The following is a 140,414-nucleotide window of genomic DNA, read 5'->3' as shown; positions in this document are numbered from 1 at the left end:
AGGAAAGACTCCCTGGGTTCCCCTTTGCCTTGGGCACGGAGTTGGCACAGAGGGCAGGACACTCCCTTATCCCCAGCAGGGGCTGAGTATTTCACTTGGCTGGAGGGAACCTTTGGCCATTCAGCAACTCGCACTGGAATCTGAGCTGGGTTTTGGCACCTGGAGGGCGGGCAGGGCTTCTGTTGGGAAGCAGGGGCGCTGCTTCCTGGAGACGGTTGGTGCCTGGTGGTCAGAGAGGGGCCCTGGGGGCCCCACGTTTGTACCGTTCAGAGCCTTGGGCCAAGGGTCCACATGGCTGCAGGCGCTCAGCTTGGTCCAGGAGTCTTCCAGCAGGCAGCAGCTAGAGTGTCTGCAGGAAGGAAGGTATTCTTGCGGGGGCCGTCTCTGGGAAAGGCCACGGGCCTGGGCACACAGGGAACCAGTGGGGGTGAGCGCGTGGCCCATGTTGTTTGGGCCACCGTCCTCTTGCAGCCTGTGGTGCCGGTTTCCGTCTGAGGCAGGAGGGCCCGCAGATGGACCCTGGAGTAGGGGGACACTCTTGTCACATCTTTGTAGATTCTATGCAGTCACAGTCGTCGTGGTCCTCTCTGCCCGGCAGGGGGCGCCTTGGGGCAGGCCAGCCACGGCGGAAGCTGTGCAGGGAGCGGCGCAGCGAGCCCAGGCGCTTCCAGAGCCGGAGCTGGGGCTCGCTGGGGCTCCCCGGGTGGTGCGGCATGCACTCGCAGGCCCAGCGGCGCCTCGGCTCCAGCGCAGCGGGCTTGCAGAGGGTCATGAACAGCAGACAGGTGGCCAGCAGGAGGAAGATGCAGGCCAGGGCAATGAGCACGGGGATGGGGTCAACTGCCACTGAGAGCCTCCCCGGAGTGACAGGAGCTGTGAGGAAGGCGAGGGGGCTGGGGCCCTCTGTGCTCATGGCTCCTGCAACAAGAATGGGACAGAAACAAATCAGGTGGACTTGGGACTGGAGAGGGAGGGGAACTTTGATGGACTCTAGACACAGCTAACCTAGCTGCAGATAGCATTACGGTCATTTTACAAGTTAGAACAATGAGGCTGGGAGAGGTAACAGGTCTAAGGTCACACACTGGGAAAGTGATAGAGCTGGACGTGAACTCACGGAGGAGGCACGAGGGTAGTGCCTTCCGGCATTTTAAAGTCAATTTTCATGAATTACAATAGTCTTAGACTGAAAACTTGGGATCTAAGACCAACTCCATCACTAACATGCTCTGTGACCAGGAACGATTCATCAATCGTAGGAGGTTGCAGCAGGCAAGGACCCTAGCAGTTATCTAATGCCAAGGCTGCAAACTGGGGACGCACCAGTGTGTTTTGTTGGGTTCTTGCAGTGGTTTTATAAATTTAAATTAATTGTGAACATTTTTTAAAAAACAAAAGGAAACCAAGATATTTCACATAAATGTCTGAACGTCTGGCTTCTTCTCTTGAAATTTCAACACTGGCAACATGGGGCCAGGCACCCAGTGGCCGCGGCTGAGCCGTAGCTGCCCCGTTTAGACAGGGTGCTGGCCCCCAGCCCATCGCACTCCCTGCCCTCAGGCCCCCTGCACACCTGTGTCACCTGCCTGGCCCTGGGGGAATTCCTGTTGGTGCTTCCTGAGGAAGACCAACCTGCTCCCTTGACAAGTGAGGAAACTGAGGCCCAAATAAGGGACTGCCAAGGTCACACTGTGAGCCAGTGGGCAAGCAAGACCAGGACCAGGTTTCCTGACTCCTGGCCCAGTGGCCTTGCCACCCCGTTGGCTCCCAACTCTCTCCCAGGACTCCCTGAGCAGCTCTGAGAACAGGTGGGGAAGAACCCACAGAGAGCAACTGAGTTGACAAGATGGGGCTCGAAACCCTGACATAGTCACCTGTTATCACTTAGGATCATCCCACTAGAGGGAGGACGGCAGGTGGTCCTTGTAGCTGGAAAGTCAAGCTGAGCTTCTGGCTGCAAATTAAAATGCTTACAGAGCGCAGATGGTAGATAACGTGTGACCAGCGGGACAGGTGGGCAGGCCTACCTGGAGAGCAGAGGCCGAGGGGCCTCGGCCAGGCTGATGGAATGCCGGAAGGCAAGCCCCTGTGGTCCCCTTCCAGGTTCCCGAGAGAAACCAGAAATCTGGACTTTTTAGGCAAACGTTCCTGATGTTTAAATATTGGCAACTGATTCAAGTCTGGTTGAGAGAGAGGGGGGGAAAAAAAGACACTGCAAAAGACAGACAAACTTGATTTTTTTAAAAAAATCGAAATGAATTTTCAAACATTTAAAATACTACAACAGGCCAAACAAAATGCATAAGGAGGCTACACCAGCTTCCAGGCCAGCGTTTGTGATCTGTGATTTCTACAAACACAGGACAGGAAATCCAAAAGGGGGGTCTAATAAGAAATAATCATCTATTTCTCTTTGACCTTGGAGACTTTCATGAGCCTGATGGGTAACAGATTTCCCTCCTTTTCCCAACTTGCAGCTTATGCTAACTCAGTCAAGGTCTAGCGCCAACACTAGACAGAAGGAAGGGCTTTAGGTCGTCGTGCCCTGCCGAGGCTCTGCATGTGGGCTGCAGAGTCCAAATCAGCAGGCAGAGGGGAGTGGAGAGGGACGGCCCAGCCCCACGCTCCCCAGGCACTCACCAGCAGCCACAGGACCTAACTCCCGGCTGCAGCCTCCCCTGTGCCCGGCAGCGACTGAGGGCATCCAGTGCACCCCACCCCCACCCAGTTCCCACCACACTCCTTGAGCATTTCCAGACAGGACATGACCCCTCCCAGCTCCCAGATGGAAACTCTCATGCCCAGCTAGCTGCCCAGGGCCTCTGCCTCTAGGGCATCGGGCCTAGAGAGTGCTCTGGCCGGGCCATACGTGGGTTGGCCCTTCCTTGAATCTGAGCAGGGAAGAAGGACGGGGTGTGCCCACCACCATGTCCCATGAGGAGAAAACTGCCCGTCCGTCTGTCCTACCCAGGGCAGTGCTTGGCTGGGAGTAAGAAAAGGGCGTTCGGAAGTGGGAAAAGTCTCAATCCTACTAGTCCTAATGTTATTTCAAGGCCTTCCCATGGATCTGGAGACCCTATCAGGCCAGCAAAGCAGGCCCAGGCTTCAGTGCTTGGGGCAGCGCTTTAAAAGAAGATAAGTGAGGCTATAATTAGCATTTGCGTATTTTCCTTCAAAGCAAGAGGTTCCAAAGTGCTTGAAAACACCAAGCCATCCCCCCGGGACGCACAGCAAAGCCAGCTGCAGGCCCCCTTGATACCCTCTCTGAGCAGCCAGCAGGGACCCGTCGTTCTGGGGAAAGGAGACCTCCATCAGACCAAGGCTTGGAATGATTTTGAGAGCAGCTGAAGCCTCCCCCTGCCTGTTGGAGTCCAAGGCATGCCGGCAGGCCTTGCTCTGGACATATCTCTGCAAGCTTAGTCTAGAACCTTCTTTCTTCATTCAGAGCTCCATAGAGCAGGGCACGCTGTGAGCAGAGGGGACTGATGTCAGCACAACTTTCTGTATAGCCTCGGACTAACCACTGCTCCTACCTGGGCCTTTCCGCTCTCCAGAAGAGTGGAGGGATTCCCCAGGTCTGAGCACGCCCTCACATTCTCCCCAAAGTACCCCAGGAAAGGTGCAGCCCCACTTTCCTGCAGTCCCCCAGCACTGACCTCAGAGCCAGCCCTCAGCAGTCCCCAGCCGGGCGAAGAGGTCTTCTCAGCTGTCCAAGGGAGGCCCCAGGAGCACCGGGCACCACTGTGACCCAACGTGCCCTAGGCTCTGCCTTGCCCTGTGCCCCTCAGCCAGCCAGGCAGAGTGGCCTTCGCCCCGCACTCTCCAGTTAGACCTGGCTTTGTCTGGGAGAGCCTGGGCCCTGCCTTGAGGGAGGGGACAGCCAGGAGGGTAGGGATGGCAACTGGGCTGGGAGAGGGGAGCGTTGCAGAGGAGTTGGGAGCTCCCGCACGGCCTCACTCCAGCCTGTCTCCTTGGAGCCCTCTGGAGGGGCGGAGGCACTGGGGAGATGCAGGGGGAGGGTTTCCCTGCCTCTGCACCCACAGCTCTCACCTTCCCGTTGGATGTTTGAATAGTATGGTCAGGGGCAGCCAGCGGCTTGCTATTCAGTGCCTGCCAGCCTTCAGGTTACCAGGGAGAGGGGCTACAAGCCACACGGCGGGAGGGGAACAGGCAGAGAGATGGGCCCTGATAATCCCCAGGCCCCCCTCCCCTCAGCTTCCCAGCAAAGCACCCTCCCTTTGAGGGCGTCTGGCTGCAGAAGTGAGGGAGAGAGGCATTTTCAAAGGTCAGAGAGATAACAGGGCAGAAAGCACAGGACTGAGAGACAGCCAGGGCCGTGCTGCTTGTAGCTTGGGTGGGCCCTTGGAGACCCTCCAGGTGGTGGCTGCGCGCGCGCGCGCGCACTCACACACACACCTCCCCCTCCCCCAGCCTCCTTTCTTCCTGGAGGCCAGCACTTCCCTGGCAACCAGCTGCCTGCTTAGGAGCCTAAGTCTTAAGCAGCTTTCCCATCAAGGACCCCCAAGCTCCCAGAGATAGAACACGGAGGGGGGGAGTTGCTCTGCCCAGGACCCGAGCCTGGGCTCCACCTGCTTGTTTGGAGCCTCAGCTTTTGGCATTTAGCTCTTCCCTCCTGCCCGTAGCCCTTGACAACAAAAGAAGTATCCTCTGCGTAGCCCCAAATGGATAGGATTGTCAAAGTCCCTTAGATGACTGAGGGGTCATCTCATCCATCCCCCTGTCTCTCAGATAATGAAACTGAGAGCTAAAGAGGTGTGGCCTGGCCAGGGTCACCCAGCAAGTTAGTGGTAGGATTTGGTGCTTTCCCTGAAAAGCGTGGGCAGGCGTGGGCACCAGGCATCTGGTGCTACGAGCTGCATCAGCCTAAGGATGTTCCCACTGCCCAGAGCTCCCACTGGGATTCCTGCATCTTACACCTCACCCTTCAGTGAATCTCATTTTCCTTCACCTTCTCTTCCCAAGCTGACGGCACACCTCATCTGTGGCCTTCATTCTTCTTAGATGGTAGGAGGCAACACTCCCAGGGTGGTGCAGGCTGCCAGGGGAAGTCCCAGCACGGATGGAAGACACCCAAGGACATCCACTGGACAGCTTGGCCCTCTCCCCTGTCCTGAGCCCTTCCAGATCCGGACTGTTGAAGTGCCCCACTACATCCCTCCACCTGTTAGCTCTTAAGACTTCTCATGGGAGAGAAGAACTCCACAGCAAGGGGCAACCCAGACATACCACCTCCAGTATAAATCAAGAGGGCCTCCCAGGAAAAGGTGGCCTATCTCATAATGTCCAGCCTTCAACATCTATCTCTGCACCAGGCATCAGACCAGATGCTTTGCAGAGATTATTTCTAATCTTCCCGTCAACCCCGCAAGGTTGGTTATCATTGTACCTACTGAGGCTCAGTGGGGTCACGTATCGATGGCCACATAGCCAGTAAGTGACAAAGTCAGGATTCACGCTTGGGTCTCCCTGACCCAGACCCTCTGTTCCTTTCACACCAACAGACTTCCCCTTCTCCCCACCATCAACACACTTTTCAAAATCCTTAGACGCACAGCACAGGGTTGAAGTGACTGGCAGAGACAAGAGGGCAGATCCAGAAGAAGTGGGAGGGTCCCAGGCATTACAAAGCAAGTCACACGTACTGTGGCCCCATGGGAGCCTGCCCAGCCAGGCAGGCTCGGGCCTCTCTCTGTATCACTTTGCAGGGGAGTTCTCTGCTCCTTTCCGGTATGTGGCAGGTAGAGGAGGTGTTCAGCTCGCAGTTTGACAGGACAGACCTCAGGGCCAGCTGTGACTGCCAACAGCCTCAAGGCCAGACTCCTTGTCAAAAGGGCTAAGCGCCGGGCATTCTCAGAGTGAGAACAGCGTACCCCAAGTCCCCCTGGAGATAGTCCATAAGCCTGAGGTACAGCCGAGCAAGCTGGGTGGGCCGGAATACACTGGAATGATCCTGGTGTGAACGGACATGGAACCTTTGGGAGGTGGGCTTTCTGGGTCTCCCCAGTGTGGCTGTTATAGTATACAGTGCCTGGCTGGGAGCCAGTGTGACTAGAATAGCTTCAGACCAAGGAAGTGTGGGCAAGGAGCAGTCATGCAATCCACCTACCCCAGGTGAGGCTCCTGGAATCTCAAAAGACTGAAGGAGGGAACTGTGGAGGGCTGAGCTAGTCAAGCCTGGATCCAGAGAGCTGCAGTGCTGTCACCCACCTTCTCCTCTGTGCTCCCTGAGAACCTAGAGGAGGGTCAGGGAACAGAGCTGGCAGGTGCCTCGCCATGGACAGGGCAGCATGGGGCCATCAATAGACAGGTTTCCTAGTGGGGGACGAGAAAGATGTGTCTCTCTCCTCTCCCACACCCCCAGCCTCGTGGGAAACCATGGGTTTAGGCAGGACGGGCTGGGAGTGGTGTGAGGGAAGGGGAGGGACTCCAGAAACACCTTCTCTGCCTGTGAGTGGAATTCAAGGAGTAACCACGTGTCTCATTCTCCCTCAGCTAACAGCCACGGATGCGGACGAGGGCGAGTTTGGGCGTGTATGGTACCGCATCCTTCACGGTGAGTGGGCTGACCTAGGATGGCGGGGAGGGGGGCAGGCCCTCCTGCCTGGCGGGTAGCAGAGCTTCTCTAGGCTGCCAAGGGTTTGGGAGGTGCAGCCAGAGAGGCCCCAAGCACTGTACGCACAGGGCGGGCAGGTCAGAGGGAGGAACCAGGGATGTTCTACAGTCATCTGCGCCAAGTTTGTTGCATTTTAAGTGAGGATGCATTCGATTGCTATGCTCCCCAAGTTCCTCATGTCCCATGGTGGGATATCACCCTGACAGAGGGGGCCTTGGGGAACAAGGCAGCCCCTGGCAGTGAGCTCCCAAGAGACTGAGCCTCATTGGCCCAACATGTATCCTATGCCCATCCCTGAACCAATCACTATGGCCTTGGACACTAGGACAGCCCCCCAGTGAGCTCCCCAGAATGAGTCTCACTAGACCAACTGGAATCATGGGACCATGCCTGAACCAGTCCCTCTGGCCAGAGACTAAAATGTGCTGATCTGCTCACTTCTGCAGTCGGGTGAAATCACCCCTATGCAAAGCACACGGACTGAGAGTGGAGGTGGGTGGATCCCAAAGGAATAGCAGCGTCCACAAGATGAGGAAATGGGAGCTTCCCCACTAAACCCCCCACAGAGAATTGGATTTGGGTTCCTTTCTTTGTAATGCCTCAGAGTCCTCTGAAATATTGAATCTACTGACACCGCTGGGTACGGGAGTCTCAGGGGACGTGCACGCCTTCCATAGGGGTCACAGAGTGAGCTTCTGCCCCGTCCCTCAAATCCTGCTAGGCCAGGGCAGCATCAGGCAGAGGCTTCTTTGCCACTTCAGGCTTCAGCCAAGCTCCTAAGACCTCGGGGCAGGGTCTGCATTCTGTGGGTCTGGGCTCCCCAGCTTCTCTCCCAGCACCACCACGATCCCACAAGCATCCTACTCCGGGGCAGAGCCCATGCTTATCATCTATCCCTCCACGCAGGTAACCATGGCAACAACTTCTGGATCCATGTCAGCAGTGGGCTTCTCATGCGAGGGCCGCGGCCCCTAGACCGGGAGCGGAACTCGTCCCACGTTCTTATAGTGGAGGCCTACAACCATGACCTGGGCCCCATGCGGAGCTCCGTCAGGGTGAGGCGGGGGTGCTCGGGCTGGGCGGGTGGGTGGTGGGGATGCACACGGGGACAGCTCTCGGTGAAGCCCTGTGCCCTGTTCAGCGCCGACCTCAGGGCTGGGCCAAGGCCTCAGGTGGGCCAGAGCTGGCCACCAGGTGGAACCCGGTGGGGGCAGGGCCACCCCTAGTTTAGGTACCAAATGACACCTGGAGCTCAGGTACGGTGGGGGAGCCTGGGATCCTGGACGTGTTTCTTCAGATGTAGAGAGGGACCAGTGATACTGGTGTCTATCCTAAGGGATGAGGTGTCCGTACCATACTAACCCTCTGCATCCACACGGCTCTGTCGGGAGGGCCAAGGAAATCTCACATACGTGATCTTGGAGCTGTAGCTGTTGCCAACTTCATTTTACAAATGAGGAGACTGAGGCACAGAAAAGTCACTCGTGATAGAACCAGGACTTGAGCCCAGGTCTTTGGGTCCAAGTTCGGTGTTCTTTCCATTGGAAGTGTCCCCCAGATATTCCAGTCAGCACTCCCAACTGCCCCATCAGATGGCTTCGTTTCTGCCCACCCTCACTCACCTCGGGCCTCTCCACTACGGAGCTAACATCAAACCGACCTTAATCTTCCCGAATGGCCAAAAATACACACCCAGATATTCCGCGGCTGGGCTGCTTGATGTACTCTCCTGCCCTGTAGCAAGGGGATGCCTGAGATGAACGAGATAACCTTCAAGTCGCCCCCATCCTGCCCCCACTGCACACTCAGCAGCTCACAGCCCCTTCCCCTTAACCAGATGGAAAGTGAGTCAGACCCTAGAGGTGAAGAGTAGGAGGAAGATGGGAAAAGAGGGGCTGGGGAGCAAGCAGGGACTTTTACCCAGAGCTGAGTGGGGCTGAATCAGCTCCTCTTATCGCCCCATCTCTGCCCCACTGTTTCCCTCAGGCTGGAAACAGTGAACAGAAGCCTGCCTCGGGTCACCATCACGAAGGAGGTGCTGGGGAGCGGGTGACTCAGCCTTGGGCCGTCTTCTGATGTTGCCCCCGCAGCTCTGCCCCAGGAGGAGACGGGAAGGGAAACCTGGGTCCTTTTAGGCTGCCCCTCTAAGTGAGATCTTCCCCGATGGAGATGGCTGAGGGGGTCAGATCCCTCGGGTATTTATACCTTGGGGACTGCTTGATTCCAGGGCCCTGGTGACTGAGGGTGAGACAGTTACCCGAATGTGCACCAGGGCAGCTCCACACAGCCACGCTCACCTGCATGACTGCGAGATATTAAATCAGCACGTGAATTACTTATTGAACTCATTTAAGCCTCATAAAAACCCCATGAGGTAGGCACTGTTATTATACCCATTTTATAGATGAGGAGACTGAGGCAAGGAGGGCTTCGCCAATGTGTTTAGAGTCCCACGGCAGTAAGGGTAGACAGAGCCAGCCTTCACACGCAGGCAGTCAGCTCAGGGCTGTTCTCTTAACCACGGTACTACACTGCCTCACGGAAGGTTCCAGAGCACAGAGGCCACTGCTGCCTTATCCCCAAAGAGTCATTTTTAAGGTGGGAATTTGGTCGCTGGCCCTAGGACCAGGACTTGATGGCCCTTACAGGAGCCAGCTCCCACACCCCTGAGCCCTGGGAAAGCTGGGGACCCTCCTGAAGACAGTATAGGGACTCCCTGGACTCATTTTCCCAGCAGCAGCAGACCTGGCTTGTAGGGACAATCCACATTCTCCTGTTCCTGCTTCAGAGACCAGGACAGCACAGATGAGGGGCTAGGGAGTGTGAAGCGAAACGGTCCTCGTAGAGACCGGGGCCTCACGCGCACACCGCGCAGGGGCACACGCACACGCATCTCCTGCCTCGTCCCCATTTGCGTGGCACAGCGTTGGACGGAGAGTGGGGCTGGGAACCCAGGGAGCCTGGCAGCTCAGTCGCTGAGCCTTGCTGCTCAGCAAGAACTTGGCAGACCTGGCTGTTTCCTGTACATCTGTGTCTCTCAGGTTTGCAAACCACACAGCATTTTACCTCCTGTCTCTGCTGCTAAAAACAAGGCTGAGACCGGTTAGAGGACAGTGGCATGCAGCCAGTCTCATGGAGGGCCACACCCAGGCTCCATGCCACCTCCCTCTGTTTATTGCGCTGTCAGACTAGCTCTGTGTTTTCCCCGCCACCCTTGGAGTCAAGGCCATTTGGACAAGCAGACTTGGGAAGGGGAAGGTTCACAGTTTCAAAAGATGGATGGGCAGCTTCTGTTTACGGCAGGAGAGTTCCTGAAATTCATCCATGCAAATCCCCCCCACACCCACCCGCCCCACCCAGGATCTCCCCAGCCAAGTTCTTGGTGAAGCCAGACTTAGAAGGTTCTGGCTTGTGAGCAGCTGTGCTCTGAAGTAGGCACGCTAGTTTGCATAGTGGGTTCTGGGTGTCTGGACATGAAAATTCGATGACATAGCAGGGCCACACGGGCCCCAAGAGCAGGGAAGTAGAGAAACCTTAACCCCCATAAACTTCTCCTCCCCACTGGCTCTGCCACCCCACTCACCTCACAGTTCTCCACTGGTCAGGGCACCATTTCTACTTATACCAACAGAAGCCCCTTTCCAGCTAATTCCCAGCTAACCCTGGAAGAGAAGCTGGGGCTGATCTGAGAGGCAGTGATCAGATCAGAAACCAAATACGTGCGCTCTCAGACGAGGCCTCGCGCCACCATCAGTGCTGGTGACCACACGTGAAATCCACGCCACATGTCACTGCCCCTACCCCATTGACTCCCCACCCGCTCTGCTGACCAGTTCCTGCTGGCCCTGGCTCTTCTAGACTGGAAGTAGGGTATCTCTCCTGTTTCGGGGCCAGCTCATCCCCAGGATATAGCAAAGAGTGGTAAGGTTGCTAGACCCGGAAGCAGGAGAAGCCCCACTCTCTTTCCAGCTCTCGGTGACCATGAGGCCTCGGGCAAGTCCCCCCATCTTTGGGCCTCTGTTCCCTCATCTGGGAAAAGAGGCAGGAGCCCTGGGCCTCCTTGAGTGCCACCACTCTCTGGTCTCTGCCTATAACTCCCCTCCCCACCACAATGATCCTTCTAGACATAGCCCTGGTCCTGCCCATACCTGGACCAGACCCTCCCATGCTCCTGTGTGTGTGGGGGGGGGGCGGTGGAGGTGCACAGAAAGAAGGGTGGGGTGCTGATCTCTAGCTATAACATCTCTCTCCATAAACATCTTTTGAACTGTTTTTTGTTGTTGTTATGTAAGACATACATGTTCATTGAAGAGAAATTAGAAAATGTAAATAAGCAGTGATGAACATTATGCATAATTCCACAATTCAGACATAGCCACTGTCTTGGGCAGGGTCTGCAGAAGCAAATCCTGAGACAAGGATTGGTGTGAAAGTGATGAGTGGGAAGTATAGGAAGTGTTCCCAGGAAAAGCCGGAAGGGGCTTGGGACCAGGAAGGAGAGGCAGCCGGCAAAGTGGAACACAGGAAACTGTGACTCAGTCCCACAGGGAGCCCTGGAGAGAGTCATCTCAGCTGCCCCGTCAGTCAGTGGCTAAGGGCTGCCTTAGCCAGTGTGGGACGTAATTCCCAGGCACCTCCGGCTCTCTGGGTGTCTCTGGCTCCGGCAGCAGCGGGGGCTGGGGTTGGTCCCCAACAAAGAACCACAGTTCTGGCCGCTGGCAGTGAGAGCACCAGAGAAAGCACAGGAGAATCTAGAGTAGTCTGAGCACCAACATCCTCTGCTACCGCCATACTTAACGTTTTCATTTCTGTTCTCCCAGATGTATGTTGATAGTTGAATGGGGTCCCTTTAAACTTTCAGGCGCTTTTGCAAGACCCTGGCTCATTTTGTCTTCATAACCATCCTAGGAGTGGGACAGGGCATGAACTGTTAAATTGATGTTACCCGTTTCATAGCTGAGAAATTGGACGGCCCAAGTGTCACTAGTTAGCCACAGGTTCCCACAGGATTTGCAGCAGAGCCAAGGGCAAGACAAAGTTTGTTCTCTAACTTGACATTTAAGCACCTGCCACGCGCCAGGCACTGTGCAGGGCGGGGGAGCATGGCGACCAACCGGACAGCCCTAGGCCCTCCGTAGGGAGCTCACAGCTGGCCCAGGAGAGCAGTGACCAGACACGCAGGCTCGGGTGGGCGCAGCCCTGGGCTTGCCCACCCCCACCCCCACCCCCCCGACCTTTCATCCCTGGCCCGGCTCGTGCAGGTGATAGTGTACGTGGAGGATGTCAACGACGAGGCCCCAGTGTTCACGCAGCAGCAGTACAGCCGCCTGGAGCTTCGCGAGACGGCGGGCATCGGCACGTCGGTCATCGTCGTCCGAGCCACGGACCGAGACACTGGTGAGGCTGGCAGGAGGAAGCCGGGGAGTCTATTCCCCAGAGTGACCCGCCCCAGCTCATGCCTCCCTCTCCCGCGGGGCCTGTCATCCTCAGGATGCCTCGGCTCCCCCACTGAGTGGCTCCCAGGTGGGGAGGGGCTCATGGGACAGTCTTGGTGGCATCCCCACCAGATTCCCAGTCCCAGGAGGATGGGAGTCATGGGGAGTTGCCCTGATTTCTGGGCAGAGAGAGGAGAGGTCACAAGCTTGGGAAGTCCGGATTTGTCGTCCCAGAACCTGGCAGCTCCTGGCTAACCTTTGGCTAAGGGCTAGGCAGGGCTAGGGGGGGTAAAGGACTTGTCCAAAAGCTGGCTGAGGCCTGCTCCTCCAGCCAGCGCAGCCCAGGGCCTGGCACACACACATTTCACAAGAGGCAGTGTCCTGTTCTACAGGGCTGTGGCCATCCCTGAAGGCAGCCCGGACCTCGCCGAAGGCCCCGAGCCCTAGAGGTGGCTACCGTTAGCAGCACAAAATGAAGGAGAAAGATGACCAGGTCACTGTGGGCCTCTTCACAGAGCCTGGCTGTCTGGGCCTGTGCCGCAGGCCAGGGATACAGCCAGAGAAAACCTCCTTCCTGTGCTTCTCATTTCCCAGCTCCTGCCCTTCTTTCATGTCAGCTGCTCTGGTGGCCCCCACCCCAGCCCCTGTCAGCACCCCCAGCTCACCTGGAGCACGGGATGGAGTAGAGGGAGAAATAGGCCTGAAGACTCCCGAGCGACTGTGCTCCCTTAATAAATGGCACCTTTATACAGTTCAGATCACGTACGTGGCTGGAGGCTAATGGTTCAAGACATTTTCTGGGTCAGGAATCTGTCCGAGAAACTAGAGAAAGCTATGGGTCCCTTCCCAGAAAGAATGCATGCCCAGAGTTTTGCAAATAATTTCAAGGAAGTCTGGGATTTCCTGAGTGATTTTATAATCATTCTCTTCGAAGTACGTGGACTTCAGCTAAGGTATCCCAACTCTAGCTCCTGGTTGAAGCGTGTATTCCAAGGCACAGGAATTGGGGGTGGAGGGAGTGGGGAGAACAGAGAAAGGTGACCCTGGCACTGGAACCCTTTGGCTGTAGGGACCAGATGAAGGCTTAGCCACTTCTGAGGATGCTGCCCCGGTCGAACGCTTTCTAAATCAAAGCCTCCACTACAAGGGATCCCTAATTTCCCCACCCTCTCCTTGTGCAGATACCCAAGGGAGGTGCTCGAGCTTGAATTTTACAGCTCCAGGAGCAGAACCAACCCGCTCTGGCATATCTCTCATCTCAAGGCCAGGCCCCAGAGGGCGTCACCAGTGTGTGCTGGGCCTTGCCGTCCTTAACCTTGACCCCGTCCTTGACAGTTTCTCTTGGGACAATCGGACCCAGGGGCGGGGGGTGGTGCACGCTGGGTAGGGGAGCCAAGGCCTCTCGCCCTGTCCCTCTGGGACAGCAGTGGGTGTGCTGGGGTAGCTTGTAAAGCCACAAGGCAGCCCACCCCCACCCGGGACTGCATAGCCTCTTGTGCCCTCCTGTAGGGGATGGTGGCCTGGTGAAGTACCGCATCCTGTCCGGCGCGGAGGGCAAGTTCGAGATTGATGAGAGCACGGGGCTTATCATCACCGTGGATTACCTGGACTACGAGACCAAGACCAGCTACCTGATGAACGTGTCCGCCACCGACCAGGCACCGCCCTTCAACCAGGGCTTCTGCACTGTCTACATCACTCTGCTCAACGAGCTGGACGAAGCCGTGCAATTCGCCAACGCCTCCTACGAGGTCGCCATCTTGGAGAACCTGGCACTGGGCACCGAGATCGTGCGGGTCCAGGCCTACTCCATTGACAACATCAACCAGATCACCTACCGCTTTGATGCCTACACCAGCGCCCAGGCCAAAGCCCTCTTCAAGATAGATTCCATCACGGTGAGGGATGGCACAGCAAGGGTTCTCTCTGAGGGCAGGAAGCTCAATTCCTGTAAAGCTAACCAGCGTTCATTGAGCTCCTTCTCTATGCCCAGCACTCTTCTTTGTCATAAACATCCCCGTAATACATCCCTTTAATATGCAGGGATAAGGTAAAGTTTATACGCAGGCAACCTGCTGTCTTCTTGTTACTAGATAATGAAAGCTGTGCGAGTCATGGTGTTTCCCTTTGTACCGTGGCTCAGATACAAATTTCATGCCTCACTGCAGTAGCTAGTAGTCTTCGTTAGGTGTCTGGTGCAGCGATGTCTTATCTACTGCCTGGATCTTACTCCTCCATCTTTGCGTTAGTGTGTTTTCTCTCCGAATCCCTTCTTTGGAAATAAGCACAGTAATAATTGCTGCAATGTGCCATACCTTGTTCCGGGGCATGCTGGGGACACAGAGCTGAACAAGACCCTTTGCAGCCCTCAGAGAGCTCTCAGGCTAGGAGTAGAAGTGGGAATAATCAAGGATGCAGGTCAGAGCATCGCAAGGGAAGAGATGAAAGGATCTGCAATAGAGGTGTAATGGAGCGCCTTCGGGGCCCAAATAAAGAGAGCGATCGTACCTGGCTCGGGGAAGCGGGAAGCCTGCATGGAAGAGGTAATATCCGAGTGAGATTGAGAGAGAAGTAGGATTTCAGCGGACAGAGCTTCACGGAGAAGTTATGCCAGCAGAGGGAGTAATGTGAAGGTGGGACAGTGGACAGAATGTCCCGGGTTGGCAAGGAGTCTAGTTTGGCCAGGGCACAGGACTGCTTGGGATACGATGTCACTGCCCATCTGACCCCCTCCCTGCAGGGTGTGATCACCGTCAAGGGCCTGGTGGATCGGGAGAAAAGCGACTTCTACACCTTGACGGTGGTGGCAGACGACGGCGGCCCCAAGGTGGACTCCACCGTGGTGAGTGGATCCCCGGCCGAGAGCCCCACGGGTACAGCCTGTCACCGCTCCAAGTTCCCCCAAACTGACATCTTCACCAGCCACCCAGCATGCAGGCAGGCAGTGGGTGAGGGTTTAGGTAGCCCAGGAACGGCACTGCAGCCGGCCATGCCACACCTTCCCGGGCAGCCTGGGCAGGGCTGGGACCTCAGGTGGGGGGAGGGGTGGCATCCTCCGCAGACCACTGCTTGGAGTGGGGCTGGAAGAGCTGGGACTGCTAACCGTCTGCATCTTTGCCTTTTCTCTCCCTTGGCCACCTCCTGCCGCCTCTGCCTACAGAAGGTGAGTAGCCCATGGACTGGTGCCCTCCCCTGTGGGTTGTCTGTGGCCAGTGCTGGCTTGGGCGCTGTGTGGCACTGGGCCTTCCTGCCTCTCCTGGGGGAGAGGGCACATGGACAGGACTGCAGCTGGTCCCTGCTCAGACCCCTCCCAAACTCCCCCACACATCCACTCTCACACCTGAGCCCAGGCCCCTCCTGAGCACGAACTCCACGTCCAGCTCTGTCCCCTCTGCCCTCCTTGTCCTGTCTAGCCCCCCGCCACAGTGGGTCCTGGGGTGGGCACTGCACTAACAAGGAGTATGTGGAGCACACAATGGAGGGAACACTGAGGCCTCATCCCAGCTCTGCTCCTCAGCGGCTGTGTGACAAGGCTAATTGCCCAACCTCTCTGTGCTTCCTTTCCTCGGGCCTCAAGTGGGTAGCATACCAACTGCCCTGCCTTCCTCAGAGGATGTGACGGAGCTGGCCGATAGGAAACCTTTGTAAACTAGGAGGGGTGATGGGAGCGGGGTCTGTAAGGGGGCCCCCTTCCCTCTCTCGGGGTCAGTGTTAGGAGTATGTTCCAGTAGTCGTGTGAAGTGGGGCGCCAGGGCCAGGGGAGTGTGGGCAAGGGCAGCAGTGGGCATATGGTGTGAGTCACTGCCCTTGAGGGCTCTAAGTAAAGGCACAGAGACCTTGTGAACTTCGGGGAGGTTGACTGCTGAGGTCAGAGGTGCAGACAAGACTCCTAGAAGGGTAGAGAAGTGGTGACCCCGGGCTGGGGGTGGATATGAAGGTGGGCCCCAGGGGCGGGTCGTGGGGTGGAATCCTGCAGTGATGATGAGAACATTTAACCATCGATTCGGCTTGGGCCCCAGCCAGGCAGGTCTGAGGCCATCTGTAGACCACATGGGTGTCCAGCTCATCGTCAGCCTTGGTTACAGCCACGTTTTCACCCCTGCTGAGTCCTTTTCACCTTAGCCTAAAGGGATAGACCAACCCGGTGTCCAGGCTAAGAGCCAAATGCAGCTGCTTGGCATCCTGTGCCCCATGGCTCCCTCAAGGTGCCGGCTCCAGTGGCCCTGGTTGTGGCTTGGCCGTACCCAAAAGGCCCCTCCATCCACGGGGCGAGCCTGGGGTGAGCGAGGCGGCGAGCAGCAGTGAGCCCCCACAGCTCCCCTCGACCCCCCAGGTCCCTGAGGGCAGCCAGTGAGCAGGGCCCTCCGGTGGTAGGTGGTGGGCACGTGCCCTGTGTCCCACAGCTCGCGGCGAGGCTCCTGGTCTTCCCCACCAGAGGATCTAAGGCTCAGGGGGTTAAGTGGAGCCCTCTCACAAGCCTCGACAGCCTCATCCGTAAAATGGGCCCAGTCTCCCCTCGCCCCTGTCGTGCGGAGTCGGGGCTTGAGGCCAGGTAGAGCCTGGTGAGCAGTAGGGCCGTCCCTCCCGAGGCTGCCGAAGCCCCCCGTGGACCAGGCAGCCACTTCCTGTGCTGGGGCTGGCGAGGGCGTTTCAGAACACACACTCCTCCGTGGGCCTCTGTGTTGCCACAGTCCCTTCACCCTCTTCCGGGAAGCAGGACCCACCCCCCTTTGTTCTGCCCTGGCTTCCTCTCAGAGGCTCCCAGGGGCCACTGCCCCAGATACACCAGCCCTGTCAGTCCCAAACTTGTTGGAGGTGCCAGGGTGGAGGCAAGCTGAGGGGCCTTTTAAAGGCACCACCATTTCCTCTGCGAGGCCGGAACCCCCAAACCACAGCTCACCTACACCTGATTCCTCCTCAGCACCAGCAGCCCCCATGGCCCTGAGAGGGGTGGGGAGGCAGCAGAAGGGGCAGGCTGGGCGGGGGCGGCTGGGGGGTTACTCAGAGCCATAGGAGCTCTGAGTACCACCCCCGGGCTTTTGAGGGATCAGGGAGGGAGATTTGGGCCCTGAGACCCTGGGTGGGGACAAAGGCCCATAGCTCATTCCCGTAGATCTTGGCACCTGCCTTCCTAACGCACTCACTGATGCAAACTCCCCACTGTTGGGAATACCTCACAGAGTAGCAAATGTGGAGGGAGCACCTACTGCGTGCCAGGCTCTGGGTTGGGCTCAGGGTACATACAATGGGAAACCAAAATCAGACGTGGCTTCTGCCTTCACAGGCATAAGATAGAGTAGGGGAAAGACACTGATCAGACTACCACACCAATAAATATATGCCACGAGAGAGTGGATAACAAGGCGTCGGGGAAATCAAGGAGGGCTTCCCGGAGGAAGTGACTCAAGCTGAGCTCCTCAGAAAGCATAGGAGTTTACACAGTAGAGAAGGAAGAGCATTTCAGGCAGAGGGAACAGCAGGTGCAGAGGCCCTGTGGTGGGAGGAAGCATGCGGAGTCCCAACAAGGCCTTGACCAGAGTGAGAGAGTTTGGGAGGGATCAGATTGCGGGGGGCTTGTTTGTTTTCTTCCTGAGAACAGGGTGGTAGACATTATTATGCCCATTTCACGGGTGAGCAGACTGGGGCTCCGGGACTCCACAGAACTCCCTGACCAAAATTTATGATGGGTGGGCAGCGTCTTGGCAGGTGAGATCCTGCCTGTCTGCCAGGCCAGAAGCAGGACGAGGACCACATTTGTTGGCTCATTTATTCCTTCCAGCCTCCTGACTCTGTAGGTGTTCTCGTTCCTACTTTCATCTGAGGAAATGGAAAATCAGAGAGGTTGAATAACTTTTGCCAAATCACACAGCTAGTAAGTGGTAAAGCTGGTCCTGCTGTGAAGCCTGGGTTTGTTGCCTACAGTTCTGACAGCTGCCTGAAATATGGAAGCGTGGCTAGAACTGAGAAGGGGATAGTCCTGATTAGGAAGGAGGGGGGATGAAGTGGAATCTTCTCTGAGTTGTGGTGAGGTTCCACAGGCTCCCCATGGAGTCCTGTGCACACCAGGAGGCAGGTAGGCCTGGGAGCCCCGGAGCCCCAGGCCTGGGGAAGGAGAGGATGGGATCTGGCCTGGAGCAGGGTGGTGGGAGAAGGCCTGGCTTGGGATTGCTAGAACCTGAGCCTCCTCCCCTCCCCCCACACTGCAATCCCCTCATCAGTGAACCCGAGGGGTACCTACGACTCTGGCTGTGTGGCCTATGGCCATCCATGGGCTGGAAGCTGCACCCCCAGCCAGGCCTTCTCTCCAGGCTTGCTATTCAAACCCTGCAGGAGAAGCCTGAGCTGCAGACACAAAACAATGTGCTCTTTGCGTGTAACTTGCATGTTCCCTGTTTTTATCTGGTGGTTGGAAATTCCCCTCTCTTCCCCATCTGCCCTCTCCCCACTGGGACCACCAAGCCACCTTGTGACCCCTCTCCTGCTCCTGAGCCCTGTTTCCTTTCCTCTAATCTAAAGGTGAAAGTGAAGAGGCCTTTGGGCAATATCTGGTTGCCAGATGTGTTTTAGCTGGCCCACCAAAAAAATTTTTTTTACTATCACCACCTAATTCCACATAAAAATCTGGATTCCTAGTTCCTTTTGAAAAACAGGAAGCTCTGCCCGTGCCAGGCTGACACACCCTCACGGATCTGGAGCCGAGTAGCCTCCGTTTCCTTTAGCCAGGGCCCATGCCTTCCGGTTCTCCAAGGCCCCACCACCTCTGAGTCCCCCCGCCAGGCCCCAGCACTTGAGTGTGTGCAGCCCTCCCCCACCAGACTTCCAGAAGAAATGCGCTCAGGGCCTCCGTGTAAAGTCAGGGTTGGCCTAGGCAGGCTCTGAAAGCTTGCTGACCTTCTGGAACCGATTGGAGGTCCGGTCCCCACTGGGCCCACAACGGGACCCTGTGTTTGGGGTCAGGGAGGGGAAGAAGGTGGGAGGTCTCTGGCCATGTTCACACGCAGGTCTACATCACTGTGCTGGACGAGAATGACAACAGCCCCCGGTTCGACGTCACGTCCGACTCGGCCGTCAGTGTGCCCGAGGACTGCCCCGTGGGCCAGCGCGTGGCCGTTGTCAAGGCCCGGGACCCCGACGCCGGCAGCAACGGGCAGGTGGGCACCAAGTGAGATAGTCCAGATCTGCCCTGTCAGTAGGGGTTCCCACAGCCCCTCAGCCAGAGGGGACCTCCAAAGCCATCCCCTCCCTGAGCAGGAAGCAGAGTCATCCAGGCTCTGCTGGGCCCTGAGCAGGTCCGCCCTGCCCTCACCGCAGTCCATGGTCCAGGGAAGGAGACAGAGCTGTGCAAGCTGTCAGCCCTGCCTGTGTCCAGGGAACACGAGGCCCAAGGCTGGCCACGGCTCAGTCCCCGTGGCTGAACACAGAGGGGGTTTAATTTCCCCAGTGACTCCTTGGTCACCTCATCCATGAACCACACAGCATCTCACCCCTGTGTGCCAGCCCTGGGCCGGCCCTCCCCACGAGGACCCAGGGCCCCAAGAGATCACACTCCTCCCCCTGCTTCTCAGGGCCCCCTCCCTGTCCCCTGGCAAGAAGTGCTCCCCACCACGGCAGGTTTGGGCACCCCCCGAGCACAAGGAAGAGGGGTGACAGAGCACACCAGTCTTCACACCACTTTGATCTGTCCTACAAAGTGAGGTGTGTTTCAGGAGGTTTCCACTGGTTTTTATTTATTTATTTATTTATTTATTTTGCGGTACACGGGCCTCTCACTGCTGCGCCCTCTCCCGTTGCGGAGCACAGGCTCCGGACGCGCAGGCTCAGCGGCCATGGCTCACGGGCCCAGCCGCTCCACGGCACGCGGGACCCTCCCAGACTGGGGCACGAACCCCCGTCCCCCGCATCAGCAGGCGGCCTCTCAACCACTGCACCACCAGGGAAGCCCTCCACTGGTTTTTAAATGCTTGCACACCTCTAGGGGACCAAGAGATGCTGGCTCTGGAGTTGGAAGCCTATGGGTTCAAATCCTTGTTCTCTTGGGCCCTTGCAAGCTGTGTGACCTTGCCAGTGACTTCTTGTTCCTGAGCCGCCTCTCTGAGCTGAAGAGAACAGCTCCCTTGACAGGGTTGCTGTGAGAGCCGAACAGAGCCCGTGTGACACCAGGGCCGCGCCTGCTCCCCGCAGGGGGGCTCAGTGCTCCCCCGCCCTGGGAAATCTCATGTGGGACTCGCACCTGGCCCCAGGCCAGTATGCTCGCATCCCCCCCACCCCTAGCCTGTCATAGGCCCTGCGCCCGCTCTGTGGACCTGCCACCCTCATTTTGAAGGATGTAAGCACTTCTGAATAAAACACATTCTTCCCACTCTCCCAGGCTGAGCAGAGGGCTCAGGTGGGCGGGAGGGTGCTCCCTGGCCAGGCCAGCTGCTGGTCCTCCCCGCTTCGTCACCCCTCGCCCCTCATCCTCTCTCTTCCCTTACAGGTGGTCTTCTCCCTGGCCTCTGGCAACATTGCCGGGGCCTTTGAGATCATCACCACCAACGACTCCATTGGCGAAGTGTTTGTGGCCAGACCCCTGGACAGAGAAGAGCTGGACCACTACATCCTCAAGGTGAGCGCCAACTGCCTTCCATCCCAAGAGAGCTCAGCCCATCAGCACGCCCTGGCTTTCAGCTTCCTGCTGTCACCAAGTGCCGTGGGCAGGCAGCACCCCTTAGGACCAAGAGCGTGAGTGAGGCTGACCTGGAAAGGGCATCCTGGAAGGGGTTTCTGGACCCAGAGCAGGAAACAGCAGAGGTGTCTGTGCCTGCTGCCAGAGCCAGGAGAGGAAGCCTGGCAGCTGATAGAGCCGACTCCTCCACAGACACAGTATGACCTTGGGCAGGTTGATTACTGTCTGGACCTCAGTTTCCCCTCTTGTGCAATGGGCAGAAAAACCTGGCTTCCTCTGCTGAGGTGAGGAATAACGAAGACCACCACTGTCGCTGAATTGCTGAGGCTACCGTGTTTCCTGAGGGGTCTCTGGGGACCCCAGGGCCATGCTTCTGCAGGCGTCTGAGCTCTAGAACACTTTCTACAGGCCTCCAGGAAACATCAGGGCTCCTAGGGACAGGCTCAGGCTATGGTTAGGACTCCAGCTCATTGCCCAAAAGATTATTTGAGACTGTTCCTCTATTGGCCAGAGACCAGGTCTGAGTGCATGGAACAGAGGCCTTGAAGCCAAAGGCAGGAGCCCTGGGTCTGGTTGCAGGCCCAGGGTCACAGTCAGCGGCAGGATGGGGAGGTAAAGACCGTGCACATCAGAGTCAGATTGCAAAGGACGGTTACCAAACAGACAAGTATTGGGCAGCGGTTGTTTGCAGCATGGAGCAGAAGGTGAAAGCCTTGGGGAGACCCCAGGGGGCAGGGGGCAGGGATGGGCCAGCAAGTCTCTCTGGCCTCTCAGTCCCCCCCACGCCCACTGAACAGGCAGCCCATTTGGACTCCATATTGCTGATCCTTTTAGCCCTGACTCCAGTCATCCCCCTCCTCGCAGGTTGTGGCATCCGACCGTGGCACCCCTCCACGGAAGAAGGACCACATCCTGCAGGTGACCATCCTGGATGTCAATGACAACCCCCCGGTGATCGAGAGCCCCTTTGGATACAATGTCAGCGTCAACGAGGTGAGGGTGGCTCTGGTGCCCATATAGCTGGACGTCTGGAGTGGACAGTGGGTGTGAGCCGACCGTGAAGCACCTGTTTAAATATCTGCCTGGGGACTTCCCTGGCAGTCCAGTGGTTAAGACGCCATGCTTCCACTGCAGGGGGTGCAGGTTCAATCCCTGGTTGGGGAACTAAGATCCCACGTGGTGTGGCCAAAAGAAAAAAAAAAAAGCATAATTATCTGCCTGACCCATGGTTTGTCAGATCCCAGAGATGGGGTCATGGCTTACTCATTCATGATTCTATCCCTAACACCTAGGCCAGGTCCTGGAATGTGGTAACTTTTTGTGGTTTGGATGGAAAGGAGAGGGGAAGAAGAAAGTGGCCTTTCACCATCAACAGGAAACTGAGGTTTACCCTGGGAGAGCTGCTTTTAAATAAAACAGCTCATTTTTTAAAAATGGTATTGGAATATAGTTGATTTGCAAGGTTGTGTTAGTTTCAGGTGTACAGCAAAGTGATTCAGTTATACATGTATTCATTCTTTTTCAGTTTCTTATATAGGTTATCACAGAATATTGAGAACCTGTGCTCTACAGTAGGTCCTTGTTGATTATCTAGCTTATATATAGTAGTGTGTGCATGTTAATCCCAAGTTCCTGATTTATCCGTTACCCCACATTTCCCCTTTGGCAACCGTAAGTTTGTTTCCAATATCTGTAAAAACAGCCCATTTATTACTCATAGTAAGATTGAGTCATGTCAGGAGAATTTTTGCCCAGGCACTGCTGGGTATCATGCCCGGTTGGACATTCATGAAGGCCTCCCTCAATTCAGACCCTGGCTCTCCCACTGACTGGCTGTGTGATTTGCACACATTCCTTCCTGGCACCTCAGTTTTCTCATCTGTGAATGGAGTTGACCTAATCTGTAGCATTATAGAGAGGTTTTGATGAGTTCACTCAGGCCCCCGGCATGTAGCAGATACCCACCGAATGTTCGGCACCGTCATCTTTATCTTCCTCCTCGTTGCCCCAGGGTAGTCAGAGCAGAACTTTCTAGAGGTCCAGGTGCAGCCCTTGGGCTCTCAGGAACAGGAGCTAGACTTTGCCCCAAAGGCCTTGAATCTGGAGTGACCGCTTTCCTGCTCTCCCCCCAGAATGTGGGCGGGGGTACCGCTGTGGTCCAGGTGAGAGCCACTGACCGTGACATCGGGATCAACAGCGTCCTGTCCTACTACATCACTGGGGGCAATGAGGACATGACCTTCCGCATGGACCGCATCAGTGGCGAGATTGCCACGCGGCCTGCACCACCCGACCGTGAGCGCCAGAGCTTCTACCACCTGGTGGTCACCGTGGAGGATGAGGGCACCCCTACCCTGTCGGTGAGTGATGGGGGCTGGCCTCGGGGAGAGAAGGGTGGGGGAGGGGCAGCTCCGCCTTCTGTGTGACAGGGACGAGATGGGTGGGAGTGGAATGCCATGCGCCGATGAGTGCTCCACAACTCCTTTATCGCGTCTTGAGTCCATCAGTCTACAAGTATTTATGGAGGGCCAGTGTGTGCCAAGCTAGGGTGTCGGTTCACCCACCTCTGCAGCCGCTCAGCCTCTATTTAGCCGTGTTTGCTTGCCCAGTGCAGCTCTATGGGATGGTACAGATTGAGCCTGAACCTCAGGGCCTGGCCAGCCCCCACTCCGCCTGCCAAGCTGTGCCGTGTACCTGTGGGGCCTCTGTGCCAAATGGGAAAAGGTGCCCTCTGGCCTCTTCCCCTGCATCACGTTGGTGTGACACGCTGTGGCAACACATCAGGGTCGGAAAGCGCTGACGTCCGTGGTCCAGTCTGATGCGTGAATGGGTAGGGCCACTGCCCAAGGCAATGTGCAGGGTCCACAAAGTTGCAGAGGGAGGCGGGGCCTGCAGGGCTGGATGGTGACGCCGCTGTGTGGGGTGATGGGCTGGGGGATGACGATGTCTACTGTAAGCTGGCTTCGTGATTGTGAGCAAGTCAGAACCTCTCTGAATACTGGTTTTGTCATCTGTGAAAGAGAGGTAATGTCTCCTGCATAGGCGGTGTTTGGGGAATTGAGTTAGCTCTTGTCTGTGGAAGCGCTTGGTAAACCTCGAGGAAGAGGAGTGTATCAACTACCTATCGCCACAATGACCCTGCATTATAAACCAAACAGAGAGGCATAAAACAACCATTGACTTAGCTCCAATTCTGCAGGCTGGCAATTGAGACCTAGCGGGGTGGTTCTTCTGCTGTCAGCTGGGCTCCCACATGTGTGCATGGGCAGCTGTGTGTCGGTTGGATGGCTGTTCTTTTGGGGGTTGGCTGCCCATCAGTTGGGATAACAGGGCAACTGGTATAACAGTTGGGATAACAGGGCAACAGGTGCCCTGGGATAACAGGGCACCTGTCTGTCCCCTTTCAGAAGGCTGGTCAGTGCTGGTTCTCATGGAGCCAGAAAAGGTCCGGGGGAAAGAGCAGAGCATGCAAGGCCTCTGAAGGCCCAGGCTTGGAACTGGAACAGGGTTATTTCTGCCACATTCTGTTTGCCAAGGCAAGTCACAAGGCCAGTCCAGGTTCAAAATATGGGGAGATAAACCCTCTCTTTTGAAGGAATGAACTGCAAAGTCATGTTGCAAAGAGTATAGATACAGGGAGGTGTAAGGATTGGGGACATTTGTATAATCTGTCTACCCTAGGGACCCTGATTGTAAATGAGGCCTCAGCTCTATCCTTCTGCCCCCAAAAGGTGACTCTCTTGGACCCGGTCCTCTCCTTTGGCAGTGGCACTGTGGACTGTGGGATCAGAGCAGGCCTGGGCGGGGCTTTTTATCTGGAGCGACTCTGGGGAGGATGGTGGAATTGGGTCAATCCCAGAAAACCACATTCTGAAAAGCCCAGGATAATACTAATCACTTCAGCCAGTCATACCCAGTGGGCCAAACGGAGACACATTTACAGAGCACATGTAACTAACTGAGAGGAGGACAGGGGTATCGTTTATTGTGGCGACATGGAGGGACTCAGTTTTGACATAACCCCTCCCTGCCTGCACCTAGCTTCAGAGTGAATCATCTTCTTGGTCATCTCTCCAATAGCATTTACAGATGTGTTTGACTACAAGTAACAGAAACTTAACTATGGATTCGTAAATAAATGAGAATGCATTTTTCTCGCATAACAACAATCCCAGAGAGAATTACAAATGTTGATTTCATGCTCAGTGATGTCAGAGCTAATGTTTCTCGGCCTTTCCTTCATGGTTGCAAGATGGCTGCTATAGCTCCAGCCATCATGTCAGAGTTCAAGGCAGGAAATGACAAAAAATAATAAAGAGCTATGCAAGCCACCTCTGCCCTTTGGCTAATTACTTGGGGGCCACATATAACACTGCCTCAAATAAAAGCAGGGCTCTGTTAGTGAAGAAGAGGTGGGCAACTCATAGCATCCGCCATGCTGCTCTTTTTCATCCTGACCTAGGCCAGTGAACACACCACTCTTACCCCCACTCCCCACCCTCCTCTATAACACATAGTCCTAGAGTTTTCCAGGGAGGCAGATGGTGAGACCCATAATATTCTAAGACCCTGAGTTCGGGAGGCAACATCTGGTTTCCTTTTGGTCCCCAGAAGAAATGAGAATTAGAGGAATGTGAAATCCCCCTAGCCACATTTAGCCACCCTGAATGGTGGGCCACTCCCCAAGCAGTCCCTGCAGAACTTGGGACTAGTCCCCATGGCCAGAAGTTTCATCTGTTGACCAAACTCTCCTTAGAGATCCACCCTAGCCTGGTGGAGACCTGTGAACACTGCCTTCTCACGCGCGGGCCGCTGACATTCTGGCCCTCCTTGAAGCAGGTCTTGGCCTGTTCCAGCTCCCTGGTAAGAGTGTGGGAAGTTGGGTGGTGAGAAATGCAGTCTCCCTTTGTCTACCTTCCTCATCTTGGTCATCACCGACTCTGCTCCAAGAAAACAACTTCAGGACGACCAAGATCAGGAATTGGGTATATGTATATGTGTGTATATGGTTCCTGGGCTGTACTATAATAATACAGACAAACAGCATCAGGTACCAGCTGGAAAAACATTTAAAGGAGAAAACTTTTAAGTCGAAAAGTATCCATCCTTGGGCTTCCCTGGTGGCGCAGTGGTTGAGAGTCCGCCTGCTGAGGCAGGGGACGCGGGTTCGTGCCCCGGTCCGGGAGGATACCACGTGCCGCGGAGCGGCTGGGCCCGTGAGCCATGGCCGCCGAGCCTGCGCGTCCGGAGCCTGTGCTCCGCAACGGGAGAGGCCACAACAGTGAGAGGCCCGCGTACCGCAAAAAAAAAAAAAAAAAAAAAAAGTATCCATCCTTTCCATTTTTTTTCTGCTTCTTGGAAAAGATCACTTTTATTTGATTTTTGTTGGTGACACCACAGTGAAGAATTACAGGGACCACAGGGGCGTTGTTGAGAACTTAGCACTGGACCATATTTGTTCATGTATTCATTTATTCATTCAGCCAGTGTTCCCTGAATACCCTCTATGTGCCAGGCCCCAGAGTTACAGAGGTGAAGGCAGTGCGGGTCCTGCCATGATGAAGTGCAGCTGAGTAAGGGAGGCCATGAGGACATCCCTGTGCAGGGCCAAGGTGCAGCTGGGGCACTGAGAAGGCCTCGGGGAAGACTTCCTGGGGCAGGTGATACCTGGGCTGTCTTGTCAGTCAGTCACAGTTAGCACAGCAAAGGGGGAAATCATTCCTGGAACTGGGCATCGACCTGAGCAAAGGCCTAAGAGCAAGTGATAATGCGGGGTGGGTCCAGGGAGCTGCAGGTAGTCTAGACCCGTGGCAGCATCCAGCGCCCAGAGCAGGGCTCTGTGTCTACATATCCTCACCACGTTCTGTCTGGGGCAGGCCCCAGGGGCCGGTCCCAATACTTTCCCAAGTGCCCCCTCCACTCCCTCCTGGCCCCGCTAGGCCAGGGCCCTACAGCCAGTGCCCCTCCATGATTGGCGTTTGTCTCCGAGGAGTGCTGGACCCTTGAAGGTTTGCTGCCACTGACCAGGCTGTTACTTCTGGGCAGTGAACACTCTGGGGTCATGAGTGCCCCCAAGCCAGAGGGGACCAGAGGAGGGACCTTGTCTGCTACTGGGCAGATTTCACTGGCTGAGTGTTGAGGAAGTAGGATCACTCCAGCGTCTTCTAGAGCAGCCAGAGCCCTGAGAAGCCTCAGGCCAGCCATCTCGAGGTTCCAAGAAAGGTCACCGTGGTTTAATAGGGGTGCATACGTCTGTCCAGAGACGCCCGGCAGACCCACACGCCGTCCTCTTGTTCCCACCTACAAGTGTCTGCCTGGTTCAAGCAAGCCCTCACTGGCACAGGACCAGCCTTCCTGTTGGACAAGGGCAAGTAAGAGTTATTCATTCATTCATTCATTCATTCAACACCAAGTATGTGCCAGGCCTGTGCTAGAGGCCAGGAAGTCAGAAATGAGTTGGACACAGATCTGCCCTCAAGGAGCCTACAGTTAGTGGGGGAAGTGGACACGTAACAGAGAGTTGACACTCCAGGATGTGATAGAATGCTAGGAGGTCAGAGCCAGGAGCTAGGGAGGGTTCTGGACAAGGCATTTGCATCATGTCTTAAAGGATGAGGCTTTCTAGGCAGCGGGGTGGGATTCGGCTACAGAGTCTCCCTAAAACCAAGAGAAATCCTATATCCGAGGCCTCCCATCTCTTCTTTTCTCCCTAGGGTCCCCTCCCCCACAGTTTCCTGAGAGCAGAACATTCCTGCAAGTAGCCCAGGCCATCCCCACCCAGCTCTCAGCCCCGTATCACCCAGAGCTCAGAACAGCTGTGCTGCAAGGGGCATCCGGGCCAGCCTAGGCCTGTCACACAATGGTGTGCGCCCAGCAGGGGAAGTCGTAGTACAGCCTCGGCCCTCTGCCTCGCTCCAGGCCACAGACAGGGAGGGCAGGCTTGGGGGAGGGGTCCAAGTGGCCGTCAGGAGACCCCTGCAAGAGGAAGGGCTGGGCCCAGGGAGGAAGGACGGAAGGCAACTGGGAGGTCAGGAGCTGAGCCCCAGGCACAGAGGTACCTTGGCAGGGGGATGGGGAGACGGAGGTTCCCGAGGGGGGCCTCCCTGCCGTGCGAATCACAGCCAGAGGTTAGCAATCCCAGATAACCAGCCCTGGCTTCTCAGGCTGGTGGGGACCTGCAGAAGACACCTGTCCAGGCAGAAAGACAGAAAATCTCCCACCAGCCGCTTCTGGTACAAGAGCCGCCAGCAACAGCCCCACGAAAGCCTGTGCGCAGGGGGTGCTGCTCTTGGCAGCTCACCTCATATTTTTAGAGCCGAGGCTCCTCTGTTGATTAAACTCGGACCCTGCTGCTGTTTGTGAAGCCCGCTTCCCCTGGCTCAAGCTCAGGAAACCCCAGCCCGGCCCCTTCCCTGTGCTGCACACCAAGTAAGCCGGCCTTCTCTGGCCCAGCAATGACTAAATTCAGACCCTTCCTGTAGCCCTGCTTCTTGAGAGTGTTCTGCAGCTGCTCAAATGCTACACATGCAACTGGTTCGGTTCCTCCAAGAGACCCTGGGGCTCTGCAGATAGATGAGTTTCTCCCTTCCCCATTCCCCTCCCGCAAGCAAGTGGGGTGCACGGGCCGCCATGCCCACCAGGAGTCCTGTGGTTTCAGGGCTGCCAGGCAGGAAGGGGAGTGAAAAGACTGATGTGGAAGGAGTAGAGCCACGGGCTTGTGGGCACAGGTTCATCCCCCAGGGCCCGGTATGTACTGTGAGCAAGGCCAAGTCCTGGCCTGTGATGCCACTCGCTTCAGTGCAGAGGAAGGAGCACAGACCTGGGAAGCAGGAGACCCACGCTTCAGTCCCAGTTCCGCAATCAGTTGTGACAAGACACAAACCTTTTGGAACCTCAGTTTCCCTATGCATTAAATGGGACAATAAAACCTTCCAGGGTTTTCCAGGGGAGGGGTGGGGAGGAGTAGGAACCAAAGAAGTAATAACACCTGGTAAAGCGTTTTGGAAAGCACAGTATTATCACAGAAGAGGCAAAGATATGGAAAACATACTGCCCTTGCCTATCCTGTGCCCAAGGCATGCATTGCTAGCGGATGTCAGCACTTTCTCATTAAACTATATTGATACTTCAGAATCCCTCTTAACATATATTCCAGGAAGCCATACCAAGAGATCAGAATTGCAAAACAAAATGAAACCCATGCCCGTTGGCCTGCGAACGCTCAGGGCATCATTGCTGTTGAGGAGAGAGCCCAGATGAAGCTGCTGGGAACTCGAGCTAGCCGAAAGTCAGAGGTGACCCTGCCAGAGGACAGAACCCTGGCATCCTGGTTCAGCCCATCACCCAGTGGCTGTGTTTCAGTCAGCAGCTCTACAACCAGGTCCAAAGGGCAGGCTGTTATTGGATCCCTACCATAGAACTCACAGAATAGTTAGGGAGCCGCAGCGTCCGTGCAGGAGAGGTGAGCATGCAGAGCGGGTACAGTGAATGCCCAGTGAAGGGGCTAGATGGCCAGTGCTCTCAGTGGGCTGGACAGCTGGTGATCAGGGCTGTGAGTGTCAGCTTCTCGAGAGGACTTTGCACCTAGCCTCCTGGCTGCCAGGCCCAGTTCCTCTTTCTGCCATTGTTATTCCCTCTGAGTTCCCTGAGCAAATCTTAGCCCGGCCCCCAGCACAGTTAGGCCAGCCCTGGAGAGCTCTAGCTGTCACCCAGGAAGGCCTCTTCCAGGAGGCAGGGCCGCAGAGCCCCAGCTGGGGTGGAGAGCGATAAGACCTCTGCAACCCCCAGCCCCACCTCGTCTTCCCAGTTCCCCCACCACAGAGCACTCCGTGAAGAAGGCGACGCATTAGCCTCTCTATCCCAGGCTGCCGCGTGTAGGAGGGAGCTCTGGCCAGGCAGGAGCCAGGGTATCCCCAGGGCTGGTCTTTACGAGAAGTGGCCCCGGGGATCCTGCACACCTACCCCAGTCCATCACCACAGACCCCCAGGCAGGGCCAGCCTGATCCAACAGCAGCATATCCAGTGGCCTCTGCAGTGTGTTTTCAGAGGGTCAATTCCATCCCCTTAGCTTATCACTTGACGGAAATAAAGGCAGGAGATCTTTATTAAATGTGATCAGGAGATAGGTTACAGGTCCCAGAATTCCTGATACATCTCTTAACAATGACTTAGTGCCTAACAATGACTTAGTGCCTAAAAGCACAAATTTCCCTCCCACGGCCTCAGGCAGTGCCATGATCCGTGAGCTTCCTGCCTCAGTTGCACCCTGCCCAGAAGGCCCAGGGCTCCTCCCAGCCCCCCTGGAGGCAGGCACCGTGTTCTCGCTCCCCTATTCCGCGCCATGCACCCCAGCCCACAGGCACTGAGCCTGTAGGAACCGGCCACCAGAGCTGGCATCTCCAGAGGCGCCACCACCCTAGGGCGAGCGCAGAGGGATACCCTAGTGCCCCGCCCCTCCCCACAGCATCAGGGAGGGTGCCTTTAGGGTTGCTAGGGGCAGGGCGTGTTGTCATGGATGAAGATGGAGCCTGGAGCTCAGAGTAAATTTCACTGAAAACAGGAAACCACGAAGCGATAGGTTCACTAGTAAAGGGTCCAGAGAAGGAGAACTCGAGGCCATGCAGGAGGAAGCTGGGGAGGAAGTGTGGTGTCTTTCTGCTGCGGGGCCTCCACCCTCCTCCCCACAGAGCAGCTGGCCCTAGGGTCTGGCAGCCAGTTTCTTAGAAGTTGTCTCTGCCTTGAGGTCAGAAGCTGAGGTTTGGGCCAGGCCAGCCTCCCCACTGGGCAGGAGCATTCTTTCTGCGCTGGGGCGTGAGGAATCTGGTCCATGGGCTTGTCCTTCAACCCTAGGGGTAGCCTGGCCCTGCCTCTAGCAGGTATCACCCTACCCATCCCTGCTCCCTGGGCCCCCACAAGCTGTGAGAATAGCTCCCTCTTTCTGCGGCAGCTGGCACTAAGAGTCCACAGCAGCAGATGAAACCGAGGGGTAGATCCCCAGGGACAAAGCAGGAGCCAGGGTTTGGCATTCCGGCCACTGGAGAAGTCGTGCAGAGTCTCGAGGCCCGAGGCCCGCGCCCACCTTCTCCTCAAGGCCCCCGGGCACAGCTAGAGGCCCACGTTGGCCTACGGTCTTGGGCCTGAGAAGGGAGCTTTAGGAGGCAACCAAGGGGCTCCCTGGCTTCAACTGCAGGCCCGGGGCTCACTGCTGCTGGAGAGCCACGAGCTGTTCCCTTCTCCCGCCCCAACTCCCATCCCCAACCAGGCCAGGCGGGCTTCTCCCTGCCTGCTGGGCCCTTAACCCTGGCCTGAAGCCCTGGCTCTCAGCACCCAGGCCTGGCTCAGCAGAGCCAGCGTAGGCTGCTGGCAGATGAATGCCCAGTTGAAATGACGCCCTCCACAGTGCAGTGCCCGGGGCTCCTGTCCAGCTCAAACTTTCTCCTCCCCTTCTCAGGCCCCACCACCCGTTTTCACCCCACAGTGTACAGAGACCCCTCCCCACGCCTCTCCATGCTCTAAAACTCTTTAATCGAAATTCCACAAAGGATTCCCCTCATATACGTGTATAAAAACAAACTTGGGTCATGCCCTGAAGCAGGAGATGGAGCAGAGGGTCCAGAGCAGAGCGGGCATAAGACTTTCTAGGGACACGCCCGCTCCTGCCACCCGACAGGATCACACTGCAGTGAAGGCTCAGCACAGATTGACTGGAACAGAGGACCAAAGACTGGGCGGTGGGGGAAGAGGGCTCCCTGCGCCTCAGGCACCTCGGAAGCAGGGTAGGGATTTCAACCCCGCTCTTACGATCCACCCACAGATTTTGCACTGTTGCTCAAGTAGTTTTGAATAGCACCCCAAGAGTGTCGGAGGTTGAGCAGTACATTATGTGGTCACCATCTCTCTCGACCGCAGGGGGCAGGCGGTGGAGCCCTCTCCTCTCACCTTCCCAGCAGGCCCCTGGCTCTCCCCTCCACTCCCATCTGTGGTGGGTGGTGCAACCTCTGGCCTGGTTCCCATTGCCCAAGATGCCAGCTGGCTCACAGTGGCCACCGTGCCGCAGCAGATACTTCCTGTTTTGGGGCTTCTGGCCAGTGAATCCTGGGGACCAGAGTGCAGGCAGTGGGAGCCCCAGATTTGTGTAACCTGCTGCCGGCTCCTCAGAGTTGGCTGCTAGAAGGCAGCTGGGGAAGGCTCCCACGGCCCAGGGCCATGCAGGTCCAGCCCCAGAGCCTCACGGTTACAAAGAGGTTTGACAGACGAGCAGTCTCAGGCAAGATGGGGGAGCTGGGTCCACCACAGTGGGGAGGAGTCTCTCCACATCTTGTCCTATCTTGTCCCTCATGCCGGGAGGGTGGCACTGGGGAGCCTGCCCAGTGCCCATCTCTGCTGTCAGGTCCCAAGGCTTAGGTCCCGGGAGAGAGGCTGCCACACAGCTGGCAGTTCTGGGGCTTCTAAGATGGAGGTCAGGTGGCATCAGTAGCTGGTGAATTTCAGGTCTCTGGGGCGGGATCCCAGCACCCCACCATCCTTGAGACAGGGGCTGAGCGATCCAACATCTTCTCCCTTCTGCCACGTAGCATCCAGGGAGGCTGAGGGTCTGGCCATCAGGGGTATTTCAAAGAGTCTGAGCTTAGAGCAGGAGGAAAGAAACCAGGGCCAAGGCCGAGGGACCACTTAGAGGGCCAGCCCTAGCTCAGATGCACCTGCCCCAGGCCCAGCCACAACTGCCCACGGCCCCCAGCTGGTCTAGATGGCCTCAGAGTTTGGAGAGTCAGGGACAGGGTCTGCAAAGGAAAGGAGAAGCAGAGTGAGGTGGGGGTTCCTCTGTCCTTCATCCCCCCAACCCCACACCCTGAGGCTGTGAGGACTCCCCAGGGAGGGCGGGGAGTGAGGCTGATGGCCTGCACGCCATGGAGAGGTCATGCCCTTGCGGGCCATAGAGCCGTGAGGGAAGAGAAGCACTTACCTAGGGAGGGGAAGAAGACATCCCCGGGGCCTGGTGGAGACAGAGGAGTGTTGGGCTCAGAGAGCAGATGCCGCCCAGACTCAGAAGGCTGCCTCCGGGCCATGTACGTCAGGGGTTGCCTGGGCTTGGTCTCTGGCATCCCATGGGAAGGTGGAGAGGTCTCAAAGCCGGGGTTTTCGATTCCTTGAGTGTTGTTGCTAGAGAATCAGAATTGAAGGTCATCCGTGCTGCCTGGGGCTAGGCCTCTGCCCTCCCGCCTGCCTGCCTTCTCTGCTCCCTTCCCCTCACCTGCCTTCCCACCCCAGGCGTCAGCAGCCTCTCCTAGCAGGAAGGGAGGATCCAGGGCCAGAGAGGAAAGGCCATGGGCTGCCCTCGCCACCTGCCCTGAGCTGAGGGCATCTGACCCCAGCTCCACCCTGTGGTCTGACCATCTGCCCCAGGCCCAGGAAGGAAGCCCAGGGTCAGAGGCGCCTCTGGAATCTGGGGACAAGTCTCTCTTTGGTCAGTAGAGTTAATGGCATTAGCACTGAATGTCCCCACAGCTTGTCTTGAGCTGAAGGGAGGCGTTCTTCCTGCTTGGGCGTGGGACAACCTCTGAGGACCCCTCCAACTCTGAGATTCTAGCAGGACTTCCTGTGACCCGTCTTGAATATCATCCCTTTCAAACATCAGGGAGGAGCTCTGAATTTAGTGTTGCGTGTACCGGGGCCAAATTTCTAAATGTGGCTCATTCCCAAGCACGCCCTCCGTGCCAGGCTCCATGCCAGCTTCCTGCCCAGAGTGCACCAACACACATTCCCTTTCTACTCTATCCCCAACCTGCCGCCTCCATCTGAGCCCGGTCAGCCTCTGCCCTTGTAGCCTGACAGCCTTCTCCTTGGGTGCCCTGCAGGGAGGGGCCACAACTCCAGATGTGCTGGCCTCCTTTGCATGTTTCAGTGTCTGCCTGGGCTCAGCTGCTTCCTCCCCTCCCCCACCCTGGCCTGGCTGACCACTGAGGCCCGAAGGTGGGTGCGTAGTTCATCCAAGCATCCTGGAGCTCAGACTGCTGGGTGAGGGGTGGCAGGGAAAACAGCCAATCAGCACAGATGTGTAGGCCTCGGTGGCAGGTGGCAAATGCTCTTCTAACCAGCTGTGCCAGGCAGCTAAACAGGGGCCCTGCTGCCCAGAAATATCTCCTTCCTGACAGCTGGCCCAGAGCACAGAGAGGACCAGGGAGGCCACACCTGTGTTCTCAGCCCTGTCGTGGTATAAGCAGTGACCAGAGAGGAGAGGGGAAGAGATCCTGGTGAGGGTGGCAGAATCAGTCTGTCCTGGCTAACAGATCCCCCTCCCCCTTAACTGCTGCAGAAGGAGTTTGGGTGTGGATGCTGCCCTTCAGAGATGACAGCCCAGGGAAGAGACACGGCCTGCCAAGCTCTGAATCGGGGTGGCACAGCTGCTAGAAGTGTTCTCAGGAAGGTCTCCATGGGCCTTACCTGTCCATCCGCACCAGCTCCTGGGCACCTAGGGACAAACAGACAGAGAAGCTAGTCACAAAGGGAAGGCTTCCCTCGACAGCATCCCTGCCCTCACTGGCAGATGTCCCTCAGGGAACGGGAGCAATCCTGGACAGGGCCGTGCTCAGCCCTGGATCCCACTTCTGTTCACTCAGGAAGCCCGTATGGCAGGCAGTGCTCTGCGTGTCTACCCAGCAGGTGAGGCCCCAGTGAGCGGCCCCTTTTGACCAGTGATAAATGAAATTTGGGCTGCATTTTACAAGTGTCTGGGACAACATTTGTTGCCAGGAAACGAAAGGCAGCCAGTGATTTCTCCCATGTCTTCACTTGGTGATGTTAGACATTCACGAGCAACCCAAGGCCTGGCTCCTGAACTTGCCGTTTCCTGTTTGGACATTTGTCACGTTCTGGTCGTCAGCCGTGATTTACTGGGCAGGAGTGTCGGAAGGTCAGCTCCTAATTAGAGTTCCTGGTCCTCTCTGTCCCGTCCTCTGCATTGCCTCATAGGGTGGCTTTCAAGGCAACATCTCTTAGAGGAAACTCAGGGGGCCTGAGACCCTCTCACTTCTCAGCCATGCTACTACTTTCTACTCTGCAGCCAAGCTGCTGCCACCCTGCCCCACTGTGCGGGTTCCCCACCCCCCAAACTGGCCACCAACCAGATGCAGTGACCCCAACTTCCCTCTTTCTTGCAGCTCCCCACGTACTCCCACAGATCTTTCTCGTCTTTTACGGGCTTTGCTGCTGATTACGATGGGGAAACAAGCGGTAGGGGAGGGGCACAACAACACCACCCACGGGAAGTTGCACACAAGTTCCTGAAATCTCTGAGGTATCAGAATCATGGCTCCTTGTTTACCGGGTGACTGCGTCCCCTCAGCTCATCCTCTCCTCTGCCCTGGGGACACCGAGGCTCTGATACTAGAGAGGTTGCAACACCCATTGGCCTCCTCCGCAGCACGCTGCCTTCCTCAGTGCTCCCAACCCTTTCTCTTTCTTTTTTCCTGAGTTTGGCTCATTCCCAAGCATACTTTCTGTTCCAGGCTCTGTGCCAGGCTCCGTGCCATCATCCTGCCCAAAGTGCACCACACACGCTCCCGTCCACTCTGTCTCCGACCTGCCTCCCCGCTGCCCCGCTCTGGGCCACTCGGCCTCTGCCCTGTGGCCACACTCCTGGCACGTCCCAGGTGACTTCCGTTGCCATAATTCCAACAGCTGCTTCTCCAGAGTCTAGATCAAGAAGAATGACCTGAATCTCCACTCCCTCTCCATTTCGCACCTGGTTTCTCTAGCATCGTCCCCTCTGGCATCTCTTGTGTCTGTCTCTAAGCCTTCGACCATGCAAGTCATTTTTTTTTCTTTGTGGAGAGGACAGAGGACTGGCCTCAAAAATACTTTTTTTTTTTTTTTTGCGGTACGTGGGCCTCTCACTGTTGTGGCCTCTCTCGTTGCGGAGCACAGGCTCCGGACGCACAGGCTCAGCAGCCATGGCTCACGGGCCCAGCCGCTCCGCGGCATGTGGGATCTTCCCGGACCGGGGCACGAACCCGTGTGCCCTGCATCAGCAGGCAGACTCTCAACAACTGCGCCACCAGGGAAGCCCTCAAAAATACTTTTATTAGGAGATAAATGATTGATACCTTCCTGTTACTGCCTATATTAAACCTGGGGAATGGTGCTATGAAGTGGCTTCCCATCACAGAAATGGGGCTCGTTTAGAGTTTCAGAAGATGTGCTCAATAGCCCTAGCCGGCCCACCGCACCCCCTTGAGCCTTCTTTCAGTGCAATTCTTCAGCACCCAGCTCATCTGTCCCTTCCTCTGTGAAGCCCTCAGTCTGCAAGTGTCCCAGTGCGTGGAATAGAAGATACTGGGGGCTGACCCCGGCTCCCCGTGTCCTCAGGACACCCCACAGTGTTCTGGCCTGGGGATGTCCCCTCTCTGTTTTTCCTTCCTCCAGCCCGGGACAGGGGCAGAGCCTTGGCCAACCCCCTGGGGCCCTGTAAGGAAGGCTGTGAGGCGCCAGAACAGGGTCAGCAGTGCACCTCCTCCACCCAACGCCGTCCTCTGCCAGGAATTTGCTTCCCAGTTCCCGTTCCCTGATGGAGACAGCCCTGTGGTCTGGAGTAAGGGGGACAGAAAGCACCTCTTTTGCTGGGAGCCAAGCCTAGCTGAGCGTGGCCCCCTCCTCGTCCCCTTCCCACCTCCGTGGAAGTGCTCCACAGACGAGCAGGAGCTGAGGGCAGCTCTGCAGTGATTTCTCTCCCTGGTTGACCCCCGGGGTTCCTCTTTCTACTCCAACCCCTTTACCCTCCCCCACCCCGGCCCCAACCCCAGGGTATCTGTGTAGATAGACTGTGGTGGATTTCATGAGAGGAATAAGGGCGTCCTGAGAGGAAGGGAGAGGTGGCCACAGCCTCTGAGTGACCCAGTGACAGAGGGACAGAGGGGTGTCAAGTCGTTACAGTCCAGCCGAAGGCAATCAGATGTAAGCCAAAGCCTTCCTGCAGAGGACAAGAGGGGAAGAGGTGGGGGAGGCGAAGCGAGGGCCCACACCCTCCTGCTCTTGGAAGACTGAGACAGGACGAGGCTCATGGGTGGAGTCAGAGGAAGGGCAAGGTGCACTGTCACCCAAAGAGACGGGTGAAAAGGTATTTGTGGTCACAACTTGAAACCTGGCTCCACCACGTACTCGCTGTGTGGTTCCTTAAGGGACTTACTGAACGGCTCTGTGTCTCAGTTTGCTCAGCTGTAACATGGGGCCAATGGTAGGAGCAAACTCTTAGAGGGGTTATGAGGAATATGTGAGAGAATGTATATAGCAAGCTTGGCGTGGTCCCTGGCACAGCAGTCCTACTGGTTAGGGGTCGTCTGCTATGACGCGCATGCTGACGAGTGTTTTTATTATGTGGTGGGACTATATTCCCTGAAAAGCGTGAGGTGAAAAGCTCTGAGTCTGAGTCTTAGCTCTTCTGCTTACTAAGTTATATAACATTGGGTTAGTTATTTAACCCTGCTGATCTTAGGTTTCTCACCTGTAAAACGAAAGAGCTGAATCAAGTTATCTCTAAGATCCCTCGCAGTTCTGATAATCCAAAGGTCATTCTGTCCCAACAATTGCTACCAAGACAAGCCTACCCATACATTAAAGCAGGGCCCCAAACAGTCTCCAGGCGGTAGCACTTTTATAAGCCAATTTCAGCTACTCCGTATGATTATTCACTCATTCAACAGTTAATTCATTGAGCGCCAAGGGGCTAGTGGATCCCCTCCTCTCTCCACCATTGAGCCCAACTCCTTGTAAGACCTGTAGCAGCTCCTGTGTCTTGAAGAGCACAATTGTGCCTGCCTTTAGCCTTTGCTAATCCCCGTGGCTGAGGGGGTGCTGGGGCAGGTCACTCACACACCCACCTAGCCCAGGCGGGCAGGGATACTCACGGCGGTTGGAGGCCACCTGCCTTTGCTTGTAGACCAGGAGCAGGATGAGGGGGAGGCAGAGGATGCCCACGATGCAGGCGCTCGTAGCCAGGGCAGCAGCCGTGATGCCTGAAAGGACAGAGGCGGCCAAGGTGAGGCCCCGTTCCCACTGCACCTCCTGAGGGGGAACTGGGGCCCAGAGAGGGAAGGCCTGGCAACAGGGGGACCCACCTTTACCCACGCCCCACAGCCAGACCCTCACTGACTTGCAGAGGCACGGAAGGTCTGGGGACCCCGGGGGGGCCAGAGCACCAGAAAGCAGGCCAGGCGCTTACAGCTAAGGCAGCTCAAGCGGGGAAAGAGAAGGGTCCTCATCCCAGCCCACGGGGAACAGCTCGACCACGGGTGACAGGCTGTTCCCTGAAAAGGGAGAGCAGGCCCTTCACAGACCTCACGCCACAGAGTTTAAGGTCAGAAGGAGCCCGAGACATGAAAAACTTTTGGAAATAGATAGTGGTGATAATTGCACAACACTGAGAGCATAATTAATGTCACTGAATCAAACACTTAAAAGTGGTTAAAATGGGGCTTCCCTGGTGGCTCAGTGGTTGAGAGTCCGCCTGCCGATGCAGGGGACACGGGTTCGTGCCCCGGTCCGGGAAGATCCCACATTGCCACGGAGCGGCTGGGCCCGTGAGCCATGACTGCTGAGCCTGCGCGTCTGGAGCCTGTGCTCCGCAATGGGAGAGGCCACAACAGTGAGAGGCCCGCGTACCGCAAAAAAAAAAAAAAAAAAAAAAAAGGTTAAAATGGCAAATTTTATATATGTTTTATCTCAATGAAAAATAAATGAATAAAAAGCCCTATTTATCCCCAGAGAGACTCCTTGGCTCCAGGATGGGGCCTCTGAACTGATCTCACATGTACAATTCACGGGGAAAACTCTTGGGGCAGGAACTAGGGAAATGTGAATCCTTGTCCAACATTTAAATTTTTTTTAAACTTTTGAAATTACACAGAAAAAAATTTACAAGTTAAAAAAAATTCAAAAGTTTCTTCCTCCCCCTCTACCCGGGTCCCCTCCGAAGACATAATCACTGTCAGCAGTTTGTTTGTGTTTAGTCTGGATACATTCCCCGCATGTAGAGCATACATGGGATCACAGGACAATTGCTTTGCCCACTTAGCACGGCTTAGACACCTCTCTGTATGGGCGCAGAGATCCACCTCCTTCTGCCTAGGGCTTTATCACGTGGCTTACCCAAAATTTATTGAAACAGTCCCCTACTGGTGTGTAGGTAAGTTTCTTCCATTTTCAACATAACTAATAAAGTAGCAATGAACTTCTCGTGTAGGCATCTTTGCTCACTTGGGCAAGTACATCCGTACATAAAACCCTAGTAGTGAAAGTGCTGAGCCAAAGAGTAAGTGTATTTTCTTTGAGGCTATTGCTAAATTGCCCTCTAAAACAAACTTGTACTGCTTCACGACCCCATCAACAGCATGGGAGGTTTGGTTTATTTCAGTCCCTCTGCTGACTCCAGGAGTTTGGCTGGGAAAAGACGTGCCCTCAGAACCACAACCAGTGTAAATGCATTTCCTTCCCAATTTCAGCCCTTCCCTCTGACAGAAAAGCCACGGGCTGGGATACCTCGTCACAGCGTCAGCTTGGCTTCAGGGAGCTTTGGGGAGGTGAACGGGCTCAATGTTGCCTTTGCACTACTTATTTGGGAATAAAGGCTGTTTTTATCTCATTGTATTGCTGAACAACCTGATGGTGTAAACAAGCTTTCAGGGAGTTTGTTCAGACCTCAGAAGAGAACAAGCTGTTTTCAGGCGCTTTAGAAGTACCCGCTGGTACAAGAACAGTCGCTGTGCTGTTACAAAGCAAGTTCGACTCCACATTAAAGCAGGTTCCCCACAGACCTTAGCGAGGCTGCACTTTGAGAGTATTGAAAGTTAAATGTTCTATAATTCAGACATTTGAGTATCTCTAAACCCCATCACAGGACCTTATTGTGGGCACTGAGAAACCGGCTGCACAGCGCTCTTTTCTGGTCGTCAAAGCAGGTCTCCTCCAGACTGGTACTAGGCAGCATTTGGTGTAGTCAGTCAGTGATCACTGAGTCCAGCTGCCTGTTGGCTGTGGGTGGCTTGGCCCAGCCTCTACCCGACTCCTGTCCCCAGGCAAAGACTCCCTCTCTTCGGCCCCTCTAGGGGATCAGGGCTTGGTTTACTTACAGCCTGGCCTGGGAGTTGAGGCTAGGGCCAGGGGGCAGGGTTTGGGGAGAGTTCTGTGGGCCAGTTGCCCTCCGACACCGTGGGCTCCTCTGCAGAGCACAGCCTCTCCACAGCTCCCCGGCTCTCCCGCTACGTGTGGTCAGTACCTGGGGGTGAGGTTGGGGGCTCCTGCTCTGTAGCCATCCAGAGCCAGACTCATGCTTAGAAGGTGATCAGGCACCGGCAGAGGCACCTGCCTGGCGAGCAGCAAGCAGTGTGCCAGGCCCTCACACAGCGGGTGGGATGGGAGGGGCCCAGCGAGTCTTTGCCCAGGGCCTGCCAGTAGTACCCCGAGGGTGTTTATGGAGGAGGGGGGGAGTTCAGTAGAGCTGCCCGGTTCCAGGGCCGGGGCTGGATGAAAGCAAACCATACCTCCTGCTGTGTTGGGGTGGGGGTGGGGAGGTTGCTTCTTAGGGAGATGGGCTGCCCAGCCCCCTTCCGAAGGTTCAGTGAAAAACCACAGCCCCCAGCAACTCGGGGCTCCTGGGCTCCTTGGGTACCACCTTCCTCAGCCCCACTCCTCTCATCACCTCCCCTGCCGCCTGAAGCTGCTGTGAGCATTCAGAGGATTTCATAGACCAACTACCCTCCTCCTCCCCCAGAGACAACGCCAGGAGGCTGGGGCTGCAGTCAGAGCAGGGAAACTCAGAGAGCTGCTTGGCTGAAGCTTCATTAACTGATCAGGTACCAAGGCTGGCCGGGGGGCACCTGTCTTACAGCAGGGACTGGGATCTTTCCAAAGGCAAGTGGCAGTGGAGGGCAGTACCCAGCGGTCAGCCCTGCGGCCTACTAGGCACATGGGTCACCAGGCAAATGTTTCGAGCTGTTGGAAAACAGGATATGTGTCCACTGTCTGCTGCCATCTACTCGCCATCCTGCCTTGGCACAGGGGAATGGATGAGATGACGGGAAGCCAGGCCTAGAATTCCACATTAGAAGTAATAGTGGCCAACACATACACAGCACTTACTCCGTGCCAGGCACGGCTCTTAGCGCTTTCTTTACACAGAGGACCTCATTTTAGCCTCATGACAACCTGGAAAGTATGATTGTAACTGTCATCTCCATTTTACAGATGAGAAAACTAAGGCACAGGGAGGTTAAGCAACTGGGCTGATTTCAGGATCTGTGCTCTTACCCACTTTACCACACTGCCTTTCACTGGAATGGACTCGGGTTGCAACTACGGCCGACACAGTACTTAATTTTTATTTAATTAGTGGCCAACATTTTAAAATTCAGGGAGTTCATGTAAATTCTGGACTTCTGACTTTGCTTGAAAATTCAGTGGCTCTGGCAACCCTGGGCCCCCTTCCTGGCATGTGGCGGTTGGAACTGCAAGTACAGACTGGCAGCTGGGTGCTCACCGCAGTCTCTACCCCTCCCTACTGTCCTACCCACCAGCTCCCGGGCCCTGCGGGCATTTAGTTTTTGAGCCCTGACTCAGCACCTTAGATAACACAGGGGGCCTCCCTGTTAGTTGGAAAGGGACACAGTTGCTCACGTTGCTCAGTGGACACACGATACCCGGAGAACTGAAGCACTGTCCGAAGCCCGCACACCCCACCCAAAAGCATAGCCGGGTTTCTCTTCATCTGAGACCACTTCCGCCTTAGTGCCAAAACTCCACCACAGCTGTAGTCTGCAGACCTCCAGAACCAAGGGCCTGGAAGGGGATCGAAAGGGGACTCCAGAGATCATTGACGCTATCCCCCTGCCCTTGATGCCGAGACAGAAGCAAACATGTCCCTTTGGCCTTTAGCCAATTCCCTGTAGACAGTGGTTCAGGGAAGCAGGGAGCAGAGCGAGGCTGCACATCCCACAAACTGGAGAGGAGGAAAATGTCAAAACCTGAGAGCAGAGGTGCCCGGCAAAGGAAGCCTGACCCTTAACAGTCAAGTTCAAGGTTCTGCCTCACTCTTGGGCGCGCCTCAGCCAGACTCCTGGGATTTCCCAGGTGACTCCTGTTCCCTTAATTCCAGCAGCTGCTTCTCTAGAGTCTAGATAAAGAAAAACGACCCAGATCTGCACTCCCTCTCCATTTCACGCCTGGTTTCTCTAGCACCATCCCCTCTGGCATCTCTTGTCTCTGTCTCCAAGACTTAACTCATACAGCTAATTTTCAGGAAACGAGTGTTGACAGAGGGGAAGGCCCCAGTGCTCAGGCGGGGTTTGCACACTGAGAATCAGGCACTCTGGCTTCTCCTCTTGGCTCTGGGAGACTGGGAACAAGTCCCTTCACCCGTGTGAACCCTGGTTTCTCCAGCTGTGAAATGGCGGCTGTGGCGGAGGTGTTCCTGCGGGAGCAGAAGTGGGACTAGGGGGTTGCTCAGAGTGGAAGGGGCGATGGGGAAGTAAACACTCAGGAACCCCACCACGTGAGGCTCACCCTGTCCTGTGCACAGCACACGTGTGCGCACACAGTCATGAGGCTGCTGCATGGGAAGGGAGGGGCTGCTCGGGGTGGGGGGCCGCCTTTCCACCCTCCCCAGGGAGCTGCCAGTGGAGGAAGTGAGGAAGGGCAGCGGCTTGGTACCGAGGCCACACACGAGCTCTGCGGTGTGCAGGAAGAGGGGCTTGTTCTTGGTTCCGTGTGGGTCTAACTCAGACCCAACTGTGCGTTCTAATTTTGTTCCTGGCTGGTCCATTTGTTGCTTCAAAAAAAATGAGTAGTTCGAATAGAAAGTCACCACAGCCTTTGAGTGGGGGCTTGGCCAGGGCCATAGCTGAGCTGTTCCCATTCCTGGCTTCAGTTTTGGTGTATGTCCTCCTGGAGGGCAAGGAGGAGGCCTGCACTTTTGTGTCTCCAGGGCCTAGGCCAGGGCTGGTCCACACTGGATGCCTGATACATACCAACAGAGAGAAGGCTGAGGAAGCCAAGACCCCTCCTCTCAGAAGAGGGGGGTGTCCCTAAGATGTCCCCCCTTTGCCTGCTGTCTCCAGGCTGCTGGGCATTCTCGCCTGGCCTCCTAGTGCCCAGGCACCTCTTTTTTTTTTTTTTTTTTAATTTAATTTATTTATTTTTGGCTGCATTGGGTCTTCGTTGCTGCGTGCGGGCTTTCTCTACTTGTGAGCGGGGGCTGCTCTTCGTTGCGGTGCGTGGGCTTATTGCGGTGGCTTCTCTTGTTGGAGAGCGTGGGCCCTAGGCATGCAGGCTTCAGTAGTTGTGGCTCACGGGCTCAGTAGTTGTGGCTCGCGGGCTCTAGAGCTCAGGCCCAGTAGTTGTGGCGCACGGGCTTATTTGCTCCGCGGCACGTGGGATCTTCCTGGACCAGGGCTCGAACCCGTGTCCCCTGCATCGGCAGGTGGATTCTCAACCACTGCGCCACCAGGGAAGCCCCGGGCACCTCTTGAAGCAGTGCCCCCGTCCCCTGTAGGGCACCTCTGGGCAAATACCAGGGGGCTGACTGACACCCACCACACTGTGTGTCCAGTCTCCTACCCCGACGTGGGAAAAAGATGATGTAAGCACAGTCCTAGCTGCACTTCCCTTGTCATCTGTGTGAACTGAGGCAGTTATGTCACCTCTCTGGGCCTCCATTTCCATGTAGGTAAGGTGAAGTTGGTGACACCTATTTCACAGGGTTCTTATAAGAAGCCACTGAGATACCAGTACTTGGAAGGACTTAGCACAGTCCTGGCACATAGTAGGAGCTCTAAAAAAGGTAGTTCTGTTCCCCTTCCTGAGCCTCTCCTTCCTACCTCCCCACAGAGAACAAGGAGATTTTAAATAGTTGAGTCCAAGCCAGGAGGACCCCCACCACAGCGCTCCAACCTTTGCCTGCGGCAGAGGGCTAGTGTGCAGGAGCCGTGCCCACTGAAAACAAGCTCGGCAGCCTGTGGCACCCAGTACCTGTCGCGAGGTCACCTGGCCAAAGGCCACTGCCAGGGCACAGCCCCACTCAGAGAGTCAGGAGCTGGGACTCCAGGAGCCACCTTCCTCAGGCTTTGGGCCTTGGAAGGGACATGGGCTTCTGGGGGCCGCAGCCCAGTGGCTCAGGTGAAGGGGGAAACAAAAGGGAGAGGCAGCAGCAAAGGAGGAGGAATGGGGGTTCCGTGGGCTTGGGGTGATGAGGTCAGAGTTCAGAATGAGGTCTGGGTCCAGGATGAGGACAGAGGAGAACAGAGAACCCAGAAGAGCCAAGAAGGTGGTTCCTTACTTTCACTCTCCTTGGAGGAGGGCGGGTACACAGTGCACTTGGATGGTGCTTCTTCGCCTGTGGGAGCAGAGAAAAGGGTCATTAGGTGGGTGTCAGACCCAGGAGACCAGGAAGACTTGTCCAGGCTGGCATGCCCCCCCCCGTCACAGGTACTCAGGCTAGTGTCCCCTTGGCAACATTGGCCCGGCTGTGCGCACACACACACGCATACACACACACGCGCACACACACACACACACACATACGCACACACGGAGGCATATTTTCACTGCACAGCCAGGCATGCCCTGCCCATTGTCATGACACATGACACCCTCAGGGGCATGTCGATACCTGCCCATACCCACACGTCTATCTACTCTACCACCCTTTGCCTTCTCACCTAGACACACACACACACACACACACACACACACACACACACACACACACACACACACACACACACACACACACACGTACACACGTACACTCTCTCCTGACACCCCAGGTGTGAGCCATGGAACTGTGGTAAGCAGTCACACTCCCAGCCCAAGGTCATACACCCTGTTAAAAAGTCCCACTGTCATAAACAGAGCCACGTACGCCCTTCCGTCCATCACACCCAGCTACCCAGAGAGACGCGCACACAGCTCCACACACCATGCCACCCCTGTAGTGCCAGCACCACCCATACAGAATCACACAGCCTCCGGCACAGTGTCGCACCATCAGATGCACAGCGCCACCCCACAGCCACGCTGTCCTCCTCTCTGCTCCCCCTCCCAGACAAGCACAGGCACCGTCCCCAGCTGTCCCACAGAGGCAGCCCTCACCTCTCTGCACCTGCAGCTCCATGGCTCCGTAGAGCCGCTGCTCCGAGTGGCGGTGCCTGATCTCCACCACCAGGCAGCAGTAGAGGCCGCCGTCCAGCAGGGTCAGGTTGCGCATGGTGATGGTGAAGTTGCCGTGGTGGTCAGAGGCTGACTCCAGCCCATGGCGCTGGGCCAGATCCTGGCTGGAGTTGGCCTGGTGGCCGCCGTGGTGCAGGTGAAGGTCCTGGAACGTGAGGTTGCGGATGGGCCGGCGCTCCGAGCAGGCCTGCACCTCACCTCGTGAGCTGCGGTACCAGGTCTTGTAGAAGGTCACGTCGTGCCCTTTGGCCAGGGGGCCCAAGAGTCTGCAGGTGAGAGTGACGTTCTGTCCCTCGGGACACACATACAGGGAATACGGCGTGGCGACCTTGAATGCTGCCACCAGACCTGCTCAGAGAGACGAGAGCCTGTCACCCGCCTGAGCCGGCGCCACTCCCAGTGCCCCCAGAGTAGGGAAGAACCTTGGTCTGGGGCTTCAAAGATGCGGGTTCCCCAGCCACAAGCTCCAGGCAAGTCAGCTGACCTCCCCAAGCCTCAGCTTCTTCTTTAGTTCACGAACCCGGCTCCGCCCCAGGCTGTGTGGCAGGAGCCACAGGAGCTTCTCCAGGTGTAGCTGGGTGAGGCATAGGAGAGACTCCAGGCAGGCAGCAGACTGGACCCGGCCAGCGCGTGTCCCTCTCCCAGGGGGCACATGTGCTCCAGCCCCGGCTCCCATCCCCCTACTGCAGGCACCACGGCTCTGCCCACACCTGGCCCCTGGCACTTCCAGCTTCCGTGCCCGGTGCCGTCGGGTGGGAAGCAGGGTGAGGAGAGGAAGGCTGTCTGGGAAAAGCAGCGCTTGGCCCTTGACTGCCCCTCTGGGGGCCAGCGGCTCCCGGGGCTGGCCTTGCCTTCGCGTTTCCTCCTCCGTGAGCCCTAACAGAGCGTCTACCTGCGTGAGGCCTGTGCCAGGTGCTACATCTCACCTGCAGGGGCTTATGGCCTAGCTGGGTAGACAAGTCCTGCCTCTTGACAAAATAACCCCATAGGCTAAAGGGCAAACCCGTACCAGCCTTCAGGGAGCTTGGAGAAAAGAGGACACGACCTTCCTGGGGGTGGTCAGGAGACTTCTTAAAGGAAGGAGGGTCTTTGGGGTAGACGGACAGAGAGGATTCCAGCAAGTGGAAGGTGGTAGGGAAGCAGGAAAACCCAAGGTGTCTAAGGGTCAAGGACAGGCAACGCAGAAAAGGTCGTCTCATCCAGGCACCCACCCGCCTGCCACCCAGTCTTCTCAGAAATATTTTCTAGTTCATTTTGTTTTCAATAAGCAAATGAAGCCATGCCCTGGTCCTCTTTATCCTACCCCAGCCTCCCAGCATTTAACCAGGTTCACCCCCCAAAGCGCTGGCCCTTCAAAACAGAAAATTCTGTCTAGCTATGAACCTCAGTTCCCTCATGTGTGCAGTGAGGAAAACATTAGCTACAAGAGGCTTGTGAGAGGACAGGATGACGAAAAGAGGAGAACGCGAGATGTGAGCTCTCATGCCCCCTGCAGACATAGGAGGGATAGCTATACTTATTAGACATTAGTGATATTTTGATTTTAATTGGCTAAAATCAGGGGCTGTTGTGGGCAGACAGGGAAGGAGGACCCTGTAAATGTGTACAGGATCAAAATGGCTATGTCTTTTCCATGGCCGTTGCCTGAACCCAAGATAACAACACGACTTCTTCCTCCAGATGCCCCTTCCCTATTTTACAGCCCATCCCCCTCTCCCCTCACCTGGCAGAGCTGAAAGCCTGGCCCAGTCGGGAGAAAGGCAGCCTGGTGTAGCTTTGGAATTAGCCCACCCTGCATTGGAGTCCAACAGCTGAGAGTTACATAGACCCTGAGCCTCAGACCCCTCACTGTAAAACAGAAGTGAAACAGCTACCTGCCGGAGTTGAGGCGGAATTACAGATAATTTACGTGAAATGCTCTGACGGTTGGTGCTTGATACCTGGGAAAGATAGGTCTCTAACTCATTTCTGCAATTCAAGAGACGTTAGGACATTAAGAGTGAAAAACATTCTGCACGATAGAATGGAGAAGCCAGATTGAGATTCTCTCCCACTAAGGTGTGAATGACTGGTAACAGCTGTGGTCCAACCTTGGCCTGCCTGCGTATTTAAAGCACAGTGTGAGGAGGCAGCAAAGCCACGGCCCCAAAGAATATGTCTGCAAGGGTGGAGTTTTAAGCCCCAGAAGGTAAACAGGACAGACACACACCAGAGCCTCCCACTTACAGCACCCACATGTGAGAGGGAGCCATGTCTGGGAGCCCCAGATTTTTGGAAAGTCATTGCCAAGGTAAGCAGGGATTTCAGAACTTCTTTAGCGAGATGCTGATCTCCCTTTCCAGCAGAAATATAGAAGCCCAGAAAGGGAAAGTGGTTTGCCTGACGTTCCAGAGGGTATGAACTCAGAACCTAGAGCATGGGGGCTTCAGGTAAAGCAGGATCTAGTTAGAACTAGAAGAAGGAATAGCATGGACATGTCTAACAACCCCGTAAGGCAGGTGTTCTTTTCCTTCCTGTTTCACCAATAAGGAGACAGAGGCACAGAGATGTTAAGTAACTCAGCGAAGTTCACGTAGCAAATAAGTACTAGAGTCAAAATTAAACTTAGGCACTTAGACTCTGTACTGAAAGAAGAAAATTGCAGAAACTGGCAGCCCACCGGCCATGCTCAGCCTTCAAACATATGTTATTTGACCCTTAAAGTATTTTACTCTTTTTTTTTTTTTTTTTTTTTGAGATCGCCAAAATTTAAAGACCGGGAATTTGATATGAAAATTCCGACTTGTAGCTTCTCTTTGAGAGTCAGTAAATTAACGCTAAAGCCGCTCTCCTGTGAGGCAGCCACCTGCTGGATCTGAGCAGCAGCCTCCGTTTAGATGGGACACTGGTGTTCTAGCTGCTGCGGTCCCTCCTACTTACTCCCTAACTTCCCACCTGGCCTGCCTCATTCCCTCACCATAAATGTCCCGTGGGCATCTGAGTTTCTGATCCATGAGTGTGGCTTCTTGGTGTAACCAGGGAGGGATTCTACTCCCGAAGCCCACTGTTCTACAGTTGAAACCCTCAGGCTCAGAGAGGAAATGATCCACCCGAGGTCCCTGGTGGAGGCCTGACTGCCAGATTTTGGTTGTGCCAGTAAATGGAAGTGGGGAGTAGCTACAGAAAGGATCCTCTAAGGGAGAATAAAAACCCACCCAGAGAGTGGACCCTGGATTATTTCTGCCCTCTACTCCCCCTTTCCCCAGCAGGCCACAGGGCAGCTCCCAGCAGCATCTCTCCCAGCTGGTAACTGGTTTCCCCTTTTCCCAACATTATCTTCAGCCCCAGAACTATCGCCAAGGGTGGGAGCCGAATCCACATCCAGCAGCATTTGCAGGAGCACACACACCTTGGGGGCCACGGGGAAGCTGGCTCAGTAGAGGCCAGGGCCGCAGGTCTGGGGTGGGCAGAGGCAGACGCAAGAAGTGGAGCACAGAGCTGAGCAGGGCGGGGAATGCTGAGTGGACAGAGCTGTGGATGGGTTGGGGCCAAGATGTGGCAAGACTGAGGCTAGCTTGTGGGCGCGGTAGGTGTGGGCAGGACGGGAGCAAGCAGTGGGGCACCAGCCCAGGGCCTCCAGCGGGACGTCAGGCCGAGCCCCCTGAGTCCCAGCAGTGGTGTTAATGACTGCAGAATTGCCCAGGAAGCAGTGGAGAGGGGGTTTTCGGCCCGAGGAGCGATTTCGTTGAAGACCCACAGGGGGGACACACAGAACTGGGGTTCAGAGACAGAGTTGGGGAGGGGGCATTGCTCAATCCCTTACACCCCGCACGCCCCAGAGGGACCTCTTCCCCTTTTAGAAAAAGGAGAGGCTACCCTGGGCTTTAGGTTTGGGCGTGGGTGAGAGGATTCAGTTTGAGCAAAAGGGCCAGATAGGAGTGGGCCGGGCATCTACAGGTTTTGTCCTGGGGGGAGAGAAAACATCTTGTTTGTGGTGTCTGAGACTGCAGCCAGGATAAGGCCCACGGGCAGCCTGTCCTTAGGAGGCACGGCGTTAGGGAGAACAGCGCACATGCCCCATGCCTCCCGTGACTGCGCATGCGCACGTGTTATCGGGGGGCTAGAAATAGCCCAGCTGGAAGTATAATTATTTGGCGGGAGGATGTTGCTTATTGTCAGGGGCAGATCCTTCTGGACACCTGGGGCATTGTCGGAGACTGGGGAGGAAGGCCCCTGGCTCCAGGGTGGCCGAGAGCATGTGGGACAGGAAAAGGCCCCCAGCCCCGGGCTGAGCCTGTGCCCATGTGGGAACCATCCATCATTGTGCTGTTCTTGGGGCCCTGCATCCCCCCCACCCAGCCCCCACCTGCTGCTGGGTAAGATGGTAGAAACACCTGGAGGAAGAATGCTGTGATCCTGGGAAATGTGAGGTCTCAGGATTCAAACTCTGGCCTGGGCAGGCAGATCCCTGGGCCCCAAACCCCACCTAGCCCTGCCCTTACTGTGTGCCTTTGGGCAGGTTCCATCCTTCTCTTCCATCCTTCTCTGGGCCTCCCTTTCTTCCTCCTATCTGGAGAGACTCCCCACATTCCTAAGCCCCTTCCAGCTCTGAAACCCCGTGGCAGGTGAGAAAGTCTGTCTTAGGGCAGAGGAAGGAGGCAAGAATGGGCTACAAAGGTGATCACGGGCATTTATGAGCCCCTCTTACATGTTAGGACTTGCTGAGCACTTTATACTCGTTTAAGTCTCATGACGCCCCTGATGTAGGTCTCATTATCCGCATTTTAAAGATGAGGAAATCAAATCAGAAGTCAAGCGATTTGCCCAAGGCCACACAGCCCTACGTGGCTGCACTGAGACCCACACCTTGGACAAGCCAGCGCCACAGGCAGCAAGAGCCCTCCACCCCTCCAGCGGGCGGGGCTGACACCTCATCCTCCAGCTACTTAGCGAGTAAACTGACCTCCAGTTGACGTCTGTGCTCTCCACGCAGCCAGCCTTGCTCTGCCTCAGACCCAAACCGAAAACATCATTCTTTCATTCCACAAATATTTACTAAGGTCCCAACGTGAGCCAGGCCCAAGGCAGAGAGGCCGTGGGGGTGCAGAGTTCCCTAAGGGACTTCCGCTCAGAATTTAGCCCTGCTTCTGCCACTTTCTAGCAGTGGGACCCTCAGCCGCAGAGGGGCTCAGCCTCTTGTGAAAGCTCCCGTGTAGGGGTAAGGAGTTCTTGTTCATCTTCATCTCAGGATGCTAGTTCTTTGTGACCTCTTTCCGCCCATAAGCTCTCACCTCGTGAAACCCTGTGGGTGTGCATGGGATGGGTGTGTGTGGGTGTAGACAGGCCGGTGTATTTACCCTGACCCGGCATGAGCTTACTCCACAGTCGCCAAGGCAACGCCCCAGCCTTTGGAGGTGGGTCCCTGGCTTGATTAGTCAGGCCTAGGAGGCCCCACCCAAAGAGCTGGACTCTGTCCAGCTGCTAGGGGCTGTAAGCAAACAGTTACTGATGGCCTGCTATTGCTGGCCCTGTGCTAGATGCAGAAGGCCAGGCCCTCGCCCTCAGAGGGGGCCCCAGACTGACATGGACCTCGTCTCCAGCTCCCTGCCAGACCCTGTCCTCCAGGACAGTCCATGGAGGGTATAAGGAAAGGCTAGGCTCTGTCTTTATCAAGATGGAGAGCACAGAGGGCAAGAGGCAAGGACCAATCAGGACTGGTCCTGATTCCAGTGCTAAGCTCCAGGAAGTACCTCCGGGACAAAGGGCTGAGGGCCCGGAGCCGGCAGGTCCGTCCGTGGGGCTCCGTGGCCAGTGAGGACAAAGGGCATCTCAGATGTGTTTACTGATACCTGCTCCTGCAGGAAGTGTCCATTCACATTGGACTAAGGAGTCTGGGAAGGGGAAGCCAGGCTCTATCGGAGGAAGCGGCACTTCCAGCACATTGGGAAAGCATCAGTGCATCTGGGGCTGGAGGCTGTTGGCCAGCACACCTCCCCAGGGAGGGCCTGGGCGGTTGGCCAGAGCCGCACCAGTGGATGTGTCTCTGGACGGCTCGTTCCTCAGCTCTCCCAGGCCCTCCCTGAGGACATTGTATGTAGCCCAGACTACCAGCTGCAGCCAGCTACCCTCAAGATCCTGTGCTGTGAAGACTTCCTAAGGTTCAGATTCAAATCTCTTTGTGCCCCACCCTCAGTGCAAGAGGCTCGGTGGTAATGGTATAGTAGCAGGCTCTTAACTCTGTGCCAGGCCTCATTCTAATCACTTTTATATGGAGCTGCTTATTGAATCCTCCCTCCCTATAAGGTAGGTACTGATATCGTCTCCACTTTACAGATCAGGAAACTGAAGCACAGAGAGGTTAAGTAACTTGTACAGAGTCTCATGAATAGCAAGTGGTGGTGCCAGGATTTGAACCCAGGTCGTCTCGCTCCAGAGGTCTGGGGTGTAGAAATAGCCAGGGATTGACCAGAGGCCCCACCTCCTTCTTGCAGATGGACAGGCTGCCCTGGCCAGTGAGGCTGCAGGCTCCCTCTCCCACTCTCTCCGTAGTTGTTGGGACAGCCTGTTGGCCCCAGCATGAGGAGAGGACCCAGCTAGAGCCACCGTATTTATTTGGAGAAGGCAACGGGGGCTGGGAGAATTTGGGCCTGGAAGAAGCCCAGAAAGGCCTTCTGACCCTGTCCTGGCCTCTTAGGATGAGCACTGTCATCTCTCCCTTCTTCCAGGAGAGCTGAACTGTCCCCTGCCCCCAGCCGCCACTCCTCACAGTGGTGAGTTTTCTTTTTCAGTGGAGAGGAGCTGACGGCATCTACAGCACAGGTAGTTTTACTTTCAGTTTTATGGCATTAAATAACACTGAATCACATAGAGAGAAGGTTATTCCCTTTTCGATTCTCTTTCAGTCCTGATTACATCAAAGAGAAAGTCCCAGTTTGATGCCAGTGTGTCTTCAAAACATCTCTATTATGTGCTAAGCTCTTCTTTTTTTTTTTCTTTTTCCTGCAAGGTACAGCAGGCTTGGAGCCTTCCCCAGGCTATAGTTTCCAACTAGAATTTACCTTATTTGGTTTTCCTATTATGTACTTTTATGATTTTGTTCTATTTATGGCAAGTGACACTGGCTTTCCATTTATGGCAGTGATACAAAGTTTCCTTTTGAAATCTATTTACTTAAGTCAAAGAAAGAGTAGATTTAAAGAGGGTACATATGATGATGGGCAGACACTGGAGAAATCCCCAAAGTGGTGAACAAACGGACTGAAGGTCAGGAAACACCATCATGGGATTACCCTTCCGAAGTGAGTGGTCAGCGTTGCCGAGACCCAGTTACCTAGCCTTCCCAGGGCTCAGATAAAGGCGGCGTGTGTGTTTGTGGTCCCACAGTAAGTGAACAGCAGAGACAGGGCTTGACCCCCGGTCCCCATGGGAAGTAAGATCCTATGTAGAAAGGCTGAGGGACTAGGCTGGCTCGGTCAGGAGCAGAGCAACTTCATTACTGAGTTACTGATGGACACAATGGTGGCCATTGTCTTTCTCTCTGGGGATGGTCAGCCAAAGTCAACAGGATGAATGTTAAGCTCAGTGGCAAGAAAGACCCCAGTAAGACAAGGAAACCCTGAGCCCGGCTTGCCTTGAAGTGGCAAAGTCCCCATCTCTGGAGAACTTTAAGAGGAGAATGTACAGACACCTCCATGGGCATTACAGACTGTAAGTGTGTAGAGGTGCTACGGAGGGCTGGGCCCAGCACTTCAGACCTCCCGGATTCTAGAGAGTCCTGTCCCAGTGAAACCGGTCAGTGCCTTCCCGTGCTCTGGGCGCTCTACCGGACCCTGCAGGAAGCAAGGAGCTAAGATGGTAAACCAATGGCGTGTGGCCTCCAAAAGCCAAGAGGCAGAATAATACTACACAGCCAGAGCTCACCAGGCGCCAGGCGCTATGTTATGCCAGGCTCTGTGTTACGTGTGCACCGAATATTCACAGCAGCCCTCTGAGGGAGGTGCTGTCGTCATCCCTATGGGAGAGATGATAGAACTTGCTCACGGATGCTGAGTAACTTGTGCAAAGTGACAGAGCAGGAAAGGACCATCTTGGGATTTGAACGGAGCTCTGCTTGACTCCCCAAGCCAGACTGTTAAGTGACAGGGTTGAACGGGAAGCCCTGGCATGCAGGGCACACAACTCCAGGTCCCTTCCATTCTCACACAGGGTGGCATCAGGAAGGCCTTGGTCATGCCTGCGCTGCTGCTAAGGGGATCCAAGGGTCCATCAGAAGCTTCACAGCAGCTCCCTGGTGAGGCCAGACTGCTCCTGGATGAACGGTTGGATTAAAACCTGGCACCTCAAACTCAGTCTTCGGGGCCTGGTCAGTGCTGGTGAGGGGTCACGGCCAGTATACCCGATGGGCACGAAGGACCCCTTTCTTCCTCTCTTCTTTCCCTCTGTCTGCTTGGGCCTAAGACCCATATGTGTGTGCATATAGGGAGGTGGCCTTCCAGCGGTGTACCACCCACCTGGGCCACCCTCTCCTACGGAGGTCAGGCCCCAGAGGGAACCTCTGCCCTACTTGGGGGAAAGAGAGAGCAACCAGCCCAGCTCAGCAAGGGGCTCCCCAGTATCGCTGCGTACCCCTGACATTGGGTAGAGGCTCCCTTATGCCCATGGGCTGGCCTCAAGCCTGCTTCTCTCCACCTCAGGGCCTCTGGGCAGCAGACTGTGGATTTCCTAAGAGCCGATCATTGCTGTGTCAGAGGCTTGCACCATTGGGTTACTCAACAAGGCCCCGCAACCCTGCTTACCATACAGGGGAAGAAGGGCTCTCACCTCCCCAGCCCCAGTGCACCTCCATGGGCTAGTCCCAGAGTTTGGGACTCTTGGGTCAGCCTGTGAGGACATGGCCGGGACAATAACTTCCACAGGTCCTGGGAAGGCCAATAGGGGAAGAAGAGGCTCTGCCACCCTTGGGGTCTGCTGGGTCCTGGCTCCCTAGGTGCCTCCCTCCACCCATTTCAACCTGGGTCAGGCCCAGGAAAGGGGTATCTGCAACTTTTCCTAGGCTCCTGTGCGCCATTATCACCACCACCATTCTCCATGGTGCTGGCCCAGCCCCAAGAGCTAGAGAACAAACAGGTCTGCACTAGCCGCCTCCATCTCACCTTCCCACAGCATCAAGGCTTTGACAGTGAGCAATCCTGCCCAGGGCCACCCGGCACCTCAGCAGGCCGGTGAGCAGGTCTTTCCAACTCAGACACCCTCCGGACCATGCCTGCAACCAGGCCTCCCCATCTCTTATCCCCCTTCTTGCACACTGTACTGGGTAGCAGCATGAATATTCATTAGCACGCCCATATTACAGTTAGGAATGCTGAGTCCCAGAGTAGTTCAAAACTAAGAGAATTCTCCTGACTCCTTTCAGTGGAAAGCTGCTTCAAACCCTAACCATCTCCTTGAGCTGGGCCCAGGGAGAGATGGAGCACCAAGCTGCTGAAGTAGCCAGGACCTCTGGGGGTGGAGCCTCCTGGCTGAAGAGACAATATGGAGTGAGGGGCTCTGAGCCTCTCTGCTACTGGCTCTGTGAAAGCTGGCTCTCTATGCCCTAGTTCTCTGGAACTCAGTTGCCCAAACTGGGGCTGCTGAACAGAGAGCAGCTCAGCCAGAGGAGGACAGGGTGGGGGTAAGAAAGGGCCTCTTGGGGTCACTTGGAAAGGAGGGGGCAGGGCAGGCGGTCTGTAGTGGGTGGGATGCTGGCCGGTCCTGCCTGCCACCATCCACTGCTCCTTTGGGAAGCCCTGTCTGCCATGAGCCATGGCCTTGGTGCCGAGACTGCTCCCCCACCCGCTTTGGCTCTTCCTGGGGAGCATCCAGTTCAGGGCTTCGGCATCTCTGTCTGTGGGGTGTGGGCTCCCTCCTCTTTATAGGAGGCCCAGGCCAGCCTCCCAGCGCTGAGATACCATGCTGCCTGCAGGCTCCCCAGTTTCTGAGGCGTTTTCCAGGTTCTCTCAGAACCCTCCTCTTGCTCTTACCCTGTCTTCCCCTTCCTCCTCTTCTGACTCACCCACGGGGTCCCTTGCCAAGCTCCCCACCTCCCTCCTGCCTCCCTCTGACTCCCTGCTGACTCACACTTTCCCTGAGCCTTCCCAGGGAAAAAGTTTAAAGTTTAGTTCCATAGGCTGCCTGCCGGCCCCCTCTTCCCTCAAGATCCAGCTGCTTCAGTCCTGGACAGGCAAGAAGCAGGGGCCAGGCTGTGGGTCCCGGGCCCTTTGCCCCCCCACTCAAGGAGCCCCTGTGTCCTGACCAGGATACCACCTAGAGTCGTGACAGTCTGGACTTTGGAAGGGGAAAGTGACACCTCCCTGTGTATGGCTTCTGTGTTTGAGCTGAGGAAACTGAGGCCCGAAAGATGCTATAAGTTATCCAAGGACCTAGGAGGGGCTCACAGCCAAGCTGGGCAATGTCCCACATTCTCCCCAGTGCAGGCCCTACACCAGTCCCTGGGCTGCAGATTTGCTACGATGCTGGGAATCAGCTGACCACTCAGCTCTCAGCCATCAGACCCTCAGGATAAGGACCAGAGGGCGCCCATGTCCAGCTGCGGACCAGTGCCTGCACTGACGAGTGCCCACCAAGGCTCAACCAAGAGTGTCACCAGGGTACGGGACACTGGCTGAGAGTATACAACTTCGGCGCCTCGTGAGACCCTGGGGTCCTGGGGTGGTGCAGGGAGATGCCACAGGTGTCAAAAGCCAGTGGCATCCACTAGAACACATTGGGCTGTCTCCACCGTGTTTATCTCCTGTGCTGCCGCAGGTACTCGTGCCTGGGCTCTCTGGGTCGGGAAGGGCTGGACAGGCAGCTGCTTGGGCAGCTGTCGGCATACACGCGTGCCCACCACCCAGCCAGGGCACTTGGCAGAGAGCCGCCGCCCCTGCCAAGCCGTCCTAGCGGCCTCCCTGCCGCGGGCTGGGGTCACGGCAGGCCGAAGGGGGCTCCCAGGGCGCCCCCATCTGACCTGGGACCCCCCACCCTGCCCCGCTGTGCTCTCCCGTTGCTCCTCCCTAGCACCCGGGCTCCGCCGACCTTACCTCGGGAGGCAGCCAGGAAGAAGGCGAGGAGCACAGGCCCCCGGCGCCAGCTGCCAGCCTCCGGGACTGGGGGGACGCCCATGTCGCCGTCGGGCAGAGCTGCGTCTGGCGCAGCCGGGCCGGAGCGGAGCCCGGGGGCGCGCAGGGGGCACTCCTGGTTCGCAGGGAGCGGACGGGACGCGGCCGGCGGGGAAACCTCCGCGCGAGTGAGCGCAGAGCAAGTGAGCGCGGCCGGCAGCCCGAGAGCCGCCCGCTCCCAGGGGCCCACAGCGCCCCCGGGCGGCCAAGGCTGAAGCGCTGCCTCTCCAAGGGCCCCCGCGGGAGGGGCTTCCCGCTGACTCGCACCCGGCTGGCCTTGTAGGTGGGGGAGCCAGTCAGTATGCCAAGAGTCAGCGCCACTTGATCGCCCGTTTGAAGCCTTTTCTTCTCTCCCCCATTACTCTTTGCAGAGGATTAGTATTGTTGTAAAGCCTGAGAAGTACATCTGCGTCTAACTTAGCGCGATATTATCATCACCATCATAGATTGTATCAGCCCTCACCCACCAGCAGAGGCTTGTACCTGACGTCCTCCAGCCCGGCCCGGGTCCTGGCACTCCCAGTAGTGGAATGACTGACTGACTGACTGACTGAATGAATAGATGGACGGATGGATGACATGTAACTTTTGTAAAGAGCTAGGTGAGTGAGTTGGGGCAGGCTTGACTGTAGATTCCAGAGCCTGCAACACCCCTGTGCACGTGCACACACACGTGTGGCAGGTGCAGGAGTACCCAGCAGGCTTGGCACACCCCTACACTAGGACACACACGCGTGTGTGTGTGTGTAACACCAGGTAGTGTGTCCCACAGGAAATCATCAGTACTCCTCTCACCCAGGCCCCAGCCTCTCTTACTCCCTGCAGCCTAGATGTCTGCAGGATGCTCTCACACACACACACACACACACACCCTCTAGTCCTCTGCTCTTGCACCCCACCCAGCGCTGACACTGCTGGCAATATCTCTCTCTTCTTTCAAGTCCTGGTCTCAGAGAGAAGGGGCTCCGTGGGACAGCACTATTAGAGCCCCCCACTCTCAGCCCCTGCAGCCTGGACGATGGTTAAACCCACTTCCAGGAGTCTGGGAAAGTAGGAAATGTCAGTACCACCACCCCCATTGGTGAGGCTGGGATCCAGCCCTCTCCTGTAGGGCGGCACTCGTGTGCTCTTGCTGGCCGAAGGGGCTCAGCAGGATGCAATGCTGGGCTCCTCGCCAGTGGTAAGTGCTCAGAGCTGTATTTTTTTTTTTTTTAACATCTTTATTGGGGTATAATTGCTTTACAGTGGTGTGTTAGTTTCTGCTTTATAACAAAGTGAATCAGTTATACATATACATATGTTCCCATAGCTCTTCCCTCTTGCATCTCCCTCCCACCCCTCCAGGCGGTCACAAAGCACCGAGCTGATGTCCCTGTGCTATGCGGCTGCTTCCCACTAGCTATCTACCTTACGTTTGGTAGTGTATATACGTCCATGCCTCTCTCTCGCTTTGTCACAGCTCACCCTTCCCCCTCCCCATATCCTCAAGTCCGTTCTCCAGTAGATCTAGTCTGTCATACAGAGTGAAGTAAGTCAGAAAGAGAAAGACAAATACTGTATGCTAACACATACATATGGAATTTAAGAAAAAAAAAATGTCATGAAGAACCTAGGGGTAAGACAGGAATAAAGACACAGACCTACTGGAGATCAGAGCTGTGTGCAGAGCCACAAGATGAACGCGGTGGCCTTCCTTGACAGTCATCTTTACTCAAATATTTGGGGCCTCTACCACCATTTTTAATGGAAACTAATGCAAACACGTTATGGAAAAGATCGTGAAATTTATATGAACTTTCAAAGATAACAGGAGGGATTTCACAGGTATTTCATTCTTGAGACGAATGCCTCAGGCTCTTCCCCAACTCAGTGCAGGTTCCCTCTCCACTCAGGTGGGGAAGTTTGAGCAACTGTAAAGCTAATGCATTTTCCCTCTCTGTGTGATTGTTATTTTTATGAAGATCCATTGAGACTCTAAGACCCAAAGGAATACCTCCCTGATAGAGGAGGGATTCAGACTGATGATGGCAGACCAGATCCTCGGAATGTCTGAGCCAGAAGGGATGTTAAAGAAAAGTCAAGTCCCTTACTAACAGACAGAAAAGGTCCAGAAAGGACCTCTGTGACATGTCCAAGGTTACAGAGCCCCATCTCAAGGCTGTCAGGCCTACCTGCTTTGGAAACAGTTCCAGCAACCACCTAACATGCCCCGCCCCCCCCCCACCCTCCCCCTGCCAAGATCTAGAGCTGCAGCTCAGGGCACCCATACCCTCCGCAGGGGCAGTGACAGTCTTCTGTCCATCTGTCCATCCTTCCACAGGTGGTTCCAGAGCCAGCCAGACCCCAGAAAAGGCGCACACAAGTTGTCTGCATCCAGCTTTTTGCACCACCTGCTTTCTGTTCCCTGCCCTTGGCAATGGCCTGGTCACATTCTCTCTACCCAGATGTTTTTGAAGTTGTTATAACCTTATTATTTTATATTAGTCACTAATTACAGTTTGTATCAGTCAGGGTCCTGGCAGGAAACAGAGGCACACTCAGAAAGGGCTCAACTGAAGAAAGTTTAATGGAGGGACTGTTTACAGAGGGCTGGTGAAGCACCCGTAGACTAAAAACTGCAGGAAGCCATTACCACCCACGGGTGCAGAAGGACAAGAAGAGGGCGTGAGGTGACTGGAGCCCAGTGAGGGCCAGAGGCGTGAAAGAGGGGCCACCCAGCAGGAGAGACACAGCCTCCGGCAGAACTGCAGTGAGGAAAGGAGGGCGTGAGGGAGAAATGCCCCCCCCCCCCACCTCTCCTCCTGTCTTCCGCCGGGACCTCGCATTGGCCAAACCATCTGGAAGCCAGATGGCAAGGGAGCCCAGGTGAGGCCGTCCACAGAGGACATCCTCCCAGGTGGAGAAGCAGAGAAGAGAGGAGGGCAGCCGAGGGACACAGAATACCAGCACATGGCTAATTTCTTCCTTCCACTTATCTCCTCTGCCTGGGAAGTGCCACATCAACCATTTCTCAATGGTTCTTGAGTGCTGCTTGCTGAGTTTTGATTGGCTGAATATTACCTGTGGTCTGATTGGACCAAGCATCAGCCAAAAATGGCCAATCACAGGAGAATATGGAGTGAAATTGTCCTTGCAGTGAAGTCATGCGCTATGAGCTTTATTTTTCACAGCTCAACAAATTCTGCACGTGTAGTAGCCCCAAACCCGATGTCCTTCCTCTCAAACATGCTGAAAATAGGCATTGCTTCCAGTTACATGGACAATGGGTGAAGTTTAAATGGGTGGGCTGAGTACATCACATTCTTGCTTTTTGTGATCTGGAAGGAGGCCCAGGGTCAGTAAGGCCCTGGCCCAGTCAAAGCTATGGGCTGGAGAATGAAATTGGGCCATTTGTGGAGACATGGATGGATCTAGAGACTGTCATACAGAATGAGGTAAGTCAGAAAGAGAAAAAAATGTATCGTATATTAACGCATATATGTGGAACCTAGAAAAATGGTACAGATGCAGGACAGAAATAGAGACACAGATGTAGAGAACAAACGTATGGACACCAAGGGGGGAAGTCGCGGAGGGTGGTGGTGTGATGAATTGGGAGATTGGGATTGACATATATATACTAATATGTATAAAATGGATAACTAATAAGAACCTGCTGTATAAAAAATAAATAAAATTTTAAAAAAAGCTCTGGGCTGGAGGCAGTTACTGGAGTTCATCTCATATGCCAATTAGAATCACTAGAGCAACGTGCTAACAAGGATCCTGAGGTTGCGTCCGGCCTCAGCAGTGCCGTGATCGGTTAGTGATGTCATGGACGATAAGAGTGGTGGTGCGAGTGCCATCTTGGACCTAAGCAGTTGCCTAGCTTGGCTTTTGACAGAGCCTCTGGGACTTCCTCTGTCAGCCTGGGACTTCCCTCGCTCTCATCCTTCCCCCTTTCCCTCACCATGTTGGATCACGCTGAGTAAGTGCAGCCTAGGAATGCATCCAGCGGGCTCCACCTCAAACCCTCTAGCCAGCTGACCACGGAACCTGATCGTGCTCTTCTCCGTAGGCCACCACCCACGTGTATGTGACCGTCGTGGACGAGAACGATAACGCGCCCACGTTCCAGCAGCCCCACTACGAGATCTTACTGGATGAGGGCCCGGACACAATCAATGCCAGCCTCGTCACCGTCCAGGCACTAGACCCGGATGAGGGGCCCAACGGCACAGTTACCTACGCCATCGTTGCCGGCAACATCATCGACACCTTTCACATCGACAGGCACACGGTCAGTGGCTGGTGGCGGGGTCCAGGGAGAGGGTCAGCTGGCCAAAGGGATTGGAGGGGAGCTCAGTGACATCGTGGGGGTGGGAGCAGAGCAAAGATGGAGTCCGGGAGGAAACTCGGGGGGCAGCCAGTACGGGAGGATGAAAAGGTTGGGTGGGGCCTGGTTTAGAGGACAACAGGGGCTCCCTGTCATGGCCAGGATGCTAGGGCCAACCTCCCTCCTGGGGTGGTCAGAGGATGCCCCAGACCCACCACCTATTGATCCACCCTCGTCCCCTCTACTTATCCTGCAGGGAGTCATCTATGCTGCCAAGGAGCTGGACTACGAGATCAGCCATGGCCGCTACACCCTGATCGTCACCGCCACGGACCAGTGTCCCATCTTGTCCCATCGCCTCACCTCTACCACCACGGTGGGTGGGTGGGTAGATGGGACAGAGCCCCAACTTGGGGGTGGGGTAGGACAGGTCGCAGAAAGGTCCTGTGGGGAAGCGGGGTTTCCAGGAGAAACGCCTAAATCCACGAGCCCTGTCCTGGTCTCAGCAACTCACCCAAACTTGCAGTGTGACTTTGAGGAGGTTACTGAACCTCTCTGTGTGGCTGCAGCTATCAGATAGATGATGACACCTACCTTCCTCCCCTTCACGGGAAGGGCACAAACTCCAGTCAGACCGACAGGGGTTCATGTCCCTGATCTTCTACTTCCTAACTGTGTGACTCTGGGCAAGTCACTTAACCTCCCTGAGCTTCGCTTTCCTCCTCTGTAAAGGGGGGATAATAAAAAACTGTTTCAGGGTGTGGGAGGAGCAAATGAAACCAGAAAAACGATGACCATAGTACAGCAATAAACAGAAGTTCATAGCATTATTATTAATAATATTATTATGCCCATAGAGAGACTTTGACAATAACAATAGCTTATCCACGTGAATAGCTTAAAAAGCCCTCCCACATCCGTTAACCAGTATGATTCTTCCACCATCCTATGAGGCAGGATTATCAGATCCAGGTTACAGATGAACAGGGCTGGCTGGGGTGCGGTCCTGACTAAGTTCGCTCATCATCTCAGGTGCTTGTGAACGTGAATGACATCAACGACAATGTGCCCACCTTCCCCAGAGACTACGAGGGACCGTTTGATGTCACCGAGGGCCAACCAGGACCCAGAGTGTGGACCTTCCTGGCCCATGACCGGGACTCGGGCCCCAATGGGCAGGTGGAGTACAGCATCGTGGACGGAGACCCTCTGGGTGAGTGGGGCCTGAGCTGGGTGATGGGGGTGGCATGACCCAGCGGGCCTCTCCCCGACCCCACTCAGGAGCAGGATGAAAAAGGAGGTCTCAAGGCAATTAGCCCCACCATTGTGCGATGGGGCCTCAGTTTCCCCACCCATAAGATGATGAAAGTAATCTTCTCCCAGGAATATGGTGAGAACACTCTGAAATCTGGGAGCAGAGGCTGGTAGCCTTGGAAGGTCACAGACTCCTTTGAGAATCTGATAGAAAACACCCCTGTGTCATACCCAGAGAAAAGGCTCCAGGCAAGAGGAAAGACGAGCATCCTTGCCCCAGACCTTCAGGACCCCCCAAATGCACACATGCAGGGAGCACCCAGATTTTTCTGCACATCTCATCATCCCTTAATAGCCTTCACAACTAGCCCGACTGTTCTCCTCAGTTGAAGAGCAGGGCTTGCCTGGCCAGAGCAATTTCTCAGGATAGTTTTTACTCACTTTTGTAGAGTAGGAATCCCAAACTCAAGGCCTACTGGGGCCATGCAGGGAGCACACATGGGAGAAAAGGTCTGGGCAAGAGAAGAGGGAGTGGTGGGGGCTGCAGCAGCCACAGCTCCGCTCTTGCCGATTGTGGTCAGGCCCCGGGGTTGGGGCGGGGGAGCCCTTCCCATTTTTAAAAGAAATGCTGGAAATCCAAATCTTTGTGAAACATCCTGATTTTTAAGCGAGCACTCGATAAGTATGTATTGAGCATTTGCTGACCACATTCCAGGCGCTGAGGATACAGAATGGTAAAAAACAGATACAAATCCCTGCCCTTATAGAACATATGTTCCAGTTGGAGGATACAGGCCATGAACATAGCTGGTTAAGCAGACGACTTAGTCTATTGGGAGGTGCTAAGCGCTACGGAGAAATATAAAGCCAGGAGATGGGGAATGCCAGGGTGAAGGCTGCAGTTTTAGAAAGACTGCTCAAGGAAGACCTGTGCAAGGAGGTGACATTTGAGCAAAGACCTGAAGGAGGTGAGGAATGGGTCATGTGGACATCCAGGGGAGAGCATGACAGACAGAGGGAGCAGCAAGTGCAAAGGCCCTGAGGTTGGAGTGTGCCTGGCTTGTTCACAGAGGAGCAAAGCGGCCCAGTGGCTGGCATGAAGCCAGGCAAGGGGAAGAGTAAGAAGACATGAGATCAGAGAGGTAATAGAGACAGATGTTGGGTCTTGTAGGCCATTATGAGGACTTGGCTTTTTCTCCGAGTAACGTGGGAACCATAGGAGGGCTTTGAGCACAGGAGGGATGTGATTTGACTTAGATTTCAACAGGAGCACTCCATTTCCTGAGCTCAGACCAGACCATAGAGGTTAGGGAATGGCTGGTAGGAGCCTGTTGCAGTCACTGGGGCTAGAGATGGTGTAGCTGGGACCAGGGAAGCGGCGCTGGAGATCGTGAGAGTTCTGGTATATTTCATAGACGGCCGATAGGACATGCTGACTGATTGGATGTGAGATGTAACCTAAAGTCAAGGATGACACCAAGGTTTTGGCCTGAGCAGCCATGCTGTTAGCAGATGGGAAGACTGCAGCAGGAGCAGGAAAGGTGGGGCGATGGGGAGGAGGGTGAGGTTAGGTTTGAGATGTCAGATATACAAGCCAGGAGTTCAGGAGAGAGGTCTGCAGTGGAGAGATGTATTTGGGAGTAGTCACCCCAGAGATATTTAAAGGCATGAGATGAGAGGAGTGCACTGACACAGCAGGCAGAGGAGAGGTTATAGAACCTGGGATGAATTTTCAATTAAGAGGCTACAAGCACAAACCCACTTCTGTAGGGCCCGACTTGGAGCCCCTGCTGTCCAGAGCTTGCGGTGGGCCACTCTGTTCTGACATGTCACCCTTTCATGTCCCAAAAGTCCTTTCACTGGCCAAGCACTGTGCCTTCCTGCTCTGCCTTTCTCCTGTGCTCTTGTCACACACAACACGCCCAGCGGTTGTATCATGTCACGGGAGCCCTGCTCCTGTTAGGTAGGATGCCAAAGTCTGCTTGACAGGTGGCTGCTGGGTGGGCAGCTGAGCCCCTCCCAGGAAGGGACCCTCTCTGCACCCGCCTCCAGGGTGCGGGGCTCACACTCATGCCCAGCAGACTGCAGACTGCTCCCTGCCACGGGCCTTTGCTGTCCCGAGCAGAACCTGCCAGGTTAAGTGCACACAGGATCGGGGCCAGCCTAGGGACTTGCGGCCTCACAGGGGCAGGCAGAGAGGCAGGCCCCTGGGGCAGTGAGAGGGGTCAGGAGTTTCCCCAGGCTGACCCGGCCTGGGGCTCCCTCCCCCTGGAAAGGAAGAGGAGACATTCACAGCCCAAAGGTAACTTGGGGATCACCAAGAACTGCCCCCACTCCAGAGGAGATAAGCAGAGGCTGGGCGGGGTGAGGTGGGTGACCTAGTGCTGTGCTGGAGCGGCTCGCGCAGGTCGCGACATCCACTCCCCACCTCTCTCCTCACCTCCGGGTTCCCTGACACCATGTTGGTAATTTGAAAAACTGACAAACACTATAAATCAGGGCTGTTTTCCTGGAAAGCCAGTTGAGCAACACCACGGGTGAAAGGATGTACTCCAAGCCACCCGGCTTCAAGGTCACCTTCCCACCTTCCCACCTTCCCACCTTCCCACTGCAGCCTGAACCTGGAGGGGGCTCCTGCTGGTGGGAAGACATCAGGGCTGCCTGGGCTCTTATAAGGCCCACTAAGCTGCGAGGAGGCACATGGTCAAAGAGCAGTTGGGAGGACTTCCCTGGTGGCGCAGTGGTTAGGAATCCGCCTGCCAATGCAGGGGACACGGGTTCGAGCCCCGGTCCGGGAAGATCCCACACGCCGCAGAGCGGCTAGGCCCGTGAGCCACAACTACTGAGCCTGTGCTCTAGAGCTCACGTGCCACAACTACTGAAGCCTGCGCGCCTAGAGCCCGTGTTGCACAACAAGAGAGGCCACTGCAATGAGAAGCCCGCGCACCGCAACGAAGAGTAGCTCCCGCTCAACACAACTGGAGAAAGCCCGCGCACAGCAGTGAAGACCCAACGCGGCCAAAAAAAAAAAAAAAAAAAGAACGGTTGCGAAACAGGCCATGTCACTTGCGCCTCTCCCCCCTCTATCCTGGCCTTCTCAGAACCTCCAGCGGCCCTTTCTGGTCAGGTCCACTCATTGGACCCCTTTCTTACATCCTCATCTTCCGTGTAAGCCCCCAGCTCCTTCACAGGGCTGCCTGGGCTCCCTTTCAGGATGCCCCTAATGATACAAAGAGCTGCCGTGGGTCCAGCGTACACGAGGTGAACTGGGGCTTGTCCAGTACCAGCACAACCCTGCTGTGGTACCTCTTTATTAGCCCATTTTTCAAATGAGAACATCAAGGCGAGATTTAATCACATGCCCAAGGGCACACAGAGCGAAGTCAGCATTGCAGAGCGGGATATGACTGATGGGAAGCCTCTGCTTTTGACCCTCTATCTCCAGAAGGAGTGGAGTGTTGGGGGGTTCAGGCCCCGGGGCAAGCTGCTGAGGAGGGCGTTTTGCTGTCTGGGGGCCTTTGACCTGCCTACCTCCCCCACTGAGCTGACCTTGTGGGGGTCTAGCCTGGGCCCAGCCCCCAGCACCTCAGGCCTGCTCAGGCAGGCTGCCTTCGGAACCTCTTCCCTTCCATCAATGGGGTGGTTCGCTTTGGAGAGAAGGCAGCTGGCCATCTGCTTGCACGTGGCCAGGGGCTGAGACAGGGCTGGGAAACCCCTAGAAAGGGAATCCCCTGTTCTTTGGAGACCTTGGATTATCAGCTTCAGGAAATCCTGCTTCAAGTGGCTTCCGCCCCTCTAAGCAGGGTGTAGCCCATAGGACTGCTGGGAGCGGAAGGGCTGGTGGGAAATCCCAGCTGCAGGTGGGCCGCGGAGGGGCTGTTTCGGTAAATCAGAGCCGTAGGAGCTGGAGGCAGGGAGTTGTGAGGTAGGTAGAAGCAGGCAGAGAAAATTGTTGGGGAGCTTGGGCCTCTGTCCTTGCTGCACCCTTGCGTGCTGTGTGTCTCTGAGCGAGTCATTGCCCCACTCTAAGCCTTTTCCCCCAGATGCCAAAAGGGAAAGTGAAGGAAGTAACTTTCTCACTGTTCCCAGTTCCTGGGGGAGCGCAGAGAGGTGACCCCCTCTTCCTCACACTCTCCCCTCCTCCCTCGTTCATCCTCCCTCACTTTCCTCAGCCCCCTGAGCACTCCTGTCCAACTGGGACCCCACTGGCTCCCCTGTCATCCTGCCCCTCTGCTCTTCTCCTCCACCCCTATCTGTTCTTACCCCTCCCACCCTGGTCAGCTCTGAGTGGTAAGTCCCATGGATGTAGTGAGCTGAGATGCAGAGCCCTAGGTTCGAGTCTGGGTTCTACTGTTTACTTGCTATGGGGGCTCTAACAAGTCATCACCCTTCTCTCCCGTTTCGTTTTCTAAAGGACACGGGATGGTCTCTGAGGTCTCTTCCAGTTCAGAGCCTGAGAATCTGAGGTTCTTGCTCTAGACATCCTCAGACATCTGGCCCCTCAGCCGGGCCAAGACAAGGATTGAAGCCAAAGGGCCAGCTGAGGGTCCTCAGCAACCTCAAAGAAAGGAAATCAGGTCCACCTAGGCGCCAAGGGATGGCCATAGGCCTGGGAGAGCCCTGGCTGCGCTCCGTGTGCCTCCATTCAGGGCTGAATGGAGGGCAGTCGGGGGCTTCCCTGTCCCTAATCCCTCCCGCTCCGTCCTGCCCCGGTGCCTCACCACTAGCAAGGAGTCCCTTTGGGGTTAGCTTTGCCCTTCCCCAATATGCTGTTTTACAAGATGTGGTATCTGGAAAGGATCGCACCTGACAAAGCTTCCGACACCTTCGTTAATTGATTTCAGATCAATAGTGGTGACAAAGAGAGTGCTTGTGTAGAAAGGGAGCCCTCACTTTTTCGACATAACCGTCCTACCCAAGGTGGGTCCCTGGCCTGGCATCTCAGGCCCAGCAGGGCATGAGTGGGCCCCTGCCCGCTTGTACCCCCTAGGAGTTATCTGTTCTCCTGCCTCCTGCACTTCCCAGCCCTTGGCAGGTCCCACGAGGGTCTGAAGCCGGGGGTGCTGGAGGGCCCACGCCCCAGCTGCCCCTGACCCTGGTGAGTAAGGCTCAGTAGAGGAAGCAGGGGAAGGCCTGGGCTCTCCACCACTCCTGGCCATTCTCAGCTGACCCTGGCTTCTCCTGGGTGACACCAGGGGAGTTTCTGATCTCTCCCGTGGAAGGGGTGCTGCGGGTCCGGAAGGATGTGGAGCTGGACCGGGAGACCATTGCCTTCTACAACCTGACCATCTGTGCTCGAGACAGGGGGGTTCCCCCGCTCAGCTCCACGGTGAGTCTGGGGGCCCCATTCCACCGGCTTCACCTCCCTGCCCCCTGAACTCTCCATAGAGACTCCTATAAACGCTGCCACCTTCGTGCCCATAGCAACCTCAGCTGCTCTGGAGCCAGGCCCTCAGGGCCCCTACCAGACCTGCAAGTGCCTCGTGAGGCTCACCCGTGGAGGCTGGACCTGGCGCCTGGCAGCCACGGCCACACAGAGCTCCCTGGGGAGGCTGTGCCGTCAGCCAGGCCTCTGCACCTGTCACTCTGCCATTTCCAGCCCGCCTCTGCCTCTATTTTTCCTCCTTCCCTCTTACCCTCGTTTTCATCCTCTTGCCTTTTTTGTTATCATTTTCCTGGGCTTCCTCTTTCTTGCCCACGACGAGCTGCACCTTTCCTTCCTCCGTTACCACCGCTTTGCTGTCCCGCTCCACCTGCCTCCTTGCCTCTTCCTCGGCCGCCATGTCCACCATCCCGTTCTCCGCCTCCCCTCTCTCCTCCGTCTCCCCCGCGCCCCCTTTTCTCCTGGTCCTTCTCCTTCACTTCCTCCTCTTCCCTGACGTGCCCCAGATGCTGGTGGGGATCCGGGTGCTGGACATCAATGACAACGACCCCGTGCTGCTGAACCTACCCATGAACATCACCATCAGCGAGAACATCCCCGTCTCCAGCTTCGTCACCCGTATCCTGGCCAGCGACGCTGACAGCGGGTGCAACGCCCTCCTCACCTTCAACATCACCGCGGGCAACCGAGAGCGGGCCTTCTCCATCAACGCCACGGTAGGGCTGGGTCTGACCCCAGGGAAGCCCCCAGGATTTTTCCTAAAAAACAGGACCCTGCCCCAGGGGCTTTTCTACTCTGCTGTCTGGGCTTCTGTTGGTTCCACTTCCTCCTCAAGTCCCTACCCTGCACTGGGATGTGGGGTCTCTGTGGGAAGCATGGAATCTTGGATTCCTAGGGGAGCCACTTCTGGGGTCCCTGTCACCCCAAGGCTTGTCGTGTGCAGGGATGGGGCCAGAGCTTCGGTACCACTTGGTTTGTACCAAGATGCACAAGAAGTCCTCGCTCGACCTCTTGGAGTGTTACCGGCTGCTGTCGCCGTGGGGTCCTCAGAGGGACCGTCCCTTTCAGGCAGCAAGACCCGGGCATTGGTGGGTCGCTCTTGCTCTGGCAAGGCCCTGCTCATCCACTGTGGTCCTTCTAGACCGTATCTTTGGTGATTTAGGGAGATCGTTCACGGCCATTCCTACAGGCGGAGGAGTTGGGCCTCCGTGGGCCAGAGCCCAAAGTAGGGGACAGGTCATTGCTCAGCTCACCAGCCTCCACATCCCAGACAGGGATCGTCACTGTGAACCGGCCCCTGGACCGCGAGCGGATCCCGGAATACAAGCTGACCATTTCCGTGAAGGACAACCCAGAGAATCCGCGCATAGCCAGGAGGGTAAGGCTGGAGGGCGCAGTGGGGAGCAGGGCCGGTGCTGGATGCACCCAGGCGGCACGGCCCGCGGTTAGAGGCACAGGTTTTGGCGTAAGCGAGGGCTGGGTTCAAATCCCACTTCCGCCTGTCAGTGGGTGTGTGGCTTTGGCAAGTTGTTGTCTCCCAGCCTCCACTTTCTCTTCTGCCAAGTGGAGACATACCTACCCCAGAATCGTGGAGAGGACTTGAAGGAGCCCATGTCTGTCAAGTCCTCGGCACAGTGCCTGGCATATGGCAAACGCTCAGTAAATACCAGCTATCGTCTCTTCTCCCCAAACCACAGATACTTGGGCACACACGACAGCAGTGTCAGGGGTGGCAGTCGGGGGGACACACGTACACAAGCACGTACTCTGGGGTTCTGAAAGGGTTGCGTTTTCCAGGTGGCTTTTCCCTCAAAAGCCAAAAGGTTGGCTGTCTTTACTAAGAGGAAGTGGGTATTGAAAAGCAAACAGTCCAGTTGGGGGTAGGAATCAGCCCTCTTCCCAGCCCATGAGATGAGCCTACGTCTGGCTCATCTCAGCTCTGCTTCTGACTAGTAGGATGGCTCAGCCCTTTCCGGGCCTCAGTTTCTGCATCTGTACAGGCCGAGGAGACTTCGGGCTGGAGGTGCAGGCCGCTGGCGTCTCTCATCCCGTGCTCCTCGCCTTCCTTCCTTCTCTCACGTCCTCCCTCCTTCTTTTCTCTCCCTCTGTCACTCCCCCGCCTCTGCCTGTCCTTTAGAAGGGCCTGGGTCATCCTGGAAAGCAGCAGCATTGGGTGGTGGGAACCCGGAAGCTTGGAGGCTGGTTGCCACTCTGCTGCTAACTTACCACGCGGCAGTGAATAGTCAGCCCCTCTCTGGGCCTCGGGTCCCCCACCTCTGCAGTGGAGAAGCATCCGGGGCACTGGGAGGTTCTAAGAGATAGGATAACTGTGGTTTTTGAAAGGGATGAAGTGCAGCACCGAGTGGAAGTTTGGATGAACTCTGACCAGGGCACCAGGCCAGCCAGGAGGGTCTGGAAACTAAGACTCATCTTCCTGGCTACAGTCCTTCCTTACCACGAGATGGAGCATGATTGAGTACCGTCCACCTCCCTTCCCCTGTGAACTTCACAACATCTCTGCGAGGGACTTAAGATCCCCATTTGTCAGATTGGAAAACTGGGGCTCAGATAGAGGGAAAGATTTGCCCAAGACCACCCTGTGAGCTACTAGCAGAGCAGAGGCTTGAACCACAGGTCTCCGGACCCGTGGCGGGGGCTTTTCTATCATCTACCTCTCTGCTTTGACCCCCGCCCTCCTTCCAAGTCCTTCTCCCACTGGAGCGCTTTGCTAGAACGTGGCCCACAACCTGTCCCCCCGCCGTCATGCCTCCCACAGGATTTTGACTTTCTGCTGATCTTTCTTGCGGATGAGAACGACAACCACCCCATCTTTACTGAGAGCACCTACCTGGCGGAGGTGATGGAGAATTCTCCTGCTGGTAGGTGCTGGGCCCACCTGGGGACTCCTGCTGCTTCCAGGCACCCCTGGGCCCCAGATGCCTGAGGACCTCCCTTGTGCCTGGTGGAGGCCCAGCTGAGGCCTGGCTGAACACAGACCTGGCAAGTGCAGAAGGGTGTGGAGGGGAGAAAGAGGCACAGCTCCGAAGGGCTGGTGGGCCAGGGCTGCCAGGCCTCTTAGGGGCCACCAAAGAGGCCACAGGTCAGGTTGGATGTGGTCATTGGTCTCCAAGGCTGTCTGAGAACAGCTCCACTGCCCCTCCTCGAGCGGAGTTAAGGTGTAAGGACTACCCAGGAGGGGAATAAGCCTACTCCTCCCTGCTCCCTCCACTCCAGGAGCATAGGGCCCCCTAGAGGCTTCTGAAAGCCCAGGGAGCATCTGTAATCACAGGTCGGGGGCCGGGGCCCCTCATAGGTCAGTGTGGCCCTTTCCCCACACGCATGCACTGACCAGCCTCACCTCCCTTCCAAGGGACAGAATCTCCTCTTCACTGTCTCCCCAGGGGAGTCCCCTCACTCCTCCTCCAGCCTCCCCCGTAGCTTGGATTCTAAGTCGGAAAGGGATGAGCTGAGATACTCCTTGTCTCTGGCTGGGTGTCTCCGCTGAAGGAATTTGAAACTGCCTGTGTATGTGCTCACATGTGTGCCAGTGCACGTCCACGTAAGGCATACACACACAGGCACATGGGTGCCCGTGTGCAAATATGCCCACCTGCAGAGGCAGACAAGTGCACAACCTGGGGACTCCCAGGCCTGCAAGTGCTACAGTGTGAGTGCTCGTGGCCGTGTGAACACGGAGTCCTGCACACACACGTGGGTTCCTAGCCATGTGTAGTCGGACAGCTGTTAGAGCATTGTGGACACACATGCGTGGACAGACTGGGCTGGGGGTGCATACCTAGCCAGGGCCCCCACGTAGTGAGGGGACATCAGGGAGCCCCCAGACCCTCCCTCGGAGTGGCCAGCCTCAAAGGCTGCTGGGAAGGCAGGCGTGCTCCGGGCGGGCCGGAGGGGCTTGTTCACCACTGTTGTGTTTTCTCCCCAGCAGGGCTTTGAGGCCGCTCCCCAGGCGTCTGCGTCAGTCTGCCAAGGCTGCCGCAGCCCGGCCCAGGGTCTCCCACCCCGTCCACTTCACCTCCCTCCCTCCCTCTCTCTCATCCATCGTCAGCCATGGCTCACCGGGACTGGGGGGGGGGGGGGGGGGGGAGGGGGAGAGGCGGGCGGGGAGCCGGGTCGGCCCTGCAGTGACCCATCTCCCCCGGCCCAGGGACCCCGCTGACGGTGCTCAATGGGCCCATCCTGGCCCTGGACGCAGACCTGGATGTCTACGCCGTGGTGACCTACCAGCTGCTGGGTGCCCAGAGCGGGCTCTTTGATATTGACAACAGCACCGGTGAGGCCTCTGCGCCACCCCAGCTCTCCCGTCCTGGCTCTGGGTACTCCCGCTAGGGTGACCCCACTGCTAGATCTAGGGTCTCCATAGAGACCCCATTCCTCACAATCCCCATCTTACAGCTGGGTTAGGCCACCCGGGGGCCGGGTAGGAGGAACCAGGAAGACACTTGGGGTCAACAGAAGGGACCTGCTGGTGCATAAGCTCTCAGGCTCGGCCGAGAGCATCCCCAAACCCACTCCCCCGTCTCCCCTTCCCCAGCCCGGAGAATGGGGCTCCTAGTCTGCCAGAGGAAGCCAACGGTCTGTCCTCAAACCAGACCCAAAGCTCCCCGGACAGAGACTGTGTTACATCAGTCTGGTCCTGGCCGACTGAGTGACAGGTGACAAGGAGGGATATACTAGCACCTCTCTCAACAGAGCTGGTCAATCCTCCAGCCTGGGTCATTCATCCCAGGCGGGACTCGGGAGAATTGTAGAGGGCACCTGCGGAAGGGACAGGCACGGAACACTGGCACCTACGAGACCTCCCTAAACAATGGTTGTTGAGCCTTTGGGGAAGAAAGTCATTGGGTTGCCTTTTCTGCTCCTCTTTCACATCGGTCCCCATCAAGCCTTATCTTTCTCTGTCCCCTCCCTGGTGGTTCTCACCCGGTCTCCCACTGCATCTCTTTTCCTTTGTATCTCCCCGGCTGGTGGCGCTGGGTGCCAGGCGTGGTGACAGTGAGGTCAGGTGTCACCATTGACCGGGAGGCCTTCTCACCTCCCGTCCTGGAGCTACTGCTGCTGGCTGAGGACATCGGGCTGCTCAACGGCACAGCCGACCTGATCGTCACCATCCTGGATGACAATGACAACTGGCCCACCTTTAGCCCTGCCGCCCTCACCGTCCACCTGCTGGAGAACTGCCCACCAGGTACGCAGGGGCAGGCCCCAGGCCCCAGCCCCCAGGCAGGAGCTGGCTGGTGGTCTGTGGGGATTGGAGGCAGAAGTCACGTCCAGCGGGGAGAAGGATGGGCAGCAGGGTGGGTGGAGAGGGAGTCAGGAGACCCAAGTGCCCCTCACCTCCCTTCTCGGACCCACAGCGTCTTGTCTGCAAAATGAGATTATTAAGGTATGTTCTGTCCGTGTTACTGGAGGGAAGAACTGACTGTTTTAAAATCAAAATAGGATTAACATGATTCCCATCAAAATCAAACATGATTGGGGAGATAAATTTGATTCTAATGGTCATCTGGAAGAAAAAGGACATTTTGAAAAATAAGTATAATAAAGCCAGATTTGTCTTACCAGATATTTATAACATATTACCAAACTACAGTATTTAAAACCACGTGGTATGAACACAAGACTCGGGCAAAGTAGGCCAGCAGCAGATATCGGTAAATTATAAGGAATGTAATATGCGATAAAGGAAACAATGAAACCAATAGTGAAAACTATTTCGTGTGAAAAACATCTCTTCTTATTTAGTCTAGATTCTCACCCCATATCAGACACCAAAAAGAAACCCAAAGACATCCTAAAGGAACTGTAAAAGAGTATAAAACGTTAAAAAATAAAAGACACTTCGGGTGAATATTTATCTGATTTCGGGATAAGAAGGTTCTAAACATATAAGAAACAGAAGAACGTCAAAAAGGAAAAATACTAAATTTTGGTGCATATGAATTTTAAACTTCTTTACATCATTTAATTATAACCAGTATCGAAAGGCAAACAACAAACTGAAAAAAAAAAAGGTATTTGTCACAAGTTATCATAATTATACAATTTATATAAATGGACAAAAATGGGCAAAGGGCAAAGGCCAACACTTTGCAGAAGAGAAGATGCAACTAATCATTAAATTATTAAAAACTGTTCGGTCTCACAAATAATCAAAGAATGCAAAATAAAATAGGATTACCATTTTCCTAGAAAATTGCAAACATGCAAAAGGCATAAAAGATAGATGCTTATTTACAAAATCAAAATAGACTCACAGATTTTGAAATCAAATTTGTGGTTACCAAAGGGGAAAGCGGGGGTGGGGAGGGATAAATTAGGAGTTTGGGATTAACAGATGCACACCACTATGTAAAATAGACAAACAACAAGGACCTATGTTCAATATCCTGTAGTAACCTATGATGTGAAAGAATCTGAAAAAGAATATATATACGTATACGTATCTCGAAATATGTATCTGAATCACTGTGCTGTACACCTGAAACTAACACAACATTGTAAATCAACTATGCTTCAATTAAAAATAAATAAATTTAAAAATAAAGTAGGCTTTATATATAACAATAAAAACAAAGGTAGATGCTGGCAAGGCTACGGTGGGAAGAGGCCCTTGTGAACCACCAAGAAAAGTGTCTCGGTGTGGTGTTTTTAGAAGAAGCCACTGTGCTCAGCTGCTCCCCATTCCCACCCCCACAGGATTCTCAGTCCTTCAGGTCACAGCCACAGATGAGGACAGTGGCCTCAATGCGGAGCTCGTCTACCGAATAGAAGCTGGGGCTCAGGACCGCTTCACCATCCACCCAGCGACTGGTGTCATACGTGTCGGCAATGTCACCATTGACAGGGAGGAGCAGGAATCCTATAGGCTGACAGTGGTGGCCACCGACCGGGGCACCATCCCTCTCTCGGGCACAGCCATCATCACTATCCTTATCGATGACATCAATGACTCCCGCCCTGAGTTCCTCAACCCCATCCAGACGGTGAGCGTGCTGGAGTCAGCTGAGCCAGGCACGGTCATTGCCAACGTCACCGCCATCGACCGTGACCTCAACCCTAAGCTGACGTACCACATCATCAGCATCGTGGCCAAGGATGACACTGACCGCCTGGTGCCCGACCAGGAGGACGCCTTTGCTGTGAATATCAACACAGGTACAAGGGCCTGCTCCCCTCCAGCCTTCCTCCTGACTCCCTGCCCCAGCCTCCTGGCTCTCTGCTTTCTCCCTTACCCTCCTTCTATCGGTTCTCTTGCTCTGTTCCTCCCTTTCCCTCAGCTGCTCCTTCCTCCTCTCGTTTCCCCACTATTGACAGCACATCCTTCCCTCTCTCTGCCATCTCTCCCCTGGCTCCTTCCCTCTCTGCCTTCTCTTCTTCCTTCTCCCTTGACCAGCTCCCTCTCTGTCTGCTTCTCTTACTCTACTAGTATTATATGAGAGTGCCCATGTCACCGCACTCTTGACGGCATTAGATATTACACAGTTTTCGTGTTTGTAATTTCATAGGTAAATGGCATCTTGTTTTAATATGCATTTCTTTAATAACCGGGTGGTTGAACACTTTCTTCATATATATCCGGGCCATTTAAGTTGTCTCTAAGTTTCATATATAATACAGAAAAATATATATGATATATATACACACATACATATTTCTATATTACATATGTGTGTGTGTATACCCTTAATGATTTTCTTACACTATCACAAAACAAAGCGAACTGTGGCTTATCTTTCATGACTTACGCAGCTTATTATAATTTTGATGGTTTTACCATTTTTCCAAAAGTTCAGTGTTTTTGCTCCTTTGGGGAGTTAAGGAGGGGACATGGGACAAACTTACACGTGTCCTTCTTGGAAGGCCCAGAGGAGTGACAGAAAAACTAACATGGCTATGAAAAAAGGCTAAAAATCATTGTTATTCAGAGAAATGCATAGTGAAACATCAGTGAGATATTGGTTTTCCGTATGTGATTAGCAGACATTAGGATGCGGGACAGTATTGAGTATTGGTGACAATGTGGGGACACCCTATGCTGCTGTAGGAATTTTGACTAATTTCACATCTAGACGGCAATCCAACACAAAGTACACTCATACCCCGTGACCCAGCAGTTCTGTTCCTGGGTATACGTGACAAGGAAACACTCAGGTCGATAATGGGACTATCTGAGGATGTTCACTGCAGTGTTACTGGTGACAGGAACTTGGAGGCAACCAAGGCATCCATCCCTGGGATGTTGGAGAGTAAAATGTGGTGGGTGCACATCATGGGATACCAGGAAGCTGTTAGGAGCAACAGATGAGACGCACACAGAGAAACATGGGTAGACCTTAAAAACAAGTGCTTATGGAAAAGAATAAGAAATAGAATGGGTTATATATACCAGAATCCCATTGCATAAATGTAAAATACATACACAAAAACAATACATGATTTTCGGGAACACCTTCAAATAAAAAATACACTTTAATACGTTGCCCAAGGGGAGAGGAGTATGAGAATAAAAGGGAATAGATACATACATAAAACAAGAACAGTGCCCGTGACCACAGTGTGCAGTGAACCAGAGAGTATGATTAACTCAGTATGCCTCTGAGGAAAAAGGAAAAAGGAAGACAGGAAAACCATGAGCCACTAGGAGGAATTAGGTAGCTTAGTCATGTGTCAGGTTAGCAAAATTCCTGCTGCAGTGGTTTCTCAGGACCATGGAGAGCTACCCCATGACCCCGCCCAACTTCATGCTGTACTGTTGCCCATTTTTTTCTGTCCTCCCTCCCTCCGACTGACTCTGTTCTCTTCTGTTTTCCTTTCCAGTGTCTTCTCTGCCCCTCTTCCTCATGCTCTCCCCCTCCCTTGCTCACCTCTCTCTCCTTTCTTCCTGCCAGAGCCTCAGCCCTCTGAGTGCGCCTCTCCAACTGGGTTCCCACTTGCTCCGCTGGCTTCCTGCCCCTCTGCCTCTTCCCGTCCACCCCATTCCTCCCAAACCTCCAGCCCTGGTCAGCTCTGAGCCCTTCCATCCCCCACGCCCTACTCTGCTCCCTCCCCTCTGCACCCTGAACTAACTGACGTTGACCCTCTTCTCTCTTCCTCACGGCTGGCAGGCCCACAGGTTTGAGCTCTGATTCTCTGTCGCCTCCCACCTCATCTCTTCTCTGCTTCACCCCATCGCCTTCCTCCATACTCACCGCACCCCTACCACCCTTCCCACCCCGTGGGGCCTGGGCCAAGGCCGTGGCTCAGCCTTTGCAGACTGAATGCAGCCACCCTCTCCCCATCCTCGCTCCCCAGCCTCGGGGGACGGGGAGCGAGAGTAGGAAGAGGAGGAGGAGGAGGAGGAGGAGGCGGCCCAGGGTAAGTGACTGCCCCCTGGCTGGGGCCCCGAGGAGGACAGGAGCTCAGCAGAGGGATCTGCCAGGGGGACGGGAATCCCAGACACCCCAACGCCTGAGAGGGAGCTGGGAAAAGAGAGAGAGAGGAGGTTTCACCCTAGGATGAGGCCAATGGGAGGAAGAGCCACCAGGCCCTCAAACTGGCAGGAAGAAGAGAGGTCCCAACAGAGCCAGGCTGAGATGGGCAAAACTCGTTCTGTCCAGTTCAAGCCCAAGCCTCTGGAGGGCAGGCAGGGGCTTGGGGAGGCGTTAGGTAGGAGAGAAGGAAACAGCTCCTTGCTAGTACTGCCGTAGGGCGGTGCTCCTTTCACGGTGCCCCAGGCAGCCCAGCCGCGTCATGTCCCACGTAATCAAGACAAAGGGGTGGACCTTACTGTCTAGGCTGTGCCACCATTGTCCCCTCCAGGGAACCCCCTCAGGGCTTTTTAGCTGCCTTGACCTTCCTTTATGCTTGATCTCCCTAGAATACAAGCATTTTTTTTAATCTTGATAAAATACATATAAAATTTACCATCATAACCATTTTTAACCATAAGTTCAATGGTTGTGGAACACAAGCATCTTTTTTTTTTTGGCCACGAAGCGTGGAGTCCTAACCACTGGACAGCCAGGGAATTCCAACAAGCGGGGGGGTTTTTTTGTTTGTTTGTTTGTTTGTTTGTGGTATGCGGGCCTCTCACTGTCGTGGCCTCTCCCATTGCGGAGCACAGGCTCCGGACGCGCAGGCTCAGCGGCCATGGCTCACGGACCCAGCCGCTCCGCGGCATGTGGGATCTTCCCGGGCCGGGGCACGAACCCGTGTCCCCTGCATCGGCAGGCGGACTCTCAACCACTGCGCCACCAGGGAAGCCCCCAACAGGCGTTTTTTAAACAAGCAATTACATAGCACTTTTTCCAAGTGCCAAGCACTGTTCTAAGCCCTTTACAAATGTAAATTCAGTTAATTGTTATAATCCTCCAAATAGCCCTCTGTGGTAGGTACTGTAATTATCCTCATCTTACAAATGAGGAAACAGAGGTGTAGGGAGGTTAAATAATTGCCCGGCTAGTAAGCGGTGAGTGAGGGGCAGAGTGACGTGCCCCCAGCTTGCAGATGGCTGTGGTGTCATCCCAGCCAAAGATGAGACCGGCAAGTCCTGGGTCCTTTGGGGATCATTGCCCTTGGTGGGGATTGGGAGGGTTGGCCAGGAGCACCCCTGGGAGGCCCAGATTTTAGGGGGTTCCCCTCGGGCTGAACCTGACCTGGTCTGGTCTACAGGGTCTGTAATGGTGAAATCCCCCCTGAACCGGGAACTGGTTGCCACCTATGAGGTCACTCTCTCAGTGATTGACAATGCCAGCGACCTACCAGAGCTCTCCGTCAGTGTGCCAAATGGTAAGGCTCCCCACAGGCATCTCCCGCATGATCCCGTAGAGAGACAGGCCCAGAACCGGCACAGGCCTGGCCCCAGGGGGGGAGCAGCGGGACCCAGCTACGGGGCTGCCAGTCGTCAGGCCGCGGGGGGGAGGGGAGGTGGCAGCTACAGTGAGGCTGAGGGAGGCCCTGGGTCCCCGCTGTCAGGCAGAGCTCAGCAGTGGGGGATCCAGAAGCCCAGAATTGTGTGTGATCTTGAACTCCAAAGGCTCAGAGTAGGGAGAAGGCTTGGTAGAGGCTGGAAGGGGACTGAGAAAAGGATGGGTTGACAGAGACTTAGGCTGGAATGCCATTGTCAGAACTGGGAAGCAGGTTGTGGTTGGATGTGAGATAGGAACTTCAGGTCTGAAAAGAAGCCAGCCACCTGGTCAGGCCAGAGGAAGCAAAGAGCAAGGAAAGGTGAATTGAGGCCACAGACACCACCCTGGCACCACGGCAGAGAAGAGAGGGGCACGCATGCTGCCTTCTGCAGCTGGGCACAGGCCACCCCGCCTGCAGCCTGAGCCCGGACGGGCTGCTTAGAGGCACTGGATTTTGAGTGGGCCGAGCAGGGAGTGGGGAGGAGGGTGTAGGGATGGGGTGGCCTCACGTGGACCCTGCCATGAGACAAGGACAGCTGCTGGGGTGGGGAGATAGGCCTGGCAGATACTGGCTTATCTTTACAGCCCAGAGGCCCAAGTTTTCAGGAAGGAAGGGCAGACCTGGTCTTCTCCTGTGGGTTGGCCAAAAAGTTCATTCAGGCTTTTTCCATGGCATCTTGCAGAAAAACCCGAACGAACTTTTTGGCCAACCCAATACTTGTCCCAGGCTCAGAGAGGCAAAGGGCACAGGCTGGTTATATAGAGGGAACAACTCAGAGAGGAAACAAAAGGCTGAATCATGAAAAGGGTCTTAAAGATCATCTTAGTCCCGTCTCATGGGACAGGTTAGGAAACTGAGGCACAGCGAAGGCCAGGGGTTCCACCAGGGTTACCCAGCCAGTTGGCAGAACCCGAGCCCCTTTCCCAATGGAAGAGTGAGTGACCACACCGGAGGCGAGGGTCACGTGCCATGCCACCACCTGAGGCTTGGGGCAAGCTCTAGGGAGCCCCAGGAGGACTGTGAGATGCTGCCATCCCCTCTGGGTTTGGCTCAGACCTAGGAAGGCCTGGCCCGGCCACACTGGGGCCCATTCATGCCACCCTCACCCCCTGCCTCCACCCCAGCCAAGCTGACGGTCAACATCCTGGACGTCAACGATAACACGCCCCAATTCAAGCCCTTCGGGATCACCTACTACACGGAGAGGGTCCTGGAGGGGGCCACCCCAGGCACCACGCTCATCGCTGTGGCAGCCGTGGACCCCGACAAAGGCCTCAATGGGCTGATCACCTACAGCCTGCTGGACCTGATACCCCCGGGCTATGTCCAGCTGGAAGACTCCTCAGCAGGTAGGTGGGAAATCCGCCAGAGGAGGGTTGGGGAACATGTGTCCGTGCCTGCTTAGCCTCCGAGAGGGACCGTGGCTCGCTTCTCACCCTCCAGTTGGGGCCCCTCAGCGGGCTAGGCCAGAGCCAGTATGGCTAACATTCTAGTCACTCCCAGACGCCCAAACTACAGGCAAGGACAGAGTGCCTAGCTCTGGGTCGGGATGGAAGCCCCTTTCGGTGTCTGCTGGAAACCTGGAATACTCCATCACCCTCCCTACCATCCAAGCTCCACAGTTAGTATCACTCAGGGGGCAAGAAGCCCAAGAGGGAATTGTCCCAGAGGAGGTCCTCAGCGTGTTAGTGTACATGCCTTTGACCTGTGAATAGGAGAACAGCTGGATGCCAGTGATTCTCGGCCCTCTGGCCTGGGCAGTGCTGCCTGGCTACCCTCCTCCTTCAAGGGACCACACTCGTCCCTCAGAGCCCCAGATCCCTCTCTTCATACTTCAGAGAGCTTCCACGAGTGAGGGGTGGCCAAAAGGGCAGTGGGTGTCTCTGTGTCTTAGGCAAGGTCATTGCCAATCGGACGGTGGACTATGAGGAAGTGCACTGGCTCAACTTTACCGTGAGGGCCTCAGACAATGGGTCCCCACCCCGGGCAGCTGAGATTCCTGTCTACCTGGAGATTGTGGACATCAATGACAACAACCCCATCTTTGACCAACTCTCCTACCAGGTGGGTGGCCAGGCCAACAAGCTGGGTCTGGGACCTGCATCCATGCCTTGGCACCTTTGGGCATCTCCCACTCCCACCCTGCCAGCCTTTAAGTCCCGTGGGAATGACCACCCGTGAGTAGCTTGATGCCCTGGGTTGTCTGCATCAGTGAGTTTCTTGGGCAAGGGCTGAGACTCTAGGACTGACCATGGCCCATGCTTTCTCCCTGCCCACTGGGCTCCAGGGAGCCATCTTTGAGGATGCTCCTGTGGGCACAGTCATCCTGAGAGTCACTGCTACTGATGCCGACTCAGGCAACTTCGCCCTCATTGAGTACAGCCTTGTGGACGGCGAGGGCAAGTTTGCTATCAACCCCGACACAGTGAGTGGGCAACGGAGGGCCTGGGTTTGGGGAGTGGGGAGTGGGGAGTGGGAAGTGGGAAGGGCCCAGGGTCACAGGCTGAGAAGCCACCAGAAGTATTACAGTCATCCCCCTGTTTCTGGGTCCTGCCACCTGGACATCTATAGCCTCAGAGGTCTTTCAGCCAAGTTGGCAAGCCCTGGTCTCAGAGTCCCAGACATCCTGTAGACTGCGGCCTTTCTGTCCCAGGAGACATGGGAGGAAGTGGCCAAAGTCTTTTGGAACTAGCCCCTTGTGGGACAAAAACTGAGCTGTGTCTCCACCAGACCGGAAGACTTGATTCAAGTCCATGCGACTGCTTTTTGAAACTGTCAAAAATAGGAAGCTCTGCGGAAAGTGGGCGCAGTGTTTGAGCACCTACTGTATACATGGCCCTATCCTCCGTGCTGGGAGAGGGAAGAAGCACCCATGGACATAGCCCCCATGCTCCCATGGGTCTCAGACTTGTAGGAATGCAGAAGTTCAAGAGAAAAATGGGTGATGATTTTAAATGTCGGCAAATTGGTTCAAAGTTGCTCTTGCAGTACAGCGAGAGAGCCCTGTGGCCTGGGGGTGGCTGGCCAGGCAGGGCCTTCCCCAGCTGTGGGGCTGGAGCTGGACTTTCCCTCCCACCGCCTGCCCACATCCCCCTGCACTCTGCCCTTTCAGCAGGGTTTCTCTCCTTCCTCTTGGTGTGAACAACAAAACACACTCCTGGCCTGGCACCATGAGCAGTGAATACTTATGGAGTACTACTTTGTACCTGGCCAGGTAGTGAGCTCCAGCCTGGGCCATTCATCCCATCTCCAGGTGAACTGGGGTAGTAAGGACAAGAAGAACCACTAGAATGAGAGCTGCACGGGGCACAGGGGCTGTGGTCTCTTCAGTGCTATATCTCCAGAGCCCAGAACAGTGACTGCACATAGCAGATGCTCAATAAATACCTGTTGAATTGATGAAGGACCTGACTCCACCCTCCCCCTACTAGGGTGACATCTATGTACTGTCCTCCCTGGACCGGGAGAAGAAGGCTCACTACATCCTGACTGCCTTGGCCAAAGATAACCCTGGAGATGTAGCCAGCAACCGTCGAGAAAATTCGGTGCAGGTGAGGGACCCTTGCGTGGAGCAGAGACACTAAGGACTGCCATTGTGGAGGCAGTAGGCAAAGCCTTTAGAGCATGGCTGCTGCAGGGCAGGAACAGAACCACCCTGGCCCCTCAAGAGGTGTGGTGGCAGGAAGGAGAGGCAAGAGCTTAGGTGGGAGTTCACGATGGCTGTGGCTCAGGGAGACGGGGACTCTGTAGGAGAAACTTCTTGTGTCAAACCCCTGCTAAGGCAGCTAAACATACCTGGGTGTAACCCAAATAAAGGCTGGGGCTCCACATGGCCCAGTGTCTCCATGCTGTCCCATTGAAAGAAACACAGTCCAGCAACCAAACATAATTATAAAGCATTTATCTTTATGTCTCTTAACATTAATGAGGAACTTTGGTCTTCAGAACAATGAGAGAATAAATTCCTTATTTTAAGCTAAAAAAAAAAAAAAAAAAAGAACATTAATGAGGGATCAAATTCACAACCCCATTTCCATTCCAGGTCTACTGTCCACACAGTTGCTCTGGGGAGGCCAGCATCCCACCTTTAGGCTCTGTCCCCATTTCCATCCAGAGTCCCACACCTCAAGACTTTGCTTTCTCTTTCTCCCCCTTCTTTCTGCCCTTTCCAGTCCTGTCTTTCTGTATTCAGTTCTTCCAATTCTCAGCAATAACCTAACCATCCAAAGAAAAGTCTCCTGAAGGGTGGGGAGGTGAGAAGCTGGGTGGGCAAAGATGAATTCTCTTTGGCAGGTAGGCAACCGAGCTGGGAGCGCTCGCACATACCTGCATTCTGTCCTGTCACATAGGCACGTGCTGTATTGGGAAGAGCACAGTATTTGTAGTCAGAAGCCTAAGGTTCCACTAGCTGAGTACACTGCATTTGTCATGTAACCTCTCTGAGCCTCGGTTGTCAAAGCTGCAGGGAGTGGAGGGCAGGGGCAGTGACGATGATGCCTCCCTCCCAGCCTGGCGGTGAGTCCAGGAGATGGGAGGTGGGAAAGTGCTTTGTGCCCTGAAAGGGGTTCTTAAAATCATGGCTGTGAAGGGCTCTGTTACGGATGCAGTCAGGCAGGGCCACAGCAGCCAGGGAAAAAGGGCCTCCTGGTGTATCCACAGGACCTGCCCTGGGCTCTGGGGTCAGCAGACAGAGCCCAGTCCCGGGCCAGACACAAATCCCAGTCAAGAGGGGCGTCCAGAGAGTAGAGTCAGATATATGGGGCCACTGTGGGAAGGAACAGAGGACAGAGTAGGAGATATGTGGGGAGGAGTCCCCGCTTCAGGACCCAGACACAGGTTACCTGTTAACCACGGTACTAGTTGCCGAGCATTTACTCAGGCCAGGGACTGCGCATAGACCATCACGGACGAGCCTCACAAGCGCCTGAGAGATAAAATCCTATTGTCCCCAACGTACACCTAAGGAAACTGAGGGTCAGGGGGTTAAATCAATAGTTTGGGGTCAGACTAAACAGTGGGCACTGTCCACCTCGGCTTAATCCTGTGTGACCGGGGCACCGGAAGCAGCCCCCAATGTGCGCCTGACCTTTGAGCTCAACCTCCCCTCCAGGTGGTAATCCAGGTGTTGGACATCAATGACTGCCGGCCACAGTTCTCCAAGCCCCAGTTCAGCACGAGCGTGTATGAGAATGAGCCAGCGGGCACCTCCGTCATCACCATGATGGCCACCGACCAGGATGAGGGCTCCAATGCGGAGCTGGCCTACTCCCTCGAGGGCCCAGGCGTGGGTACGTAGCCTGCTCCCCACCAAGGATGCCTTAGGGGGTGGGAGGGGCAGGCTGCCTTCCTGCAGCCCCAGGCCAGGCGTGATAGGAGGAAGGATGGGAAGGAGGTCTCAGTTGGAGCCATGCCCTGCTCTCCTGCCCCCACCTGCCAGAGGCCTTCCACGTGGACATGGACTCGGGCCTGGTGACCACAAAGCGGCCACTGAAGTCCTACGAGAGGTTCAACCTGACCGTGGTGGCCACGGATGGCGGACAGCCCCCACTCTGGGGCACCGCCATGCTCCTGGTGGAGGTCATCGACGTCAACGACAACCGCCCCGTCTTCGTGCGCCCACCCAATGGCACCATCCTCCACATCAAAGAGGTACTGCTGACCCCCGGGGCCTCCTGCTACCTACACCCCCTTCCAGTATTCAGCCCGCTTTTCCAGCCTGCAGTCGTCCTGCAGCCTGAGAGGGTAAAGGGGCCCCCACTGCAAAAGCAGGGAAACTGAGGCCAGAGTAGGGAACGGGCCAGCTCAGTGCCACACAGGGCAGTATTGAACAGTCGTTAGTAAGACGGGCTGGGCCAGCAAAGGCTCGTGGATTCACATCAGACTCTATCGCTTACCAGCCAAATGACCTTGAGCAAGTGACTTCTCTGAGTCTGTTTTTTCATCTGCAAAGTGGGACTTACAATAGCAGATGCCCCATCTCTTGCTCCTAAACGTCTGCAAGAAGGACAGTCTCCCCGCAAGTCACTTCCCCTACACTTGTCTCAAAATAAACACATAGCCCCTTCCGTCTGTCTGTTGTTCCTGCTGATACCAGTGTGGAGACAGCCTGGGACTTGAGGATGTGCATCAAAATAAGAAACAAGGGGAAGTGGCTGAGCTTCTGACTACCTCCAATTCTTCTTTCATGCCTTGCTCTCAGTTGTCTTGTAAAGATGGGGAAGTACTCCTTTGACTCCTGCCCTTCCCCTCCTTCCTCTCAGCACCCAAGCCCAAAATGCTCCTTGGTAGAATACTTGGGGTGTCTCCCACTTGTTCTTTGCTCCCCAAACTTCAGCATGTCTCCACATCTCAGAATGTCAGTGTTAAGTCCTTGCTGTCACTCTATCTCCTCTTTGAGGTCCCACAAGAGAAATTTCTCCCGGGGCTGAGCTCTAGGAAACTCTATGCTTTTACCTTGTGATTTGCCCTTTCCTGTGTCTACTGCAATGATGCAGTGGCCCTCTTTGCTTTGCCCACTAGGGAGCTCATAGTGGTCGGTCAGCCCACCGTGAATGATGTTGCAGGGACTTAGCACACACGCCTTATCTCCCATCCCTCAGTTTCCATCTTCCTGCCAACCATGGTTTTTCTTTACCCTGATTTTTTTTTAACTTATTTACTCTTATTGTTGTGTATGCATTCTTGTACGCTGCCTCAAATCTTTTTTTGTAGCGTGAGGCAGGGTATCAATTAATAATAATCTAGTTCTTTTGCACGCCAAAGACCCCCCTTTTACTAAGTTTTTTCCCTTCAAGGGGTCCCTATTTTGAAAGATTCATGTCTCCCAAACAACCAGCATTTGTTAAGGAATTATGTCTGTCATCCCACTTTCCGTCAATTAGATGTGACTGCCATTTGGAGTTTCTGATTGTCGTGATCAGTGAGGTAAACAGTGAAACCATGCTGAGCTGATCATTTTTGAACTAAAAGCAAAGAAACTTGTTTTTTTCTTGTGCCCTTGGCAGCCTTTTCATGGGTCAATGTCTGACGTAAATTGGGTTTTTTGATATCTCAGACTTAACTCGAACTCGGGAGGCTGAGGCAGAGAGAGGTGAAGCGACATGTCTAGGTCACGTGGTGATTTAGTAACAGATTAGCAGGCACGTGTCCAGTCTCCAGCCACCATGTCATACCATGTCACCCTACCTGCATGCCCCCCATTTTCAGGTACCCCGTTGGGTGGATGGTGTTGTTTGGGGATACCTAGAACTTCTGTGATTGGGGTAGAAGAGAGCAAGACAGACCTGGGAACAGAGGGTGGCTGTGGCCTCAGCTTTGGGATTCCCCTTCTGTCTTCTAAACCTCAGCATGCAGTGGGATCGGAGGGATGGGATAGCCCCCGGAAGGGTGTCGCCCTGAGAGAGTCTGCAGCATGGTGGGTCCCAGGCTGGACTTTCAGTGGGCAGTGGCCTTAGCTGGGGGTGGGGTGAAGGGATGTTCTAGCAGATGCTCAGGCTCCAGGAGAGTCCAGCCAAGCAGGACTGGACTGAAACACCAACAGGCGTTTCCTAAGGATGCTGAAAGGTGGCGAGGACATTCTGCTAGGGGAGGAGAAAGAACAAGAGCTCCATTGGGTCTGGGAGCTGGGATTCTCTCAAGATGCCCCAGGAGCCTCCCTCCTGTGCCCCCTGCAGGAGATCCCACTGCGCTCCAACGTGTACGAGGTCTATGCCACAGACGAGGACGAGGGCCTCAATGGGGCCGTGCGCTACAGCTTCCTGAAGACAACAGGCAACCGGGACTGGGAGTACTTCACCATCGACCCAGTCAGTGGGCTCATCCAGACCGCGCAGCGCCTGGACAGAGAGAAGCAGGCAGTGTACAGTGTAAGGGGGTGGGGCATGGCATGAGGGGCGGGGCCAAAGAAGAGACTGCTCTGGGCACAGGACCACAGTGTCCCCACCTAGAATGTCTGCGAGGGTACTGACCTGTCCTCTGGGGATGCCTGCCTGGGGCCCTTCGTCTCTTCCTCTGACTGCACTTCTCCGCCCCCCAGCTCATCCTGGTGGCCAGCGACTTGGGCCAGCCGGTGCCTTATGAGACTATGCAGCCACTGCTGGTGGCCCTGGAGGACATCGATGACAACGAACCCCTCTTCGTGAGGCCTCCGGTGAGCTCACCCATCCCCTGCACTGGTCACCCACACAGGGACTCACCTGCCTGCAAGCACACACTTTCCTGTGCACACTGTGCCATAGACACCGTGGTTACACGTGGAAACTGCACAGCACTTCACAGAATATTTATTGAGCAGCTACTAGGTCAAGGCATTATCCAGCAGTCAAAACAGCAGACAAAAAAAAAAAACAAAAGCCAAAAAAGCTGGCAAAAATGCCTGACTCGTGGAGCTGATGTTCCCATGTTTGTATACGCGCTCACACAAGAAGCCTGAAAATCAGTTCTGCTTTAGCAAGCTGGGGCTGAACCTCTTCATGTAGACTCAGACTCTCTAACTTGGTTTTTTCTTCTTGTGTGCACCTAGGATGTAATGTTCCCTGGAGACCGTGTGCGTGCGTGCGTGCGTGTGTGTGTGTGTGTGTGAGAGAGACAGAGAGAGAGCACGCTCAAGCTCATGCCCTCCTCATTCAAACATCCAGCTAAGTGCTGGGAGACTTCAGAGAATGTGCCAAGCCCAGCCCTGCCCTCATGGCGGATGTCACGGGTGACACTCCCTGAGGGCAGAGCTGGAGTGTCTCCAGCCCAGCCCTTGCTCCCTTGAGGTTACAGCAATTTCTCTCGCCCCACAAGGCCTGGGCAAAAAATTCCCTCAGCACCCACAAAAACACTGCCTAGGGCCCTCTGGCAGGAGCCAGGAGCTCAGGCCTTCCCTTGGCCTCCCATGACCTCCCTCTCCCCCTGCAGAAAGGCAGCCCCCAGTACCAGTTGATGACAGTTCCCGAGCACTCACCACGTGGCACCCTCGTGGGCAACGTGACAGGCGCTGTGGACGCAGACGAGGGCCCCAACGCCATCGTGTACTACTTCATCGCAGGTGAGGCCTGACGGGGCTAGTGCCTACCTACCCTGGGGCTGGAGATGACCCAAATATGCCCCCGCCCTGCCCCTCACGCTGTGCCATGGTCCCCCCCTCAGCCGGCGACGAAGAGAAGAACTTCCAGCTGCAGCCCGACGGGCGTCTGCTGGTGCTGCGGGACCTGGACAGGGAGCGCGAAGCTGTCTTCTCCTTCATCGTCAAGGCCTCAAGCAATCGCAGCTGGACGCCTCCCCGTGGGCACTCCCTAGTCCTGGACCTGGTCACTGACCTCACCCTGCAGGAAGTGCGTGTCGTGCTGGAGGACATCAACGACCAGCCACCACGCTTCACCAAGGCTGAGTACACTGCAGGTGCAGGGACAGAGCCTGAGCCTGGGCCTGGGCTGTGGGGTGGCCTCTGCTCTGCCGCTTACACCCGCTTGCCCGTTCCTGCAGGAGTGGCCACCGACGCTAAAATGGGCTCAGAGTTGATCCAAGTGCTGGCCCTGGATGCAGATATTGGCAACAACAGCCTCGTCTTCTACAGCATCCTGGCCATCCACTACTTCCGGGCCTTTGCCAATGACTCTGAGGATGTGGGCCAGGTCTTCACGATGGGTAGGGGCTCCAGCCACTTCATGGACTATCGTCTGGAGGAGATATGGTCTGTAGGACTACCCCAGGGTATAGGTGGCCGGCCAGCCAACCAGCTGTGTCAGTCCTTCCATTCGCCCACCCATCCATCCTTCAGCCAGCCAGCCAGCCAGCCAGCCAGCCATTATCTGTTAATCCTTTTATTCGTCCACCTATCTTTCGATCTATTCTCTAATCCACCTATCCATCTCTACACCTACCCACCTTCTTCTCTTCTTCTTCCCATCTCCTCATCCATCCACCCACCCACCCCACTGAACAATCCATCAGTCCACCCACCTATTCATCTATCTGTCCACCCATCCATCCATCCTCTCATTCATCCATCTGCCCATCCATCTACCCATTCGTCCGTCCGTCCGTCCGTCCGTCCATCCGTCCATCCGTCCATCCGTCCATCCATCCATCCTCCCATTCTCCTTTCCATAGATCCACCCATCTTTCCATTTGTGCACCTCACCCTCGCCTGCATCAGGCATTGCGCTAGGTAGGCACTGGGGAGCCAGAATTCTCCCCAGGTGTACAAAGCACACTTGCACGTAGAAGTATGCATGTTTGCTTGTGAATCTGCCTGTGTGGATAGCTGAGCGTCTCTTTGTTCGGTTCTAGAAGGTGTTCCAGAAGGTGTCCCAGTGGGTGTCACATTACCATACCTCCAGCTCCAGCCCCTTCCCTGCTCTTCTCTGCCCACAGCAATCAATCCAGCCTCCTTGGCCTGGCTTTCAAAGCTCCCCAGGTCTTCCTCCTAATCCCTCTTTCTGGTTTCACAGCCCCTTACTACCCTTGAGTGCACTGCGCCCACCCAGGCTGACCTGCTCACCATGGCTTCAGCTTGCTCCGCACCGTCCTCCCGTGGCCTTCACCTCCTGGAATACCACTCTGACCTCCAACTCTGCCTTCAGATATGCTCCCGCTAGCCACCCTTTGTAGTCTAGTTCATGAGCTGCCACCCCCAGTCACACAACTAGACACCATCCCTTTGTCCTCTGAGTTCGCACTGCTCTTAACCTTAATAAGCATAGAGAGGCTTGCTAAAGGTCACAAAGCTAGAAAGTGGCAGATTTTGAACCCAGGTCTACTGCCTTTTAAGAGCAGACTATGCTGTACCACTGCTGGTCGTCTCTCAGCTGTGGCTGTGGAATTACGAAGCACACGTGTATGTGGAAGAGACAGAGAGGTGAAACTGAGGGAACTCAGAAGTGTTCTGTAGCATCCCAGCATGGGACAGCAGAGTCCCAAACTTGTCCAAGTTGTGTTTTAATATGCAGCACGTCTAAATTAAAACTTAGAATTCTCCAGAAAAAGTGCACCACCCCCGGGCTTTCCCTACAGGGAGTGTGGATGGCATCCTGCGCACCTTCGATCTCTTCATGGCCTACAGCCCTGGCTACTTTGTAGTGGACATTGTGGCCCGAGACCTGGCAGGTCACAATGACACAGCCATCATTGGCATCTACATCCTGAGGGATGACCAGCGGGTCAAGATCGTCATTAATGAGATCCCCGACCGTGTGCGTGGCTTCGAGGAGGAGTTCATCCGCCTGCTCTCCAACATCACTGGTGCCATTGTCAACACCGATGACGTGCAGGTACCCCATGGAACCCACCCTGGGTCTAGGGGCAGTGGAGGGAGAAGGGGGACCAGGCCGCAGGGACAGGGCATTGCAGAGAGGTCAGGGGTATGAAGGGGATCAGTCATTTCCTAGATGCATGGCCTTGGGAAAGTCCTTCCGGGTCTCTGGGTCTCAGTTTCCTCATCTGTAAAATGGGAGCGAATAGTAGTGCCTGGTTCAGTGACTGGCATCGAGCTTGGCCCCTGGTGAGCATCCAGTAGGGACGGGTTTACTGGCAGGGGAGGGCAGGAGAGGCTGTTAGAAGAGGCGCCCATCCCATCCCTTGCTCCTGCCACACATCCCATGATGCCCCTTCTCGCCTAGTTCCACGTGGACGCGAAGGGTCGGGTGAACTTCGCACAGACAGAGCTGCTTATCCACGTGGTGAACCGCGAAACCAACCGTATCCTGGACGTGGACCGGTGGGTGGGCGTCTGTGCTCAGCCCGTCTTTCGGTCTGCCTCCCTGCCCTGGAAGTCAGAGAGGGGACCCACTAAGGAGGCACGGATGACGCCATCAGGCCTGCTGTATGGGGGCTCTACCCCAGACGTGGGCAGGGCGGGTGGAGAGAACACCGTCTGGGTGTATGAGCAGAGCGCCACCCCCCTGAGCCTTACCCTCTCCATGTGTGAAATGGGAGTATTACAGCAACTGTGAGCAGCAGACAGGAGCTTGTGTGAAGGGATGGTGAACCCTGTAAGATACAGAGCTATCCAGAGCTGGGTGCGCCTTAATCTTGCAAGGCTTGATCGGGGGTGAATGTGGGGGCAGGCTGGCCTGAGTGGGACGGGCTCTCGGGGAACGGCCGAGGATGGGAGCTGAGGCCCCTGCCCCTCGCCCAGGGTGATCCAGATGATCGATGAAAACAAGGAGCAGCTGAGGAATCTATTCCGGAACTACAACGTCCTAGACGTGCAGCCCGCCATCTCTATCCAGCTGCCCGAAGACATGTCCGCCCTGCAGGTACCCCTGGTGACACCGCCCCCACCATCCCCTTGTTGCCCCGGGTGCTCTCAGCCACTCATGCTTGGCCCTGCTGCCCTAGATGGCGACCATCGTCCTGGCCCTTCTCCTCTTCCTGGCTGCCATGCTCTTCATCCTCATGAACTGGTACTACAGGACCGTGTGAGTGACCCCTACGTGCCCTGCCTTTTGAGGCAGGCTGACCAGCCCCGCTGCTGGGACAGTCGGGGAGGCAGGCAGGGCCATCAGGCCCTGAGACGCCAGCCCAGCCGCAGCCTCCTTCACCGGCCCCTCTGCTTCTTTCCAGACACAAGAGGAAGCTCAAAGCCATCGTGGCTGGCTCGGCAGGTCAGAGGGCTGTGATGGGTGGGGAGGTGGGAGGGCAGGAGGGGCCCCTGAGGGCCTAGGGTGACAGCCCAGGCCCCACAGGGCTGGCTCAGGCCCAGCTCCCCAGCCGGGTCTACCCCTCCCCCCACACCCCAACCCTTCTCCTGCAGGGAATCGCGGCTTCGTTGACATCATGGACATGCCCAACACCAACAAGTTTTCCTTTGACGGGTGAGTGAGAAGTGGTGTCCCTGAACCCGGCCGGGTGCACTTTGGGGAGACCCACCCAGGACCCAGCTGCGGTGAAGTCCCCGCTGCCTCTCAAGCACTGAGGGCATCATGGACTGGCTGAAAGCTGGGGTGTGGGCGCCCCCTGCTGGGCCGGGTACCCCTCTCTCTCCACCGAGTTGGGCTCCCCACCCTGACTGGGTCCTAAGTGCCAGGGGGCGTAGGCTTTGGGCATCGGATACAGGGTGAGGACTCTGCACCAAAGCTGATCCAGATGGACACGTTGTCCTGGTTCTAGCAGGATCCTGAGGCGGGAGGACGCACCCACGGGTACCACAGGCAAGGGCCCTGCCTCTCACGGCCCTGAAGGCCCAGTCCTGTGAAAAGCACAACTACGGTGGGGGGGTTAGGGGCGAGGCTTCAAGGGCATCTGTCCACTCGAGCCTGGAGTCAACCCCACTCCCCACCTGCAGGGCCAACCCCGTGTGGCTGGATCCTTTCTGCCGGAACCTGGAGCTGGCTGCCCAGGCAGAGCACGAGGATGACCTGCCGGAGAACCTGAGTGAGATCGCCGACCTGTGGAGCAGCCCCACCCGCACCCACGTGAGCCCAGGCCTGGGCCGGGGCAGGGATGGGGGGGGACAGTCAGGAGGGACAGGTGGAGGTAGCGTACGCTCTGCCATCGCTGGCCAAGGAGCTGGCTGGCTGCGGGGGAACCGGTCCACTGCCCTGCACGTGTGCGTGCGCGGTCTACCTCAGCTCCAGCTAACGCGCCCCCTCTCTCCCCAGGGAACTTTTGGGCGTGAACCAGCAGCAGTCAAGCCTGATGATGACCGGTACCTGCGGGCGGCCATCCAGGAGTATGACAACATTGCCAAGCTGGGCCAGATCATTCGGGAGGGGCCCATCAAGGTGAGCCCTCCTCGCAGCTCCTGCACCCAGACCCCTGGCTGAGCTCGGACTTGCTCCAGAGGATGCAGGGAGTGGGGAGGATCCTGGGAAACAGCTTTCTCCACCTCTAGGGACTCAGCTAGACCTGCCCTCCACGGGGGCAAGAACACCAAGGCGCAGAGGGGCCAGGGCCCCGGGCCGATAAGGAGCTGCTTCAGCCTGCAGTGTCCTGGAGGCCGGGACTCTGAGATACAAGCCCACGTGGGCTCTGTCTGGCCGCCGTCACCAGGCTCTGCTCTCAGTCCTCTACCCTAGGATCAGACGCCTGTACATCCTACACTCCCAGAGTGCCTTCCGTCACCCCCACCCGAGTTAGTTATGCGAGTGAGTGATGGGCGAGTTAGTTATGCGAGTGAGTGATGGGCGGCGCAGGCAGGGGAGGGCCTTGGTTGGGGGTTAACACTTTCCCTCCCCCAGGGCTCGCTGCTGAAGGTGGTCCTGGAGGATTACCTGCGGCTCAAAAAGCTCTTTGCACAGCGGATGGTGCAAAAAGCCTCCTCCTGCCACTCCTCCATCTCCGAGGTAGCGGGTGGGCCGGGAGCTGTGTGCTGTGCCCCAGCCCTGGGGGTGCTCTCTCTCTCTCTCTCTCTCTCTCTCTCTCTCTCTCTCTCTCTCTCTCGTTCATCCTCCTCGGAGTCTCTGGAGATCAGCAGCTAGGGCCCAAGACTGCACTGGGTGGGGGTTCAGAGAGTCAGACAGCGGGCTCTGCTTCTGCTATCTGGGCTCCACAGTGGGCTTCCCCAGGGGTGGGTGGGTGTTGAGGCAGTGTTTCTTAGACTTCAGGAGCCCCAAGAAGATACCTTTGAGAGGTGATATCATTTTAAGAAATTGGCTATAGGGTCAAATAGATATACATATTTATTTGCCTGCAGTGATATGTCAACACTTTAGAAAGTCAGACTTTATCTAAAAACCCAGATTTCCAGCTGGGCCAATATTCTCAACTGGAGGAGCTAAAACTGAACAGCTCCACACAGGACAAAAGTGCCATTTGTGAGTCTCTGCTCTACCTTATTAATCCCCTCCAGCTTCAACTGTGGACACTTTCCAGCTGGCCACAGTTAGGAGCTGATCCTGCTTAAGGCCAACGTGGTAACCAATCCGGATGCCACAACCGCAGTCACAGGGTCTTTATAGATCAAAGTGAATACAGGAGATTTGAAAGATTCTCATAGGAAGCCCACGCTCCGGACAACACATCTGTAGCACCAGAAGTATCCACGGCTCCCCTCTGTACCCAGTTTGAGAAACACTGCCACAGGCCGCACAGGCCTGCTGCGGCACGAGCCCAGGGGTCCTCGTGTGCAGCAGGGAGGCAACAGGCCCATAGCAGGTGGGACTTGGGGCCATCCACCTGCTCAGGGCCTGGCCCTGCCCTGAACATGTGCGGGTCCCGGCCTCTTGCAGCTGATCCAGACTGAGCTGGAAGAGGAGCCAGGGGAGCGCAGCCCCGGCCAGGGCAGCCTGCGCTTCTGCCACAAGCCACCTACGGAGCTCAAAGGGCCAGGCGGGATCCACGTGACGCACGGCAGCACGGGCACGCTGCTGGCTACCGACCTCAACAGCCTGCCCGAGGACGACCAGAAGGGCCTGGGCCGCTCGCTGGAGACGCTGACCGCCGCCGAAGCCAGCGCCTTCGAGCGCAACGCCCGCACCGAGTCCGCCAAATCCACGCCCCGGCACAAGCTTCGCGACGTGATCGTGGAGAGCCCCCTGGAGATCACAGAGCTATGACTAGAGGGGGGGGGGAGCCCGACGGGTATGAGCAGCCCAACCCCACCCCCTCCCGGGGCGAGAGCAGGGGCAGGACCTCCGGGCGGGGTGAGGGGGCCGGGGGAGGGCCCTCCCCAGGCAGCTCTGGGCGCGCAGCCTTGGGTTGGCCCAGAAGCAGGGCCCACGTCAGCTGCTCAGATTCCACTTTTGCCAGACGCTCATTTGGCATCTGATCTCTACCTTCATAAAATGTTATTTTTTTAAGAAAACCAAACAGAAATGGTGAGTATCTAAGAAAGGTAAGGAGGGTCACCAAGAGGCCAAGGCGGCCCTCTTCCCCTCCCACCCCGCCTCACGGCACAGGCGTCCAGCACCGGGGAGGGAGCCCAGAGCAGGCATACCCTGCCTGGCCTTGACTCTGACCCCAGTTCAAGTCCCAGTGCATTTCTGCCGCATCCCTGGCCGGACATCCAGGTGGGGGCAGTGAGTCATCCCTGCTTCCCCACACAGACATGGTCATTGTCAGCCAACGGCATTCTCTCCATTTCACTGGCTTTCCAAACGTGCCGGGCTCATAAAACGACTGATGTTCCCTTGGGTTTTGAATATAGTGTTCGTGTGTATTCCTTTTTTAAATTAAGTTATTCCCTCCATAGTCTCCCCTTGGTTTTGTTCAACTGATACGCACTGAACGTTTCTGGAATGGTCTGAATTTAAAAAAAAAAACAGCAAGTCACAAGGAACCGGCAATTCACTCTGGCTCTGGTAAACCACCCGTGGGGCTGGGCCGGCGGGTCGCAGGGGTAAGGACAGGGCAGCTCTGGACCCGCCTTTGGGGGCACTCCCCTGCCCACTGCTGGCCCCAGGTGTCTCAGGGAGGACCAGATGGCATCTTCTTTCTCTGGCCAAACGGGGCCATAGGACTGCTGGGCACTTACAGGTTCACGGCCTCGGAGCGTATCGGCAGCCACTCTTCTGGCTGAGGTGTCACAGAAACACTCGGCCTCTGGTTGACAGACTTTATTGTTAAATCACAGAAGTTTTAGTGCAAAACAAACAAACAAACAAAATCGGTAAGTTCGTTTAGTAGCAACTGCGCATCTTGCCGTCTCCTGGCAACTGGAAGTGGAGGAGAGGATGCAGCCAACTGGAGAGAAGGCAGGGCGACGGCTGAGGCCCCAGGCCAGCAGCCCCTCTACCTGGAAGCCAGACGCTTAGGAGCTTGTCATCCGCATTTATTCACAGGTCAGAAAGACCATCTACAGGGAGGGGGAGGTCAGAGGGAAAGACCATCTACCGGGGGGGGGGGGGGGTCAGAGGGGAGGGGGCTGTACCGCCCAGAGCAACGGCGGCGCTGAGCAGCAGGGTGGACACAAGAGCAGGCATGACGCAGTCACCACTGTCCACACGCACAAAAGCAGGCCCCCAGGACCTCCACAAAGAGCTAGCAGGTTACATTCATGCAGGTTTTGTCCCCTCCCACCCCAAACCACAGAACTCCAAACACAGCATCAACCGGGAAAGACGAATCAAAGGCTGACCCAACGGTAGCAAGCCCGGCCCCACCAGGTCTCCTGAGCGGCTGCTTCCAGCAGCTCTATTACAGTGAGGACCACATTGTTTGTTTGTTTAAAAAGCCTAATAATTACTCTGAGCCTCTCATCTTTCATATAACACTGCCTCTGTCTGGCAGTCAGCAGGCCCACGAGGAGGGAAGGTCCCTCCTTAGAGCAGGCCTCCGGAGCCCTCAGCACCCAAGGCCCATCCAGGAGGACGGACAACCTCAGTCAAGAGGCTCTGGCTCGTGCCCACAGCCAGAGCCCCGTCTCCTCCAGGTAACCACCATGCAGGGACAGACTCAAGAGACCTCCAGTGTACGGTATGTCGGCATCCATGTAGCAGGGAGGAAAGGGACACTGAAGCAGCTACGCCAGCGGCCTGCTGACAGCAATGCTAAGATGAGGGCGAGAAGAAAGGGACTGAGGGAGAGGGAGCCTATCATTTTTATAACAACAAAGCCAACAGATCTGTGTGTTCGTTCCCCCAGACACAAGCAGGAAAAGATGCTGCAGTTTCTCTAAGACAGACTGCGCCTTCTAGTTCCACACGTGACGCTTGCAATGCTCGACAGCCTGACAGGAGAGAGGAAACAGTTTAGTCTGCAGGTGACAAACGCTATCCCTGGCCCATTAGTGCATCAGCCGGCACCCAAAACTGGGACCTGCTATCCTGTCCCAGATCAGCCGGGATGGCACGAGATGCTAATAAAGGCCCGAGTCCAGAGCAGTGGATGAACAGCACCCCTGCAGGTAGGACCCGGGACCCCCTTCCTCTGTTTACACACCTGAGCCCCTGCCTCGAGGCCCCCAAGGCAGAACTCCTCACCCAAGAGTCAGAGGTATACATCAGCTCAGGCCAGCTCAGAAACGGGCCCGGGTACCCAGGAGAGCGACAGAAATGCACTCCACCCCTGACGGTGCTACAGGGGGAGGGTGCGGGGGCCAGGGGCTCGGCAGGGTGGGCCTCACCCTCCTCCTGCAGCGGAGCGGCCCTGACGCCGGCTTACCGGTCATGAAGAACCCCCACGAGGCAGTTGCACAAAAAGGAACATTAAGTAACAGGCTGAGCCAAAACGTCCCCACCCAGGAAAGCAGCATGGGTCACCCCGTAGTGGCTGCCCAGCCAGGAGCCAACTCCCAGGCCGTTCAAGAAGAGCTCCGCTGGGCCCTGGGTGAAGATTCAGGCCGGGCGCCAGCCAGGGCACGCGTGACCCAAGAGGCGAGGCCTCCTGCAAGAATCCGATGGGCTTTGTGCAATCCCTCGGGTGACCTCGTGCATATCTGGCCCTGTCACCAGGGGGCTGAAGGTGGAAGCAAAGAACACTGCAGAACATCCACTGCCACCGCTCCCTCCTCAAAGACGACAATGCGCTGAGCCCGGCTTTTGCTGGTGCCCATAAGTAAGCCTAACTGCGCCCTGGGCCTCAGTCCCCCTCCCCCACCCAGCTCCCCACCCAAGACAGGGTACAGCTGATTGCCAAGGAGCCTGTTTGTTAGAGCACGTTCTCCCTCGAGCTGCCTGCCTGGCGGGGGTCCTGGGGAGCAGTTGCTGAGCTACTCACGTTGCACAGGGCTGCCGACTCCATGTTCTGGCACCAGTAGCTCGGGCCCCAGACACACTTCTCAGTTCCCAAAAGAGGCTTACGGGCTGGGGGACAGACTCCAATTTTCTATAAGGTCAAAGGAAGGGGGAAGAATTAGGTCTGCCCAGCTAATCCTTTTTCAAAACTGAGATGATTATCAGCTTCTAGAAGCAGCTAGAATCAGAGCTCTATCTATCTAATAAGCACTTCCCAGAAAAGGCAGGGTTGCCGAGGCAAGCGGTGGGGCCTGGATGCCTGCTTCTCCCACACACCATCCCCAGACTCTGGCCCCGGCCCCAAACCTCAGAGGAACCCTTCCAGGGTCCACGCAGCACCTCCCAGGTCACACTGCCCAGGAACCCGTACCGGCCCAACGCCGCTTACCAGGCACACAAAGGAAGGGTCCAGCACGTCCACCAGGATCTCTATGAGCACGGGCTCGTACTCCGTCACAAACTGATCACACTGTTAGGGAAACAGCAATGTGGGGTCGAGGTGGGCCCAGGCAGAGTGTGGGGCGCTGGCCGTGCTCTTCTACCAGAATTCCTGGCCTTGCCAGCCCAGTGGGCCCAGGGCCTCCCTGCCTGCCCGGGTGACACACCTACCCCCACCTGCTCATGTTCTTTTCCCCCTAGTGGCTCCACTTGAGCCAACAGAGCACCTTTAAGAAACTCTCAGCGGACTCCACGCCGGAGGCAGAAATGGCTGCTTCTCCCTCAAAACTTCAGCCAGCAGCCCACGCAGCGAGCTGCCCAGCTCCTGCATGTCCCAAGCAGGCTCTGACATCCTGGCCGAAAGCAGCCCACAGCGTACCTGCTTCCGGTACGGGTCAGGCAAGAGGCTGCAGCCTTTCTCGAAGGCAGCAAGGATCTGCTCCTTCGTGCTGTTCTTCTCCAGGTTGTGCTCCAAATAGGTGACCAGCTTCTTGCACACCTCACAGAAGCCACCGTCCTTCCGCGGCATCACGTGCGCTATGCAAGAGAGCACAGGCTCAGTGCCGGCGAGGCCCTCCCCAACCCGAGAGGGGCCGGCCGGCCTCGCGCGCACTGGGCTCACCGGTCAGCGCAGGCAGCCCCCGGCTGGAGCAGAGATGAAGCATACTGCACACCAGCTCAGGGCTCGCCTCCTGCAGGAGGATCGACAGGATGGAGCTGCCGTAAGTGTCCACCACCTCCTGGCACTCCTCGGATAAGGACGAGGGCAGCTTCGAGCACACGCTGTCCAAAGCATGAATTATTTCTTCCTGAAACACAAGAAGAGAGGCTCATGTGAGAAGATGGGAGGCTGCGTGGGGTGGGAGAGACTCTGAAAATGCTGATGTGACCAGGGAGCCAACAGCAAGGTGCTGTTTTCTCCCTCAAAGGCTAGACGTACAGAGCCGGGCAAAGAGGCTGCCTCCGGCCCCAGCCCAGAGGGATCCGCTGCTGGGAAGTGGTGGTTCCGACTCCCGGGCTGGTGTCCCATACCCACAAGGGCCAAACCCAGCTCTCGGGCTGGGTCCTCCCACCAGGCCATTCTGGCTCCAGGGCCAGGAGCGTTTGCGATGGCAGCATTTCCCGAAATCCACGTACCTCGGTCCTGTTGTTGTCAATCAGCTTGACCACCTCCTTCACCACGTACTCGCACACCTCACAGTAAATATCAGCCTTCGCCGGGACCGGATCCTTCTGTTGAAAGGGCAGAAGAATACTAACACTGAGGGCCTCGCCTCACTCCTTGGTCCTGCTCCTCTAAAGGAGTGGGGCAGAGGCCAGGACGGGCTAGCGTCACACAAAGGCCACTTCCTGCTGCATTCAGAATGGGGTGTGGCTTCCTCCCAGTGTCCAAGCCCCAGTCCCTGCTGCTCCTAGATGGTGGGAAACCTGTCCCTTTCCCCAATCCTCTACCACCACCCCAAAACCAGGAACAGAAGCAGTGAAACTGTCCCCCAACCCCAACCCCAAAGAGCTGTCCATTCAATGTCCGTTTGGTTGCAATCACCTCATCACTCAGCATTCATTCTGGGGAGGCGAATGGGGGAGCAGGAACAGAGAGAGGATTCACTATTAGTCTACTGTTTAGAAGACAGCGTTTTAAACATGTTTCAGGTCTGCTCTTGCGTTTCAAGCCTCAGCGCCTGAGATTGCTTTTCCAGAGCCTACCTTTGATAAAACAATACTGTTGAACATAATTTTCTGTGACAGTGGCAACATTCTCTGGCCGTGCCACGCAATACAGCAGCCGCTAGCCACATGAGTCTACTACTAAGCACCTGAAACGTGGCTAGTGTAACCAAGGAACTGAATTTTTCTTTTTTTTTTAAATGTAAGTATCACATGCGGCTAGAGTACAAGCTATAACTCTCCATCTTCTCCAGCCACTAATTCAGTCAGCAAGGTGGGCCAGAGCCTCTGAGCGTCTCGACTGGACAGGAGGGGCGGCAGCAGCGCTTCCGACTCTGCCAGACACAACCCTGGTGTGGTCCACACAGTACACGTGCCGAGAGAAGACAACAGGAGGAGACGAGACAGCTAAAGGTCAAGTGACACTGACATGGAAAGTTCTGGAACAAGAAGTGCACACACGTGCCATGCGATAAGACATCACATGGCTGGGCGCCTGTTCTGGAAACATCAAGTTTGTACCACAGCCACAGCATGGAGAAGGAGGTGGGCGAGGCCACAGAAAGCCCATCGGAAAGGTTCGGTCGGAGCCGGGCACACGTAGACTTGATCCCATGAGCACTAGGGTTTATAACCAAGGAGATAAACGTACGAGGGTAGGGGGCGCTGCATCAATTTAGGGGATGCTGTAAACTAATGGTCTCAAACTCAAATACCTTTAAAAGCCAAGCAGGGAGGGCTTCCCTGGTGGCGCAGTGGTTGAGAGTCCGCCTGCCGATGCAGGGGACACGGGTCCGTGCCCCCGGTCCGGGAGGATCCCACATGCCGCGGAGCGGCTGGGCCCGTGAGCCATGGCCGCTGAGCCTGCGCATCCGGAGCCTGTGCTCCACAACGGGAGAGGCCACCACAGTGAGAGGCCAGCATACGGCAAAAAAAGAAAAGCCAAGCAGGGAGCCAAAAGAGTGTGTGCCTTGTAGGGTGTGACAATGTGGAGTGGCGGGACATCACAAAACCAACGGCACCAGGTACCTTTAGGGGCTCCACCAACTCCAGGGCAGGGATGACGTTCTCCGAGACCACCTTGGCAGGCACCAGAGTCTTCATGGGCATCTCCTTCACCTCGTCACAGAACCCAACCAGCCCACAAATCTCCTTGGGCTGCTAAAAAGAGCACAGAAGCAGCAGTGAGAGGCAGGCCCAAACCCACCACCCCCTGTCCCACGCTCTACACACAAAGTCGGGGTGCTGGAGGAACATCCTAGACCCAGTGTCAAAGCTGACTGCCCCCCAGACAAAGAGCCCACACTAAATCTAAAGGGGCTTGTGCAAACGCAGATGCACCAGTTCCACGTGGGGAAGGAGGTCATGCAAAGCTCTGAAGAGTGATCAGACAGAACTACCATCCGCTCCAGCCGGGGAGCACCCAGGGAAGCAAAACTCCTGGCACCTTTCAAGGGCAATCGAATCAACTCCAAGGACACCTGGTCTGTTTTTCAGCTGAGCTGGCTCGCCCTCAGGAGGAGGAAGTAATAAGCTACGTTCTTTCTAGAGGAAGAACTACGATGCCCATAAACTAACAGAAAGCCAAATGTGTTAGAAATAAAACCGTACCGGATCTTTCAGTAGCAGGACCCTTTAAAATTATACATTAAGGGGAAATACTGGCTTTTTAAAAAGCCACATTCTACGTTCACAATTGCGCGCGCGCGCGCGCGCACACACACACACACACACACACACACACACACACACACACACACACGAAAACCACACCAAACGAAAACCCAGTCTCCCCATGTCATGAATCTTTTCAAGTCACAAGGTCTCCAGATCCCTTCCCCTCCAGATACCAAACCACAGAAGAACTAGATAGTTTGGACAACATCTTGACCATTTCACTACGACAATGGCCGAGAGCAAGTGAAGTATACACACTTGGTATACTTTGTAGACAAATGCAACTAGCTCTGGCCTGATGGCATTTGCTCCCACTGGCAAATCATAAAGCAGAAAGCAGCAGGAACAGGATTGCTAAGACGGGCTCTGTTAAGGGGAAAGAGTAGCTCATGGCTATGGTTCATCTTGTTTTAACATGCGGAAGGCTCTAAAATTAAATAAGGCTGGAGAATTCTGAAAAGTATATCCTAGAAATATCCTAGAAGTATCCTATCTCTGGCAGGCTTTAAGAACGGGCAAAAATCAGAAAGGGGTTGAAGATACAGCAAAAGCTTTTTAGAAAAAGGCCAAAGATGAGGAGGTGTGGCTGCTTTGTCTCAGATCAGCTTTGCTGCACTAACTCCTTGAGGAGGCCTAGGTGAAAATTCAGATATTTCAACCAAAGTCCTCTCCTCTTAGACTTCACAATACCTCTGAAAATCTTTAATTCTAAAAACGGACGCCAGTACTCAAAGGAGGGCAGTGCTCAGTACAACCCCGAAAGGGCACTAGCTCGGTAAGTCTAGCCTGGGGGCTCGGTCCCCATGTGTTGCCCCCAGTGGCCTGGCTCCTGAGTTGTCTCGTGTGGCTCCAGAACCCAAAGGACCCCGTCACCCAGAGGGGCAGAAGCCATCATCGAGAGACTGTTTCCAGTCCTCTGGATCCAACAGACAGGGGGACAGTCTGCTGGCTATCTGCAAAGGACTTGCTCCCGCAGCAGAAGCATCTCTGGGGCGAGGAAAAACACGACCAATGACATGCAACGCTCTCCTGAATCATGACAGAAACAAGGTGTCCCACTGAAGCTGGGCCTGCACTGAAGGAAGCTGAGGCCACCGATGGTTCCCCACCACACTGGTGGCCTGCACATGGCTGGCTGGGCGCTGACTCCAACCAGAGTGCAAGGCTCTGCGGGCCTCATCTGCTGGGCCCCCCTAAGGGGAAGTGAGGCCCCTGGCCCCACCCAGTGCTGAACCACACGGGAGAGATGCGGAAGCTCCCTTGCCAGCCAAGTTATTAACACGGAGAGGGAGCCTGCCTTTCCCAATCTTTCCTTGTTATCTGTCAGAGCTGACGATGCCGTACAGAAAAAGATGAGCAAAATTAACAACAAGCAGCAGCAGACCCACTACTACAAGCAAATTCCCAGCACATACCTGATCCTGCTGCTGAACAAAAAAACAGGAAATCGGAGATGAAAAAAATAAGAGAAAGGAAAGGACACAACAGTTAAGAAAAAATTAAAACAACAATAATCAAGCAGTTAACCAGGTATAAGGATGTCTGTCACCAGAAGTCTAGGTGAAATGCCCTTCCGGTCACCTGTCAGCAACCTACCTTGTTCCTACTACTGCATGCACGTGGGGACCCTGAAAGCTACTCTCTCCTTCAAGGGTCAGACCACCCTGCCCCCAGAAGCCTGCTGGTGCACCATCCCCATGCCCCTAACACGCCACGGCAAAACACTGAGCAGCAGGTCCCCAGAAAACATGTTAGGAGGGGCTTTCCTTGCTCAGAAGCCAAGCCCACCACGCCTGCAAGGCCCTCACCTCAGACTGGGGATGAGCGGCCGGGAACAAGACACAGGGCTGCTCAAATCAGGGGCGTGTGTCCAAATATCTAATACACCCGGAGGGGTCAGGGATCCCCAGCCCAGGTCTCAGGGCAATCTGCCCCCAGGTGGCCGAATGCCAGGCTGGAAGGCTGGTTTGACAATGCAGGCATACCTCACTTTATTGAGCTTCACACATTTTACAAATTGAAGGTCTGTCGCAACCCTGCTTCAAGCAAGTCTATCGGCCCCCATTGTTCCAATAAATAGCATTTCCTCACCGCATGTTTCTGCGTCACATTTTGGTAATTCTCACAATATTTCAACTTTTTACTGCTATGACTCACTGAAGGCTTAGATGATGGTTAATGGTTTTTAGCAATGGAGTATTTTTTAATTAAGGTATGTACGTTGTTTCTTTAGACCTAATGCTACTGCACACGTAACAGACTACGGTGTGGTATACACATAACTTTTATATGACTGGGAAGCCAAAAAATTCGTTTGACTCACTTTATTGTGATATTCACTGTACTGCAGTGGTCTGAGACCAAACCTGCAGTATCTTTGAGGTAAGCCTGTGTTATTAAAAGCCCTGCCCTTTGACTCAGCAATTCCAGTCTTAGTTACCTATCTTAAGGGAAAAACCAGGAATGCGCATGTGTATCTACTTGTCCCTGAGGAGACCAAACTCAAGGACTGTAGGCCAGTCTCAACATAGTTAGGAAGTCAGCATGACAGAGAAAAAAAGGACAACTCGCCCCTCACCCACTGCAGATCAGACCTCAGGCGGCCAGTGCATCTTCCCCATGTAAGGATGCCTTCAGACCTCCCTGCCCTGTACAGTTTGCTGCGTGGATCGAGCTGGCTTCACTGTGCTTTCCGGATATTTTCTACCTCTAATAATGAAGGAACGCCCCTACCCCCTGGATGCATGAGAAGCAAGTGCAGGAGTTACGGGCTCCAGCAGCAGCTACAGCTAACACTGCTGCAGAGTGCAGGACCAGCTCTGGGAGGCGGATGCTCCCCCCTCAGAACTCAGGCTGGAAGACAGCAATCCTCAGGCCTGGCCTAGCTACAGAGCAGACTATCCCCAAGGGTCCCAGAATGAAAGCCAGATGCTAGAAATCTGACGGCCAGCCCACATATGCACCGGCAAACCAACCACCAGGAAGCCAGCAGGGCAGTCCCGGGGGTCAGGCTACTTCAGCCTTTCCCCTACCTGGGGAAGGCAAGGGGGAGGTACTGAGTTGCAGGTGGACAGTCTGCTGGTCAAAGAGGGCTCATTCTGGCCCAATTCAGTACTTAAAGGGAAACTAAACCATATAATTTTCAAAATCCTAGAAATCACAGTTTGAGACAAAGAAAAATGCTAACGAGGAGCTTCCCCTGCCACCTACCATATGCATCACCATTTGGATAGCAATTTCCGAATACTGGTTGATATAGTTCTTGCACTGGGGAGAGAGAAACAGACTGTTAGCGAAACTCACTGCTACAACAACACACCAAAACCCCACCCTTTCCAACAGTGTCAACAGGCGAGTATCAAGCAAGTTTCCAAGAGTGGAATCATCAATGCCTGCTCTGGGCAAGTCTCAATAAGATAAAAAATGGCAATCTGGTTACTCCATACCTTACAGGAAAACACGTGTGCAAAAGTGTTTTGAAAATGTTTTCCAAAGGCCCTTAGAGATGAGGTCCTCCAATCTCCTTTTATGGCCCATACTTTCCCCGAGGTCACACGGCAACTACTCAGTGGCAATTTAGAGTGAGTGTGGCTACAAGATACACTATGATGGATCCGAGATTACTTTTCAAATCCGTTCACACATTCTTGGACAGGATTATAAAGTTTAAATCCAGTATAATCCAGTTAAGCTATAATGATTTTCATAAAAATCTAGGTATTTCCTGCAGACCCTATCTGGTCATGACTGGGGAGCCTCTATACGTGAGGAAACAGGGTGATATGACAGCTCTCAGAGAGGTTAACCTGGGGAAGCCAACTGACACAGCAAATATACCAAGATACTTCAATGAGGCTAAAAGATACACAGGCTTTAAAGAAAGTTAACAGAAAGGAACCCTTAGCTCCCAGAGCGGACTTCTTACAGCTGGCCTCCCCACGTCCAGCCTTGCAGAGGTTCATTAGTGGTCGGGTACTAAATGGCATTTTGGTTTTAGACATCAATCTCATGAGTGTGGGTAATGGGAACACGGTCCAAGACATAAACCCCCCACGGGGCTAACGAAGAGTTTCTGAGCCTGGAGGACCAACATTCACCAAAGTAAGGAAGGCATCCCGGGTGAGCCTCTTACAAGCCAGGCGCGTGGCTTCCCCTGGGCAACCACCCTGCTGGCGGCGGGGACAGCACACCTAGAATTACGAATAGACAACAGTCGGGCCTTAGAACCGGAACAGGGTTCTAAGTGGTTCTACTGTTGTTTCTTAAAGTTGTGGTGACTGCGAGGAAAAAAAAAAAAAAAATGTTCACAAAAGTGGTCTCCTTCTCCTTCCACTATTTTGTCCCATGAGTTCTGTTACATATCCAAACTCAATTAACCAACCAGGTATTTAAGTACCCACCACATATCTGGCTGCTTTCTGGGAACTGGGAATTGCCTGAACATCTCTTCCTCAAAGCCCTCAGGCTGGAACTTGAAATGGCGCCCCAGGAAGTGAACTCTTCTTGCCTCCCCCACTGCTGTCTCCACAGCCCAGCCCCCTGGCCCAGAACGTCCTCCGATGCCTGAGGTAAGGCTCACCATGTCGGCCATGCCAGGCCCCAGGCGGTCGCACTCCTCCCTGGCGTGGTCCACCAAGGCCTCGACAAAGCTGGAGTTGGTCCTCACAGCAGTCTGCACGTCAGTCACCATCTGAATGCAGTCCTGGCAAACGTCCCCATCAGCCTAGAGACACAGGGGCAGTTGGTCTGTAAACACTGCATATTCCTAAAAACAGCTAAGAGTGTTCAGATTCCGACATGCTCGTAACTGCAGCACCAGGGGTGAGTCCCTGAAATGTTCCTAATGTGTTTTTACAGGCTCTAAAGGGACTGACAGGTTTAAAATCAAGTGGGCATTGATTATAGTAAAGCTTAACAGGAAGGGGGAACCATCTCTGCGTCTGTTAGATATCCCAGTTCTTCAGAACCTCCATGCACAACCATCTGAACGGTGGGTTGTGGAACTGCAGAATCAAGTAAAGGAATCAAGTAAAGGAATACGCACACGCCGTCCCCTTTCGTGTCACAGCTCAAACCCAACCAAAGACGGGGCACGGGGCCCTGGGCGGCCAGGCCCACTGCCTCACCTTGTGCTGGGGCTTGCTGTGGGGCCCGTCCTGAGGGTAGAGGAGGAGGGGCACGTTGGCCATGAAGGGAGCCACCACCTCAGCCATATCCAGGTCCGGGATCTGATTGGACTTGAGCTGGTTCTGGTGATTCAGCTCTGCCAGGTGCTTCTGAAGAGACTCACAGAGGTTGAGAGCGGAGCACACCTCCCCGGGATGGCTCTGGGGGGAAAGAGGCACAAGTAGAAATCCTCTCCCCAGAAGGAAACAGGCCACCTGGCGCCTTCGAATTCTCCCTTTCCTCATCTCCCGGCATGACTCACGTGCGCACGCCCAGCTAACAGGCACATCTCAAACCAAACCGCCCGACCTGCTTGGCCAGCCCCATGGCTCCATTATGACAAATGGTTCCACCACCGTCCTCCCGGGGGTGCCGGCCACAAACATGGAAGACATGCCTAACTCCTCCCCTCCACCAGCAAGTCCAGTCCGTTTATCCACTAAGACCACGTGCAGCTGTCCGCCTCCACTGTCCCCATCAGATCTCACACCTCACCGTCCTGCCAGCTTCCCCTCTTGCAACTCCCAATTGGTGGGACCCAGACCAGACCAACCCCTTTGAAAAGGGGTCATCTCACCTCTCCCCGTGAAACCCTCCAAGACCTCCCCACTGCACCAACAATCCTGAAACACAGCCTGAAAGGTCTTGCGTGATGTGACCCCTGCTTTCCTCACCAAAACCTTGGTCCCATCTCAGGACACTCCTGCCCCACTGGAGGTTTTTAGAGTCCTTCCAAATTCCACAAACCTGGCTCCTTGTTCCTTGCTGAAAACCCAACCTCTGGCACATGGTTTATGCGTAACAGATACTTACTGCATGAAAGTCAAGCATCCTTGTAGCTGACATGAGTTATCAAGTCAGCACCTATAACTGTTATACCAGTTTACATTCCTTCATTAATTCTATGAGTTCCCATTTCCCATACCCTCCCCAACCCTTGAACGTTACAAGCAGAGTGGTCTGCATTGCCAAAGCCATTCTGGACGAAAACTGTACAAAAGATCTGGTGACGAAATCTCAGTCTATGAACGGACTTTCCGTTTTAGTCACTGTAATCTGGTCTGGAACCTCCCCCGGGCCCCAGAGGTGCCTTGAAGGAAGAGTCTATCTATTCCCCATCACGTACCATTTGTCCTTTAATCATGTCCAGGATGACCGGGAGGTAGGAGTCGACGATCTCCTTGCAGGAGGCAGACATGTTCGGCTTGGGCAGCCAGTCGCAGGTCCTCTCCAAGTACACGAGGATCTCTTGCTAGAGAGGACAGAGGCAAGGGTCGGACCAGGATGGACTTCTTCTCCACAAACGGGCTGAAAGCAAGAGGCCCTCCACAACCCCAGAAACGTGAAGGCTAGAAACAGTGGCCCTCGGGGAAGAGGACCTGGGAGAGGGCTAGTGTGGAGCTGTGGCCCTGCCAGGTCAGGGAGGCAAAAAGCAGATGCGAGCAGTATTCAGAACGAAGATCCTCTGACCTGCGGTCTCACTGGCACAGGGAAGTCACCAAAAATGGACCTAAAGGTTAACGGCATATGATACGAAGTCCCGATCAACCTCGGGCATTTGACGCCTAGCCCAGGAGTCAGCAAACTAGGGCCCGCGGCCCGTTTTTGTACAGCCTGTGGGTAAGAATGGTTCTTACATTTTTAAAGGATGGGGGTGGGGGACGTTACATGACAGAAGCAGTCTGTGGCCCACAGGACAGTCATTTCCGACCTGAGCCTAGACCATTCCTCGCTGGACGCCCTCAGTCACGGCTCTGTACGGAACCGATGCACGTGGCCACACGGCCACCGCTCACACGCAGTCACACACCCTGGTGGCGGCTCACCTCAGTGGCGTTGTCTTTCAACATGTCACCGGCTGCAGTGATGACGTCTTTGCATATGTCGCAGGGAAGGGATTTCTAAGAGGAAGGAACACGAGGGAGAGAGCTCTGTATTCGTAGGACATAACTCACACGGCACACAGCTGAAAACTGCCATGGCCGTTTTCCTGTTTCATCTAACCATGGCCATCTCTGACACACGGGCACATCCTGGTCCCCCAACCTAGGTGAGAAGCAGTGGACACCGCGGGGGAGGCTTAGATGTGGCTGATCACGCTACGCTGTGCTTCTGCAGGATAGAAACCCTTTTCCTGTACCCTCTACACCCCTCAGCGCCTTGCTCAGTGCACACGGCACAGGCTACATTTCGCATTCATGCTCACAACAGCTCTGGGAAGAAACTGAGGCTCAAAAATCAGCTGGAACTCAGGGCAGCAGAAATCAGAGAAAATCGGTAACGTGACGGAACATCACAGAGTAAGAGGGTGCGGGCGGTGAAACAAGGCCCAGTCAGACCTCTGCGCACTCCCACCAGCACTGCTGCCGGCGCTCTGTCTGCCTTCCACCTCCTGGGCAGTGCTGTGTGCCAGTGAAGGCCGCACGTCACCACTGCAGAGCTCAGAGACATGACGCGAGTCTTCTAGACAAGCCTGGCAGCCCTACATGGCCCAGGACCACGGAAATTCTAGCCAGTCCTCAAAGCTCTTGGGGCGCTCCCTTCTTTATGTCAACCAATTTTCAACCCATGAAGAAGGAACTAACACATCTGGGTGAGATTAAGGAACACCTGTGAATTTAGCTGCATTTAGAGAAACCGCCTTGAACCTTCGGACCTGATCAGGCTAATACTGTGCATGCGGCCACTCAGGTTACATATGCCTTTTTTTCAGTATCGTAAACTTATGATATCGTGAATTTGTGCATGATGCCCGAGAGGTTCCGGTATCCACGAGACTGTCCTGTCAAGAGAGAAAGATCTAAACTGCCCGCCGTGATACATTAAACTTCAAAAGAGGAAGCAGTATTAAAAACAAGATCAGAAGCAAATTAGAAACCAAATCTGAAAGTAATTTTGGCCACAGAGAGTGGTTTAAGACAGTGAATTCAGAAAACTAAAAGAGCAGTGTTACTGAATTAATCCTTCTTCTCTTACTGAAGGAGTACTAGTGGCCAGCGACAAGTTTTAGACCTCAAGCTCCACGCAATCAAACCTGCCTTGTACCACAGGCTGAAGCACATCCCAGAGCAAACAAACAGCACTTCCTGTAGTCCCCTGGCCCAGCCAGCAGAGCTCGGGCGTCTCCTGAGGACTCAGGTTGCGTGGAGTGTGCACTTGAGGTCTGTCATCTTAAGAGTATCCCCCATATTAATGTGCTATATTTATCACTGTTTAGATGAAAAATCAGTGGCATCTTTTCCAGTCTGGCTATACTTGGAAATAAAATTTTAGATAGCTACCAAGCTCTAGGGTCTGAATCAGTGATCTGCCTGTTTAAAAGACAAAAATACCAAAAAAGGGGGGAAAGGATTTCAAAAGCTTAGCATCTACTTTGAGTGAGTGACCAAGGACAGAGCTGTACCCGTGTGCCCTGTCCTGGGAATGGGAGCTGCACCTGCCGGTCCCTTATGTGGGGTAGAGAGGTGGGAGCTGCATCTGGAGGGCAGCATGGGGCACGCGGTGGAGGACAGGCAGGACCTCCCCCTATCTGTGCCACCAGGACACTGGGCGGTCTTGGGGGAATGGAGCCTCCCCGCTCCAGCCCGCCACTCCTCCGCATGGGTACCCCCACCCACAAACAGGTCTCAGGTTCACCAGGAAGAACAAACAAAAGGAAGCAGGAGAGAGCGCTCCGTAAAGGGCAGCAGTTACAGAGGACACAGAGGCCCAGCCGTCGGAGGCACTCACCACGGCCGGCTTGTTCCAGACGGTCTGCAGGCAGTGCTGCACGGCCCCGCAGTCAGACGCCGTCTTCACGTTCTGGCACCACACGGCCGAGCCTCGGGTACATTCTCTCAGGCCCAGGACGGGGCTGGCGAGAGCTGCAAGCAGAATCAGTGTGAGGATGCGGCCCATTCCCACGTACCAGGCCCACCTCACTTGCTTCCCCAGCATCAGGGGCCTTGGCATTTTGCGGGACACTAGGCTGGCCCCTCACCAGCTGTATGAGACACGAGCCACAGAGCCAAGGAGCTGCGTTGTCACATCACATGTCACAGGGCTGAGAGGGACTAATCTACCTGGTTCACCGTTTTCCTCTCACACTATTTTTAAACAGTATCAGACAGATCAGTCCTTTTAATCTTTACCATCTTAAATTTCCATGAAGTAATGAAAAAAGTCACAAGAGGAAAGACTGGCAGGTTTAAAAATAGAAGATTTTAACTTCTGTAGAAATGAAAAATGGCCAAAGTTAAAAAAATTGTAATGAGGGCTTCCCTGGTGGCGCAGTGGTAGAGAGTCCGCCTGCCGATGCAGGGGACACGGGTTTGTGCCCCGGTCCGGGAAGATCCCACATGCAGCGGAGCGGCTGGGCCCATGAGCCATGGCCGCTAAGCCTGAGCGTCCGGAGCCTGTGCTCCACAGCGGGCGGGGCCGCAACAGTGAGAAGCCCACGTACAGAAAAAAAAAAAAAAATTGTAATGAGAACACAAAGAGTCATATCCTCATTACATAAAACAATGGCTTTTAATGTTGTTCTAGTAGAAGAGACCTTTTATAATCAACTGGGTGAGTTTCTGCACATAAACAAGTTTGCTAGCAAAAAACCAAAACTACATAGCCTGGATATCACAAAGTGTAGGTATGTCCATTCGAAACCAATTGCACACACAGAGTTTCATCTATGGTGTAACAAGGAAAGGACTCAGGCGGAAGTCACAACCACAGAAATGGGATTAGGGAAAAAAAAAAAAAACAGAAGAAAGGTTCAAGTCACCTGGAACCAAAGAAATGCAGGTTAAAGCAAGAAGGTACCATATTTTTAAAGTTAAAATAATAGCCAACGGAAAACAAAAACAAAATACCTTACCACCAAATAGTGATAAATTTGTGGAAAAAGATGCATTCTTATAAGGCTGACAGCAGTGTGACTAGTAAGTACTTCTCAAAGTATATTAATATATTTCAAGAACTGAGGGGAAAAAAATCCCTCTTCAAAAATCCACTTCTAATAAAACATTTTAGGGAAATCCAGTAATTCAAGAGGTAAAATACAATACGCCTAAGTGTGTATATATCTATATATATATATAAAGTCAAATTCACGACATTAAAAAAAAGGCAGATGTAACCTGAATGGTCAAAACTAGAGGGAAAAAACTAGTAATATTCTCACCAAAATATTATGCAGGGGCTTCCCTGGTGGCTCAGTGATTAAGAATCTGCCTGTCAATGCAGGAGACATGGGTTCGATCCCTAGTCTGGGAAGATCCCACATGCCATGGAGGATTTAAGCCCGTGTGCCACAACTACTGAGCCCGCACTCTAGAGCCCACAAGCCACAACTACTGAGCCTGTGTGCTGCAACTACTGAAACCCATGCCCCTAGAGCCCATGCTCCGCAGCAAGAGAAGCCACCGCAGTGAGAAGCGCGTGCACTGCAACGAAGGGTAGCCCCCGCTCGCCGCAACTAGAGGAAAGCCCATGCGCAGCAACAAGAACCAACACAGCCAAAACTAAATAAATAAATAAATTTATAAAAAAAAATATGCAGTTGCTAAATATACTTATAAAAATGATGTACGTCAAACAGAAAAATATTCAAGAATATGAAATTGGGGTTGTACAAAAATCAGAAAATAAAACAAGATGGTTGGCTAAATTACTTTTTTAAATTCCCCATGTCATGTTGCTTGTGTGTAATTTTAAAGAATATTTTATAAACTGCCCTGAGAGAACTATGGTATTCCTTGATTCTGGAACTAAAAACTGGGAAGAAAACTCTCACATTCACACCTCACTAGGAAGCAACAGATTACACTGGGCCACGTGCAGACGTATGACTGCACAGCAGCTATCACAGGAGGGTTGAAGTAACTTCTACTGTAAACAGAAAACATTTGGCTTGGGTCTGAGAAGAAAACCCCACAGCCACGTAGAAACAGATTTAGAACCGCAGGAGTCATGCTGCATGTTGCTTCACCTTGTAAACCAAGAGAGGACACAGTAATTCTATAGACATCTCGCTCGCTCTCGCTCTCGCTCGCTCTCGCTCGCTCTCGCTCGCTCTCACACACACATATCATGGGCTACAACACATGGAGGGCGACGCAGTGGTTGAGAGTCCGCCTGCCGATGCAGGGGACACGGGTTCGTGCCCCGGTCCGGGAAGATCCCACATGCCGCGGAGCGGCTGGGCCTGTGAGCCATGGCCGCTGAGCCTGCGCACCCGGAGCCTGTGCTCCGCAACGGGAGAGGCCACAACAGTGAGAGGCCCGTGTACCGCAAAAAAAAAAAACAAAAAAAACTAGAAGGAAGGAAAGGAAATACTGTTATTACTTTACTAGCTATTCAAGACTAGCTATAGTTCGACAAACTGTTCATGCAGACACGGAGTCACAGGTCCCCAGAAAGCTCAAGCCAGATGATCTGCGCCCCTTCAGACACCACCAAATGAATTCTTAATCTGCCCAGATTACAGCCTTCTCTGCCCTTTGGGGAGCAAAAAAAATCACAACCCACAACCAGTTCATGAACTCAACAGAACTGGCCACATTCCAAAAGCTGTTGGTTTGATCTGGTCTCTGTGGGTAAACATGTGCCCGATTCAAAACAGTACCACACTCCCCAGATGGTTAACCGTAACACAGCCAAGCTAGGCTGCGGCCTTCAGCCGTAGGTCCCGGGAGGTCAGACGGTAGCAGGAGTCCCATCACGAGGGTAAGGGCTCTGAGGAGTGAGGGGGTCACAGAGCCAGCCCCAGACCTGGCAGCTCCCACCAGCGCTTCCCACGCTCCTCTCAGGCACTGGCCTCCCAGTTCCCCTGAACAGTACCCACTAAGTACATCGCCTGCTTCTACATCTGAATTAGGAGCTCGAATTATGAACAGGAGGCTACAAAATGAGTCTCTAGGCAAAGGAACGTACAGAGATACACGGTGACGCCGGAAGGATGGACCTCGGCAGATAAAAGCAGGGCTCCCTGCACAAGGCCTGACCACCACTCTCCATCCTTACAAATACTCAGTCTAGGGATTTTCTCCAAACTTCCAGCCAGGAACCGGCTTTAACTGACCAAAATCTATCAGGTTTCCCCGAACACAATGCACTATCACAGGCCCAAGTTGCAAGAATACTTTGTAACTTGTTTACTCCCCCTAGGAACTTGAAATAGTAATCACCTGCTATAAAGACTTGTTACTTGTTTTGGCCAGGCTATTCTGGACTAAAAAAGGAGCCCCTTCTATCTGAAATTGGTCCAGCTACTGCAGAACCCAAGGTCATTTCCCAGCCCTAACAGCTGCTGAATGGTAACAAGCCCCCACCTCAGAACTAGAGGTAAAATATATGCCTGGTGGCCAATCTGGCAGACCTGAGAGGCCACCCAATCCAAGCCTAAAACGGACTTCAGGGACACTAAGAAACGAAAACTGAAGTCCCAGCTCCCAGAAACTCAGTTCTCACCAAGACCTCCCCATTTACCTCCAAACTAAAGCCAAATTTATAAAGGCGCATGTTATTAAAATGGTCTGTGGTGCGATTTCCTAAGATGACCCGAAACAACTGCGTGTCCTCAGGGCTGGTAATGAGACTGAAACAAGCCTGGTGATGCCAAGTGCGTGACCTGCTGAGAGGTTCAGGGGCTTATTTCGGGAGCCGGTCTCCTGAGAGGGAATCAAACAGTGGGTCAGAACACGTTTGGAACATAGATCCCTTCCTCAGAAAACGTACTAATACACAACACCCTCACACCACTTCAGGGGGTTCTCAACACCTGTCCAGGGACTCCAGCTGGGGACTGAAAGCTCTCGGGGTAAGCATGGTTTTTCTCCACAGAAGCGGGAAAACAACTAAGATGAAGACGCAATTATCAACTCCATTGACCGCGACAAGCAGTGCTTTCAGGTGGGAGGGACAGACACAGGAGTAATGGTGCTGCGTTAGCAGAAACACGGAGCTGCAAGGAGAATGCCCAACTGTTCCGGGGAGCCGGAGGTGGCTTCTTCAAAATGAAAATTGAACTGGCACCTGAAAGAGGGCAGCTGAAAGACTGGTGGGGCGGGGCGGGGGGAGGGGGATTCCGGAACATTCTGAGGGAGAGCAGTGATCTTTGCTGAAGGGAAAGAACACTTTTGTCTTTTCAGGAGCGGGGCTCCAGCAGACCTCAGGCCCACTGGGAAAGGCCCCACCAGGCACTCATCCCTTGTGATGAGTGTCGCCCATGGTCCATGCTGTGGGCGACAGCTCGTGTTAGTGTCACCCAGTTGTGATGTGGCAGAAACGAGGGGGAGGTGGGGAGATCCAGATGATGGGCACCTAAATGGAGTGGAAGGCTCATCCCAAAAAGGCTGAGCAGGGAGCAGGGACAGCAAGGGCTGAAGACGACAGCTGGGAAAATGAAACTCTCCGGGTTAAATTTAAATGTGAAGTCTGTTGGGCTGAAAGAAAAAGCAGGGCAGCAAAAGCCAACAGCACAAGGACAGAGGTGGGGCTCAGAAGCTGCGGCGTGAGTGGACACAGGCAGGCAGAGCACACCTGCGCACCCTGCTTCCCGTGGGACAGTGACAAGCGCAGGTCAGAAGGCGAGGCCCTTAGGAGACTGCAGGTGTTTAGCTGGGAGAGAGAAGGTTTCCGGGATAAGCACAGTTATCTTCACCAGTGAAGGACACCTTCCACCTCTGACATGGGGGTGGATCTGCTCTGGGTGGTGGCTTCCGATCCCAGACCTCAGAGCGGTTGGGTAGAGGTGAAGGGAAGCAGACCACAGCTCAAGGTAAGGAACATACTTAACACCCACAGGCTATAAAAGGGGAATCGCAGACTTCCCTGGTGGTCCAGTGGTTAAGACCCCACGTTCCCACTGCAGGGGACGCGGGGTTTGATCCCTGGTAGGGAATTAGGGTCCCACATGCCACACGGCACAGCCAGAAGAAAGAAAAAAATAAAGGAAACCTGTGAGAGATTAAGCAGGTTCTAACTAATAAGTGCAGAGTCTCAACTTGAAGTCAGAGTTCTCACTCTGAAGCCTGAACTGTCCTCTAACCATTAAACTGATGCTTAAAAACAAAAAAAAAAAACAAAAAAAAAGGGAATGAGTGGGCTTGTTATGTGATGACCTCTACAAGAGTGGGAGGAACCAAGCAGAAACGAAATGCCCAACCTAGACGGATTCTGTGTCAGAGGGATCCCGAGTGGTGAGCGGGGCTAGAAGACCTCTAGGGGCTACAAAAGCCTTCACTGTTACAACAATAATGAGGCAAATGACATTTTCAGTATTCACACATAACCAATATTAAAATTACCCTAACCTACGTTCTTATGAGTTATTTCTCAAAACATCTTCCCAGCAAAGCTTTCATCTCTATTTTCATCTTCCCACACTGCCCCCAAAAACCAACTTCCTTCCCTGAGGCAACAGGCTGAACTCTAAGACAGTTCTTAGAACGTCTGCCTGACACCCTGGAGATTTCTGATTAAATCTGTCCTATTAAGAAGGATCACTGCTCAGGGCAAGGCGAGCACTACACTTCTCAGTTCAAGGGCCTGGCATTCGAGCCCTCAGCGACAAATGCTGGCGGGCTGGAGTCAGAGAAATGACCACTTCAGAGACACTAAAACCCCACAACCAAGTTTCATTTTATGAGGACAGGGTTTCAGGTTTGTCTTTTGTTTTTTTAAGACTTCAGTGGTTATTTCCTTAGGAAAGGGGTGGGGGCTCTGTTCCCTTCTTACTCCTAGGCTTAGAAGAAAATAAGCAGATGTGCTCTAAACCACTCCACATGTAGGTCACTTATCGAAGACAGGCTGTAGTGGAATTTTACTGTCTTGAGAACAGCTGCCACGAGCTGGATCAGTCACGGGCTTGGGCCGCTCTAGACTCTGACCAAAAGTCCTCAGTGAGCCTGGGAGGGAGGGAAGGAGGGAGAGCTCCCCACAGCCGCGTGCGTTTTAGCTGCTCTTACGATGACTTCGTAAGTGAGAAGGAGCTAAACCCCAAGTTCAGAGCGAGGCTTCTAAGGCAACTTACCCACCATCTAACAAGTTAAAGGTTTTTCAAACACGGTATACTGAAAAGAAATAAGATCTGCCTGCAAGTCCTGTCCAAATGACCCTAAACACATCGCCATCCTTCTCAGCTTGTTTTCCATCTGTAAAATGAGGATGAAGCCATTGATCACTGGATTGTTTTGAGAAAAGAGACGACGTAACTATGCACTTTCAACGGCCAGAGTATTAGTCTCTCAACCATCATCTATCTCTCTGGTATCTTAATTTACCCACATTATCTTGACTCCCCTACCAGACTGCCTCTGAAATCAGACAGTGAAGGTTCAGATCATGGCTCTACCACTTCTAGTCATGTGACCTTCAGACTTTGGTCTTCCAATCTGCAAAATGGGCCTATTACTAGTACCTACTCCAAGGGATTTGTAAAAATTAACCGACTCTAAAACACAGCGCAGTGCTGGCATGCCACAGAAGTCCAGTGAGCACTATTATTATCCACAGCTGCAACTGGAAGACCTTTTTCACATCTACTATCTTGCCCAGAACAGGTGTTCCACAAACAGCTGAATCAAGGATGTTCTATTTGCTTTCTCTACATTTAATCAGGTCATTAACTGGCAGCTCAAAGACCTAGAGAGCTGTTTCCCAGCAACCTCAGAAGTTGCTGGTTGCTAAATTCAAGACCCAGAAATCACAAGGAGAGTGAAGCACAGGCCCCACTGTAATGAGCCCAGGAGTCGATCCTGTGTAGCTAGGAGCTAAACAAGAAGCCCTGCGTGGGCAAAAATGAGAGGCGCCCAGCGAAGCACCAGTACCACCACCAGTGAAAAGCTTTCAGTAATTCACGTCATTGGAGCTACAGGCTGACTGGCCCTCCAATCCCAAGAAAGGTGCCACTGTTGAAAATATTTTTGGAACCCACTTTTTAGAAAAGCCCCCTCAAAAACCTCTCCTTCTCTGGAAGGGCACAGAGGCAGTATGGCAACATGATCACTGCCCTGAGTGTTGGGGGTAGACAGACCTGACGAAATTCCTGCTCTGCTGTCTACTAAAGCCAAGCCTCAGACAACTTACTAACGCCACAATTATCTGCAAAATATGGAAAATAAGAGTGCCCTTGGGGCTTCCCTGGTGGCTCAGTGGTTAAGAATACGCCTGCCAACGCAGGGGACACGGGTTCGAGCCCTGGTCTGGGAAGATCCCACATGCCGCGGAGCAACTAAGCCCATGGGCCATGGCTACTGAGCCTGCACTCTAGAGCCCGTGGGCCACAGCTACTGAAGCCCGCGCACCTAGAGCCCATGGTCCGCAACAAGAGAAGCCGCTGCAATGAGAAGCCCGCGCACCGCAACGAAGAGTAGCCCCCGCTCAACACTAGAGAAAACCCGCGCAGCAACGAAGACCCAACGCAGCCATAAATTAATTAATTAATTAATTAACTTCCTTTAAAAAAAGAGTGCCCTCTTCTCGGGAATTCTGTGAAGATTAATAAGAAGGCACAGAAAGCACTGAGAGTGCCTGGTACTTATGACGCTCAGTTAATTGTACACTGGCTTGTTAATGGTGGACTCGAGGGAAAGGATGACAAAGGGAGGTGTTCACATTCTAATTTTTGTATACTAGCATAAATTAATTTTTTCTCATGTTACTTTTAAAATCAGAAAAAATAGTTAAACCTTACAACCTGCTTTAGGGAACAATTATCGCCCAGTGTGGCACAGACCACAAGTTGCTCCCTATATCTATTCTCCACTCCTTTCAAAGGGACAGAACCACAAATTCTTAGCTACACACATGGCTGCCAAAATTTAAAACCACATTTCCCAGTCCTCCTTGTAGCAGGGTCTGGCCATGAAACCACATTCTGGCTGATGGGATGTTAGTAGACATTATTGCACTTTTAAAGACAAGTGATGGCTGGAACTTTGGCAGCCATGATGGGCCATGAAGAAAGGGCCTAGACCTCAATGATGCAGAGCACTGAGCTAGAAGAGCCTGGGTCTCCAAATTCTTTTGGAAGTAGAACCACTATGCTAGCCCTAGACTGCCTGGCTCCTGAACTCGCTATGATAGATGGGAACAGTTCAATCATAATTAAGGCACCATTATTCTAGGTCTCTGTTGTCTGCAGTCAAACCTAAGCCTAACTATAATACCAGCTTAATCATCTACCTCACTCACCAAAATCGTCTCCAAATGACGAGTCTTTACTAAGGCCTACCTCCACTGCGATATTTAAAAGTCCATGTACACCATATAATTAACAAAGATTTTCAAAAACCACCTCAGAATGAAAGGGATAATCATTCCTAGAATGTGTGTTTTATGCCCCATTTGTTAAAACAATCAGTCTTATTATTTTAGCCATATAAAATCTTTTTTATTCCTTTTAAATATTTCAGTTAACATATGCTAAATACCGTTCGAGTCTAATTATCAAAGAAAAAAAGGGGGTAACAGAAAATGCAAGCAGCCTCCCAATCTCAACAATCAGAGTACACATTCCACAGGGCAGTGGATCTGCTGCCTGGGTAATGCATTGCCATGGCAACAAGCCGGTTGCTAGGAAACCAAGAGAGAGGAACCCCAGGAGAGGCAGTATCTACCTCAGGTCCCCCGCATTCAGACATTTCTCAGGAGAATTTGTGCACTTAGATTCCCTAAGAGCAGGAGATAACACAATGCACTCAACACTGACTACTCGATGAAACAGCTGGTGTCACAAATACCTTCGATGACAAAGAGCACTTGTCCCTTCTTTAGAGGATCTTGCCTTTGGAAAACATTCTGCAGAGCAGAATAAAAATACTGCCCATTTAATCATTCTGAATGGCATACGCTTAGAGGCAGCCTGCCTTGATCTGGAGGAAGTAAGGTCCAAATAGTCCTCTTATCACAGAAGGAATCTGTGGCAATAAAGCTTTCAAGCTGCTAGGCTGACATCCCATCACCTCTGGCTCAGATAAGCTATTATTTCTGTTACTTAAGACAAAGGTTCTTTCTTCCCTGCTTCTCCTCTCGCACTGCCCCCTTGCTTTTTAATTTTCCTCACAAGCCAGATCATTCTAGGACAAGAAATCAATCCACATGAAGAAAGCAACAGAATCCTCAGGTACGCTGCCTTGTGTGATAACACACACTGAGGGGCAAGGCTGTGTGATCTTCTTAGATTGTAAAAGAACGATTCAATTTGGCATAATTGATTTTGGGAAGAGAAATTCCTATCTAGTTCATTCAAGAGCACTCCCGGGCTTCCCTGGTGGCGTAGTGGTTGAGAGTGCGCCTGCCGATGCAGGGGACACGGGTTCGTGCCCCACTCTGGGAAGATCCCACATGCCGCGGAGCGGCTGGGCCCGTGTGCCATGGCCACTGAGCCTGCACGTCCGGAGCCTGTGCTCTGCAACGGGAGAGGCCACAACAGTGAGAGGCCCACGTACAGCAAAAATATATATATATATAATAATAATAATAATAACAGGCTTGTAAGGCAACTGTAATCCAATAAAAATTAATTTTAGGGCTTCCCTGGTGGCGCAGTGGTTGAGAGTCCACCTGCCGATGCAGGGGACGCGGGTTCGTGCCCCGGTCCGGGAAGTTCCCACATGCCACGGAGCGGCTGGGCCCGTGGGCCGTGGCCGCTGAGCCTGCGCGTCCGGAGCCTGTGGTCCGCAACGGGAGAGGCCACAACAGTGAGAGGCCCGTGTATCGCAAAAAAAAAAAAAAAATTAATTTTAAAAAATAATTTTAAAAAATTTAAAAATAATAACAGGCTTTTTTTTCCTGATTACCAAACCACGTATGTTCACTGCCTACAATTAAGAAAATTCAGGAAAGCACAAAGACGGAAGGAAAAGTCATACTCAGAGGGGCCCAGAAGGAGCTGTGACCAGCACCCACCCTCATGGGCCCTCTTCCACCCCTACCTGGAGTCACAGCCTTGAGGAAGTTCACTGCCAGCCAGAGCCCTCAGCTGCCTGGTCACATGCTCTGGTAGGAAGCCCAACCACAGGCTCATGCCTCCATAGAACCACCTGGGTGGCTGAGAAGGCCTGGGGTCATATGCTTAGCCACAGATATGGGACCAAAGTCTCCAAACCAAATGTCATCACTTTCAGAAAATGAGTGACAATCAAAACTCCCTTCCTCCTTGGTTCCTGGCCTCAGGCCATGAGCAAAGGCCACAGTGGAGCCCTGCAGTACAGGGCTGAGACCCTGACCCTGAGGTACCAACACCAGTTAAGATAGAATTTTCAGGGCTTCCGTGGTGGTGCAGTGGTTGAGAGTCCACCTGCCGATACAGGGGACATGGGTTCGTACCCCGGTCCGGGAAGATCCCACGTGCCGCGGAGCGGCTGGGCCTGTGAGCCATGGCTGCTGAGCCTGCACGTCCGGAGCCTGTGCTCCGCAACGGGAGAGGCCACAGCAGTGAGAGGCCCGCGTACCGCAAAAAAAAAAAAGAATCCACCTGCCAATGCAGGGGACACAGGTTTAGATCCATGGTCCGGGAAGATCCCACATGCCGTGGAGCAACTAAGCCCGTGTGCCACAACTGCTGAGCCTGCGCTATAGAGCCCGCGTGCCACAGCTACTGAGCCCGCATGCCACAACTACGCAAGCCCGTGTGCCTAGAGACCGTGCTCCGCAACAAGAGGAGCCACTGCAATGAGAAGCCCGCGCACTGCAACGAAGAGTATCCCCCACTTGCCGCAACTAGAGAAAGTCTGCACGCAGCCACGAAGACCCAAAAATAAAATAAATAAATATATATTTAAAGAAAGAGCACTCTAGTCCTAACACAACACTGTAAATCAACTATAATCCAATAAAAAATATTAACTAAAAAAAGAAAAAAGGAGCACTCCAGTCCAATATAAACTCCTGTCAGCAAAGCTCTTCTTCCAAAGTGTCAACCTACCAGGTGATGATCAGACATAAACTTAAATCACCTTAGATAATATTACTCGACAACTGGACCATGAAGAAGCCCCTGACAGAAATGCCCAAGGTCCAGCCAGGTGACTGGGTACAGGCAGAGGTCAAAGGCACATCTGTATGGTTCTACACTCGGCCCAGGGTACAGCCCAGAAATCAATTCAGCCAGCCAGCCAGCCAGCAGCCGGCCCAGGCTCTATCCCATCCCTGCTAACCGGCTGGGTGGTCTCTGCACCCTTGAAGAAGACAATAATATGCATTTAAAAAAAAAAAGATTTCATGCAAACCCACTAATAAGGAAATTCAGTGTTCTGGGCTCATCGCACATGACTGTTTATTAAGTAAAAAGTTTCAGATACATGCAAGTGTGTCTACTATACATGTCACTTTTGAGTACTTAATACTTAAAAGGAATACCACCTTCATTGGAAATGCTGAAATCTAAAATTCAGACCACAGCATGGATTAGGGCAGGATATTAGAATGTCCCCAGCATTCTGATTTAGTTGCTCTCACCTGAGAGGGCTGCTATGAGGATAAAATGTTAAGCAAAAAGCACTCAGAACAGTGCTGGGCACACAATGAACTCTCAGGGAGTGTCACCTACTATGATGTCTGTAGATCCTGCAAATCAGCTACACTGGTAGTTCACACTCAAAGCGTGGTCCACAGAACACTGAGGGTCTCAGAGATTCTTTTAGGGGATCCATGAAGTCAAAATTCTCATAATAGTAATATGAAGATGTTAGTTGCCCTTTTCACTCATTCACTCAAAAATGAGCAGTGGAATTTTTCTGGAAGCATATGACATGTGACAGTGCAAAAGACTGAATGCAGAGGCAGCTGAAAATCCAGCCAGGTGTTAAAAAGATTGCAAAAATGTAAAATAAGTTGTTCTTCTCACTAAATAGGTTTAGGTTTAGGAAAACAGCTATTTTTCATTATAATCACAATACGTTAACATGTAACGGATTTATTTTTTTAAGGATTATTTTTAAAATTTTGTCAGCTTCATTTATAAGATGGTAAATATCACAGATATAACCCAGATTAACAAAAGCTCTTTGGGGTCTCTCAATGACTCAGGAGTATACAGGGATCCTGAGACCAAAAAGTTTGAGAACCACTGGGTTAAACATTTAAAAACAACTAAGTTCTGGAACTAAAAAGAGGGGAAACAACTCCTCAGATTATAGCTGGTTCCCTTTTCAGATTTACCTCAAATCAGGGCCACCAGGGGTATCTTAGTTATGTCAGGGTCCTGTGTCCCTAACCCCTACATAAAATCCTCTCCAAAAGGCTCGGGGTTGGGGTGGGGGGGACTGGCTCTAACCTGGACACGAACTATTATTAAAAGCGAACACTTCACTTGAGTCCAAAGTCACTCTTGATTTGCAAACTCCTAAACACAATTTCGTAAAATTCGTTTCAGTTAATAAAAGAAAATGCTTTGTTTAATCGTGATAAAGATCTGGCACTACCAGCATTTAAGTTTCATGCACACCGACCCACCAGCAGTTACTGAGCTTAAGTCCTCTTGCTACAGCTCACACCACGGTTCAGCAGGACTGAGCACCTATTACAGGCCAAACACTGTTGTACGTGCTGCAGATCCAGTCAGTGACCGCGACAACAAATAAAAACACATCATATGGGGCTTCCCTGGTGGCACAGTGGTTGAGAGTCCACCTGCCGACGCAGGGGACGCGGGTTCGTGCCCCGGTCCAGGAAGATCCCACATGCCACGGAGCGGCGGGGCCCATGAGCCATGGCCGCTGGGCCTGCGCGTCCGGAGCCTGTGCTCCGCAACGGGAGAGGCCGCAACAGTGAGAGGCCCGCGTACCGCAAAAAAAAAAAAAAAAAAAAAAACACATCATATGATGCCCGGCAGTGCCAAGTGCTACGAAGAAAAATGAAGCCAAGGAAGAGCAAGACATGGACATTTCAGACAGAGCAGGGCGCAACTCTGGTAAGGCAACACCTGGGCAGAGAGTAAACTACATGATTACCTGGAAAGGAAGATGACCCAAATAGGTAGAACACAAAATGGGCAACAGTAAGTAAGCAGCCCTGACCTGATGGGAGAGGAAGAACTCTGAACAGCAGCCGAGGGCCAGATGACATGACCTTGCAGAATAAACTTTAGGTTTTACTCCTAGTGAGACAGGAAGAGCCACATGACCCTCTGGCATCAGTGCCTGCACATGGAGACAGCATTCCAGCACAGCTGTTAAAGGAGTTGTTTTTTTTTTTACTATAATAAGTGACGCCACTAATACTGGCCAAAAGAACTTTCTATAACATCTCCTTCAATCTTATTTATGTAGTTTCCTGTCATGTAAAGAATTTCTTTTCAAAAGCAGTATCTATCCAAATGTGGCCAGAATTTAATTTTAAAATTTGGAAGTGTCATTAGAATCCATCTCACTTTTTCTGTGACACAGATGTCCATCAACAGGTTTAACTAAATTGACACATCCATACAATAAAATACTCTGCAGCTATTTTTTTTAACAGCTGGGAGGTAGAAGGTGATTAAGAAGATAGGACAACTTAAGTGCAATGTGGTACTCTGGATCCACTCCTGGAACAGAAACAAGAGATTACTAGGAAAATTGGTAAAATCCAAATATAGTGTGCAGTCTAGTGAACAGTAAGGTTAATTTCTTACTTTTGACAAATGTACAGCGGTTATATAAGATGTTAACAGTAAGGGAAGTTTGGGTGCAGGGTATATAGAAACTCGCTGTACTAGCTTTGCAACTTGCCTGTAAATCTAAGATTATTCCAAAATTTATGTTTTTTTAGAAAGGCAGTAGTATAGATCTATCTGTATTAGCATGAAATAACCTCTAAAGATACAAATAAAAGGAGAAATGCAAATGAAAACCACCTCACCCTTTTATCATGGCAAAATTTCAAGTTTGACATCACATGTTAATACTGCAACTAAAAACCGCATATTCTGTGGGAACAGAAATTCCTAAAATCACTTTAGAGAGTAATTCAGCAATTTCTAATTAAGGTGAAAACAGATGTACTCCACAACTCAGCAATTCTGTTCCTAGGTATATCCTCTAAGGAAATGTCTGTTCATGTGCACCAGAGTATTTACAGAAGCAGTTTGTAACAGAACAATAAAACAACTGGAAATAATCTAAATGTCTATCAACAGAATGGAGAATAAGTATGATATAAATGTAATACTGTACTGCAGTGAAAATGAATGAAACAGATCTAAACATTTTCAAAATGAATGAACCTCACTAGCAAAATAAAAAAAAAAGTTACTAACCCAAGAATCTATATTATTCATTAAATGTTTAAAATATCCAAAACAGGACTTCCCTGGTGGTCTAGTGGTTAAGACTGTCGCTTCCACCGCAGGGGGCCGAGGTTCAACCCCTGGTCGGGGAAGTTCCGCATGCCGCGCAGTGCGGCCAAAAAGGTTAAAAAAAAAAAAATCCAGAACAATACTACACATACTGCTGAAGATCACACATATATGTATGAAAGTATAAAGACAGACCTGCAGGGGGATGATAAACACCAGGCCAGGAAGGTGGTTATCTATGGAAGGCAGCAGGTTGTTCTACATCTTAACTAGAGTGTTATATACATAGGTGTTCATTATCATTACTCTTCCACTTTTCCGAATGTCTAGAATGTTCCACAATTTTAAAAAAGAGCAAGGAGCGAAACAGTGTAATATGTGTTTGTGTTAAAAAGAAAAACAGAAGGGGAAATCATACACACAGCCACCTATAGGTAGCTCCGGAAGGCTCCTAAAGGAGCTGGTACCAGGCTGCCTCTGGGAAAGGCCCAGGGGACAGTGGTGGGAGGGAAACATACTTTTTACTCTATGCACTATTACACCGATGGAACTTGTTTACTGTGTGCAGTTATTATCTGAACAGTTCACCGCTATTGAGGGATGGGGAAACCAGACTGGGGCGGGGAGTGGAGAACAGACTTACCCCAGGTACCATGGTTAGGGACAACCAGCCCAGAATCTGAGTAGTCAGGTTACCAGGAACCAGCCCTGATGTGCTGGGCTGTTCTGTTAAAAACTGATGTATAAACCAAGAGTTTGGCTGCCTAGCCAAATTCTTTCCCACCTCCCTCCTAATGGCTGACTACCTACCCTAGTTTGTTTTCTGATCTGGTAATTATGTCCAACATAACATATTTACAAGTCAATTTAATTTTGTTTGTTGTTAAATTTACAACATCCCATGAAATGAAAGAAGGCAGGAGACATCACAAAATCAAGGGCAGAGACTGATTTTGTCCTTGTGCTGGTGGGACAAGGACATTAACAAACACAGTATTGTTTTTTTGTGGTTTAACAACAAACCCTATAGTACTTATTTACCTATGCCTTGTCGTACAGTAAGTTATTAAAGCATCATATTATTAATCCCATACATTGTACAGATGAGGAAGCACAGTTGAAGAAAATTGCCCAAGGTCAGTCAATGATGTGATAAAGTTAAACTTCTACAGTATCATCTCACTCCCATCATAAAGAATTATAAATTCTGCAAGAAAACATGGAATTTTGACAGGTTATTTTTCAGTGCATAGACCATTACCCAAGGCCATAATTCAGGTTATTTTCTGGAACTTCACGGAACAAAAGTAAAGCAATGAGTGCTTTCGCCAACAGTCAAACTGTTCATCCCAATCACTGTATTTACCATCAGTTTTAAAATGATTTAAAAAAAAAACAAAAAACAAAACAGGCAGGGCAGGAAAATCCAGACCCTCCTTCCAGGAGGCAGAAGCAAATAACTGGTGGCGGAAGCAAGGCTTAGAGGACCTAGAATGCCCATGCTAGAAGACCGCTTCCAGAAGCTGCAGTGCACACTTGCCCAAGTGGCACGGCCTTGGCCCTGAGAGCTTCCCGTGCCTTATTAGGTACTTTCCCCAGCCAGCAACACCCTGTCGCCCTTCCTCATCCCCATTCAGTTAAGCCACAGCCCAGCCATTCCAGCTTCAGAGCCCAAGAAAATGGAGAAGCAAGTTCTCCTTCCCCATCTAGAAAAATCCTGACCACCTGATCTAATACGCTTCAGCTGTCGTAGGAGGTACTGGATACACCTTGTTAAATGCAATTAAACCACTTACCAAATCCTTGTTATTTTCAGAGTAAAGTTGATTATTGGCTAAAAATTGATAAACAGGGGAATTATCCAAATTCCTGGCAGGTGAGAACTGGAGTTGTTGACATTCAGCAGGCTGTGCTATACGTTCATGTCTTGCATCTTAATAAAAATAAGCTATCAAATGAGTATATATATTTGTACATAACACATTCTAGCATCCCTAGAGAGCTACCTGCCTCCGTGGGGGGTAAACACTATTCAGCTGGTTAGCCTCTACACAGGTGGCAGTAACAGGGGCAGCTAAGTTTCAGGGAAGAGGTACCATATCCCAGGCACCAAGCCACTTGTTTTATACTGACCACCTCATTAACACTGGGCCTGCCTTTTTCCACTAGAGGAATCACCCAACAGTATGTCCTTACTATATGATCCCATTTATAAAAAGCTCAAAAGCAGTAATGAGGTTCTTACATTTACAGTGCTAGAAGCTAACAAAGCGGTTTCCTTTGGGGCAAGTTAGAGAGGGTGCGAGGATGGGGAGGCACGGGGGCTTCTGGATGCTCCTCCTTTACCTTGGGGGCTGCTTACAGTGGGCTCGTTCACTCTGCAGGAACACCTCAATCTGTACACTTAACAGGTGCGTGTTTTCTGTATGTAAATTACAGCCCCATAAGTTTGTAAAGTTAAGCGCTTGGTGTTGATGGAAGGATAAAGAGCAAGCACTGTCAGAAGTCCTGGTTCTGATTCTGACTTCCCCCGTAAATGGCCTACGATTTGGGGGAGTCATTTCTGGGGGGGCCTCAGTGTCTTCACTCCTAAGAGGTTAGAGGAGATCCTCTCCAATTCTCTCAGTACACCACCACTGCCATTTCTTTTCCAGGTGGAGAAAAAGGAGGGGCAACTGGATGAGTAGGAAAATAACTCAAGAGCAAAAGTCTCTACCGCCAGGACATCATTAAAACACAAAGCATAGAGCCTCTCCAGATTCAGGATGACACTCTCTGGCTCCACACTGGAACAGCAAGTTCTAAGCTCTCAGGGAGCAGATGACGGCTGCCGTCACTAGACACCTTCATTAACAAGCTCACTATCAATATTAAAAATTTTAGGAATACATTTCCAAAAAGCTACACTGGGGCCAGAGCTGTCAAGGCAAGCAGGCATTCATACATTGTGTTCAGAGAATGACCTTGGCATAATCCTAAAGGCTGGGCAGCAAGATTAGAACAAGGCCATTATTACACACTCCTATTTACCCAAGCGTTCAGGGAAAAGGGTATCTAGTTTAACTTAACAGTCTGGTTAGCCATACTCCCATATATACCAGAGGATTTTACATTTCCAAACAGACAATTTAGTCCTTTTTGTGTGGGTTGAGTGATTCAGAACTCTTAAGGGTCTCGTGAGAAGTGATTCACTGCCAGTAAGAACAGTTTGATACTGAAAAACAAAAAACTCGTTTTCAATCAGTATAGAAAATTTAGAGACTAGCATTAGTTTATCATACTGACTATGGAATAAAAGCAGTATCAACCCCAGCAAGAAAGTTTCTTTGGTGACTATAAAACCAAAAATCTTTCTTTACAAGTTGATTGCCTTTCATAATCCACAAGTAAAGCAAGTTTAGGAGCTTGGTTTAAGGTTAAGACACATTCGTGGAAGTTGCTGAAAGCTAACATGAGAAAAACACCTATAAATATCTTATTTGATTCCCATCAACTCTGTCATCCATTACATTACTGTCTATTAAAATTTGGATTGCTGCATGAGTTAGAATGGAAGCTAGCCCTTAGATTACAGTTAACTAGAAACAGAAACTGAGGACGGGCCTGAAGATCAGGTTTATAGCCCTCAGTGGGCTATTATCTGAAAACATCCAGATTTGGGATCCTCTGTGTATTTAAATTAAAATCTGGCTCCAAGTCAATCAACCTCACTCCTTTCCCTTTACCATGATGATTTAGATGAGGTTAATGAAGGTTAATGAAGGAGGGTTGGTCTCGATAACATGGGAAGGGCACGGGACCCCTTCTAATTCCAGGAAGGCAGTACAGCTGGTTCCCAAGCATTGGCTACATAACCTGCGATGATTTTAACAACCGTCAGTACTATTTCAGGACCACAACTTCTCAGGTATATTTTCCCCAAAATAAAGGCCACTGCCAAAACCTGCCAATGGCCATGCAAGATGAAATGAGGGCTCCATTGCAAACTCATCAGGACCACAAAAACCCCGTATCATCTTCAAGATGTAGGATCAAGAGTAAATATATATGCAAAGATAAACATCAATACAGAATATATACTTAGGTGCTTTCTGCAACTTCAATACTCTTAAAAACTGGGGCAAGTGAGGCCAAGGGCCAAAGTCTATCCAGAAGTTGGGGCTCCAGTCCATCTCCATGACGTGCGTCCAGCACAAGCACGACACAGCTGCAGGAGGGGTCACCCTACAGGCCCACCCCGAGAGCTGGACCGGCAGCTTAAGGGAGCCCCAGTCCGCCAACTCAGGCCGTGAGGGAGACGCAACTTCCCCGGCCCCGCCCGCCTCGCACACAAGCCCGACCCCAGCCCCTAGGCAGCCAGGCTCCCAACCGCCTCCCGCCTCCAGCAGCCCCTCCGCCGCCCAGCAGGTACCCGGCTCTGCGCAGGCGCCTGCGCAGTGCGCGCCCCTCACTAATCCCTATGGGGAGCAAAGGGGCGAGGCCCGGTACAACCCGCTCCGGGACCAGCGGGCTGCGTCCTGCGGGGTCCCCTTCCCCAGGTTGGGGGTCCCAGGGCTTACCCGCGCCCAGGAGGCTGGCCAGAACCAAGAAGGAGTACATGACGCCTCCCGACTCCGCAGTCTGCAATGCAGAGCGTCAGCTGATCCTCAGCGAATATAAACGTGCCCCGCCCCAAAGCCGCCCACCGCGCAGGCGCAAGCTCTGGCCCGGCCGGGCGGCCCGAATTCTCCCCGCAGCCTGACTCAGCGCCGCACAAGGCGCCTGCGCAAAAGGAAAGCTGGGAGGTGGGAGGAGTGTGGAGGACGAAAGGATTGAAGGAGCATGGGAGGAGGATAAGGAGACGGAAGGGAATGGAGAGGTCATCAAAGAATACATAAATGAAGAAATCAACCGCACCTTTTTTCTATGAAGTACCATTTTCTATTATCAGTACCATTTTTCAGTTGAGAATCCGTACTCAAAAAGGTTATCTACTTTTTCTAAGCTCTCACAGTCAAAACTCAAACTCACCACTTGACCCACGCTGTCTCTTAAATGACGTTCATAGTATTTTCGTGGCTGGGCCAGCGTGTAACTTCATTCTGGGTCCTGACTTTTCCTGTTAGCATTTCATATCCACAATCCCTTCTCCCCATGACTCACAGACAGGTTTTTCAATGTTAGATATGTAGGGTTTCAGAACAGGTCTCTGAGATGTTGTACTTTGGCCTGTGGATTCTTTTGGCTAAAGGCAATGGAGAGCCTGTGGGCTCAAGAGGAATTACTGCCTCTCCCTTAACTACCTAGAAGAATTTAAATGGGGGATTTTTCCCAGAAAAGGTGTTATTACCAGGAACAAATTTTATCTAAGTGACCCCATCTATACGGCAGAGCAGACACCTAATTACGGAAAAATCTGCTCTTCTTATCTGCCTGTGGATGACCCTCCTGTCCTTGGAAGCCCCAGGCCCCTATCCCATTTCTTAGCTCAGCATGGTGTATACACCTCATCTTACCTCTCTGTCTCTGACCCTCTCGTGTTTGTGGGGTTCCTGCACATATGAAATTAAATTTTATTTTCTCCTGTTAATCTGTGTTACATCATTTTAATTGTTTGACCAACCAAAAAGAACCAAAGAAGGGAAGGGAAATTTTCCCCTTCCCAAAATATGCAAACACTCCCAAGGTCCTCTCACGGTTTGTCCCAGAGTTGGAGGGAGTGGAGGAAAGGGATTGAGAAGCAAGATGGGGGAGGATAGAAAGTGTCTGAGCCATTGGAGAAGGAAACAGAGAGTGAAGCCTGAATTTGAGAATCAGGCTAAAAATCAGCCAGGGGCCTTTATGGAGAAGGAAGCTGCCCACCCTGTCTAGCCCTCAATCCTCATCTTACTCCAGAATAAGAAAGGCCTGGGTGGCCCACAAAACCACTTGCCTTCTACCTGTGGTTGACCCTCTGGTCCTGAGCAGAGGGATGACCCCAACCTCGCTGTCCTCCAAGGGCCAAGTACCTACAAGCCTAAGGGAAGGAAAGGAAGGAAACCTCAGACTTTTAGGGCAGGCCCTTAAAGGTCATTTAGTCCCATTCCATCATTGTACCAATTGGGAAATTGAGGCCTGGAATGGGAAGGACATTTATCCAAGGTTACACCTGACCAGGGAGGGGCAAACCCAGGGTCCCATCTGTCTGTGACAATCTATAATGCTCCCTGAGGAACAGCCCACAGACAGAGGTCTCAGCACCTTTGGCTCAGCTCCTCCACCACCACCCACACAGCGAGGTTTACTTCCCACTGGGGAGCTAGATGGGGAAGTGTGCACCACAGCGGGTGATGTGAAAGAGCTGAGTGAAGTTGGGACAAGATTTGGTCTAAACTGGATGCCTCACTGGTTGGCCTCAATGGCAAGACGGAGGCTGCATGGCTGCCCCATCTGCAGGCTTCCTAAGTCCAGGCACAGCATGGGGCAAATTACCCCAACAGCCAGATAAATGCAAGGGAGGTGGGGTTCTAGGACACAGCCTGGTTCCCAGCTCCTAGCTGATGAAGGAGGCAAAGCATCCCATGCAGAGGTTACAAGACCCCAAGCCAAAAGGAAACCTGGAGCCCTTCGGATCACAGGCTCTCACTTGGCCGGAGTAACTGAGCTCTCAGAGCTACTTAATGACAGAGCCTGAACCCACCACGACTCTTTTTAATACCCTCCCCCACAACTAGAGGGATATGTGCGTGTTTTTGAGATGAACTTTTGTTGCCTTTTATTTGCACACCTGGAACACAAGAGTAATATATTCCTTCATCCACCCCCTTCCCTGTAAGGACAGAATTTTAATAAAGAAGATAGAAGCAGTAAGTGGGTTATTATAATTTTTTACCAAGTCAGTAGATGCTTCAATCCTCTTTAAATACCTTCCTAACCATCTGTGTGTAGGCAACAAGAGCTATGATTCTATTTGGACCCTTTGACCCTATAATACCATTCCTAGCTATATACCTCCCCAAAGACATAATCCAGAGCTAAGAAGTACTTTATCCAAAGTGTTCACAGAATAGCCCTTTGTAACAGTAGAAACTGGAAAGATTTCAAATGCTGAACAATGATGGGCTAGTTAAGGAAATGGGCCGGGACAAAACAACGTTACTTGAAGCAGCTTTGAAGCATGAGGCAGAAGCAGCAAGGTGCCCTTCTCTCTCAGAAGTGGCAGGATTTTCAGAAGAGGAACAAAGAATTGGAAGTGAGAAGAGTCTTCTGATTTGGGGTTTACCCGTCATTGCATTATTTCACTCACTGGAATGTCCACGTTTTACTTCATACTTCTTAAAGAAAAAATTATAGGAAAAATTTTTAAAGATAAGAAAATCCCCTTCTTTTCCTCCCTACTATGAGCTCAAGTTTTCAGGGAACTGCAAAGATATTTTTCCTTGGAAATGTGATCCATACTGGAGACCCTGGCGGGGTTCTTGATGACTTTCCAGTTCTGGGTCCCAGCTCCTCACGAGGCCCCACTTCTAGTGCCTGAGATCTTGTGAGACTCCCACCTGTCAGATGAATAATTCCCCTTCTGGCCCCAGAAGGCTTCCATCTGTTACTGCTTCTATTGTGCAACTGAAAGAGCACTGGGCCAAGACAGCTGATAGAACAGAGGCCTCCACTGTGAAGGCCCAGCCCACATGCCTGGCCCCAAAGCTCCACTCTGGCTCCCCCAACAGCCACCCTGGTCCCACCCTGGAAGCACCCCCTCCCCCCATAACACACCCACACTGCGTCTCAGAGAAGGAAGCTCAGGTTCCTCTCCCGCCAGCATCTCCCTCATCAAGACCTCCAGCCTCCAGTCTCTCCTGCCTGCATTTTCCTTTCTGCCTAGTCTGGACCCTGAGGCAACCACTCTAGTAATCCCCTCCCAAAGACCACTCTCCCCATCAAACTTTAGTCACTCACCTGCCAATTTCTGGCCTCAGCTGTCTTTTCCTCTCTTCCCAGCAGCCCTGGGCTGCTGGAGAAATCAACCATCCCAGCTAGGCTCACAAAGCCCTCTGTGTTACTTGGGACGTATTTGGCCCTCCCAGGTGGCCGAGTCTCCTATTGTCTCCTAATATGCTTCGCCTCTTTTCCCTTGATCTTGATAATTAGTAATCAAACCCCCTATTTCTGGCTGCGTACATGGCCACCCAGAAAAAGGACTACATTTCACAACCTGCCTTGCAGCCATAGGACTTCATTCTGGCCAATGAAATAAAAGAACAAGTGCCCATTTTGTGACTTTAAGGTACTGCTCTTAAAAGGAAGAGACACAGCCAGTGCAAATATTTAACAAATGGTACTGCCAGGACACTGACCATAGTGTTGGCGGAATGTCCTGGAAGGTCCCAACTGAGCCAAGTTGTTGTCTTGGAGGGGTGGGTGGTCCCAGGGGATGAGTAAACAGGGGGATGGGCACCAGGGAGTCAGCAGCTATTTACCAGCAGGTGGTACAGAAGTAGTTCAATAATTTTACTGCTGAACAACACTACTATTTGTACCAGCTAAACGTCATCTAAGGCTGCAAACTCTTTTCTTCTTTATGCTGGATTGCAGACATAATGGCAGGAGCTCAAGCATCCATTCTGGGCCATGAGGTAGGAGCCTTGTTAAGGATGACAAAGCAACAAGATAAGAACCTGGATCTCTGATGGTTTTATTTGCCCTACATTGTCCACCTCCAGACTATTTGTGTAAACACAGCCATATCTTGTTTAAGGTTTCATTATCTTGAGTTTTTGTTACTTTCCAGATCTTCTCAACAATGCTCAAGCCCTGACCTCATCTCTGTCTTCTTCATGCTCATTTCCTATTTTACCTCTTCTCTTCCATCTCTGAGGAGGAAATGCCTTTTCTTCTCTTTATGTGGCCAAACTGTAGCTGCTAAACCCTCCTGTGCTTTTGTTGATCAGCTCTTGTGACCTCTAGGTCTTTTTATTTTTATTATTCTTTTTATTTTTAGTATGTTTTTTCCTTTTATTCTTTTTATTTTTAATATGTTTTTTCCTTTTTTAAAAATTAGAGTATAGTTGATTTACAGTATTATATTAGTTTTAGGTGTGTCCATTCTTTCTGTTCGTTCCCCATGCCTTACCAGTTGTTAAATATTTTTATTATCATCCCTCTAGCACTTTGCTCCATCCATTGTCCTTTCCTTTTTCATATCTTCAGTCTCCCCCCTCACTGCTGACTCTTCCCCCTCAGATTATAAATACACACAAGGCTCTCCTATCCTAAAAGAAATCTTCTCACCCCTGACTTTCACTTCAGCTACTTTCCCGTACCTTCCCTTCACTGCCCTGCTCCTTGAAACAGTCACCTACACTCACCATATTTACTACTCTCCCTCCAGACTAACCCTAGCCCAGCCCACAGCTCCACTGAATGGCTTTTTGAAAGTAAATAGTAAATTCCTACCTGGAACGTCCACCAGCACCTTCTCATTCCCTTTAGCCTCTGATACTGTTGGTCTGCTCCTCCTTCCTACAACTCTCCCACTTGGTATCCATGACACAGCACCACTCTGCAGGATGCTGGACATCCAGCACAGAAGTCCCCATGCCCACTTCCTCACCCATGATAGACATCACTACTAGAACGTGACTTCAAAGCCTCCTCACTCAGTACTCCAGCTGCTAGGCTCAAAGTTGGCTCTTGGATTGACACTTATTTGCCACCTGTCAAGTGGTGAGGTTCTCTGGGAAACATGCTCTGAGACTGAGATGTGTGGGCAGAAGTTTTTAGCTCATGCTCGCAGGATCACACCTCTGAGGCAGTGAGGGCAGCAAGATAGGGCAGAGCGGGAAATTAAACTGCAGTAAAGTTGCCACTGAGGCCTCAGCCCACTCCAGGCTGCAGGGATGGCCCTGCCAAACTGTCCTCAGTTGAGGCAACATAATAGTGCCCCAGGGGAGGGGCATAACCTTGGGCCAAGGGCTTCCTTTGGCTGAGAGCAATTCCTGAACGGGGGCTAGTATGGACTGAACGTTTGTATCCTGCTCCAAAATTCATACATTGAAGCTTAATCCCCCCGTGACTATATTTGGAGGTCGGGCCCCCTAAGGAAGTAATTAAGGGTGGACCCCTGATCTCATAGGATTAATGTCCTTATAAAAAGAGACACCAGAGAGCTTGTTCTCTCCCTGCACCCCGCCCCCCAGCCCCAACTGCACACACCCAGGAAAGGCCATGTGAGGACATATCAAGAAGGCAGCCATCTGCAAGCCAGGAAGAGAGCCCTCACTAAAAGGCAAATCAGCAGAAACCTTGATCTTAGACTTCCAGCCTCCAGAACTGTGAGAAAATAAATACCCTAGTCTATGGTATTTTACTATGGCAGCCCAAGCTGACCAGGACAAGTGCACAGCTGTGAGACCTCAGCAGGCTGCCCTCCAGGCAGCAGGGAAATGAGTTGTTAAAAAACAAAATTCAGCTGAGTCAATTTTTAAGCTCTTATTGGCCCTACTCAGCAATTCACGGGGGCTTCGCTGCCAGTCAGGTGGTTAAGACTCTGTGCTTCCAATGCAGGGGGTGCGGGTTCGATCCCTGGTTGGGGGACTAGGATTCCACATGCCACACAGCCGAAAGCAAACAATTCATGAACCAGGCAGCATCCAATCTGACAGACAGAACAGAGCTCTGAGGAGCTATACAAAATGAAACACTTTTATGGACAGAAGGGAGAAGGAACAAAAAAACTAGGCCAAGACAAGCAGCTTGGTTATGGCAAGCTCACTTCCCTTTAAGGGATGTCATGGGTCAGACAGACGTCAGATGTCAGCCAGATAACCTAACTAATACTGATTGCTGACTAGGTAATTCTTTTTTTTTTTTAATTTATTTATTTTTTTATTTGGCGTTGAGTCTTCATTGCTGCATGCAAGCTTTCTCTAGTTGCGGCGAGCGGGGACTACTCTTCATTGCGGTACGCAGGCTTCTCATTGCAGTGGCTTCTCTCATTGAGAAGCACGGGCTCTAGGCACGCAGGCTTCAGTAGTTGTGGCACGCAGGCTCAGTAGTTGTGGCTCACGGGCTTAGTTGCTCCGCGGCACATGGGATATTCCCGGACCGGGGCTCGAACCCGTGTCCCCTGCATTGACAGGCAGATTCTTAACCACTGTGCCAACAGGGAAGTCCTGACTAGGTAATTCCTGAATGACTGGTTTAAGAATCCATTTCTGGGAGAGCCAACACTATAATTCTCAGTTTGGAGCCATGGGACTTAACATAGGTGACTCCATTTGGGACCTACTGTCCTGTGTTTAACAGTTCCTTGGTCTTCACAGGGAGACCTGGGGGTGCACAGCACCACTCTAACACCTCTGCTCTGAGTTGTCTTCCTTCTTCTCTGACATTTCTTCTCAGAACACAAGGCCTTGGCCCTAACCCAACGCTGCAATCTGCTCCCTTGAACTCCCAGCCTTACCCCTCCATCTCATGGTCCCAGCCACTCTGCCCCACACCCTCTATGGTTGTCTGAATAACCTGTGTGTTTTCACATCTGTGTGCCCTGTAAATACCCACCTCCCCACCTCAACTTCCCTTTTCTACCTCTTTCCCTGGTGAACTTTTATTCAACCTCCAAAACCCAGTTAAAATGATACTCCCAGAGGGAAGACTTTCAATGTTTTAGGAGATGGTCAAGGCGCCCTCTTGTCCCTACTGTACTTTACTCACTGCTCAAGTAGCTGTCTGGTTATTTTCAGCAATACTTTTATTGAGCACCTAGTATTATATATGCCAAATCCTGTGCCAAAGGCTGTGGACACTGAATTGAAAGACACAGGCTAATAGAAAAGCCACACATGAGGCCTGATGTTATCTCACCCCCTCCATGGAAGCCAGAGTTGCCCCACCAGCTCCACGGCTCCCTTGGGGCTCCTGGTGCACAGGTCCCAGTTGGTACCTTGGGCCCGGCCACGTTCTGGGCTGGGGACGACAAGCACAGTTTCAGGCAGCCCGTCTATTCTGGAAGCTGGCCACCCCCACGATGTGGCCTGGCCCCAGAGCTCTGCTCCCAGGTGTAGTCACAGTGGACTGTGCTTGGCTGAGCCAATCAGGTGCTCTGTGGGGAGCTGGCCCCGGGGGCTGCTAAGAGCTCGTGTTGGTGAGTCAGCTGTGGGCAACGGAGCCCAGGGGAAACAGCTGAGTCACTGTGAGGAAGTCGGCCAGTCCGTGAGGTCAAACCCCTTTTGAGAATCTGAAAGTCTGCCAAAAAGTGCTCAGACACAACATTCTGCACTGGTTTCAGGAGATTCTCAGACCTCCGCTGTCCATCTGTGAATGTCAGAATGAGAACTGCAGTAAACCCAAAGAGGGGAAGGGACAGAACACATCACAAGGCCAGTAGGGAACAGAACTGGGACCGGTCCTCCTGGTTTAGCAGTTTAATCTCTGTCCCAAGCACCTGCCCTTTCCCTCCTGGGAAGCCTCCCTGCTCCCTCCCTCCAGCCTCAGGCAAGTTTCTCTTCCTCTGACTTCTAGAGCACCCTCAAGCCCTTGCTCTGGGCCGAGCTTGGAGGGTGAACAATAACAAAGATGAGATTAGACTGAATAGTTAGTTCCAGAGCCTGAAAGGAAAGCAAGAACTGGGCTCTAATCGAATTGACTACATGAGCATATCTTTAACAAATGAAGCTTCCTAATGAACTTGAAATTTAGAGGAGGTGGAAGAGAAGAATCAAAAAGGCAAACTGGCATTATCCAACAGCAACAACAACCACAACCACAGCTGGCATTAACTGATTGCCTGTTATATGCCAGGCTCCCTCCTGATCACTCTACATACATGGGCTCAAATCTTTAAGTCAAGGATTATGCCCATTTTACAGATAGAGAAACTGAGTCTCGGGAGGCTGACTTACCTAGGATATCCCTGATCCTGGCAAAACAGGATTCAAGCCCAAGACAGTTTGGGGCCGAGGCCTATGCCACACAGCCTTCATTGAGAATGCCCAGAATTGCCCAGGGTGACACGGCTGGGACACTTACCTTAGTGCCCGAGGCATGGGGGCCATCAGGGCCTGATGCCAACGTACAACCACCTTTCCATGTTCAGGTTCCACATGCCCAGAACAGGCTCTGTAACTTGCCTGACGGTCCTGATAGCGGTGGGAAAATGCTGCTTGTCTGGGCAGATAATTCTGTTCAGGTGAGGGGGCTATTCCTTGCAGTAAAGACTGTTGGTCTAGCTTTCGTACTGAACTTGTGAGTTTGTTTGTGAGCCTCGTTAACTCTGGGCCCTGAAAACATTAAACTTCTCACTGGGCAGGGTGGACTAAGACCCCTGGACCGCAGTCATTTCATCCAAATTGTTACACCCTATAAAACCAACTGAAAAAAGCTGAGCCCACAGAAGGGATCGTTGTGACCCTGGGAAGCAGAAGCCTGTTTCAAGGTCAGACTTTCCCATTCAGCCCCAAATTCAACTAATGCGTGTTCCTGGTCAGCCCTGGGCCAGACACCAGGTATCCAAGGGCAGAGATGTCTTCCTGTCCTCAGGAGGTGGTAGTCTGGGTGGGGATGCAGATGGGTGAACACCCCCTTTTCTGAGAGGAGACCATGGCTGCCGATTTCTGAGGCATCTCTTCTCCCCTCCTCTCCATGGGGGATTAGGAAGGTGTGCCCCTCATGACCCAAATCCTTTGACCAGGAGACCCATGCAGCACCTGACTCCTTCGTAGGCTCTCCTAGGGCACAACAGGGTCAGCTCTGGTGAAGTTCACGTGTATATCCAGACACGCAAGATGGAGGCTGCCCCCTCCCCCTCCCCTCCCCCTCCCCTCCCCTCCCCCTCCCCTCCCCCTCCCCTCCCCCTCCCCTCCCCCCTCCCCCCTCCCCCCTCCCCCCCCCCGCACCACTTCACAAACCTACACTGAAGTCAGCCTTACTTACTTACTTACAGGAAACACCTGTCAAGGAAACTTACCACACACCAATCACAATCCTCCAATTCAGCTTAGCTAGCTCACCTGACCCTAGAAAACAGGCCCCACCAGCCTTATTATAAGGAAATCCTGACCTCCTAGCCAATCTCGTCCTCTTCCCAAATTGCCTCTTCTAATGCTCTATAAAACCCTCTTGTCTCAAATCCCTCAGGAAGAGTGCTCCCCTGCTTGTGAAGTACTGTGTCCCCCTAATCCATGGATCGTTTTTCCCTTGAATAAAGGACATCAAACATGACTAAATTGTTTTTGTTCTGTCGTTTGACAGTTCTCAACAGACCCCTGTCCCTAGCCTTCGAGTGGCCTCCAGCCCCTCCCTGCAGCTGGGAGCATCACCCACGAAGAGGGCAGGCTTGCCCTTCAAAACCCTGTCACACAAAACTAGAGAAACAGTAAAAAGATAAGTTGTGGCCTGGGGTGGGGAAGTGGTGAGGGGATGAATAGGTGGAACACAGGGGATTTGAAACTATTCTGTGTAACTGAAATGGTGGATACATGACATTATGCATTTGTCAAAACTGTAACAGCAGGAGTGGACCCTGATGTCAAGCATGGACTTTAGTTAATAATAGTGCATCAATATTGGTTCATTAATTGTAACAAATGTACAACAAGGCAAGATGGTTGTAATAGGGGAAACTGGGGAGGGGAAAGAAGGAGCATTTGAGAACTCTGTTAGTTGTTCAATTTTCTGTAAACCTACAACTGCTCTAAAAAATAAAGTCTATTAATTTAAAACAAAACACAACAGACAAACAAAAACACCCTGCCACCGAGACCAGACCTTAAAAGCCCTCCCAGATTCTGCCTGATTTGCTCCAGAGGTAAATTAAAGGGTCGTGACCCTGCAGACACACTGGGACCTCCGGTGGCTCTTATAGAGCAACGCTGAAATATGTAATGATATAAAGTAGAAAGTCAAAGCACAGAAAAGTTGTTTAATATGCTCCATCTGTGTTTAAAAAAAGAACATTTGTACATATTTTATCATATTTGCAAAGAATATCTCTGGAAGAATTTAGGGCAGGTGGAAGGGAAACTTTGTACCAAACGGCCTTTAGAATTCATTTAGAAACCATGTGAAGGCATTACCTACCCACTTAAAAAAACTAAAGATGATTAAAACTATTTTAAAAAGAAATGACCAATATCATTAACTATTAGAAAAGAGGCTCAACATCATTAGTCATGAAGGAAGTGGAAATCAAAACCACAACGAGGGGCTTCCCTGGTGGCGCAGTGGTTGAGAGTCCGCCTGCTGATGCAGGGGTTCGTGCCCCAGTCTGGGAAGATCCCACATGCCGCGGAGCGGCTGGGCCTGTGAGCCATGGCCGCTGAGCCTGCACGTCCGGAGCCTGTGCTCCGCAACGGAACAGGCCACAACAGTGAGAGGTCCGCGTACCGCCAAAAAAAAAAAAGATAGAATTTTCAGTCCCTCAAAGAACTCCCTAGGCCAAAATTTTCTTTCTGCAGAAAGAGAAACTGAGACCCAGAAACAAGAAATTCCTCCAAGGTCACCCAGAGAAAAGCAAGAGCTGGGGCTAATCCCAGGTTTCCAGACTCCCCAGACAATGCTTTTTCTACACGTTTGGCCTTTTTGCCCTAGAAATAATCTGCTAAATACATCAATTTGGAAGTTCACTTAATCTCTAAGGCATAGGAACCCTGCCCGGGGAAAGAGGAGGACTGGTTATCAAACTTGATTCTGGAAGCGACAGGGACTAGGCCTCTACAGGGCTGAGAAAGACGTGAGCTGCCCTCGTCCTTGGCCAGGAGCAGCTGGTAAGAAAAGGCTTAATTTGCAGGAGGTCAGAGCCCACAGGCGTGTTGGGGGCTGGGTGCCCCATGAGTCAGTGGATCCGGCATTCCTCCCTCAATTTCCCTGTAGGTGTGGGTGGGTCCCACAGCCTACAGTGGAAGCACCATCTAATCTGTCATCCTGACTAGGATACTTTTCAGAGTCACCTGGTCACACCACCCACCTAGCATCCTGAGCTTCAAGGTGGGTTAGAGGGTCAATCAACACAGGGGTTAAGGACCCACTGGGCATGGTGTTCCACACCTGATGGGAAATAGAAGCTGAAGTTCCTGTCCTGCCAAACCTGAGTCCCAAGAGGTAGTAGCACACAGCCTGGGAAAGTAGAACTGAAAGCATCAAGGCTGAAAGGGCCCTTTGAGAGCTCTAGACTGGTCTAGTTTATTGCCCTTATTGTAGGACTGGGAAACCAGCAGCTTGGCGAGGCCAACGGCCTGGCTCAAGGTCACTCCCCAGGAGACCAGGACACCTTTTACCGGCAGGCAGGCTCTGCACATAGTAGGGCTTTAGGTACCTAGCAGGTCTAAACTCTCCCCATTAGAACCTCCAAGCTGCACTTTCAGAGGTCAGCCTGGCACGCAGCGGAGTCTCAAGAGGGGAAACTCAGGCCAGAGGTGTTACTGTGAGGGGGAAACAGGTTGTGCAGGGCTGGGCCAGGGCTCCTGGTGCCTATTGGAAAATCTTTCCTTTCTGCCTCTCCTCTGATCTATGAATTGGGCCATTCAGATCGGAATGAACAACGTTACTAATTAAGGAAATGCCCCTGAGGGGAGAGCTTGGGCTGAGAAAGTTCAAACAGTGCCAAGACAAGAGCCCAGCTAGGTTCCTGAGTCACCGACCCTCAAAGCCGTGAGTCTCGGAGGACTTCCCCGGTGGCACAGTGGTTAAGAATCCGCCTGCCAGTGCAGGGGACATGGG

The 140,414-nt window shown here is 53.5% G+C and overlaps 5 protein-coding genes across 7 annotated transcripts in view; 2 read left to right on the top strand and 3 right to left on the bottom strand.

Annotated features, from left to right (window-relative positions):
• LOC309971799 (cadherin-23-like) overlaps window positions 1–26,740 on the top strand; it is a gene marked incomplete at both ends in the record, with an annotated part of 325,411 nt that extends 298,671 nt beyond the window's left edge. Inside the window, 12 exons of the mRNA XM_082855179.1 lie at window positions 6,514–6,574; window positions 7,541–7,689; window positions 11,896–12,031; window positions 13,579–13,967; window positions 14,810–14,911; window positions 15,230–15,232; window positions 19,071–19,220; window positions 20,546–20,674; window positions 21,599–21,727; window positions 22,867–23,094; window positions 23,307–23,458; window positions 26,674–26,740. Coding sequence (XP_082711305.1) covers window positions 6,514–6,574; window positions 7,541–7,689; window positions 11,896–12,031; window positions 13,579–13,967; window positions 14,810–14,911; window positions 15,230–15,232; window positions 19,071–19,220; window positions 20,546–20,674; window positions 21,599–21,727; window positions 22,867–23,094; window positions 23,307–23,458; window positions 26,674–26,740 — 1,695 coding nt within the window. The remainder of the gene's footprint in view (window positions 1–6,513; window positions 6,575–7,540; window positions 7,690–11,895; window positions 12,032–13,578; window positions 13,968–14,809; window positions 14,912–15,229; window positions 15,233–19,070; window positions 19,221–20,545; window positions 20,675–21,598; window positions 21,728–22,866; window positions 23,095–23,306; window positions 23,459–26,673) is intronic.
• Window positions 542–913, bottom strand: LOC309971215 (uncharacterized protein C10orf105; the record flags this gene model as incomplete). Its single annotated transcript, XM_082854081.1, has 1 exon — window positions 542–913. The coding sequence occupies one exon, from the start codon at window positions 911–913 to the stop codon at window positions 542–544; it is 372 nt and encodes a 123-aa protein (XP_082710207.1).
• Window positions 26,741–31,049: 4,309 nt separating the features above from the next.
• On the bottom strand, window positions 31,050–56,140 carry VSIR (V-set immunoregulatory receptor). The gene is made up of 7 exons (XM_082853938.1): window positions 56,002–56,140; window positions 44,867–45,292; window positions 44,052–44,108; window positions 37,633–37,740; window positions 34,175–34,202; window positions 32,697–32,893; window positions 31,050–32,514 (listed from the first exon to the last, which is right to left on the bottom strand). Exons 1-7 carry the CDS (start codon window positions 56,081–56,083, stop codon window positions 32,477–32,479), a joined length of 936 nt encoding a protein of 311 aa, XP_082710064.1. The 5' UTR covers window positions 56,084–56,140; the 3' UTR covers window positions 31,050–32,476.
• Window positions 56,141–77,710: 21,570 nt separating this feature from the next.
• CDH23 (cadherin related 23) lies at window positions 77,711–93,464 on the top strand (the record flags this gene model as incomplete). 2 transcript variants are annotated; one of them, XM_082854999.1, is made up of 22 exons in its annotated part: window positions 77,711–77,819; window positions 79,064–79,288; window positions 79,834–80,003; window positions 80,227–80,364; window positions 81,371–81,490; window positions 83,050–83,227; window positions 83,377–83,588; window positions 85,613–85,804; window positions 85,975–86,088; window positions 86,841–86,970; window positions 87,072–87,323; window positions 87,408–87,569; window positions 88,938–89,194; window positions 89,543–89,640; window positions 90,061–90,181; window positions 90,264–90,343; window positions 90,489–90,529; window positions 90,679–90,739; window positions 91,210–91,339; window positions 91,526–91,648; window positions 92,105–92,209; window positions 93,095–93,464. In XM_082854999.1, 22 exons carry the CDS (start codon window positions 77,711–77,713, stop codon window positions 93,419–93,421), a joined length of 3,345 nt encoding a protein of 1,114 aa, XP_082711125.1. In that variant the 3' UTR covers window positions 93,422–93,464. The 2 variants fall into 2 exon arrangements, with proteins under 2 accessions (XP_082711125.1, XP_082711126.1); XM_082855000.1 differs by lacking the exon at window positions 92,105–92,209.
• Window positions 93,465–94,405: 941 nt separating this feature from the next.
• On the bottom strand, window positions 94,406–128,411 carry PSAP (prosaposin). Of its 2 annotated transcripts, none has more exons than XM_082855093.1 (14): window positions 128,303–128,411; window positions 109,217–109,350; window positions 107,314–107,388; window positions 106,614–106,739; window positions 105,448–105,648; window positions 104,901–105,044; window positions 103,532–103,588; window positions 99,674–99,805; window positions 98,114–98,209; window positions 97,599–97,785; window positions 97,356–97,513; window positions 96,927–97,007; window positions 96,522–96,629; window positions 94,406–95,532 (listed from the first exon to the last, which is right to left on the bottom strand). In XM_082855093.1, exons 1-14 carry the CDS (start codon window positions 128,340–128,342, stop codon window positions 95,497–95,499), a joined length of 1,575 nt encoding a protein of 524 aa, XP_082711219.1. In that variant the 5' UTR covers window positions 128,343–128,411; the 3' UTR covers window positions 94,406–95,496. The 2 variants fall into 2 exon arrangements, with proteins under 2 accessions (XP_082711219.1, XP_082711220.1); XM_082855094.1 differs by having other exon boundaries at window positions 99,674–99,802.
• Between the last annotated feature and the right edge of the window lie 12,003 nt (window positions 128,412–140,414).

This window comes from Leucopleurus acutus, assembly GCF_964270905.1.
Source record: "Leucopleurus acutus genome assembly, chromosome: 14".
NCBI classification, from domain to species: domain Eukaryota; kingdom Metazoa; phylum Chordata; class Mammalia; order Artiodactyla; family Delphinidae; genus Leucopleurus; species Leucopleurus acutus.
The sequence above is the reverse complement of the archived record's forward strand: the minus strand, read 5'-3'. Positions and strand labels throughout refer to the sequence as shown.

Coding starts and splice junctions, on each gene's coding strand:
- VSIR (XM_082853938.1), bottom strand. CDS start 56,083: ATGGGCGTCCCCCCAGTCCCGGAGGCTGGCAGCTGGCGCCGGGGGCCT. Junction 44,109..44,866: donor GGAGCTGCAGGTGCAGAGAG/GTGAGGGCTGCC, acceptor CTGCTCCCACAG/GCGAAGAAGCACCATCCAAG. Junction 32,515..32,696: donor TGTCTTCTTCCCCTCCCTAG/GTAAGTGCTTCT, acceptor TTTCCTTTGCAG/ACCCTGTCCCTGACTCTCCA.
- PSAP (XM_082855093.1), bottom strand. CDS start 128,342: ATGTACTCCTTCTTGGTTCTGGCCAGCCTCCTGGGCGCGG. Junction 98,210..99,673: donor AGTTGGTGGAGCCCCTAAAG/GTACCTGGTGCC, acceptor CCCTTTCAACAG/AAGGATCCGGTCCCGGCGAA. Junction 97,008..97,355: donor CTGACCCGTACCGGAAGCAG/GTACGCTGTGGG, acceptor TTTCCCTAACAG/TGTGATCAGTTTGTGACGGA.